Source organism: Lepisosteus platostomus, chromosome 2, assembly GCF_059453375.1.
Source record: "Lepisosteus platostomus isolate fLepPlt1 chromosome 2, fLepPlt1.hap1, whole genome shotgun sequence".
NCBI lineage: Eukaryota > Metazoa > Chordata > Actinopteri > Semionotiformes > Lepisosteidae > Lepisosteus > Lepisosteus platostomus.
Genome location: NC_142612.1, coordinates 1703570 through 1847748, shown reverse-complemented (window position 1 = coordinate 1847748; position 144179 = coordinate 1703570). Strand labels below are relative to the sequence as shown.

At 39.8% G+C, this 144179-nt stretch overlaps 3 protein-coding genes and 1 long non-coding RNA gene across 5 annotated transcripts; all 4 read right to left on the bottom strand.

The window, feature by feature from the left end:
- Nucleotides 1-36920: 36920 nt before the first annotated feature.
- On the bottom strand, nt 36921-54652 carry LOC148675660 (immunoglobulin superfamily member 3-like). 2 transcript variants are annotated; one of them, XM_088644613.1, is made up of 10 exons: nt 54280-54652; nt 53024-53401; nt 49951-50361; nt 49459-49857; nt 47046-47438; nt 44278-44652; nt 42443-42838; nt 41561-41953; nt 40586-40978; nt 36921-38429 (listed from the first exon to the last, which is right to left on the bottom strand). In XM_088644613.1, the coding sequence occupies exons 1-10, from the start codon at nt 54353-54355 to the stop codon at nt 38185-38187; spliced, it is 3459 nt and encodes a 1152-aa protein (XP_088500739.1). In that variant the 5' UTR covers nt 54356-54652; the 3' UTR covers nt 36921-38184. The 2 variants fall into 2 exon arrangements, with proteins under 2 accessions (XP_088500739.1, XP_088500746.1); XM_088644620.1 differs by lacking the exons at nt 53024-53401; nt 54280-54652 and adding an exon at nt 52480-52567.
- Nucleotides 54653-70169: 15517 nt separating this feature from the next.
- On the bottom strand, nt 70170-101365 carry LOC148675659 (prostaglandin F2 receptor negative regulator-like). The gene is made up of 9 exons (XM_088644634.1): nt 100946-101365; nt 96250-96615; nt 94300-94719; nt 93059-93445; nt 82526-82948; nt 80220-80615; nt 79062-79169; nt 73177-73485; nt 70170-72704 (listed from the first exon to the last, which is right to left on the bottom strand). Exons 1-9 carry the CDS (start codon nt 100986-100988, stop codon nt 72538-72540), a joined length of 2619 nt encoding a protein of 872 aa, XP_088500760.1. The 5' UTR covers nt 100989-101365; the 3' UTR covers nt 70170-72537.
- A 9679-nt stretch (nt 101366-111044) lies between these two features.
- LOC148675658 (immunoglobulin superfamily member 3-like) lies at nt 111045-119344 on the bottom strand. Its single transcript, XM_088644648.1, has 5 exons — nt 116329-119344; nt 115053-115430; nt 113853-114275; nt 112917-112982; nt 111045-111555 (listed from the first exon to the last, which is right to left on the bottom strand). Exons 1-5 carry the CDS (start codon nt 116396-116398, stop codon nt 111452-111454), a joined length of 1041 nt encoding a protein of 346 aa, XP_088500774.1. The 5' UTR covers nt 116399-119344; the 3' UTR covers nt 111045-111451.
- Nucleotides 119345-127512: 8168 nt separating this feature from the next.
- On the bottom strand, nt 127513-140797 carry LOC148675657 (uncharacterized). Its single transcript, XR_015941134.1, has 5 exons — nt 140639-140797; nt 136435-136710; nt 135646-135906; nt 133503-133646; nt 127513-129485 (listed from the first exon to the last, which is right to left on the bottom strand). It is a non-coding gene; the product is annotated as an uncharacterized LOC148675657 (long non-coding RNA).
- Nucleotides 140798-144179: the final 3382 nt, after the last annotated feature.

The following is a 144179-nucleotide window of genomic DNA, read 5'->3' as shown; positions in this document are numbered from 1 at the left end:
ACTTGTATCTGAGAATATAAATGTGATGTAATCACATGAGACTGATATAACCTATGAGGTTGACCATACCACATGCTATAGTCTATATATGTGAACTCTGAAGTTACTAACTCTTATCTTTGTAATTCCTGAGTGAAAGATCGCCCTTTCATATCACAGCAGATCGAATATATATATCACAAATATACCTTTTACTGCTGTTCTTACGCATCTTTTTGGTGTTATACCAATTAATTGTATACTGTATATTCAGAATCCATGTGTAAATTAATATGTTTGATTAATTCCTTGCAGTCGTCAAGAACTCTCGCAATTTACTGTTCCAATTACAAATTGTTACACTAAATTAAACCCTCATATCACTTCAAAACCATTCTAAAAATACCCAGAACATTTTAAAGCACACAGAGAAATATTCACTTTTTGTTTCCCACCTTCTTCCATGGTTTCCTGTGTGCTGAGAACAGCAGAACTGTTGTTTATCAGAGGCGCAGGCTCTTTCACGTGTTAAAACCATCCATCTGCTTATCATGGGCTGTGCGTCATAACCGCCTGTACCCACCAGCTAATGTGAGAAGGCCCATTGATGAATCAAAGCAAATATATGTCACTATGTGGTTGTAAAAATGGATAAGTGTAATTATCTAAAAGTTTTTAAAAATGTGTTTATATAGCAGCTTTCCAAACCCAAGGACACTATACAAATGAAAAAAAATACAATAAAAAGAAACATATAAGGCAAACTGTAAGACAATAAAGCATGGGCCTTAATAAATAGGTGAGTTTTGAGGTTAGATTTAAAAACCATCAAAGAATTTGACTCTTTAGGAGATGCAGGAAGGGAATTCCATAAAAAGGGGGCAGCAACACAGAAAGCAGAGTCACCAGTAGCTGGACACTCAGGTCCATATACAGCTTGCAATAGACCAGCCTCAGCTGAATGGAGCCTACTGGAAGGAGTGTAAACATCAAATATATGATGGAGCCAAATTATACACAGCCTTATAAGTCAATAGCAAGATTTTATATTGAATATGTGATTCTATAGGCAACAAATGGAGAGGTTTGAGAATAAGAGTAACGTGTTCTCAGACTCTAGAATGATTTAAAAGTCTAGCTGCCGAATTTTGGCTTTAGGGAGCCTATCAGGCAAAGAGTTACGGAAATCAAACCTGGATGTTATAAATGCAAGAATCATGCACTCAATATCAGACACTGACAGAAATTGCCCTAATATAAAAAAAGAGATCTTAATCAAATTTTTCACATGGGGCTTGGATGACAGGTTGCCATGTTAAACATTTTCACTTTAAATATTAAGACTCCCCCAAATCCCAAATTGTGGAGTGTAGGATGATATTAGAGCACACAGAGAGAGCCAACAGAAACAGAGGGAAGAAAATATAAATTCCACACATAAGATATCATGGTCTGGAATAAAACTTGGTCCTAGAGATATAAGGCAACAGTGTTAGACACCACAGCAGTGTAGCACCCAGTGCAATTTCCTTTAATGTTCACAGCTGTGTATGGCACAGAATACAAGAGGTTCACAACCCATTTAGCAGACCTATCCGTGGCTAGCATACATTCAAATGATGTGAACATAACCACACATCACAAATTTAACACAGATGACAAGTTGTATCAACTCTTTAGGTTTTAGGTATGGGTAGTTTTTCCTTTAAATATGGTGCTGGTTTGAACTTTTTCATGTTCAAGGAACATTTAAGTGAAATATTAAGGGGAACTTAACAATTAAGTATTAAGGTTATTAAATACAGATCCATTCTAATATTAACCAGGTACTGACTTCAAAATGTTGTGTAATTTTGTGCAGTGGTCTTAAAGAAAACGTACTTAAGTGTAAAAATAAGAATACATTTAGCTTTTAATATTTTATGTAACTAGCTCAACGCAATATAACAAAGGAATGCAAGAGCTTTTTATTTGTGTTTAAAAGGACAACTAAAGTCAAATCAAACTGCATGTAACTTTTGCATTGAAAATAACCAGTTATGATAGATCACCTGGTCATGTAGAACAGACACATTCGGTGTTCCTACAACAGTTTCTAATACCACATTTTCTAGTATCTGGGTTGTGGGGAAGAATTTAATTTTTCCTAATGGTAAATATACTGTTTAAGTTTTATTTATGCCCAACCTCTCTCTTCACTAATACTCCATACTAAACCAAAAGATAAGAACTGGAAGGCCTGAAGCACCACTATAAAAACAAAGAGTGAAGCACAGTTTGTGTTTTGGCTTATTTGAAAGTGAGAAGGAAAAGAATTTCCTTTTTTATATATATATATGACAAATTAATTAACACCAATGGAACTGGAATCATGTGCTTTTACGTTGAGTTACAATGTGATTCTGGTGGTGTACCATCAGTCCAGACAATTTATGTGTCCTTAGTTTCCAGATATAATCATATTTAAAGGCATCACCTATTATTGAAATACTACACTTTGTCATGAAGAAGATTGAATCTCTTTGTTGTGTTTTTTTTTTCTTTTTTTCTTATTCTGGTTAAGTGCATACTAACATGCATAATCCAAAACAATACAAAAAGAAATATCACATTGCGACACATCACAGTACTTGAATCACCCAAAAATACATTCCTGTATTACCCACAGCAGCAGCAGTAACACCACCAGCATGATTCCAGAACAGAATGTCACAGCCCACTCACTAATAACACATGGCAAAAACTGGTGGGAAATGTCTTATGTTCTGTGACGTTTTGTTTCCTTGATTTTTTAATCTTTATTTAAAAACTGACATTTCCTGGTACACCGAAAAACTCTGGAATCTGTAGTTTTGCACATAAAGGCTTTAAACAATGCAAATTTTGCCCCTTGAAGAGAAAGGGCTGATTCTTGTAAGCGTCTGTATCTCACTGTCACTTACTCTTTTTTGTATAAATCTCCAGTTACCTAGAGAACAGAAAAAAGTTACTTTGGATTGAGCCATGGGGAATACTACTGACCGAAGTATTGTGAAAGTTTCTATTCTGTATTTTTTTTTACTACGTCTCATTGCATAGATCAAACCATACAATATATCTAGATTGCAAACATTTAAATACTGCATATGAGAAGATGACTTACTATTGAGACATGTTAACCTTCTTATATTCATAGGCTTCTAAAAATATTTCACCTGTTGTTCACCTGCACCTCTGGGACACCGAGAGGATAGGGCTCGGAGGGCTCGGAGAGCTACATGGGTTCTAATGTGTATGGGAGGTTGTGGCTTTTGTGGAAATGTCTCAGATGGCAGCAGTTTTGGCAGTAAGCTCCTTCCGTAAACATCAGGGGGGCAGGTCCTGACTCCCGTGAAGTGTGTTGTTAAAGACCCTATGCATGACGGTATCATCCGGGAGAGCCTGGAGAGGGACATCAGAGTATTAGGGTGGTGGCGGTGACTGCGGTTATCCGGTGTCCGGGGGGAAAAGTAGAAGCAACCAAGTTCGGGGAGGTCCAAAAGGGCTGTCAGGGTACAGTCCATATTCCATAAACGAAGACAGTTAAAATTTCCCGGGAAGGGGAACCAAGCCCAGGAACAAAGAAAACTAAAACCGTAGCGGGACCAGGCGCTCCGAGCCCTGGACTCAGTAGGTCAGGACGCCAGGGTGAAGGCCTGTGCCCTCAGGCTGCTCCAGGCCTGGGGATAGGCGGGCCTTCGGACGTCCATCTTCCAACGCTGAGCATGGATCAGCAGAGACATTAGTCCTATAAAGCCAAAACACTAACAAGACTCACCGGGACATAATGGAACCGAATCAATAACAGAAACGGGTAGGAGCGCCCTCTAGAGGAGGAATGTGGAACGTAACAGTGAAGTCCCCATCGTATCATTGTCTACTCCCAACAGTGGGGCAAGGAGTATTGCCAGAGTATCTTCTTTACTGGTCACCTCTGTCCGAGCACCTGTTGTTTTATTTTCTCTCTGATCTACAAGCTGAGTCTAAATCTATGAATAGGTGAAAACAGGAAATGACAACAATATAGGACTGAATATAAATACTTCTAAATGAAGTTTTTGATTAGCCTACGCAAAATGTACATAACTTGTTTGACTGCATTAGTATTCATATGATTGTATTTCATAAACACATATGGTGTTATGGAACAACACAAATGTTAAATAAAATAAGATTGTTAACTAGAATTGAAAGAGCAACAAAAAGATAAACTCCCCACATTTAAACAGCTTTATCAAACATATGTCTGAATTGCATTACTATTCCACGCAAGCATATTCTCAGGTTCACCTGTTTTAAACATCATACAGTTCTGTGACTCTAACACAGCTCTCTACATGAAGCTTCAGAAAAATCAAAGTTAATTACATTCCCAGAAATGCATCAATATTTTTTATGAAGTTGTCAAAGAGATCATTGCTGATTTTGAATTTTTCATCTAAATCCATATTTATTCTCCCTCATAAGAGACAGATTGCATTTTTCAAAAATGTGTAAACAACATTTACTGTCAAAATGAAAAATAAATGACATTAAATGTGCTGGGCACAAAAATTGGCAAGCGTATTCTATTAAGTCTGAAAGTGAAATATTGGTTTACACATCGAGACTTTTTATACCCCTGCATTTTTTCTTTAAATGCTGTTCAAAGAAAGCTAAAGGATTTGTTTAACAAATACACAAGAGAAGACATTTGCAGAAAGTAGCCAAATGGGATGCAGTAGTATGTTATGACGATTTTTCGATGACGATGTGATGGACGTTCACTGACACTTTCACTCTTATTTAATATAAATCAGGTCTGTAATACTCTGGATTTTACATCGTAGTTTTGGTAAACAAATTTTGCATAATACATAGAATAATCCAAAGCTATTCACTACGTTTTGTCTGTAGCATTTGATGGCAGAGGGTGCAACAGTGAAGGCAGTGTTGATGACATCTCTGCTCCTTCAAGAAGTGCCACATTCTCAGTCCCTAGCCTAGGGCCTTGGAAATTCTGGCTGAGTGAGAAATGTGACACCTACTGACCCACCAACACCTCTAGCAGCAGCAAAATGTTTTCTTTAAAGGTCTCCCACCCTGGCAGAGGCAGCGCATGAGATCTGATGTACAGTAGCAGGGCTGTAGACTTAAGCTGCTTCAGTGTTTGATCACTGATGCTGACGTCACGGCTCTAATGGTCAGTTCAATTGCGTGCGTTTTTTTATAACCAGCTAAATTAGCTTTATTTTAAATAAATTAGCTTTAACACGATGATTGAAGTATCTCAAATTATATTTTCCTACCGGACCCATATGTTGCTTCCTAAATATTTGCACTATGGTAAACTCCATTGTTCCAAATATTTTCACATACAAAACATGAGTTTACAGTAAATGAACATGCTGTAAAAGGCAACAGATGATGAGTAATGTTTGTGTTTTTACTCCCTTCATATGTACAAATATATTGCTAAACATTATGCTTACTTTATATGGAAGCAAGTGAAGTTTACAGTTGGTTACATTGTAGTAAGGTGTACCTTTTCTTTCAATATAAAATTAAATCAATAGTGGCACGGGCCATAATACATACTGTATTAAATCAGTAGTATAAATATGTTGTTACTCTTTTGCCATTCTGGTTTTTAGTCTTTAAGATGTAAATATGATGCTGACAATACTGTAGCTAATGTATGCCATATTAATGAAACATTGCAGAGTGAAATAGATAAAAAAAATTAAGTGAAGGTGAAATAAATAATTGATCTAGAACACTTCAAAATACGAGAGGGGTTTCTTTGCCTGGAAAAAATACCATTTCAATTACATTTCTAAAGTAACTGAAGACAACACTTCATTTTTAATTTAATCACTTTCGCAGCGTGGCATAGCCGCTGACAGTTGAAAAAGATTGTATTTCAATTTCTGTAATCACTGAGGCTCTCGGGGGCTCAGCCGGTAAAAGTGCTCACGCAGATCGCAGTTTGAGCTTTAACAGTTCCAGCCCGGGCTGTGTAATTAGTGAGTATGACAGGATTTCCCCCAGCAGTGTTGAGCGGGCGTGAATTGTCCAGGGTACCCTTGAAAATCCCTTTTTATCTTATACTCAGAAAAATGCAGCTCTGTTACTCTATTTAAATCTCTAGAAATAATGTTTTCAAATGTGGACATCAGGCTGGTGTCTGACACCTTGCTGCAAAACCACACATTTGCTATTTGAAACTTGTAAATAAAGGTTTTTCTTACAGTATATACTCTTTTAGCGTGTTGACATTGAAACTGCAGCATGGAAACTCTTACCGGTGGTTTTGGTTTTACCGGTAGCTCACATAATTGTGTGACACATCAGTCACGAAAAAGGGAAGAGATCCATCGTTGTCGAATTTAGGAGCTGTTGAACATTTGGTGAGAAAACATTGAGAAGGGTTTCTGTTCTGTGATGAGAGGTGGAGCCATCCATTATTCTTTTTTATTTTTAGGATTCACTCCTCATAGTCTGTAAACCAAAGACCTTGAAAAGCTGTGCGCCCACGCTTTAAATAATCTTATTGTGAAGCAGGGAACCCCAGATCTATGGAGCTCAGATCCAGATGTTGACAGATGAGCAACACCTGAACTTTGATATCGATCTTCTTCAGTTTTGTCACCCAGACAAAGACTGTTATTACTGGAGACATATGGTTTCAACTTTTCAGTCTTGGGAGTTCCTAAAGCAAAAAAGACTCTACAGAATGCTCATGGGAGATGAGAGCTACTAAATATCATTGGAAGCCAGTAAATCTTTTTAGTTCTGAAAGATAAAAAATGTTCAATTTTTGTTTCTTCAAAAAAATTGATTAAAAACAACTGTTTTCCGCGTAGAACTTTTCATAAGAGATGTGTTTATTTGCTGTGTGTTGGATATCTCACACATGCTTTGCAGATTTGTTATTTTTATTGCACCTCTTGTCTTAAAACAGGGTGGGTCAAGTGTCAGGTGAATAGGTTACACATCAGGGAATGTTATCTTTGGATTTACATTAACAACTCTGTTTTACCTGATGAAATAAGAAGGGCCACCCTTAGACACTTTCACCAGATAGTCGGGAACTGGTGCTGAAGTAAGTGGTTATTTAGATTTATTTCTTCACATTATGCTGAAATGCATCCTGTTCTTATATTGCCAGGATGGGCGGCACTCAAGCGACCCATGATCCTAATTTTTGTTCATTTAAATTTGATAGGAAAGACAAGAGGAGCACAGAGCTGCTTGCGATACATAAGAAAAGCAAATGATTCTGCAGGAATGACTTCATATTTCCTCTAAGTAGATTAAGTCAACTAAGAACAGTTTCTCATGGTCAGTGATGACCTGGAGTCCCATGAATACAGCTGGCCCTTTACTGCAGTGTGACCACAGTGCCCCACCAGGCATCTGAACCCCTGACCTCCGCCCCTCCAGTGGAGCATCCTGAGCTCCAGAACTCTCCTCCTTCTTCCAGTTTATTACTGGAGTGACTTGATCTGAACTTAACAAAGAGCATGGATGTATTCTGCTTATGTAATGGAAACCCCTTTTTAATCCACCAGGTAAAGTTTACCAGTCTTGTGTAAATTTGGATGTGTTATTGCAGGGTCTGATGGTTACCATTTTATCATCATCTTTGAATGTGCCTGTGGAGGATTTGTTTTATTAACCTTGTCTGACCCGTTTTACTTTGTTCATTTGATCGTACATTAGGACAGTATTACACCCCCAGCACACATTATGGTTCTTATTATTGGAAGATTTCCTTAAAGTATCATACTCTTTATGAAATTTAATACAAGTAATGAAACATTCTGCTCTTCCAAAGTTACTTTTGACGAGCCAAAAGTCTTATTCACACTACCCAGTTGGAGTCTGCAAAAACCCAGTGTGAGGATGAGACTCCAATCTGTCATTATGCTATTGATAAATTTATTTTACTGAGAGCAGGGAAGAATTTCAACACTTTCAACGCTCCTATTATGATATCTTAAACAACAAAAATGATATATTAGCAGTATTTTTAGTTTGGTTTGAAATACTTATCTCCATATCCCATATATCACGGAGGAGCCCATTGATAAGCCGTATGTTCAGTTCTGGACCAGGAGTGCTCTCTATGCGGAGCTTGTATATTCTCCCCGTGTTTGCGTGGGTTTCCTCCGGGTTAACGTAGAATAACTGGCTTCCAGGAAAGCTAGTCCTGGTGTGAGTGTGAGTCTGTGTGTGCGTGTGTATGTCTGCGTGTGCCCTGTGAGGGACAGGCGTGCCAGTGTGACCGCCGTGGTTCCGCGCGGGCTCGTGCCCTCTGCCGCCCGTTACATCCCGTGACACCTGGGGCGCGAACCCGGGTCTCCGGCGTAACGCAACAGGGAACCAGCTGCATGAGTTGACCTCCCCCAGCCCAGGAGGCTGAGGTCCCTGCTGCGCGCAGGGCGGGCGATTATGTCACCGTGTCCAAACTAGCTCCGCTACACCGTGGATGTGTCCTGTCTGGTGCCTGTTGCTTACTGGGATAGGCTCTGGCCCCACCACAACCCTGAATTGGAAGAAGCAGCTAGAAAACATGAGAAACATTCCTGCAGTAACATTCCTGCTCTTGTGCTTTTTAAAACTAGTGGTCAAATCTCACTTGCCTTGCAGTGCAAAACTGTTTCTTCTTCTGTGTAAAAAGTAAAAGAGTGAAAGACAGAGGGTGCAGGATATTGAATAGTGTTAGCTCCTCTGGAATGCTTTGACTTATCAGACAACAAGTTTTTTTTAAGTATTATGCCAGAATTTCCCCCCAGTGATTCCTGGGAGCCGCCTCTGTTTGTTCACTCGATTCTGACATCTAGACTGTAAATGCCAGCTCACAGATTAGGGCACTCTTTGTTTTTGCATTGCAGGTATGCTTGTTTATGGTAATAGTTCCCAAAATCTTACAGAGGTATCAAAGATGTGAGCAATTCCACATATACAGGGTGCAACATGACAGCTGTAGACATAAATTGAGAGTAGAGGGTGGACTGTTTTGACAAGAGTGGTCTAACACAACTGGTGACATTTAGAGAATTAGACTTTGATTATAAACCACTAAAATGTCATAACTCTTTCCTCCCTTCTCTTCGTGATCTCCTGGTGTGGAATGGCAATCATGTGTCTCTCAGGTGGGGCTGCATAGCGCTGTGGAAATGCAAGGATTTTTTATGATCATTACAGCTACAGAAATATCAATAGTACCTGTCACGATCGTCATCCCTCCTCTTAAGGGCGCTCCAACCCTTTTGTATTTTAGTTTATTGCAGTCACCTGCCCCCTGTTTTGCCTGTTATTATTAAAGCCGGGCACTCCCTCTATTCCTGGCTCAGTATTGGGAGATGGACGCCCAGGAAGCCCGCCTACCAGCGGGTCCAGGAGAGACCCGACGGCATCGGCTTCCTCACATCGTCCTGACCGTCTGAGTCTGGGGCCCAGAGCTCATGGCCTCGTTACCCTGTTTTTATCTTCCTGGTTCCCTGTTCCTATTCCAGATCCCGTTCCGGATTTTAACTTTGTGTATGTTGGATGGTTCCCCCGGAACGTGGACCATGGATTGCACCCTGGATTTCCCCCTGTCTGTCTGATCCTCGTCTGCTCCTCCCCGTTGTCCTACTCCACTCACTCCCAGATTATACCGTCTGCATAGGGTCCAGAACTGCGCTTCACGGGAGCCTGGACCAGCCCCCGTTACAGTACCAATATTCCAGTGAAAGTTTTATATTATTAATATTCAAGTGTTGAATTCACCCTCCCCCCTTTCAATTTTTAAAAGACAGAAGTATTATGGAAAATATTCTTGCTTAGCAATGTTGCCTGAGTATTCTTACATAGACATGTTGCTTTTTACAATTTCTGCTAGAAGGAAGGAGAGGAAAGTGGTGTACAAACATAAATGAGACTGGGTAAACAAAACCAGTAGGTCTCACAATGGTGGAGCTGGAAAATGGCTTTTTCACAGAAAAGAACTGCTGTTTTAGGACTCTCCAGAAGCTCCTTGCCTTTGACAAAATAACAGTTGCTCATATTAAGAAACACCCTTTTAATCCGAGTCAGGTGGTATTCTAATTAACTCATTTACACTTCAAGCCTTCTGCTCTTGGAAGAGAACAGGTGGCGAGACTCACGTAAAATCCCTGTGGTTTCTTTTCCTTGCAGTTGGATGTTGTCTGGCCATTTGACATACCAAGATTTTCTCACGCAGAGCCCTACAGAGGTTCCTTTGTTCTTTGGGAAATCCATTTTGTTCTCACATAAAAGTACAGACAGCCAGGACAGGATATCAATATTAATACAATCTGTGTGATAAAGCAGTAGTCCTTTATTATAACTTTAGGGAATTCTCGAGTAATTGAAAGAGAAAAAAGCCTTTAGCCACACAAGTTGGTGTGATCCCGTGTTGCATTAACAGCCTTCTCCCAAATCACAGTCACTGAAATTTCAGAAAGCATAGTGTTTCACAAAGTCAGTGCCTATGGCTCAATTGTATTTTTTTAAATGCAAACCCTTTTCATTATTTTGTATAGTATCTCCATTGCAAAGCACACCAGTAACATAAAACCAAAGTAATCTTCAGAAAATTTTTGGCAGTTTAATTTATTTGCTCTTTCTCCTGTTGTAGATACTGTTTAGCGATCGAGGGCTATATTAACAAAACGTCTAGGATCTTGACCTCTTGGGAGGTCAAAGTCAGCAACAATTACACAAAGTATTGTGCTAAATTTTGTTGTCTTTTTTTCAACGACAGGTATTACAACCATGATTTGCATCTCTTCTGGTCAACAGTCGGGGTGATGCCTGAGCCTTTCACTTGTGAGGCTTAATTCTTCTCTGGCTTTCCTTCATGAGCTGTAGATTGTACAGCTGCTGCTTCTACCAATAAAAGCACAGCCATGCCTTTATATCTGTAGAAGCTGGAGGTGAATTTTTGCATATTATCTGATGAGATTTGGTTTTATCTACTGAGATACAACCAGTGTGACCCACCTTTGCTCGGAGTCTAGTCTTAAAATAGAAGCAAGATGATATCTAAGTAAATAACGTAGAAATATTTTTCTTTGAAAATTGATCTAAATAGGCAAAGAACACCGTTAGACTGAAATAGAACCTTGCAAATGGGAAAATAGCTGAAGTATCCACTTTGGTTGAAATGTTTTATGGTATCTTGCAGTGAAATTTGCATGGCCATCATCTCCATTGGACTGTATCCGAATTGTGCTCTGGGCTCGATGGCCAAAATGAACGTTTTATAGTTTTTCTCCAATGTACCCAGCACTGTTGATGACTTCTCCCTTAGGATATCAGAAGTCTTTTGTATAAATAAAAATCTCAGACTCTTTTCAGAGGCAAGTGCCATGCTTTTGATGCTCTAAGCAGTGATTATTCTCAAGGTTTAATTTCATGCTATGGAACACAGCTGCCTGTTCTGATATACAGAACTTGGGATTGATTGACAAGGGCATTGAGGTTTAGAGTATTCAGCAATACGTTTGTCAAATGTCATTGTGCTCAATTTTCTTCATGAAATTACCTTCTTAGCGTAGATTATTATAAAGTTCTCCACAGAGCCACTAGATACTAGTACTGTATCTGTTTTCAAATGTCACCTTCTTGAGTTAACTGCTGTCAGTATCTGCAGCAATTGATTTAATGAATTAGCATATCCTGCAATATGTAATAATATTATGTCATTGGACTCCTGGATTGTACTTCTTTTTGTAGAAATTGTTAAGATAAAAGTCCATATGTTCAACTTAAAGATTAGATAAATGATTAAAGCATTATTCCAAAACTTTAAACATGTACCAGTGAAGAATATAACAATATTTTCTTTTATTTTATTCAGACAAACTCTGCTGAAAATATATGGAATCCAGCTCCACATTAACACTGAAATTAAGAGTACTTTTCTGAAAATCAGTTAATGATAATGTTCCTCTACTGTTTGGGTCCTCACTTGATCCTGGAAAGGCACAGTCTTTTGTCTTTCATTTACTGTAGGTGTTTGAATTTCCTATAAAACTTGCAGAACTGGGATCTTTAGGACTTGAAATATGCACTGCTAGTCTTCCTTGATCTTTAATGATCCCAACACAGGCTAGTAGAGAGAAAAAAAAGAATTAAGAAGCAGATTTTAGACAAGAAAATCAGATTACAAAATAATTTTTCCAATTGTAATTGTTGAACCGATATTGCTAAAAATAGAAGATCTATAAAGGTTATTGGGTTTATTTTAGATGCAAAAAATTAAAACTAAAGCTATACAAACAGAACCAGTAATTAGGGTTCATTTGACAGTTAACTGTTAAACAAAGATAGTGAAGAATGATAGCAGAGGACAAGAACCGTAATATAATTTATATCTACTAGGTGCACATTTACTGGTTATATGATATTGAAAAATATTGATATGCTAATCTATATGTAAAATGGTTTCCATTTTCATAAATGTCTGTAATGAATGTCACTGTCTTTTAAATTACATTTAAAGAAATACATTATTCTATAATCTGAATCTACTTTAACTGGCTCTCAAAATTAAGTCATAAATCAAACCTAAAAGTTGTCAAAGCTCTGGAACAAACCAGGTCATTTCTGAAAAAAAGACACTTTTGTTATGTTTTGTATTATGGTTTCTGCTATTATGAAGAGGAGAGAGTTTTAAGACAGATAATGGGATAGCAAATGCAAAGGAGTCATGAAAACTTTGATTCACAAATTTAACAATTTTATTATACAATTTAAAAAAAACCAAGTCAAATTACAGTCCTATAAAAATTAAAAGTTTGGGGTGTGTATTGCTTTTGGAAGGATAGATGGATGAAAGAAAGCACTGTTTAAGAACCTTCTAAGTAAAATCATAAATGCTTTCTTGATTGCATTGTTTAACCTTAACCTTTTTAACCCATAATGCCAACATAAAGCATGATAATAAAGCACTGCTAATTGATATTTATTACCTAATTCTCTACAGCAACATCTGTCAATGTCTAAGACGTCTGTGCCATCTTTTAGAAGAGACACAATCAGACCTCTTGCCCTTCTCATGTGACTGTCAAGGGAAAACATGTTATGTCTCCATGTGCAGTTTACAGGATTATAATCCTGCACTCTCATGCTTCACAATCAAGTATCAGATTCTCATATGATGATGGAAGAAGAGCGAGATAAATTCCAAATACAGTGAAAATGTTACAGTAAAGACATGTTACTGTATAAAATACAGTTAATTGCAGTTGTTCTTGTGTCTGAATACATGATGGATGAAAAAATAACTTTTCTTTTTGATTAAAGAAAAATAGCATGGCTTCATGACAGGACACAACATTTTCCTATCGAGTCAAACGCAAGCGAAAAATCTGTTCTACTCTCCCTGCTTCTCTGCTCTTTCCCCGTATATCACAGAATGTCATACTTCTGAGGTCGAAGGCTATCTTTAGGGTTACCCTCCCACAGCTCTGCAATATTAAGATTTGTACAGTTGCCAGGAATTTAGAAAAATGATCACTGTGAATTTTAAAAAGCTTTCAAATTAAACTCTTTCCTGTTGATGTTAGACAGTTTTATTCAGGGGTACTTGGCCAACAGAAACCTTCAGCTTTATTTATACATACAGAATAACTGTAGTTTAGCAGCCAAAATCATCTGCGGTGTATTCGTTCAGTTCATAATATTTTAAATTAATTTGCTGATGATTGCATGTCAAATACCATTAATTAATCAACTCCTGTCCGGAGAAATGTTCTCCTGCTGCCCCCTCTCACACTAACACTGCTCCTAGTAGGTATTGTATTGTATTTTATCTGAAGAAATATTTTACAAATAATTGCATTGACAAGGTGAAAGTAAGCCAGAATCAATTTTCACTTTGAATTGCTTCCATAAAATATAAATCAAGCTGAAATGTCATTTTTTAATTTCTTTCAGGCAGGTGGCTTATAGCTGTAAATGCATTGTATTTAACAAAGAAATTAAAATACATCAAAGTAGCGGTTTTGGAGAAGGAAAATGAAATAACTTGATTAGTGTAGCACCACATGGATCTGTATTAGGACAAAGGCTCTTCCTTATTTTTAAGGATCTTATTTCTGGCATAGTTAGTAAAATAGTGATATATGCAGACAGCAAAGTAGGAGAATTAACAAGATTTGGAGACGCTGCTATTGGGAAAAAAAGATTTTAAATTTTATGACTGGTCAACCACCTGGCAGATGACATTGATTGTAGACCAGGGCAGAGTGTTACACGCAGGTCACACAAACATACACAATTTTGAAAGATGCTGTATTAGACAAGAAACACTGAGCTTCAAGGAGCTGTCTATGATAAAGATTTAAGGTGCAACAGGAAACAAACAGAATTTAGGGTCAACAATGAAAAGTGCTGAAATCGAAGGATCAGTCAATTCAACTATCAAGCCATGAACACAGGTCCCAGTACCGGATCAGACCCCAGTCCGGTCCATCACATGCAAGCAGACAAACAGTCCGCCTTGTTCTGAAATAGTACAAGGAAGACATAGGAAGTAGTGAGGAAATGCAAACCAGAAGCCACAAGAGGAAACTATGGGTAAGTGCTTTAAAAGTGGTAGCTATCCAATCTTATTGAGCTCTTCCAGGTAGCTGCTGTATATTGGTGATCCATAGATGCACTCAGCTACTACCATCAACAGTGAAACACAAAGCAAGAGGACACAAGTGGAAACAATGCAGAAGTACAGTAGGAGGCAGTTTTTTACCCAAAGGGCAGCGCTAGTATGGAACAAGCTGATACCCTGGCTTTTTTCAAGAAACAGTTAGATGTTGGATCAATTAACTGCTAACTTGCTAGAGGAGCTCAATGGCCTTATATGGGCAACGCTTCTTAAAGGACTTTTCCTTTTTTAATTGAAGGTCTTTTCTGCTAAATAATTCATCATCGAAAACACTTTAAATCTATTTTCTTTATTCTCTAGCCTCTCTGATGTCCCCTGCAGGGTATATGGATTGATACGTCGGATATAATAAAAGTGTTTTATAATGTCCAAAAGCCACTGAAATCTCTTTGATTTTACCCTGAGAAAATAATCTACTAGTTCAGTACTGACACTGAAGAAAATTCTTTGATTCCCCCCTCTGCTTGCCCAGGTGCATAACAAAACATATCCTGGGTCAGAGCTCCCTGGATTCAGTCAGTTTGGTATGAAAAAAGATAGGTTTCAATAAACTATTATCTATACTGCCCTGTCAAATCATTAGACAATGATCATTTCCAGGGCAACGATCCATGCTGTCCCAGCCAGTGGGAAGTCCCCGGCATGTTTTATGTCTTTTGATTCCTGAGTACTATGCTGGAGTCACACACCTGATCTTCTTACCTTTCTTTTTTCACACGAAAGCCATGGCTTGAAAATGAACTTTGTCACAAAACGATATTGGCTGATTTGTGGTTTGTGTGCAGCACAGACACAACAAGGCTTACAGAGCGAAAACACTTCCCTGGTGTGAGTATTGTCCATGGATGATATTAGTTCTCACCTTTGTTTTACCTGAGATGGCACTCTGGTGTTGTATGTATGCTATTGTCTTTTTCTTTTGAAGCTTTTTTAATGTAACCTGAGAAACATAAGTTTTACTACAGTACATTGCACATTCCTTCTTATGCAGGACAGCACATACTTTAGACACTGACAGTACATTACTGTTGACCCGTACGGTAGTTTTACCTTGGGGGTTCTCTCACTGCTGAACACAAAATACCTTTTCCAGATTTCATTTACATCAGACCTGAAGGGCATTGTTCTACAGTGTGTAATGTATTCTGCACTAGAAGTTACAGTACCAAGGTCATTACATCAGTCATTTTAATCAGTACAGCAGACAACTAAAGTCACAATGAACTAATGTCAAAATGTTTCCTATACAGTGGTTTATTTAATGAATAAAACATCTCAATACATACTTGAGAAACTTCAGTATTTTATTGTTTCCCTGTTTTACATACTGTTTTAAACTTTGGAAGCTGGTGTCTGGGCACAGTGGTTAGCAGGGCTGACTTGCAGTGCTGGGGTCCTGGGTTCAATTACAGGCCTGGGGTGCTGTCAGCTCCCTGTTTTCATCTGTGTTTCCTCCAGATGCTCTGGTTCCTTCACACAGTCTAAAGCGCTGCTATCAGGTTAATAGGCTTGTGATAGAACTTGCCCTGGTGTGAATGTACGTGTTTGTGTCTGTCTGCCTTGTGATGGGCTGGTTTCCTGTGCAGGGTGTATCCTGTCTTGCTCCTGTTGCTTGCTGGGATAGGCTCTGGCTCCCTTGTCAGCCTGTATTGGATAAAATGGTTAGAAAACACGTGGATGGAACTCAGTGATTCTCAGAACTCAGAAAATAAGTTGTCAGTGTTATTTTGTATTCCCTGTCTATCTTTTTGGGATCTTAGTGACTTTTTTGTTTGTGAAGAAAAGGCAGAAATATCCATTGGAGACTTCAGTTACCAACCCCCATCACCTCTAGCACTGAGTTCCTGCTTTGATGATGGCACAGTGAAAGAGATTGCAAATGTGTTTGGTGTCTTTCCTTCAGAGATACTTTTCACATCTGGTCTGAGTCATGTGTGTGATGATAGTCTCTGGGATATTCTGTTGTATGCACTTGTTTCTAATTCTTCAGAAAAGTAGGAGACAGGGTTTTATTGTTCAGCTAAGTTGAAGGCATCATAGCCCTCCTATGCAACAGATCAAGTAGAGAAGAGATTAATCAATTTAATTTAAGAAGGAAATTTAGACCAGATTGTGAAACCCCAAAGACGAATTTAGCCTGGACACTGGGGATAAAAGCCCCACTCTTATAAACAGCTTTAACGATGACGTGGCCAGATGATGTAATATCTCATCTGAAGAATAATATCTCCTACAGCATAGTGTCACATATTACCGGACTGGGGCACTGGACTTTGGAAACAATTCTACTGACTGGTTCGCACCTGTGCTGCAAACTGGGTAACATTAGAAGTCTCTTATCCAAGTACTAACCAGGCAGGGCTCGCTTGAGTTCAGGCTAAAATGTAGTAACACTGCTGTCCACCAGAAAGCCACATACACAGATCCTTTCCCATAATGTCTTACATGCAAGTAAGGCCAAGCATTTAAACTCCACACGAAGTATGAAAAAATAACTCAAACATGGAACAATGTGTTCCAAATTTCACCATAATGAATAAAATATAGATTTTACAAGTAAAGAGCTTCAAAGAAATATATTCACTTCCTGTTCCCTTTTTTCATAAAAGGGACACCTGGCAGTATGTATCAGATTTTCAGATAAAATGGGGGCGAATTACATGCTCTTTTACTTCAGTAAAATTGAGTCACCTAAAAAACATCTAGCTACTCCGCCAGTGCATGCAATTAATGAGATAGTTTCCATGAGGTACATTTTTTGATTGGTTTGGTTTTAATTTGCTCTAACCAACAGTATATTAACCCAGGAATGTGTACCTTTCAATTGAGTTTGTTTCAGCCAGCACCACTATTTTATTTACTGGTTGTACACCAGGAACTGGAAACATTTCTACAACTTATTTTTTACATTTGATATAAAGTATTAGCAGTAAGAACAGATATCAAAGTAAATATATTCATATACCCAGCAATTATTAAAAATGAGGGACAATGTTCCATAACAATATTCACATAGCTTGTGAATTGATCAAATTTAAATTGTAATATTTATTTAAAAGAAATATATTACGGAATGTTAAATTGTATGAATATGACCAGAATAATGAGAAAAATTATCAGACACTTCTTTTTGAGAGTGATGTTGAATCCAAACAAATCTGTCAAGATAAAGTCTGTGCGCTGGAAATTGCATGTAGGATAGACAAGACAACTAAATCACACAGATTTCAAATTGCAGGCTGTGCTCTTGAAGTAATGCCCTGGCTTCAGTTCCAATTCATATGGAACCTTATCAAGACGTTTTTCATCTTAAAGGAACCCAGTCTTGTAAATTTTTAATCCAAACATCCCATTATCATCAGAAGCAACTGATCAGTGCCTCACACTTCAATAATGGATTCATTTTTAAGTTCTCAGTTTTTGGCTTGCATGCAATTTATTTAACTTTGCTTATAATAGGTTGTGTATAAATAGAATGAGAATTTATATCTGTTTTCCTTATGGGCAGAAAGGTAAAGTATAGGTAAATTTAGTTTTGATTACTCAAATCTTGAAGCAGAACACCTATTTTAATGATTGTTTGTCTCGGATTTGCCTTCAGAAGTGTGATGTTCAGACTGAGTTCTAGGTGCAGCACTCCTGTCAGATCTTGGAACTTTTTGACAATTCTGAGTACTATGACAATTCACATTGTAGTAAGTCACTACAATTAAGTAACTTAAGGATATCCAATACGCAAGGTATAGAAAATGCAGTGCTTGTTGTGTGAAACTCTGAAGATATATTCTGATATCTATAGAGTCCTCAAGGGACTGTCTGTGTTGTTATATATTCTGAAATCAGGCAACATACAGGACATTACTTACAATTTAAAACAATATGTAAAAATGAACATAAATACTTTGCATACCAAAAGATAGGAAGCAACGTTATAGAGCGATACATATAAATACCTACTTTTTGTTATATTGCTTCATAATACATTTAAACAAAACGGCTTGCAAAAAAAGGATGTTGGTAAATTCTACTTGTTTAACGTACTGTATACTTATGGTGTCCAACTATTCAGATACATCAGAAAAGTGGTTAAACTTAACTGATTTATGTCAGGTTCCGAGACATTTTGGCACCGACCGTGTTTGTATAAGAGGGTACTTTGATAACTGTTGTTGGTATTTTAGTAAACATACTCAAATGTCTATGTAATGTGCATATATGAATAAAGCAGATTAAATTAACACAGTTATTCACAGTCCTGTACAAAACAGCTAACAGAACTACATTTACTGGATTATTTGGATGCACTGATTATACTGAATATTTCGCTGGCGGACATATATGACCACTGAGGCAAAAGGGACATTTTTTACAAGGTTGATGGTTTTTCAAAGCTGGGCATTTCTCAGCTCGTGAAATACCTCGAATCAGAACGTTGTTACTATGATTAAGCGGTCTTTTCCACGGTAGCGGCGCTTGCCAGTGGGAGTCTAAAATGTCATTAGAGCTCTGTTCTTTATGAACCACGGGAATCACCAAGTGAGTGCTTTTCTGTAATATGTGGGTAATATGTCTGCTCTTGCACGGTCCTGACATACACTTTCCCTGGGAGCAAAAGCTCAAAAGCCAGGTAAATCACCTTCTCTGTGGCTCTGACTCCGATGAATATTATAGACCTTCCTGGAACCACTGCAGCCTTAGACATACAGTAGATAAAAGACACCTAATTAAAATTATCCATCTTTGTTGCACTTGGCTTGTAAAGATTAAAAACAACATTTTTTTCCCCCCAAGTCCAGATAGATTTTTTTTCTCTTTTGAAAGAAATAGAATGCAATTCAGTTTTCAAGGGCTTGCTCCCCCCCACTGCACTTTAATTATTCCCCAGCAATAACAACAATGGCTGGCTGGCTGTATCTGTTTCCATTAAGTCTTTAAGGACTGAGATGGAATGAGAACCGGCACCTCGGAGCCAGTTCTGTGGGGTTCTAACGATGGAGAGACGAGCCGAGGAATTTAGAGGGTGTTTCATACTGTGGCTCTAACTGGTCTGGCTGAAGAAATGACATCCTCATTTAGGAGTTTGAAACAGGGGGAGGAACAGTGAAGGTGGGGTGAGACTAGAATCTGACCTCCTCCTCTCCTCCTGAACCTCTGCTCAGTAACACCCTTTGAGCGTTGCCACTTACCTGCTCTGCTCCCGCCACCATCACTTGACTCCAGCAGAGTAACCTCCTGACAGGAAGCACCTGTGATCAGTCCAGTCAGGTCTGGTGCACAGGAGCCCCTCGAGACCCCCCCTGCACAGACGCAGCGGAGGGAGCAGACACCATCGTGCCTGGTTATCATGGAAGACCCCTGAACACAATCACAGTCATCAGATGGCTCTACAGCTGACACCTTAATTACCAGGCAGCCCAGTTGTGTTTTATACACCAGCGTTACAGCTGCTCCTTGGACATTAGTATAGGATGGTGCTTCGAGTTTCGAGAACTTCAAAAGTGTGTTAAGCACTGTTCACAGAACAGAACAGTATTTTTGTGGTGAGGGGGTAGTTTTACTAGAGATGTAAGTAGATGGCTTGTTTTTTTGGACTATTCTGTCCGTGTCACTGAATTTTTCCCTTCGGAAACCCCAAAAATCAGGGGTTGAGTTTCACTGAGTTGTAGGCAGTATTATCCAGGTGGATGCTGCACATTGGTGCTGGTGGAGGGGAGTTCCCATTACCTGTAAAGCGCTTTGAGTGGAGTGTCCAGAAAAAGTGATCTATAAGTGTAAGCAATTATTATTATTATTATTATTATTGTTATTATTATTATTATTGTTTGTTATTGTTGTATGAGATAGCTTAGATATTTACAAAATACATTTTATGACCATAATAAATGCAACCAAAATGTCAAACCATTAATTCACAGCTTTCATTCTTACAGATTTTTATTTCTGCTAACCTTAAAATCTTATCTCACTTTTTGGGGGAATTAGAAAAAAAGAACAGAACTGTGCAATGTTCTGGGTAAATCATCACACTTCTCTCTGTACTTCTTGTCAAACCCTGGAATATCTCAAGGTTTTCCTTTTAATGTAAAGCCTGTTATAAAAAAAAGAATAGAGTGACAGTTCAGATGTACACGTGACAAATGTATTTGCAAACCCTATTAAAATGCCTGTACAGGAAAGCAATATTGTTGCTGATGCCTAAGAGACAGGATAAGGCTGTGAATTAGTGTAGCTCTCAATCTACTCTGCACTCCTTGTCCAAGGGAATTCTGCTGGGACCAGCAAGGCTGCCAGACACGGAGATTGCTGGAGGAGAAATGTAACTGCCTGAAGCATCTCTTCTGTCTTTCACTGATGATGAGGGAGGGATGAGTTTTATTTTCAGCTCCCTTTCCATTTCTCCAACATCTAATATGCATCTCTCTCCTCGTAACGGACCAAAGGCCTCAGAATCAGAGGCAATTTCACATCTGAGCAGTGTAGTAGATACAGTAGATAAAGAATGTAATAATACAGATTTAAGCTGAGTCTCTTTTTATTCAAGCATATAAATATAAAAAATCCAGATGAGTGTCTTTAACTTTTAAAATGCAATCCATGTGTTGCTTCAAACCCCACACAGACTTGCCACGTACTGCTTGCTATACATACAGTGTAAAAAAGTTTGTCAAATTGTTAGAGAAATAAACATGCTGTTATGTCAGTATTGTAAGTTTTTACGTCAAAAATATGTCTTGAAGTTGGCCAAGAAAATAACTGCCTCTTCTTAAAAGTGGATGAAGGCATATTTCAACAGTAAACACTTTACCAAAGTGGTAAATAAAGCTCGATACCCCACAGCAGTATTGTAACAGTACGAAACAAGGTGAAGAGCAACTCACATCAGCGTTACATAACAATGATACCTAAGAGCAAATGAAGGAAGACATAGCTGACAACTCTACCGTGGGTTTTCAAAGTAAGCGATGTTTGCGAAGAGGCATTAAACTGACACTACAAGAAAGAAAAAGGTGATTCTGACTATCTTCCTTTTGGCTATTTTCATCAGCATCCTGGTTTTGCTAATAAATCAGTAACTACAAAAGGAAATTTCTAAACATATGTTTTATATCCTGTATCCCTGAATTTTAAAGCAAGGATTAAACAAGAAAGAGTGGCCAGCAACAATGTACTCAAGCATGGCTTGGTTAAGGATTCATGGTAATTCATAAAGAAATCATCCACCCAATATCTGTAGCATTATTGCTACACTATTATTATAAACATGATTATGTTATCCTGCTGGTGGGATGTGGCAGGGGTGATTGATGAACACTTCGTTTTATCCTCAAGGGTTTTCTCCAGGTGCTCTAGTTTCCTTCTGCCTCCCAAAAACACACTTAGGTTAATTTGTGTCTCTAATGTGTCCCTCCGTAGGTGTATGTGTGTTATGAACAGCTGACAGGAAAAGAAAAACTGGCATAGTAGTGAATTTCATAGTAGTAAAAATGCAAGTGTGCATTTTTAAAATATTAAAGGACATGGGTCTGTTTAGAGTAATATGCAGGAGTTGGCTGGATTAATTCCCTCAGAACATTTTCATCACATAATTCACAGGACCACTGATGAGGCAGGGAAGCTGGTTACAGGCGTATTTTCAGCAAACTGGGGTCCACTAACCAATCTCTCAGAAGAGAGAGAGGAGGGAGTGTAAGAAAATCCATCACCAATAGCAGCTGGTCTGAAAGGAAGTATCATCATTTATCAACATTAACACAGAGGCAGTGTCTTTGGGAAACATGGTCCAGCTTAGAATTCTGTCCATAGGAAAAGATGATATGCAAATAGATATAATTACATGTATCATGGAGATGCTAAATCCTATACAACCTGGAAGATTGAATGGTTTGATGTATGATTTTATTTTTATTATTCCGATTTAGTTTCTTCGTTATTGTCTTGTGGGGATTCACTGGTCACATCGACTGTGTTTCACAAACGTCTGTCACCGGTGTTGCTTTAAAATGGTTTCAAGCCCCAAAGCAGCAAAGCTTCTTAGAAATGAGAACAGTTTGAATGCTAACTGTTATCTGGAAAAGATACAACTTTAAAAGACACGCTAGTGTTACGAAAGAGACTTCTGTCAGTGTTTTCAAACGGGCAGTTAGCTGCTTCCCTACTCTCCTCGTGGATCATGAAGCTCCCACGCACAACAGTTGTTTCGATACCAGCTCAAGCAGGCTTCCTTTGGGACAGAAAGGAAACTATTCGAATGTGAGGCCATTACAAATTTATGTCTGCAGAATGAATATGAAAGTCAGAAAGTGATCTCCACTGTCCTATTGCAAACAGATGAATGAAAAGAGATGCATGTAGGTGCACAAACACCTCACACGACCTCTACTGACTTGTACTAATTCTTATGCACTTGCTCACATACTGTCTTCGTCCATCGTAGTTGTTGGTTTTATGACTTCTGTGACCACGCCTGGATTTTATTTCAGGCAGTAGCATCACACTTGTACTTCCAACTGAATTTACTACTACTAACTACAGCATCATGCCTAAAACTGTACTGCACTCCAGCAAGCTCAATTTCCAGCAAATTGCAAGCACAAGAGTAAAAGTTGGAAGTGCAAAAAACCTCAGATTAATGCAATTTTATATGAAGACATATAGTTCTTCCCCTAGGATACCGATTAAAAGTGTATGAATTCTAATGTGAAATTTGTAGACTTTTCAAAAAAAGGTTTCATTACAGAGAAATAATTTTTACAATGAATATCAATAAGGCATCCTCATTATGAAGTGCTTTGAGGATGAAACACTGGAAGTCCTTTTATACAGTTCATTTTACTGTGTTTAACATCACCTCTTTTTTTAATTCATTCCTTTTATGTGTCAGTCATTAAAAAGAAATGGGGTTACACTGTTCTATGACATTCTGTTTAAACACAGTCTATAAAACTTGCACCTACAGTACTTATGAACACATGAGTAGCACTGTATACTGCTTGTTTAATTACAGTACATCTGACTGTCACATATCATTGGCAGATTTAACTTTCAGGTGCCATTTCTTATTTTGGTTTGCACTTAATACATGCAAAGGGCCAGTATATTTACTGTATAAGACTATTCAAGAATGCTGCCCTCAAAAAAAAGATTCAGTTAAGGTAAGAAAATATTTGGATACAATATTAAAACAGTTCACTCCTTTAAAATAAAAACCTCAATAAAATTAAATACTGAAACGATTTCTGTTCTTTTACATGATGTTAAGAAATGAGGATAGTTTAACCGACTAACACTCAGGTACTAGCAAATTGTGCCCAACATAAAAAATGCTTAGTGTTTTGATCCTTTTATTTAAAAAATAACATTTATAGAATATTTAAAATAAATCACATGACTCTTAAACCTTACTGAAGTCTTGGCACAAATGTTGGAATGGAAAAGCACTTTCCTAGGCTCTGAGCTGAAGCAAAACCTCAACACATGTACAGTATGTCACAAGGAAAGCCAACAAAGCAATTTAAAGACTTGTTTTATCTAACTGTCATCATAAACTGCAGATGAATCCCACATGGTATTTTTTCTTGTGTGTTCTTAGTTCTGGTAAAGTAGTGTGCTTCCACTCCCTTCACTTATGCGAGTGAATACATTCTATGAATGAAAATGCAGACTTTACCATGACAATTAAAAGGCTTGCAGATGGTGTTTGTAGAAACAGAATTAGCTGTCAGTGCATTCTACAGCACAGTGTAAACACAGAGAACAAAACCGGCAATAGAATCTCATTGTCAACCTCAAGTTCTGAGACACAGTTAAAAATAGAATCGACCTGCAAAACCTTGTGTTTTGATTAGTGGGTGTTCGTTTTACCTTAAATAACTCATGCTGCATTTTTTTTTGCTTCCCGGTTTTATAAATAAATCTGAGTTTTTTGGTTCTTTAGCTAGTCTCAGAAAGCAGTAGACACATACTGTATATATACATACTGATATATACATACTGTATATATCTATTATCTATTATACAGCTACAGTAGTTTTTTACTCAGTTTAGTTTGCTCATTAACAGAATTTAATGTTTCATATTATTGCTGACATACAGGAAAGGGTTGCACTTACCTCTCCTTGTACATTCTTTCATAAGGTCATAAAAGTGAGTCATTTTTGAAAGATACTAGCATTGAGAACTTCATGTAGTCTGGAAAACTCCGCCACTAGAGCAACTGACTTTGGTACTAAGGAGGATCAGGATTCATCCATCAATGCATTTTTTAACATCTTTTTCCAATGCAGGGTCACAGGGGAGCTGGAGCCTATCCCAGCAAGTAGTGGGTACAAGGCAGTCTTTGGACTGCGAGGCAGCAAATTCTAGACACTGTGTCACCATACCACCAGGATTTAGTTTCATTTTTAAAAAAAGAGGAAAACTAGCAATTGTGCAGCCAATGAGGGTTAATGCTGTTGTTTTCACTGCTCACAAGTCAGTTAAATTCTTAGAAGATGAATTATGAACAGTAATCCAGAAATTGACGACTGAAAGATGAGTGTCAACACCCTGCAAGAATAATTATTTTAAAACACCATTTAAAAGAGAGAAAATTGAAAAAGTCATCACATCTTCTATCACACCTGTTCTTGAACAAAAATGGAAGGAACTAAAAAATCTACATTTTTTCCCCAAAAATACTTCGTCTGAAAAAAGAGGAAGAGGCCAGTAATGAAAATCTTACTCTGATTTCCAAGTCATTAATATCTATTCAATTAACAGTGAAAAAATAGAACTTCTATTTTCACATTTGCTATTTTTAAATCACTTTGAAAGCAGTTTAGTGTCCTGCAATGCACAATAAAATCAAACACAATTGTTTCTAGCATAGTTAAGGATTGAACATCTATAAAACTGCAATACAGCAATAATGCTGTTTTTCTTGTGCCATAGCTGTTGATGATAGCATATCAAGACAAAGATGTACCGAGGGCTTATTCTTTAAAGGGTGATAGACTATAAATACACGAGTACATTGTTTCTTTATATACTGTATATGCAGATAAGAGAACTGCAACATACTGTATATAGAACAGCATCTGGGTCCATTGGAAGGAAGAATGATGTTGGGCCAATTAAGAAAAAATACTCTATATCAAACTGGTTTTAATAATAACATCACTTTATTAATCCTTTACAATTTCTTGCATTAGGAATTGTCTTTTCACATACCCCAGCTTGCTCTCCATGAGAGGCACAGACAGGGAGAGAGCCTGGGGTCAGAGCACAGGGTCTGCCATTGTACGGCACCCCTGGAGCAGTTGGGGTTAAGGGCCTTGCTCAGGGGCCCAACAGAGTAGGATTCCTCTGCTAGCTGTTGGATTTGAACCAGCAACCTTCCAACCACAGGCAGGCACATATCTTTAGACACAGAGCCACCGCTCCACTCCAGTTTTGCCACAAGCTGCCGAAATTCCCCTACCCTACTGTTCAGGCAAATTGAAGTAGAGTTCTACTGTAACAAAAAGGAGCACTTCCACTATCATACCCACTCTTCTGAGCAACAGATAAAAACCAAAATGTTAAAGAATAGGTAAAGGTTTATTCCATGCTGAAAAGAAAACAGACAACGTTTTCGGCTGTGGAGCCTTCTTCAGGTGTTGACACCTGACACAGCCTGTGCGTACTTACGCAGCTACCTACTCAAACTTCTTCAAAAAGTGTTAGTTGTGTAACAATTCACATCGATTTTGACGTCGCGTATTACTTTATCCCCCTTATCATCTGCAGGGAAGACGGGGGATTTGGCTCACTGGTCTGTATCTGAAGCCAAAGCTCCTCTTGACAAAGCTGGACATCTGCTGTCACTGGTCCTGCTGCCACCCCAGATCATTCAGTTAACGTGCAGTAATATGGAAAAACGGGACCATTATTACTCTTAATTTCCCTCCATTTCCTTTGACCTTACAGCGAGGGATTGCCGTGATCAGTATTCAATGTAATCACTGGTATCGATCCATTCATTTTCCCCAGCCCATCAGGGGGCACACACTATAGACCGACAGGGGATGTCTTTGAACTGTGGAGAACATACAAACTCCACACAGACAGAAGCCTGGGAACTGAACCCAGGGCGCCAGCAATGCTAACGACTGTGATACATTGTCAACATAGACATGTAATAAAATGATAATATGATACATAAAGATTTTTTTTTAGAATACTTTGTAAATGGAATTACAAAACAAGTAAGCTAAGGTTGTATTCTCGGTGTTACTTCCAGATGATCTATTTTACTCTTATTGTGCATTTATGTGTTGTGTACAGCTTTTGTAAGCTGATACAGAGTACAGTGTTAACGCAGTTGAAAAGGCAAAATGTCATCAGTAATTGTAGGATTTTTTAGTTACTGTACACGTTCATTATTGGTGCTTCCTCATGTTACCATGGTAATGCATACAGGCCACAATCTCTGCTTCACATCAATTACTTTAAAGTTAATTCTGTGTCTGTTCTCAAAAGGAGCCACATTCAACTCCACTCATTCCTGGGAGCAGCTGAAACTACAATCCAAATACCAAGTACCCAGAGCTAAGCTGAGGTATTTTAATATCGCATGGCCTTAGTCATTCTTTCCATTTGTCTTTTATTTTCTCATGGGATTGTGAAGTTTTGTGAGATCCATAAATTTAACTTAATCGAGCCCTTTATCAAAGATCCTGTTACAAACATGACATCAGACAGGTTTCAGAGGAGGGGAGGCTGATCAAGCCATCTAACTCATTTGGCTGCTAGTACAGTACAGTAGGTACAGTAATTGAGCCAACAATCACTTACAATATATATTTGTTTTCCACTGTTTAATCTGAAGAAGCCAATTAGGTTGACTTTGTCAATTCATTTGACAGTTTTGTATCAGGTCTCCTCATAATCCTCTTTTCCTCCAGTTTTCATTTGAGACATAAAAAAGTCAGTTTCTTCTCAATTCAGTTGTCTCTGAATGACAGTTTCCCATTTAGTATTTATCCATTGCTTTTCCTACCTGCTTGGTACACTGTGCACTTGTCTACATTACACAATCTGGCAGTTATTGGCACTGTCTTGAATTTTACTAGATTTTACCTTTTACCTTTTACCTTCATTAGCTGCTGGACTGATTTTGGTAGATTTGCTGCCAAACTGTTCAGTTTACTAACTAAACTACAATCTAGATCATCGATATAAACCAGGAAATGGAATGTTCCTCATGCTGGAGTGGTACATTACCCTAGTTTGAGTATTCACCCATGACAGTTTGGGCTGCCACATTAACACTGCCCACAGTCAAGACCATCTATAACAGTTCTTATATTTATAGTTGTGTCTTCTAGTGTAACGGAAAAATTTGCCTCACAAGCTTTCTTCCTATTAAGTTACTGTTTACACTTCCAGCAAAGGATAAACGTCTAGCTTCTGCTAAGGGAAGAAAATATGGCCCCACCTTTGGAGACCTTTAGCTTGCTTTCACCTCTCAAACCTTTCTTTGTTCTCTAATCTTCCTTCAGCAACAACAAGAAGCCTGAAGCTTCAGTAATTCAAACCTTCCTAACAAAAGGCAAAAAGGCTGTATCTACCACACCTTATTTATACCTCCAGAGGCTACCTACTCACCCCAGCTGAGTCAAGCCTCACACAGCAAAAAAACATGCATTTGTGAATAATACAGTATACTTGATACGAACTGAAAATAATGTGCTCATTAATGATGGATAGTTTAAGAATATAAATAAATGAATGTTTGAAACAAGCAGTTCCACACAGAACAATTCATGTGAGGGATAACTTCTCTGGCAGAAATACAGTCTCTTCTGCTTCTAGCTTCTTCTTTTCTCTGACCATGCTTGCTAGCACTTGTAACTGCTGTTTCATGACACTTGTCATGCTCTCCAGCAGACATTTGCATTGCCTTCACACAGTGTGCACAAAATCCCCACTTCATCAGATCTGGATTCTACATTTGGAACAATTACACTGAATTATGTTAGTGCCATTGCTGCATATATGAGGTGAGACAAACACAATCAGCCAGTGTTTTTACAGGCAATGTATTTCAGTGGTCTACTGGGAATAATAGGTAAGTGTAGGAAAGCTTAAATACTTTTCCAAATATATACCATGCCCTTTATACAATTCCATTGTTAAATGTAGAGAATACCTTTTACCTTATGCATTCTATGCTGCTCAATTCCCAAGACTAAATATTTGACAGGTAATAGCAAATTAGCTATGCCTTAGCCAGCAAATAGTAAACCAGTGCTATTGTAGAGTCTGTGAGTTTTTGAGAGTAGATGCACTTTCTGAAAGCTATGGTTTCAGAGGGCAATCCTATTACAAGAACACACGTTTATGAGGTAGCAAGAACTGCACAGTTTTGGTTGCATTAGAAACAATGCTTTTTAAAGCTTCAAGGGACAGAATGCAAAATAGTTTATTTACATGTATAAAACCAAATGTACCTATAAGTGAATTGGTTAAAGAATGCAGTTCTAGGTATAAAATTGCCACCTGCAAAGTTTTATTCTTGCTCAGTTCAAGACATGTCTAAATTGCTCTGATATCAGATTTTTACATTTTATTCTCTGCTCATTTGCACATATTGCCACCAATATGAAAGAGTGTCAGTACCCTCTGGTCAACTTTCCTAACCAGATAAAGCACTTTTGTGATAACCTATGCCTCTCTGTAGAACTATACAGTATACTGTACATACATATACTCCACTTCAAATAATATTGATTTGCTCCTACATGTAATTAGTTCTTTGTAACATTTTAAAGCCTGATTTACAAGACATTGTAAGAAAAACAGTCAAGTACTTAGTATTTTGTTCTTTGTCACATTTCAGGCACTATGCTTAGCTTGTAACGCAAAAAAACATACTGTTCACGCTATAGTTTTAAAGCTAGTTTTTAGGTAATTTCAACATCTTATAGGCACGGTAAATAACAGAAACATGTCCAAATGGCACAACAGGTCACTTAAATTTCCTTTCATGTGCAAAGCCGTAATCTGCACTTGTTAGAGTAAGTGAGAAGGAGCTCTGAGATCTTGTGATAATAATGGAAGGAGTGAAGTAAGAACACTGTACACCCGTTAGAGCCCAAAAGGCAGAGCTGTTCTGCTTCTTGTCCATTTTTATAATGCAGTTATGGAATCGATCAATCCATAATATTATTTTAACAATTATTTTGACCTTTTTTAACACATGCAGGTTATATACGAGATAAAAATGATCTACCCCCTGAGGAAGTCTCCAAAAGACCATAAAAATCAAAAGGTTAGAACTCTTAATCTGCCAGGCGGTTTTCTTTAAAATGCCAGCCAATCTTTAGAGTTTCTTAAAATCTGCAGACAATACAGTTGTGTGGCTATTTCACAAATGTCACACGTCTCAGAAAAGTGATTTCTCTCTGCGTGTACATTAAGTTCTAGGAACTGATGTGGCTAATTTCAGTGCCATGGTGCTCATTTTTCCTGCACCACTGCTGTGAAAACTTCACTTTGCAGCTGTTTTGATTTTGTTGTGGTGCAATTTGTAATTTGGCGCAAATGTGAATGCTTCAGAAGAACCCAGTCTTTTTGTCGGTTTGATTTCATCCATTTTATTCTGTCTTGGCAGATAGGACAGAGGGGCTCATGGATGTGGATTGCTGTGCTCTTGTACATCTTGTCAGCTCACTTAAACAAAAAGCACTCTTTTAGCAGCGCCATTGCACACAACAACTAAATGATAAAAATAACAGGATCCTTTTCATTGTTGATTTTAAAGAATGTAGATACACATTTCTTTAATTCTGTCAGTAATTTGCAGAGTTCTGGAAGTATGTGACCAAAAAGCATTATGAGCTCTCGTAAAGATGTCCAAATATTTGTGCCTAGAGAGATGCTAAAACTGGATAATGGCAGACAATAAGGTAGCGTGTTTTCATTGAAGGAAATTGATTGCCATTGTGTTCTTCAAGGTTTTTCAGGGTGTAGACATAAGGCAGCAAGAGCAGAAAACCAAACGCGTTTGTCACCGTCGCCCACCGCACCAGGAGCTTGTGCAAGGTTATTTGCGTGATTGTATGCGAGACCGACCACCAGAGGGCGCTATTTGATCAAACCAGATGCTGACAGCACCTTACAGAATGACCTTTTGCAAACTTCAGTCCCTCATCATTATTATTGTAAATAGAGTCTTAGTCTTAAATTCGACACATCGCTGTGTTCTTTTAGAATACCATTGTTAAATCAAGCTGAACCAATCCTTCATTGCTAATTCAATCCTGGCAATGGCAACAAGAATCATCTGCCATTTTACATTTAAACATTCACTGATGGACATATTTGCGAAAAGTAAAATTAATTCAGAAACTGCTGGTGTTCTGAATTACTATTACTAAAAAAAAAAATCACATTCTTACTTAATCTATGCCCCTTAGAAACTTAAAGGCTGAAAGCTTTGTTATAATTAATTTTTGGCTCGTACAATTTTAAAACTGCCATCTATTAGCATTTGTTTGCCTTCATTAAACTGATGCTTTGACTCTCAGTCGGTTATCCATACAAACCCAATACTTGACAGTGCCCTCTGGTTTCTGTCAGATGACAATGTTCTTATTAATGCAACTTGCTCTGCCAAGATTAGGCCTAATTCTTCATTCTTTCTTTTCCCCAGTTTAATTATTCGGTACCAAACACACACACTCATTTGTTTGTATTCCTATTTTTGACGGGACTTGGAACAGATTCTCTTACTTTTTCTATTTATTATCTTATACCCCACTGAAATAAAACGCATGGGGTGAGAGCAGACCTGTAACGTGTAGCTTAGACATATTTAGGGTTTTATTTAAAAAAAGAACTTGACACCACAGTGATGCCCTTATACTGTATGACACATTGGTTGGGATGTTTTCTCAGGTTGTGATCCATATTGATAGAAATACAGGCCCATGCACACCGATATTTTTCTCTCTGGCTAGAATTTAAGCACGGATTCACGGATATATAAATCTTTACTGACTGATGTGTGCATGATAATGTGATTAGTTCTTGACTGTAACTTTTTGGAAAAAGGGATCGATGTGAATAGAATTCTTCTCGTCACAAGATAAAAAAAACATCCTTGTATTCTGGTTCCATGTAGTAATTACGTGTGTTTTCACTAATCTCTGTAGTTCACACTGATCTCAAAGCAGAGCTGTCTGCCATAAATTACAATATTGTAATATAGAGAAATAATGACTTTTGTTTCTATAAAAAAGATTTGTACAAATATAAAAGTTAGAGATGTCAACATAAAAGATTTATGAGGTAGTATCGTGTCATGAGCAAAACAACATAGGTCTCACAGCTAGAAACGGTTTTGTCTTTATAAGGCTAACAATTGCAATTTTCTTTAGTCATGGGTACTATATTAAACACTTCTGTATTGATTTTGGGGTGAAAGATGTCATTATAATAGTGCAAATGATTGATATTTTTTGTAGCACATAACTGACCATGAATCTGCTTGCATTTACTGTACAACACTGAATATAATTCAAGTGAAACCTGAAGACAGTAGTATATTACTATGGGACTTTAATATATTAAACACTTAAACAATGGCCAACATTCACAGTTGGAAAGCTACTGTCACATGACTTAGATACAGCCACCAGACTCCACTCCAAATGTAATCACTTGGACAAGCATTCAATTAATATTTTCTCAGTTTCTAGTGTTTGATCATTAACGTCCTTGATCCCCTTTTTACAGTATATACACCTTTAATACCTGAACATCCTGGTAATCAAATGTCATCGTTCAACATAGTTCAAGTCTAAGTAGCTACAGATCTACAGATCATAGAAAAGCCAGAAGTGTGACCTATGAAAATCTCTGTTGTCTTGACATGTTTGTGGATTTCTAGGAAATATCTATTACCTATTATTCAGTTAACCACTGGAAATATAAATTAATCTGGAGATAATATTATTCTGGGCAGAGGATGCGTGCTGTACTTTTAACATGCTACAGACCTTCTCCCACATGATGCTCTGCTATAGTCAATGTACTGTCAAAATTTCTCATAACTCATGAAATGTGGGTGTTGTTATAGGTATAGCTGCTGCCTCACAGTCCCAGAACACTGTCTTTATGTTCGTGTGATGTGCTTCCTCTCCCCATTTGTGCTGGGTGCTACAATTTCCTGCTTCCCCTCAGAGACAGACAGGCTATATTTTACTCTGTGATCCCCACTGGTGAAAACAGACAGCATGATACAACCTACCCCAACAGCTTTATAAGAGGAAAAAAACAAAAGTTGGAAACATTTTCTCACTTGCATTCATGATCTGACCAAGTGACTTGCAACATTGTTGCACAGATAACAAGCAGTGAAAGCAAAAAAAAATCGATAAAATGTAACAAGACAAAATGGATGGATGAATTTAAACCAGTGAGCATTCATCTAGGTATACAGAGCGCCAATCAATCATAACATAAAGATCACAATGATGAGTGCGAAGGGTACACAAGTGATAAATCCTATAGCAGAATGATACCAGACATCAATTTTCACAAGAACAGTTTCAGAAGGCATTCTGTAAACACCCTCACCTTATTCCCAGATGGAGAGTATCTTTGATGCTAGAGGATACGTACTGTGGAGGTGAAACAAGACTCGATAAGCTGACAGCTGTTACAGAGCAGAAGACGTTCAGGACTGGCTCCTGAGGATTCAGCCCAGTGGTAACCATCTGGGTCTCATGAGTGGCACAGACCTCTGCGTTTCCTCCACCTGTGACAGTTTATACAGCACCACTACAATCATGCACCATTCTCACTTGATCCACCTACACCTCTACGTCTCACCAAGCACTGTAAACTCTGTTTGCTTGATATCCCTGTGCTCAGATTCACCTTGTCCTGACCTCAAGACCGACTCAAGTCCAGTGATGATTACCAATGTGAAGTTGATTACTCACTCAGAAAGAAAAAGTTACTATGAAATCAAATCCTTTAGCATTATAAAAAATTATCACCTTGTTACATTATCAGTAATATTTGATAAAATATGCCTCAGCCAGCATATCTGTGTACTATAAATCCATGTGCAATGTGTTCACTAAACATTTAACATCTTTGCGTAGGAGGCAGTGCTACAAGCATTACAGAGTTGTCAGCATTGACCTAAAATACCATCTTTTCATTTCTCAGAACCTGCAAGCGGTATGGCTAATTACTGTCAGAGTAATTCTTAGAAATCCCTGGTGACAGAAGTGGGACCCCTATTAAGAAATACCTTGATTGAAATGTGTCAGTAACATTTGACAATTTTTGCATGAGCTTAAATGATAAAATGATGTGTGATCTCAATATTTGTCGATGTTATGTAATACTCGATATGTAATGTAACAGATAAGCAAGTCAGTTTTTTCAACAGCTCAACTGAAACTAAAACAAGAAAGGAAGAATTTCACATGGCAGGGTTGTGGGTTTTCAGATCTTGCTACCACAGTTCCCACTGAAGACAAAAGGAACAGCAGAAGGTTTCAATACCTCCTCATGACTCATGCTCAGTAGCAATAAACTGAGTGAGTTTTCTGGAGGTGGAACATGGCTATGGGCAGACATACCAGAGAGCGAGAAAAAACAATCAATAAAATATTCTAGGGCCATTGAATTAACATTTTACTGTACATTTTACATTTATTTAAAGTACCTTATTTTGAGTTGGGCCAGTGTCTTGATATGAATTGGCTCCTCGCCAGGCTGCAGAGAAGAAAAAAAGTCCATAGCCTGTCAGCATGCTCCCCTTTTTCTGTGAGGCATGAGCCACGGAGCTGCTGCAAGAGTGAAGACAGGGTGAAGAGAGGGGTGCAAAATGCACAAGCAAGCCAGAAAGGTGATATTTAAATGTACTGTAGGCAAAAGCAAGCAAGATTAGGGTTTGACCTCCAAAAAGTTGATTTTAAAACTCTTACCTTAAAAATGTCCGTGGTGACTGTATTTGTATGCTCCCAAGTCATTCTCTACAAACTCTTGATTTTAATTGCATTCTCTGGGTATATTTAAAGAAGGCAACCACATATTCGACTGCTAGAACTGAATTCAAATTTAGGAATAGGATTTTATTTTTCCTTCTAATAATGCGCGTGATCTTGGAATGATAAGTTGCGGTTTTAAGCTATGCCCTTTCAGTCTTGCACCCACTTTGGTATCTCTTAGGCACTGTGGCACTCCCCAACCTGTGGGGTTGGGGTGCTGTAACAGGATCTTTGAAACAAATGCAGCCATGAAGTACAAACCAGTGTTTCTTTTAAAGTGTAGAGGAAAAAAATACCTACCCCAACAACAAAGACATTGCTTCTCCACGAGTTTCTGTCTAGACTTATTCCACACGTCTCAGTTCACATATGCTTTCTGGCCTCTCAAAAAACTCTCCAGTACAAGTTTGTCTCTGAGGCGTTCTCTCTTCTCAAACCTTAGACTAATCTTTGTGGGTATGCAGGTGAGTGGGTACCTGTGTTGATTGGTAGGTTGGTCACAAGCGCTGAAATGTCTTGTGAGGTTTGTGATCCTGCATAGGATCTACTGCATGTCCTCAAACAGCAGGCAGACCAACGGCTGCCAGGCTCCTCTTCCCGGTTTTTAAAATGTCACCCCACCATTCGTCTCCTCAGAACTGGTCAGGTGACTGAGAGCAGCAGTTCATTCTCCACAGCATTATGCTCTTCTTTTCCTATTTCATCTTCTTTTCAAATCACTACATAAAAGAAAATGCATCAGCATCACATGCTCACAGATGCAGATACGTTCAGGGAGCGCCCTGTGATGGACTGGCATTCTGTCCAGGGTGTGCCCTGCCATGAACCCAATGCTTGCTGGGATAGGCTCTGGCTCCACTGCAACAAGTAATTAAATGAAGGAGTTAGAAAATGGATGGATGTTAACAAAGTATATTTTTATTGTCAATTTTTTTTTATTGTAGGTACCCATATGATAAAGTGTCTTCTCAGTTTTTTGTTAATAAAGCATAGTCTACATGTTACAGTGAAAAGATCATGAACTGCTTTTCCATCTTTATACAGAAAATTCTATTTAGTTTTCTATCGGATTTTTAGCCAGTTTGATTACTCACAGCAGTAAATGCTGGTAGATCTATATTTTGCATTAGAAAATGTAACCTTAGCTTTATGGATTTAAAGAGAGGAACGAATAAATATCATGATGTGGGACACCTAACAGTGACTCAATTAGATTTGATTGCTGAAAGTGAAGGAATAGCGACAAAATCGTATTGACTCTTCATGTATTGTTTACCTTGAGCAGCTGAGGTTATAATTTTGAAGGCTCTGATCAATATGAATTAAGATTCCTAAATGACGAAGTTGGTTTTTCTCTGACCCAGGCTTAGCTGTATTATTAACAGTCGGCACAGTTATAACAGCAGCAGAGGCAACTGCCAGTTGTGTCTGAGATGTTGATGTAATTTGCAGAACAATACTGTATATGAAACCTAATTCTTAATGACTGGTCTGAACAAATCAGAGACATTGATAATCTGTTCACTCTGTGTACTCAACATTGCATGTACACGTGCAGTAATCATCAATATTCATCCCAGCAAATCTGTGTGCTTCAGTAAAAAGTGAAGGCCATTTCACACCCCGAACATGGAGTCATAATGGTATCCGACCCAACCCCCATGTAACTCCTTTTCTTTCCAGATGGTTATTTCTGTGAGCAGTGGGAGGGAGTGATGTACAGTACTGTAGGGTGATTGGTATAATTGTAAAACAGAGGGATAGGCTGGTCATGTGTTTTATGTATTGTGTCTCTTCCAATTATTGAACAGCATCTCAGCCCAATTTAAATCGGTCTCGCAGTTTTGTTTGGGAGCATTTTGTCAGTGGCACAGTCTGGGATGCTGTCATTTTGTTTGTAATTGCTTCATGTGTATAAATACATTTTCCCATATATTTTTTTGTTTGACTTTTTTATTTTTGTTACGATTTGCTAGGTCAGGTTTTCTTATGAAACATGACACTCTAAGATTTATTTGTCTTGCAGGATAAACCGTTTAGATCAGGAGTTCCCTTGTCATTATGGATAATGTAGATCGATAACTGATAAGCATGACACAATATTATAATCTTGACTTTCCAAAATTGTGTGAGAACAGTGTGCTTAAGAGTAAAGACAAGTAATATATTTCTTACAGGTATGCCAATACATTGGTTGTAATACTAATACTGTATGTGTATTACAGCCATTATTACCACACAAATATAGTTTATTGAGGTAGGGATAGAAGGTACAATATATTTAACTCAAATGTTCAACATTTGCTCGGATAAGCATATCCAGAATATTGAATGTGATTAAAAATACAGTGCTATTGTGCTTCTAGAAATTTCAGAAAATGGTTTGTTTCTAAACTTTGAAAAGGGATAATAAAATTGTCTATCTTAATATACAACAAACAAAAAATAGAAACTGTATGAATTATATATCATCTATTAATTTACAACTGGGACATTTTGATTTTAAACAGTGAAATCACAATACAGGTGATGGAAACTTTCATGTTTACACAACCCATATAGCATGAATTTATTATCCATAAAATCCCTGAGTATCACAAATGTAAACATGCACACAGATAATTACAAAATATTGATAAAATCTAAAATATTAAATATTGTGCAAGAAAAATATACCATTATTCTTTCCATTAAAGGATGTCACAATCTGCTCTCAAATACAAATTCTTAAATCATACTTATACTTTAAATATACAAAAAATTCCTCAAAAGGAAAATCATCATTTTAGAAAAAAAATCAAGTATAAATAAAACAGCAAAAGTACTTTAAGAAGCAAAAGTACAAACTTTTCATATTTGCTTTGGTAATTAATCTCTTTTTTCACTCACCAAAATACAAAAGCAAATATAATGCAAATGGATTGATAACTCTGTGAAATAACAGAAATGCTAACTAAGATGCATATACCGTATACAGTATACAGTATAATACCTTATATTGAAATACATGTGTAGTTCTGGTTAATTTCTGTTGATTACTACCTGTCCAAGTGTGTTTATAGCTGTCTAAAGGCCACATGGTGTAGAACTGTATTATTGAGACATTCGTTCTTTCTTGGTATTCACAGAGATGACACAAGTTCATAATTATATTTAAGCACTGTGTACTGCAAATTTTCATTGCTGATTATGTAAAATCAAAACAAAAGAAAGGTGATTTTCTAATCCAATCCCACCATGTTTTCAAAACATTATACACAAATGTGCAAATCCTCACAGTCTGTTACATATCAAGCATGCATATGAATTCTTCAATGGCAATAAATGTTTGCTGAAAACACATAGCCAATTGTGAATAAAAAGGCTGTGAACAGTTTAAATTTTCTTGAAAGGTCATATTTTGTTTTAAATAAAGCAACATTTGTGTTTTTTATATAAAGATGCTTTGTCCATATTTTACTCCTATGTGAAAAGCAGAGGATAGCTTTGCATTTATGCGTCACTGTTTTTGATTGCAGCATCAGTAGAAACTGGGTTGAGTTTCAGGGGGCAATCATCTGACCAGAGGGACTTTTCCTCTTTTTTCTTACTTGACAAGCAGCTTCCACCAGCTTTCCTCAATTTATAATGCAGATACAGTATCGCAGTGATCAGCAGCATGATGATTATGAACGGATAGACGAAGACAAAATCAAAAAGAGTCTGAGACTCACAAACAGTGGAGAATACGGTTGATTCTGAAAAAAAAGGAAAGAGAATTAGTGAACAAACTGCTTATGCTGTTGCAGAGGCAACATTAATCCAATTCAAAAACTATATTCTCATATTTATTTGTCTCTTTCAAAGGAGTTTAACGAAATAAAACTGTTTTTTATAACAAGTGGGACCCTCTCTTCACACAAAGTATTTACTGTATGTTACAAAATTTACTTCTGCGTTGACTGCCTCCATCTTCACTGCCACCATTGATATGGATAATGTAGATAACTGATGACTGATAAGCATGACACAATATTATAAATAATACAGGGTTAGTTTTTTTTTAAATTTCATGCTGAATAATATTTCTGCTATGGGCACACACATACAGTATATTCCTTTAGATTCCACTGCGTTATTGGTGTTTCAGCTTCTGAGCTGCAGTACTGAGCCTCTGCTGCTAAGCTGCCTGGCTGGTGCCAAGCTCATTGTGCTTCAATACTACCTTGCGTGACAGAGAAACACTACAAATGGCTGTGGCATTGGCACCGAGGATCACAGGATGTGATTGACCATCAATCGGTGAGCTCAATCTATCACACAGGATCCCAACCATCCCGGCCGCAAACTGTTCTCCCCCCGCCCTCTGGCCAGCAGTACCCCACTATTACCACTAGACTCAAGAACAGCTTCTATCCCACTGCGGGACACATCCTCAACAGCTAACCGCAGGGCCTCAGACTCAATGCATGTCTGCATTCTGCACTTTTTGTATGGTCTACCATGTTTTGTTTCTCACTACTACCTATTTATTAATCCTGTTGTTCCTATTTATTATGTTGTAATGCACTGTCTGCTGTACTGTGTGTGTCCCGAGAGATCAGCGTGAATAAGAGTTCCAAAGTACATGTACATGTGCCAATAACTCCTCTACTACTCTGCTCAGCAGCTGAAGACAGGAGATGAGGCAAATTCAAATATCCAACAAGGGTGATCGCTTAATTAATTCTATTTTAAAACTCTTTTCCTTTCCACAGACAAGCACCCTGCTGAAGTGAGGATGGTACTTGCTGAGGGCAGAAACCATGTGATGAATACGTCTGATTACTCTTTTGTTCTGTGACTCAGGCATTGCTTTGCCTGATAACTGCTAATATTCTCTTGTCACAAACTTTCAAAATTCTTAAGTACACACTTGTCAAGTGCATGCCATGCAATGAATATGTTCTGTAAGTAATTTCACCATATTTAATCCATGGTTACTGTGTCAGCTCTTTCCATTGCAAGGCAAGTGCAATTTATTTACCATTTCAGGTAAAATATTTTACTGTTTTAATGGTGGAAACACAGTACAATTGAATGTGACATGTTATAATTACACTCTCTATTGCAAACAAATTTTGATTATGCTAAACAGTACTGGATATATAGTATGTATAAGTATTTTCTGTGTATTCAAATCTTCACTGTTGGACCTGTTCAATGGATATGACATCTTGTACTATAATCTAATTACTAAGTGGTTAGAAAAACAACTATTAATAGGTTAGAGCTCTTTGGCGTATGCTATCTGTAAAATAAAACTCAGTGTTCTTCAGTAATCACTTTAAGATAAATTTTAAATTATATTCTAATAAACAGTTAGTAATGAGAATTCAAATTTGTTATGCTTAAGGCATTCAAGGCCTGTATCAAGTCAAGCTTTTTAAGGGCAGACCACAACTTGAAGGTCTTTTACAATGAAAGAAGGAAACCTAGTCCATTTCCTGTCAGACTATGGGTTTAACCTATTTCTTGTCATTGAAGTCACTGTTATCACCATGGCGACTGTCTAGCTATGCTGCATGCAAATTTTATCAAGAATCTGAAAGCTCCACGAGAGAAACCAGAGCTGCTACAAGAAGCTCCTTAAATATAAGAAGAAGGAAGTCATGATTACCAAGAAAATATTTTTTAAATAAAAAATATGTACTAAGGTAAACACGTAATAAAGTAATAATTGTACAAACTGCATGCTTTAAATGAGTCATTTAAAATAAGACAGGCAAATTCTAAGCAGCTTAACACATGAATTCAGACCACCAATGAGAAAGCTTTAGCTGCACTTTAGTTTGGTGTTCTGTATGCTAAAGTACATACTATATGAGTATGTCCTGTGTGTGTCAAAGTCAGAAGAACAAGGAAATGTATTTACCTTTTGCTGTAATAGTAACGCTTACATTTCCAGATGTATCATTTGCAATTTTATACCACTTATTGCCTGGACTTAACAACCACTCCTCCACCTGACAGGAATAGGTGCCCTGATCAGTCACTTCGGCCACGGGAATGGTCAGGCTGTAATTCCAGGGAGAAAGCCTGTTGAACACCAGGCTCTGTCTGGCTGTGGGGAGCAGCTGAAGGGTGGAACTTCGCAAGGCCCTGAAGATGGGCTGAGCATCCTCTTCTCCATACCTCTTCAGCCACGTCACCTCAAAAAAGGACCTCTTGTCCGAATATGAGATAATGTCACAGTTTACTGTAAACCCACTCTGCTTTTCTTTAATGCTGACCTTCTCATTCCTTTTAAAGACTTGAAGATTGCTCTCTGTGTATGAAATTGAACGCAGATCATGAGGTTAATCTTTTACCACTGGAGGAATCAGTCATGCCACAATGACGGTTTCATTATCAGTGCCAAATGTCTGAACACTCTTTGTCAACCCAATATTTCTTGTACACCACCTCTGAGTAGATAGTAGAGCTAATTTTTATAATAAAACTTCAAATGAAGTCAACAAAAACATCTTGGACACTAACATCACACCCCACTCAATAAACAATATATATTTTAACACATCATCACAGACTGCAAACTGCCTGATAGTTACTGTTCATCCCTTTTGTGTACAGTTAGCATTACAATAAGCGAGCATGTGAAGAGCACTGTCCATTAATCTGTTGTCTTTAGTGAGAATTTGTCTTTCGGGAAAAATATCAGACTCACAAATCCAGGCTGTGCACTTTCATGTCTACAGGTATATACAGAACTGTTAAATAAAGTGCTGCGAACTATTAGTCATATTTCATGCTGAAAGAATGAGAACATCCCACACTTTTAAGACCTGCTAGCTAAGATGCTAGCAATGCGGTTAAACAGTAATGAATAATTAGGTAGATAGTGTCGTACCTGGATGATGTACAACAATGCTAGTAAACCCTGATTCATCATTGGAGAGTAACTGCCAGCGACGTTCACCGTCAAGCTCATACTCCTCCACCGTACAAGAATAATTTCCGCTGTCGGCCACATCGGCGTTCCGGATTACTAGGTGGTGCGTATTGCGAGCAGAGCTGTAAAATTGAGCTCTCTTCCAAAGCTCTTTATTTCCACCCTGAAGCACAAAATCTTTACCCCACTTCAGTAGGAGTGTCTTCTCAGAAGCTGCTGACACACGATACCAGGAGACAGAGAACTGGGACGTTTCTTGGACATCACTGTTGATGGTGCAGTTGACGATGAAGTCCTCGCTATCTCGTACCGTGATTTCTGCCCTTTCCTTCATGACTTTCAACTTATTTTCTGCGGGAGGAGAGACATGTTCCCCAAACAGTTAGTGTTGGCAGGGGATTCAAGAATACCATGAAATCTGGGCGGCTGTGAAATGAGTCCGGGGGCCTGCTTCAGTTTGCTCTTTGTTAGCTTCATGTAATGGATCCTTCATGGTTCAATGAGATGCTTAATGAATATCAAATTGAAGCCAAACACCAAACCTCATCCACATATAATTCATTTAATTATCTAGAATAATTGAAATTGTGACTTTAGAAACTAATACTTTTTCAATTGTAATAACACAGACCATAATACCAATTGACTAGCCTCTCACTGTTCTCATCAAAGCAGCAAATGCTTTGTCTGAAATTCATCAGTGCTTGATCCTCTTGTGTGTGTAAAACCCCTGACCTGCAGAAGTGTTGAAGAATTTTGAGTTTATTCTTTTGTTAAAAATAATTGCTTTAGAAGACCAAGGCTTAGTGAAAACTTATGGCACACAACAGTGTGACGTACCTGTTGATTTAATGGTGAGCTTTGTTGTAGAGGACCTCCGTGACAGTGAGTACCAGTTCATGCTGGGGTCTTGTAACCACTCCTCAACCTCACAGATGTATTTTCCACTGTCACTGAACTCTGTCTGCAGAATGAGCAGTTTGAAGGAATCTGGAGATTCCCTTTGGAGATGGTATTTATTTTCCCTAGTTTTCATAATCTCTCCTGGCTCCAGGATGAGGTTGCGGTCAGTTTTCAGAACACTTCGTTTTCCTGTCTCGGAGTTGTTGAAATACCAGGATATGGCAAACTGAGAATATGTAGAAGTAAGACCTAATATTTTACATACTATTCCCACATTGGCATTTACAGTACTTTCTATTTCCTTGGGCTCACTGCTTATGGATAGCTTGCTGTCTGGAATAATAAGAAAGGTCAGAGTATCAAGAGATTAACAAGTAGTAGGACACAGTTGTTTACTATGAAAATTGCAAATGTTTTAAAGGAGCAACAGTGGTGGTATTTTACAATGACATGAGACAACACTGTTCTTTGATTGGTCATTCTGAAATTAGACGTATGTTTCATACATCATTTCATAAGACACACTTCAACAGTGTGACAGGAACAATTTATGTGTCAAAACTTACTTTCCAATTGGATTCAGTAAAACACAATGAAACCACAGAAATGTAAGTATAACATACACACATGTGAATTTATACAGTATTGCTTAAAGAAGTAATGTGCAATAGGAATAATGTGCCCCAGCAGAATTGTATTGTGCCGAGATGGAGCCACTGCTGTGCTGTGATATTATCCCGGCTAAAGAAACATGCACACGTGTAATTGCACAAATGCATGTGTTTATACCTGATTTTATATCACAACTGTAACGAAAACAGTCATTCAACGCAAACCAAAACTGTCACATTAGTTTTGTGTTACAACGAGACTCTGTACTATTACAACAAGAGCTTAAATTGTGTTTCAGATTAGGATTTTTTTTACCAAGAGAACACATATCACTGTACAGACACACAAGGAATATGAGGAAAAATGCCACAACAGCATGTTTTCACTAAAAAAAAACAGCAGGGGTGTGAAACACGCTACTGAGTCACAAGTTCTCACGACACCTTGACGTGTTTTAAAAATGGTTGGACAAGACCCTCGAGTCAATTAGCTGCTAAAAAAGCAAACAAGCTAGACAGACCTAATGGCTTCCTCTCACTTGTCTCCTCGCTTGTAATAGGGCAGAAGGTCATTGGTGCTGATCTTCCAGCCCTCTCCTCCATCTATCATTCACGTGTTTTGCCTAAAGCTAAATTCATCTGTGACGATCCTTCACACCCCTTTTTTAATAATAACGCAGACACCGATTCCCCAACTCCAAAACCAACAGACTGAAGTTCTCATTCATACAGTAGCCATATCGTTTCTTAACACTTGTTAACACCAGTGTAAACCAAAACTTTTTTCTCTTTAACCTCTCTCTCATACAAATAGAAGAAAACACACAAACTTCCACAACATGACAATTTTCTCTTTTTTTTTTTTGCGAACTAAACAGTTCTATACGCATATAATACCGGTGTGGCTCTGTTACTGATTTTTTTTTATTTTCATTTTTTTAAGTTAAAAAGGATACAAAGGCAGGCTCAAGTAAAAAGAAAGAGACAGAATTCCGTCAACCGAATTCTATGCAAATATGTATATTGTTGTTCCTGTCGTTTTTTTTCTTCTGTTTCTCTGTACACCAACACTGCTGCTGTAAAACAACTTGCCCCTCCAGGGGAAATAAAGACACTCTCTCTCTCCTTTCTTCTTGTTGTTTGTTGTATGTTTTCACTTACCTGGCTTTTTAACTTGCACTGCCAGTTCGTTGGACAGTTTCGTTGCTCTGAGGGAGTCCCTGAACCACGCTTCTACAACACACCGGTATTTTCCTGCTTCCACGGTGCGGCTTTTGGACACTTTTAAAATGGAGGTTATTGCATTCTGTTGCACCGAAGTCTTAATCTGAAAATTACTGAGTTCTTTATGCCACAAAATACTGCCATTGTAGAGGAGGGACACAATGTTCTCCAGTAACGATGAGCCGCTCTGTGCGAATGTCCAGGTAATGGACAACGGGACCTGGGGCCCCTTGACTGTGCAGTGCAATTCTAAGTTTTCACCCTCCTTAATATGCATTGTGCGACTTCTTAGAATTGCTTCTATAAGCGAATCTGAAAACAAAAAAGAAAAATGAAAATTAATATCAACATTACAATCATTGTGTGAGCTTGAAGGCATCTACAGTAAATAGCTAACAGAAAGAAATATGGTTGGTTTAAAAGAAATAATAGTTTTATATTAAATCCTCAATGACAAAGAATGAATTAAATAGAAACTTAATAAGATTTGTAATGTCCCACCTATGATGTATTTGTAGCCATTGCAGAAAGATTTTAAGTGCTGTTTTAAAACTGATTACATTTGGTTCAAAAATGATCAAAATGTAGTCCTTCTGCAAAGAAAATAATCTTGCAAATGTCAAAAAAACTCTTTACTGTATATTACATTTTAATCATTTAAATAATAAAGATGTATGAATTGTACAGAAAATATCTTGCCCTTAAGGATTTATTAACAGCAAGAATTACACCCCAGAGCAGTTAGTTATGAAACAAAACAGATAAAAATAAATCTGTTTACTTGTGCTCATTATTTCTGCCATTCACATGCATTAGACATCTTCTCAAAATGATGTTAATGATCTAATCTTAAATAAACACATAGCCATAGCCATATTTGTTAATTATACATCATATGTGAATAATGAAACAAAGTTAAACATCCAGCAATATGTCTTTGTTAAAGGTGATGTTAACTGGAAGTGCTAAATTGAAAGATGAGTTGGCAATACCATTGACTCATTTACTGTGAATGAGTTTACTGTGCTCTGGGGTGGCACAGTGGTAACCATTGCTGCCTTGCAGTACTGGGACCCTGGGTTTAATTCTGGACCTGGGCTGCTATCTGTGTGGAGTGTGTGTGGGTTTCCTCTGGGTGCTCTGGTTTCCTCCCACAGTCTAAATACATGCTGGTGGGTTAATTGGCTTTTGGGCCGTGGTGTGAGTGTGTGCGTGTCTGTGTCTGCCCTGTGAGGGACTGGAGTCCTGTGCAGGGTGTATCCAGCTGTTAGAGGATGAACGGATGATTGGAGTTTGCTTCTGCCAACGGTTTCACATTGAAATCGTCTTCAACATTTCTTGAATCTTTAAGCAAATGCTTATATGGTCATTTGGAGTTATCAGTTGTTTTCACATGCCTCGGCACACACCAAGGAGAGAATGAGGATAGTCAGATGCTCCTGTGACCCACCCACTCAGTGCAGTCACCCAGCTGTGGACATATTGCAAGCTCCTACAGAAGAGACAGCTCTGACTGGAGGGGCTGCACATCTCTCACTGATCTCAGTGCAATGCACCAGGCTACCTGGACTGTCGCCGCGGCTGTTATTTTGTTTTGTTGAGAGCCCCGACTGACCACTGTATCTCCTGCTCTGCTCCCACTGGCTCTCCACTAACTGTGCATTGCTGCTTCGGGAATCCTGGACAGCCAGCCAGTTACAGTATATTACCCAGGCTCAGACTCGCAACATCTGGGCTGCAGAGCTCAGCCTGAGCTTTGAGGAAGACTTATTCAAGTGAGCGGAATGTCAAAAACTCCAGGAATAATAATTCAAGTTTTTTCAGAAACCTCTCACCGCGGGCAGCCCACTGAAGCTCAGCAGGTCTGAGCCTGGTCAGTACCTGGATGGGAGACCTCCTGGGAAGAGGTGTAAGTGGGGCCAGCAGGGGGTGCTCATGTGGTCCATATGGGTCCTAATGCCCCAGTATAGTGACAGGGACACTATACTGTAAAAAGGTGCCGTCCTCCAGATGAGACATAAACCGGAGTCCTGACTCCCTGTGATCATTAAAAATTCAAGGGCGTTTCTCGAAAAGAGTACTGGTGTTACCCCGACGTCCTGGTCAAATTTCCCATTGGCCTTTACCAATCATGGCCTTCATCACTCTGTTCTCCTCCCCACTGAGAGCTGATGTGTGGGGAGCGTACTGGCACACTATGGCTGCCATTGCATCATCCAGGTGGGACTGCACATTGGTGGCAGCAGTGGGATTTCCAATTACCTATAAAGCTTTTTGAGTGGAATGTCCAAAAAAACGCTTTATAAGTGTAAGGAATTATTATTATACTTAAATTATTTGAATTTTGTAATTGTATTTACTGTATAAGAACATATTAGATTAGTATTGTCTTTTAAAGTCATTAAAGTCATTTCCAGCTAATTAGTCATAATGGAATATTATAGTAATATAGTAGTTTCTTTCAAATGTGAAATAATTAATTTCACACTGCCCCAAAATTCGGACAAGTTTGGGTTATGATACGGTATTTCATCCAACAAGAGATGAAAAGTCACAAGAAAAGTTAAAGAATACCTACATGCGTTATGTCATGTATATAAATGTTGTAAAAGACTATAAATGTTTTTGTTTTTGCTGCCTTTATTACATTGCTCTGTAAAAGACATGGTGTTATTTTCCCGGAAAGCGTAATAATACTTTCTTACCTAGAGAACTAATAACCACGGAAGCCTCCTGGGACGTGCTCTGTATTTTCTGGAGGTCGCCACTGGGCCCTGCAGCCCACTCTGAAATGATGCACTTGTAGGAGCCCGCATCGGCCGGCAGGGGGTTGGGAATCTCCAGCAGGAAGGACCCCTGGTCGATCCGGACTGCGCGAACGTCTCCGCGCTGGCCGCGCTGGCGGTAATGAGCGCCCTCTTCCAGCCGCCCGTCCCAGCGCAGGCTGATGACGTCCCTGACGGTGTTCTCGCTGGTTTTGTGCTGCCAAGCGATGGATAACGGCCCTGTGGCTCCAGCAGCTTTGCAGGTGAGCTGAAGAGGCTCTCCCTCGTTGATCTGGATCGTGTGATTCGAAATGCTGACTCTGAGGGTGCTCTCTGGGTCAGCAGAATATTGTTAGTTGGTGAGAAAGGTGACACAAAAGTGTATGCATACAACTGGATGTTTAAGATGGAGTTTAAACTGCTTTAAGGGTCATGATGAGAAAATAGTAGTAATCTAAGTGGTTCATTTAAATCAATAATTGGCATAATTACATCAAATAGAGACAATACAAAAAAGTTAGAACAAAAACACATCGTTTCAGCTGTGGAGCCTTCTTCAGATACGGTAAATGGAAAATTATCTGTTTTTTTCTTTTTATTATTCAGCATGGAAATTACTTGTTCCATTGTTTCACACACTGAGGCACTGTAGTTCTAAAAGTAAAGATATCCATTTCATGTAATACGATGTACAGTATTTTTTACTGGTAAAAAGAAAAAGTAAAAATAATACAGCTGGTGGAAAAACTAAAATAGTGTTTGCAACAGCAAGTCATTTTCTATTAATTAATGAATTAATTAATTACATTTAATAAATTAATTAATTTTGTATCATTTGAAATTATCTGATAGCAATGATGAGGTTATGGGTTATTGTATAAACTTTGTATTTTAAGTTGTTAGAAAATCTATTATCTACATCTGAGCCCCAACAGAGAATCCTATTTTGTCTGAGACTTTAACATATAAAATCAAGTTGTTGAAGCTTTAAATCTGGTTTATACCCTATTGTTTGAGGAGAGCAACAGCCATGGGAATTTTATATAAGTGAAGTTTATATAAGTTAAGTTAAACTCCTCAATGGTTAAGGATTGAAAATGGATAATTAAGGTTAAATAACTATGACTGAATAAAGTCATTAAAAGAACGAGCTCAGATGGAGCAAAGCCAGAAACAAGATCTTTCTAGCTTTCTTTCAGTGACTCACAGCTGTAACAGTTATACTGTAGCTAGACAATTAGCCAGAACATACTTTTCAGAATGCCAATGCATGTTTTGGTTTTCATTTCACCTTACTACTGTAACTTCCTAATTGAAACATCTACTATGTGCACTGAATAAAGGTTCTTTCATTATGGTTTATTTAAAGCAAGATTATAAACCCTGCAGGACTGTGGCTCTCCAGGAAATGGGTGCGCACTGTATAAACATATTGTATATTTTTGTTTTACCTTCCTGTGGTAAACAGAACTGATTGGAAAACCCACAGACAGTATTAATGAAAACTGGTGCAAAACAAAAGATATTTCTGCTTTCTGAGGAGTTCTCTTTCAGCAGGTAGGCATTTGTGGGAATCAAGTATTGTGCATAAATATATAAATATATATTATAAATAAGATTGTGATCAAAAGAAGGTTGGTATATCCATGATCAACATCTTCTTAACAACAGTACCCTAAATGTCTTGTGAAGCTAGTGGTTCTGCATCATTAAGAGAACAAATACAGTACAAAAGCTTATTTCCCCTGATTCAAGATCATACTGTAGATCAGTATTTTCCAACACATCACCGTGGGACAACTAACTACAAATCACAGACACCAAATATGGCTTAAGAATGTCACAAACCTCATATGAGGCATATTTTACTATGTGGCTGACGCTTTTATCCAAAATGAGTTACAGTACATTTGCACCCACTTATAGAGCTGGGCATTGTTCCTTGCTCAGTGGTACAACAGCAATATCACACTTCACATTTCCACAGTTCTCACAAAGGACCTAACCGAGGATAAAATCCGTAAATTGTATAGGGTGTATTCCAAATAATAACCGGTTGGAAACTAGCTAATCTCTGTTTCTGAGATCCCTGGTGCGGGGTGAGAGAGGGCAGTCTGGGCTTTAGATGGGCCAGAGTGCTGTTGACTGGCTCGGATTTGACATCTCCAGTCTAACTGTGTGGTTTTTCCGTTCAGTAAGAAACTTGGAGGGATGTAGCACTGAGGGAGGTTGTAGTAATTTGGGAGAAGTGTTTTTGTCTTATTTTTCATTGGTTCTGTTGCAGATAATTTAAAAGAAACTTTTGTTCACAAAAATGCTTGATGCTATTTTAAAAGACAGCAGGAAAACATACCTCTGGCAGTAACCCCCACTCTGATTTCACTGGATGTTTTGCTTTGCTTTACTGATAAACGTCCATCAGCGCCTTTTTCCTCTTCAGAAACTCTGCAGGTGAACACTCCCTGGTCCTCTGTTCTGATGTGTTTGATTGTAAAGATGTAATCTCTGTCACTTTGCTTGATGGCTTGCACTTCTCCATTTTTGTGTCTCTCTGCATAAGTATTTCCCACGGTCACGACACCTGTGGGTCCGACTGCAGCCAGTTCCTGGCCCTCTTTCATCCAAGCCACCGAGAAGTAATGGTCTAGAACTCTTGGGACTCCCACACTGCACTTTATCTCTAAAGTTTCTCCCTCTTTAAATTCTGGTCCTGAGCTTTCGATATGTGCAGTAAAAGTATCGGTGACAGATCCTACAAACGTAATAAAAAGATTTGTTACATTTCTATTAAAAGACATAGGGAGTGGAGCGAGAATAATAGTGCTTCAAGGTGAAATCAGCTCACCCAGGCTCTGGACATCAAGAGCAGTTGCCTCTGTCCTTTTGGAAGCGATTTTTATCCAGGAACGGTCTGGGTCTTGAATCCATTCCCCAGCTTCACAGTAAATATCCCCCTTATCGGACGCCAGGAGCTTAGCGACTGTGAGTCTGTACAGAGTGCTGCCGATTTTATCGAGCCCGATGTGGCCTGACCTGTATCTGTGCTCAAACTCTGCTCCCGGCCTGAGGGTGAAGTCGCTCATCAGAGAGAGGATCTCGAGCGGCTGCAGCCCCGTCTTGTTGAGGTACCAGGTGACAGATGTGTGTGTGTGCTGTAAGGTCTGACTCGACACCTCGCACTCCAGCTGCAGGGTCTCTCCTTCCTCCATATGAAGAGCCTTAGCGGTCATGGATGCCGTCAGCGTGTCTTGAATCACTGTAAAGGACATCCAGATCATTTACAATGACCTCTTCTATTCCAGCTTCAAAGCAGTAAACTAGCTGTATATTGTGTTATAAAAACAGCATTACGTTTTAGTGTGTACTCTTCCTCACACAATGCAGGATTGAAAATTTTAAATGTTTCAAAGTGATTTTTGGACTGTTATTTAAAAGACAGCAAATTTGTTTTCTTTCATAATTTTTGTTTTTTATTTAGTTTTATCTCTTCTGTTCTAACATTTTTCAGGAACAAATAATAAGCTTACAAGGTGTCATACATTTTTACATTCAAAAACATCCCCTTTGTGGTTCTTTACGATTAAATTAAAAAATAAGGTAAAATATGAACTTCAGTTTACAGAAAACGTAAATTTCTTCAGTTAAATCTGATGTCTTTCCCAGCCAGTTGTCGCCAGGAAGTTATTATTCGAGGAGCAGGGAAGCAATAGGGAGCTCTGGTGAAAGAGGAGGGAAAGAATGAACGATCAGGCAAACGTAAAGTCTTAGGATCTAGCACATAAAAGAGGTGAATGGAAAAAGAGTGTGTCTGGAAGAAAGATAAAGCTGATAGAAAACTTGAATGAAAAAGAAATAAAAGCATGGCCTGGGAATCTTCCTGAGAGGAACCTAGCCAACACAGGGGTGCAGGACGGAATCCTGACACACCTCCTCCTGGCTCGTCCAGCAGGGAAGACTGACGCGGAAAGGAAGCAAGAATCACAGAGGAGAATGGCTGTGAAAAAAAATGTAGTTTTAGGTTTTAATTAGAGAGTGTGTGTGTTTTTATATCCTTCTGTTATATCCAGTCTGTCAACTCCATGACATGTCTACACTGGTGATATTAAGCTAATTGTTGCGTAAAATAGTTTATTGCTTCACTTAGAGGACTGGCCAATCTTTGAAAGCTGCAGCGCAATAATTATTTTAAATCATAATTTTTATATAATAATAATAATAATAATAATAATAATAATAATAATCATAATAATAATAATTGCTTACACTTATATAACGCTTTTCTGGACACTCCCCTCAAAGCACTAACAGGTAATGGGGATCCCCTCCACCACCACCAGTGTGCAGCCCCACCTGGATGATGCGACGGCAGCCATAGTGCGCCAGAACACTCACCACACACCAGCTATCAGTCGGGAGGAGAGCAGAGTGAGGAAGCCAGTTCAGAGATAGGGGATTATTAGGGGGCAATAATTGGTAAAGGCCAGGGGCAAATTTTGCCAGGACGCCGGGGTTACACCGGGGTTACCCCCTTATATGTAGTTAGAGTTTTTCATCTTGTAAATTCCAACTCCCCCAAAATCAGTGCTTTTACTGTATTTGTAATACGTTTTGTAATACCAAAGCCATGGTACAGTATATCAAATGTGAATGAGTTACAAAACACAGAAATCATTATATGTTTTTGGCACCAAAGGTGACGGTGCTAAGATGCAACCACTATGAAACAACTTCTCGGGTACAGCTGCCCATATCGGTAACTTGTGGCAACACTGTTGCAATGACTCGATCGCAATGACAAGCTTAAGGCCCAGTGTGAGTGCACATGTCGTCTGAGGTCAGATCTGTCAAGGGCATCCATCAGTACATAAAACAATTCACATCTTTCTCTAGCCCATGGAATACACAGAGTCAACTTCACAGCTCTTATCATTTTCCCCGAATGGCCTCAGAGCGCTCAGGCTGCTCTGTTTAATGTTTAATGTTTCTTTATTAGCCCTATACAATTTCTTGCATTAGGAATGCGTCTTTTCGCATACCCCAGCTTTTCTCCATGGAGACACAGACACAGAGACAGGGAGAGAAGCTTGGGGTCAGAGCGCAGGGTCAGCCATTGTACAGCACCCCTGGAGCAGTTGGGGTTAAGGGCCTTGCTCAGGGGCCCAACGGAGTAGGATTCCTCTGCCGGCCACGGGATTTGAACCGGCAACCTTCCAGTCACAGGCGCAGATCCTTAGCCACAGAGCCACCGCTCCCCCCTGCAATCATGCAAGCACGATTTCTAACTGGAAGTGCGTGCTGTAGCCACTGCAGAACATTCTCATGCAGATCTGTCAGGTAGATGTGATGGCTCTGGACCACTGCAGTGACCCTCTACCTTCCAAGATGTGGCCTATCCCTCTCAGACCCAGTTTCTCTGTTTCTCTGTACTAATCCGCTGACTGATGATGTGGAACATTGTGTTCTCTGGGTCTCTTCTCTCACAAACAGGCTGTCGTCAATCAAGCTGATCACTGCCAGGCAATCTTCAGGAAAGCAAATGAGGCATGGTGGGACCTTTTGCCATTCATACATTAATTAAAATCATGTTTTCTGAAGGGCTCTTGGGGCAGATTCTTAATCAACTAATAGTAAGAATTATATCTCACCTCAAATATTGACTACTGAGTACCTGGTATCTTAATGAAATCACATGACATGAGATCACTGTTGTGTTATCCCAAGAAACAATACTACCTCAAGAGTCAGCAAATCTGTCAGGCTACAATTTAAAAGGTAAATCGAATGAAGGTGCCTTATCAGCTATTGGTGTCAATCGCACACTGTTGTGTTTTTACTGTGCACCAGTTTGCTTATAAATATATGTATATAAAGTAATAGCACCCACAGCAGCCATTGGCAATAGAACTGAAAAAACTTACCTGTGAGGTTCATTTTGGCACTGTAGACCCCATGAAACTCTCCATCAGTATTTGGAGTAAAACACTCGTACTCTCCTTCATCACTTTCATGCAGATCTTTGATGTGCAGCAGTACCGAGGAACCCGTTTTTCTCTCAATTTCAATTTCTTTATCCTTTACTCTCTGAAAATAGTTAGCATATGCGATTCCAGGATTTTGTGTGCTGATTATTTTTATTTCTTGCTCCGGTCTTTCCTGAAGGTAGATGGAGAACTCAAAATCTTGTTCGGTGCTTCCTTTAAACCCGCTGACATTGCAAGCGATAGTAATTGGATAACCTCTGGCTCTGTATAATGGACCCTCTTGCATCTGGACCAGTCTCTGGCCTGCACAGCAATCTAGTGAGACAGAAATGCAAAAATAACAGTTGAAAGTTTTTATACATGATATTGGTTTATGTATAATTTCAATTATATATTCAACCATAAACTGAGGGATTGTGATCTACTTCTAGTTTCTACTTTTGAGTTACAGTGTTAAACATTTCAATCGCAGTCATTTTTCAATGGAGTATGTACAGTATGTGTTATTTCTCAAGGGGTTCATAAAGGGAGCTCGTCAGCACACAGGTTACAAAGGAACAAGCTGAGGTTCATTCCGTAATGAAAAGTAGAAGGAAAAAGCACAATATTACAGCTCTTAGGCCTTGTTCAGATATAATATTCAACAGGCATAACATTGTGTTTTCTTGCTTTCAACTTTTCAGTATGAATTTAACCTCTACTTGATCTTTTACAAATGTTGATGTTTTGCATTAGACATCTTCTGTTCTGACGTGGTATACCAACACATAACACGTAGTAATATACTGTATGATGTTCACTACATTTCCAATAATTCCACAATATCAAAACAAAATGAATAAAAAAAGATCACTAAAATTCTAAAATCTGTTGTTAACAATACAATTATTTCATAGAGAGACCACTAAGACAGAGGAGCTCGTAGTGGGTTTTTCTCTATATTGAACTACAGAATAAAATATTTCATTTTCAAAGGCTGAAGTAAAGAACCCCAACAGTTAATTATGTATTAAAACCTTCAGAGACTAAGAAGGATTTGCGAAAACTCCTATTCCCATGGGGATGATGAGGTGGGTCACGCTCCAAATACAACAAGTACTTCACCTGATAAGGTTTAAATGGATCAAGCTGAACCCCACGAATTATTACATGTACTGTGCGACGGTGCAGGCGAGCAGGTGAGCAGGACTTACCCCATTGCAGAAGCTCAGCAAGGGACCACAGAACAAATATGCTACAGTGATTCATAATAAGAGCTGAGCTCTCCATCCTGCCTCGGGTTTGAAAAAAGCCAAGTATTCGTGACAGTTCAGGCGACAAGACCTCTTTCAGAGGCGGGAGGAAATGATTAGATGCGGTTAGTTTCGTCTAGCGCTCAGAAAGGGGAAAAAATTTAGCAACCAGCCCAGACGAGTATCAAGTCTCAAAGACTATTGTGTTCATATTGTTGCTTTTGCTCTTGTGCCGTGCATGTACCCTCAGACCCTATCCGGCATGTCGACACTTTCGCTAAACTGCTGGTTTAGTCGCACTTTATTTTGTCATCACCCAGTAGGCAGTAGAAGGACGGGGGAGTGCGGGGGGTAATTAAGAGGGGGGGCGGTGTGTATTGGCCTTCTTTGCTTATTTTATTTTTCATGAATTAAACAAATGTTACATTCTAAGATCACCGAGCTAAATATATTTACAATTAAACTAATCGCGTTTAAATAACCTTCCACATTACAGTTTCAAGACGTCCTGAAAGTATATATTGTTTACATTATTTTTAATCTCATTTTGCGAATTCGTTTTTTTCATACTGGATATGAATCCAGTAGCTCAGGCAATAATTAATTATATTTGTCGTGGGTTTTTTTTTTTTGTGTGTGTCTTTAAGTCTAGACCAGATGGAGACAGTAGTCTTGAAATCAGCATCTCCTTGTTGCTGTGATGCTGTTTGAAGTTGCTCAAAACGGGAAGCAGAAGTAGGGTAACGAAACATCACCGCAGCGCTGATACCAGGCGCCGGGTCTCAAGGCCAGCCGATGGATTTTACTGATGTGTCACTTCTCCAAAATTATTTATTTTCCGGTTTTTATAACGCAATGCCTTTAAGATCCTGGCCGTTGCCTTAACTTTCCTTGCATTTGATGTCTGAAGAACTAGTAAAAGCCCTAGGAGGCTAAAACGGGCAGCAGACCGTGGACTGCCTGACAAAACTGTTAGTTTCATTTTCAGAAATGAACTCTCTGTCTCTTTGTGAATGTCTGTTGTCTTAATTTATTTCCAAATTATTATTTTAGCTTGGTTTTTTTTATATTGTTTAGCGTCAGGAGCAGAGCAATAGGTTTGAGACACTGAACATGATCCCTTATATTTTATATATATTTTTAGCCCTACTTTTGGATTTCTTACTGACGCATGTCACAGAAGACTCTCATGCGAGCACTATGACACTGCTGCTGTAGAACACCACCACTTCCGTTGGATGTTTAATTTCACGTCTCATGACCGCTTTCGACGGCCACAGCGGGTGCTGCACAAGTTTCATAGCGCACGGCTCACTTTTTCTTAGGCTTTCTACCCTCTCTCCTCTCCCTTCACGCAGAACGGTCGAGGCATTTGTCAGGTGTTGGAGATGGAAAGGTCATCGCCTCTCTGACAGGGCTGTCCTGCTCCTGGCTGTGGAGAGCGCCAGTGACGACGACACTGGGGCTGAAGCCTGTCACGTCTGCATACAGAACAGCTGGTGGCTTTTCCATACGTGTGTTCACAGGGAGATCATCCCTAGTGGATCAAAGAATATGGCCAGACTGAGGTGGTACACTTAGCGTTAGGATTTTGTTTTGAAATGTGTAGTTAATTTTTTTTACTATATTTGTGTTAACGGTTTTGAAGATTGTTTTCGGCGTGTTCAAAACTGGGCTTCAGCAACTGAATAGTATGGCGGGCTTTTGTAGAATAGAGCTGTGAACAGCGGTGTTAAATTGCTTTCTTGCTTTGTGGTATAAGGCTGTCTAACCCTTTTCCTCAAAAGCACACACTCCTCTATTTGCAGCTGCACATCAGAAGGTGCTAAAAACTAAAAGGCTTCCATTTCTCTTCAGTGGCCTCAATGGCATGAGAACTGCTAGGCAGCCAAAACTCAGTTATTATGCAGACATCCTAATTATAAATGACCATTATTGATTACAGGGAGTTATAGATCAATTTCTTGTAGTAGGAATTTGTCTTTTACACATACCCCAACTTGCTCTCCATGAGACACACAGACACAGAGAGAAGCTTCAGGTCATGGTGCAAGGTCAGCCATTTATACAGCGCCCCTGGAGCAGTTGGGGTGAAGGGCCTTGCTCAGGGGCCCAACGGAGTAGGTGTATAAGTGTAAGGAATTATTATTATTAAAAATGTATTGGTATTACAGTTTTACTTCACAATTGGCTGAATGTCTTTTACATAGCGTGTTTTTACACAAACATATATATATATTGGGTAAGACCCTGCATTCTGACCCCAAGCTTCTCTCGCTGAAAAGACAAATTCCTAAGACAAGAAATTGGATATGACCAATAAAGTGTTCTTATCTTATATATCACCAGATTTCATTTGCTGTGAAAAGAGCAGAAGTGGAAAAACTACACAAACAACAATAGATTCTGTAAACTATTTCTCATACTAAAATGAGGTAGTTGATCTGAAAAGCCTATATATGAACTTGTGTTCTGGTGCCCTTATCAGCTCAGTCTAGATAGCATTAGCCACAAGTGAGCTGTCTTTGCAATGCCTCCTGCACAGTCTTGGCTCAGAGACGTTAAATACTTAATGTGCATACTGCAAATGCATTTAAACTATACCAGTAGCTGCAGTAAAGAATGCATATGTTGTATTTTTTGTTCTAATCTGATTTCACCGTGCCAACTGAGATTTGCGTGTTGTGGCCCTTAGTGCTTGTATAGGCTAACACCTTTTCTTACCACTGTGTTTAAATTCACACAGACACTGAAGGAAAGCTCAAACAGGAACGTGGCGAAATTAAACTCTTGAAGGACATAGTCTACATTCTGTCAGAAACATAGACTGCTGCTTAAGAAAGACTAAGACAATCTGTAACTCTTTTTTTTTGCTTTACATATGTCCAAGACGTTTTACTTGGTTGTCATTTTTTAGTGTGATTTCACGGGTGCATTAGTGTACAGCTGCTGCTTATACAGTACTTTTATTTCTATAGATTTTTTTTTCTTCGCACACATTAAGTGCTGTATAACTAGTTATTTCTCCTTTTGTTTATTTATACCTACTGAAATAACAGGGTTCTGGTTGTTACTGTATGTGCCACTGCTGTGTTCGACTTGCGCTTGGAAGGATACATAAGAATTAGCATGTTTAGATTACTTTACACTCTACGCTTATTCATCATAATCAAAATATACATGAGACAGAGAATATGTTCATTTTTAAAGTCAGCAGATTCATAGGGTGTTTAATTAAATTAATATATATTTCCAACTGTGAGGGAGATGCTTATTTAAAAACTGACAACAGGAAAAGGTTTAATACTCTTCAAAATAAGAAAAAAACACTCCAACCAGTACAAAATCCCCAGCAGCCATATATGACATGGATGTAAACTAAAACAGTCAAGGTATCTTACTTGGAACTTAAAGTAATTTGATTTCAATTATTTTTATTATATCAGAAACAAGATAATATTTTTCAGTCTTTCATTGACAAATAACTGTAATAGTAGTTCAGGTGGGGAGCTGCGTCAGCATGCATAGTCTGCAGAGGAACAAGTAAAGGTTTATTCCATGTTGGAAAGAGAAGAGAGAAAATGCAACGTTTCACACCTGAAGAAGGCTTCACAGCCGAAACGTGTTTTCTCTCCTCTCTCTTCAGCAGGGAATAAACCTATTGACTGTAATAGTTATAGCTTGACTGGTGATAAAATAGTTCTTTCTGCATGCTGCAACATGCGAAATATTTCATTTCACCTTATTTACTAACTTCCTAATTGAAACATCTATTGTCTGTACTGAATAAAGGTTGTTTCATTGTGGTTTATTTGAAGCAAATTTACAAAAACCCACTAGGCTGTGGCCCTCCATGACTTCAGTGTGAATATATCCTTCAGTTAACCTTTCATTGGCAAGGTGAAATAAGGACTGAATTGTTATGGAATTGATTGGAACACCCACGCGTACTGTGCATGAAAACAGGTAGAAAAAGAGAAGATATATTTCTTTTTTCTTAAAAATTGTGGGTTGGGAAAAATGTTCTTTTGTTTTTTTTTTGTTCTCTTTTGGAAAATTTGTCACAAAATTTTTCACACAAATGCTGGACCAGAAAAACTCACCTTTGGCAGTAACTCCCACTCTGATTTCACTGGAGGTTTTGGAATGCTTCCATCTGTACCTTTTCCCTTTTAAAAACTCTGCAGGTCCTCTGTTCTGATGTATTTAAAAGAAGACGTAAAGACATAATCTCTCCTTTTCTGTCTCTCCCTGCTTAAGTATTTCCAACGAACGCTACACCTGTGGGTCCAAGTCGACCCAATTAACAGCCACAAGCACATTAGAATTCCACAGCCACACTGCAAGCCAGCAATGCTAACTACTGTGCTGCCAGGCCATCTCCTTTCCACCTCTTCATATCTTTTTTAAAAACAGGCAGATGTGGCAAAAGAGAAGTGACATACAGTACACTGTAGTAATAAAGAAACACATCTATTTTACCATTAAATAGCTTTCACTGCATGCATTTGTGAATGATAATATTCTGTGCATTTTGATGATTAGGGACTGAAAGCACTAACATGATTGTAGGAAGGAAAATATATTGTATTTCTGTGGTTTATCAACCATTCTTGCACATTACACATTGGTGAAAAAAATATTTGAACTATGCTTTTGATTTTTCTCAATAATGTACCTCCTGAATTACAAAAATGTGTAATTACTACTAGAAAGGAGTTTCAATAACTAAGGTAACAGCAGCTCTCGTGGAAAACATTATTCATAAACACGTACAGTAATAGAGCCTTTCAAAAATATTTAGACTCTTGCTCAGTTTTCACCTTTTGCTGCTTTAAAGCTTGCAGCTGAGACTCTCTGAAGTAGTGATCAATATTTGTTGCATACACAATGTTCTTGACACTCTCAAAGCAATCTTTGTATGCTTGAAGCAAAAATGGAAATGTCATAACTGCATAATTATTTAAAACCATTTGCCATGGCAAACCTAAATTAATGTATAAGAACAAAATGAACCTTAACCCTTCACGATGATCTTAATGAGCCACACAATTAGTTGATTGTCCCCTGTCTACAGTATGTGTAGTAATAATGTTTCACATTAGAAACACCCGTCTCTGTAAGGTCCCCTAGATAGGTAGTGAATTTCAAGCAGTGATTCAACCATGAAGACCAAAGAACATTCAAAACAAATCTGGGATAAAGTTGTATAAAGGTACAGGTCAAGAGCAGGGTTTAGAAAACATTGCAAATACCCTTAACATCTCTTTGAGCATGGTGAAGTTAATCAGTCAGACTTCTCAAGACTTAACTGCCCTCTGAACTTCCCCATTAGTTGCAAATTGTCTTGTAAAAATGTGCTTCTTCAAGACAAAAAGAAATTAACCACTGTGTGACTTAGTGATTGTCTACATACTCAAACTGTCTGTTTTTTGACCAACTTATTAGAAATATGTCACCCAATTTAAAAAAACCACACATTTGGGAATCTTTGTGGAGGAGAAAGACGGTGGACTCTTTGACTTAACCTGCTTGGCTGCCTTGTCTGTAGAGCCTTCCCATATGGAGAGAGAGAAGTTATCAAAAGGGCAGCTGCAAAGGTGGAGAGGTTGTGGAGGAAGGATGCAGAAGCATAAATGTGTACAAGAGATAAAGAGGCCCTCTGTGGTATTTATAGTTTTTTGACAAGTGATGTCATGGAGAACTATGGGTTAGAGGAGCAGAAAGAAAGGATAATTTGGTTGCCGCCCCCTCTAGAGCTGTATTTATAAACTCAATTTACTGAACTGTCCTTTTACGAATGTGTTTTTGTTACCCTGGTGTCCTGGTCAAAGTTCCCCCTGGCCTTTACCACTCGTGGCCTCCTAATAACCCCCCTCTCTGAACTGGCTTCATCCCTCTGCTCTCCTCCCCACTGAGAGCTGGTGTGTGGGGAGCAGACTGGAGCATCATCCAGGTGGGGCTGCACACTGGTGGTGGTGGTGGAGGGGATCTCCATTACCTGTAAAGTGCCTCGAGTGAACCAGTTTCAGCTTTGAATGTTATTACTGTTTCCCATTTTTTATTTGTGGTTTTTGTTTGTACTATCTGCATGCAAAACCCTTAAACATCATCTTCCAGGTGTCTTGAGTTTTATCTAAATCTTTTTGCGTTTCATCTTCTGCTTCTACAGTGTCTGCTAATCATCTGGACAATTGACGACTTTATTAAACAACCCAGAATCTACAGTAGATAATCAATAGAAGTAAAGAAGGGCAGTACTCAAAACTTCCTTCATCTTAACTGTGACAAAGACTGAAGTCATGCTTATTGGAACCCCCCATCAACTTCGTAAAGCCAGTCCTGTAACCCTGTCTGTAGATGGCTCTGTACTTGAGCTCCAATCAAAATTGAAAAACCTTGGGGTTATATTCGATTCTGGCTTAACATTCGACCCACATGTACAGCATACTGTCAAAACATCTTTTTTTCACCTTAGAAATATCGCAAGACTACGCCCTATGCTATCATTAACTGTGGCTGAAAAGCTGATCAACATATTTGTATTCTCTCGAATTGACTACTGCAATGCTCTCCTCCCTGGGGTATCTAAATCTACTCTGAACAAGCTGCAGTATGTCCAAAATTCAGCAGCCAGAATCCTGACCAGATCTAGTGCAAGTGTTCACATTACTCCTATCCTGGAGTCCTTGCACTGGCTTCCGGTCAAATTCCGCGTAGACTTTAAAATCCTCATGCTCACCTACAAGGCTTTACATGGCTTGGCACCTCAATACCTGTCTGAACTTTTATCGCCCTACTCCCCACCTCGCAACCTCCGCTCTTCAAATTCTGCCCTCCTTACTGTCCCCCAAGCCCATCTACATCGTATGGGCGACAGGGCCTTCTCCTGCTATGCCCCCAAGCTCTGGAACTCCTTGACCAAGGATATTAGAGAGTCACCTTCTCTAAACTCCTTCAAATCCTTTTCAGAAAAGCCTTTACTTAACTGGTTCCATTCTTCACCCCTCTGCTCTTCTTAATACCATCTTTCACGGTCTCCTCTATTGTTATTGTTGTATTGTTGTAATTATAATTGTGTCCTGTCTTGTGAAATTTTCTTATTTATTGTTGTAGTCTTCTTATTTATTGTTATTGTCATCCTGTAAAGCGCTTTGAGAAGCCACCTTTAAAGGCGCTATATAAAATAAAGTTTATTATTATTATTATTATAGTAGTCCTGGTGCAGATCCCTGGGATACTCTAATATTTACATCACCCCAGTTTGAGTATTCACCTCTGTGCCCTCTGTTTTCTATTTCTCACTGCAGATATTCACATTTCCTTGAATGCCTACTGCCCACAATTTGAGTGTTAATCACTCATGACGAACTTTATCAGAAGCCTTTCAGAAATCCAAACACTCCATATCACACATTCTCTGTGTATTACTCCTTGTTCTAAGAACTAAACTGGTTGATTAGGCAAGACTATGTTGACTGTTCCCTAGGATATTATTTCCATATAGATAATCCTCTAGTTTAGTTCTAGTAACTGTTTCCATAACATTCCATGTAATACAGGCCAGACGTATTGGTCTATAATAACTTGATTCAGTTATCTCACTTTTTTGTCGGTGGGTATACCTATCTCACCATTTTGTTTGATAGGTCTACTCAGTAGTGTGATGGCGAAGTGCCCTAACTTTAATTGGACCCTTCTGCGGAATCGGGGCTGGTCTGAGGGCTGGAGGTTACAGGAAGAAATAGCAGTGCTAATCCAAATCACAGATCCAGTCTTGACAGGCGCGGGTTGGTAAACCGGAACGTCTGACAACAGGTAGCACAGTACTAGAGGTTAACAGGGAGGTAGAGCTCCTCTGGTGAACAGGGGAGTGAGTCCTTATATAGTTTGATGGTGACATGACTGACTGGTTAATTGAATAATGCGTCTGGTTGAGTGGGAATTGGCAAGGGTTTGTGATGATTATGCGTAACCGTGACAAATAGTTGGATACGTTAAAACACAACCCTTATTTAATGTGTATCCTAATGGATCTCAAGCTGTGGAGAATCCAAAAAACTGTTTCCACCTATTACTATGGCAACTTAATACTTGGTGGTGGCTTATAATAACGAGTCTATTGTTCACCGAATTTGAAAACCGTGAAAACAATCTGTATGCTTGCTGAAGTTGAGCGGACATGTTGTTCTATTCTTAAAGTTAAACTCGATAGTGATGATTTGTCTGTTTCAAGAGAGTGATGCCATCTGGCATTTTCATTTGCAAATCTGAAAGCCTATTGTATATTGTGCCAACTGTTGCATAATTGTTTGGCAGATATCAAACAATTTCCATACTGTACGTCTATTTTGGATTCTGCATCAATCTTATTAGTAAAGAGTTGTTACTGCCTGGTTTGGTGTAGTTTATTTGTAATGAGATCACAAAGGAAGAGCTGGGGGAAGTGTCTTCACAGTTACATCTCACCGAGGTTGTGATGATACTTGTGTTGTGACGACAGATTAACACTATCAAAAATATTCTTCATAACTATGCTAATAATGTCCAGGAGTTTATTCTATGTTGGATGGTGGAGTGAGGGTATGTTATCTGCATGTGCAGGAGGTCTCAATCAATTTGGTTTAAATGGATGAAAGTCAATTTGTGGAGAATTTGTGTATCTGTTTCTCTCCTCTGGACTGATTCCAGAGCAGCAGCTTCTCTTCTATAACATGGTGACCAAAGTTCACAGTATTCTAATAGAGACACAGCTAGTGCATTGTACAATTTTAACACAACATTAAGTCCCAATCGCTTTGGTTTAAATGGATGAAACTCAATTTGTGGAGAACTCTTAAATGTACTTCATGCCAGTGTTACGCTGTTGATCAGCTGTCGGCAGGGGATGGACTCTATGCGGCTAACAGGATCTCAGGAAAGCAGTAATTACCGTGAACAAGGTCAGAAGACTAGCAAAAGGTCAAAAGCCAAAAAGGGAAACTAGGCAAAAGATATCCAAGACACAATCCAGAAATCGTGGTTGAAAAGGCAAGCCAAAAATCCAAAAACCTAGAATAAGTCCCAGGAAGATATTGCAAAGGAGGACATGTGTAGCTCTCAAAGTCTGACCCAATACTGAGCGAACCTGGAGCAGGGTTTAAGTAGGGTGGGGGGAGGTGTGGTGATGAAAGAGGATTAGTTAACGAGGTCTGATTAACCTACCCCTCCCCTGAATAGATGAGGGACACACTGTCGGTTTGGGTGCCCTCTGGTGGCGGGGTGCTGGAACTGTAACAGACAGTGAGTTAGTTTCTTTTTTCCATTGAGAACGACAATGGGTGAAATGAATAATTGTATGTTTGCATCAAACCAACAGCAGGTAGAATGACTGTACCTCGATGCAGGAGCTCAGCAAGGTCTCACAGAAAGAAGATCCTGCAGAGATCTGTGCTGAGAGGAGAGTGTTCTATCTTGCCTGCTGTTTGGAACAGCTAAACTTCATGCCAGCATATGTGACAACCGCCTTAGGTCTCTTAGCAATAAATAAAAAAAAAAAGTTATAATCAAAGACTGTGGAGACAGATCGCAATTGAACTCTGTTTTCGTTTAGAATCTTATGTTCTCTGAATGCAATGAATTCAATTTAAAAACAACCTCTAAGCCGTGATACTGACATTCTGTATCACTAGAAACGTCCAAGTTTCCGGTTATTCTTTTGCTGTGGATTTTGTTCCTCCCAGGTAACTGAAGCTCCCTACCGTTATCAGCTGAGAAAGACGAGAAGCAAAATGACTGAATGGCCCAGAAACACCATATCACTCATTATACAATATACTTAACCATTTAAATTAATATTCTTAAACAGTTTACAATCACAGAAATGTTCCATCTTGCTTTACAAATGTTTCTGTTTTTAACAAAAGTCTTAGATGAACAAATGCTATACTTAATTTCTCCCTTTTCAGTTATGAAAAAAATAAAAATGTTAGGTTACTTGTAAATGACCACAACGGAACTGATATCTAAAACATTTTATAAATAAATGGAAGGAACAGTCGACAAGAACCTCTGAACATACAAGAGCTTTTCAATGGACTAATTCAGATTAAGATGTTTTTTGTTAACAGTTTAAAGTCAGACTGCTGTCTACATCTATGTAGTCATTCTACTGTGCTTTTGAAGGGTCTGATAAACTTCAGGAAACATTCACAACTTACTGCTATTATCAAGTACTAATGGTCTTGCTGTGTGATATGGTTATAAAATCCATGAAAGCTTCTCACTGTTTAACTTCCCAAAGACTAAGAGACGTTTTGTTTTGAAACTGAGCAGCATGACTGTGCTGCTAACTGTATTAATTGTATCTGAAGACGAGTTGTTCCACGATCTTCTCTGTGCATAGCAGGTACTAAACAAAACTGAACATACTATAGAAGCATAGCTGAAGGTTTCCGGCAGAAATGAAGGTCATCCTTATGTCAGGACACCTTTAGCACCATCTGGTGATGAAAACAGAATCAAACAGTTGCATCACAACACAACCTTCTATCTATATATTTATTTTATATATCTTGATTTAGTTTTTGCCACTATCACATCAGCTTGGTACTACATCTATGTAATTTAGTTTTCCCCACAATTTTAGTAAGATCTTCTTTTCCCATTGATCTTTTCACTGTTGAAAAGAGATAATCAATCCTGCACAGTCATGTGCTTTTAGTGGCAGTTAAATTCGATTTGTTTCTAACTGAGCAGACAAGCAGTGGAAAAGACTTTTGTTTTCATGATTAAACCCTTATTTTAAATTAAGAAGAGCAGAATCTTTCAATTTAAATCAGCTAAGTATATTTGAAATTGAAGAATGTGATGTCATTTACATTGGAGCTACCAAAGCTGTTGTTCATGGGCCTAGATTCTCTGATAGCCTCCTTTACTTACCTTATAATATAATACTATGTTTGAAAGCAGTTCCTATTCCCTGAAAACTCATACTGGGCTTGCCTTTGTAGTCTTTATTATTATTTTTGTGTCTCTGCCTGGCAGTAAGGGATAAATGATAAACAGTGTAAGATAGTTTACAGAAATCAATAGATATGACCTCAGGCTGCAGCCTGGGCCTCACTCGTCCACATATTCCTGCTGCTGAACCTCTGTGAAGAAGGGGAGCGCACAGATGATCTTCTACAAGCATGACGTTCCAGTGAACAGCAGGGCCAGCGGAAAGGGCAGAGTGCCTGGCATCTCTTGCTTTACCATGGCAACAGGGTGCTTATGTAATCTCTTGACCAACATCCTCCAGTATTAACAGTTGATTATTCAAGGTGCCATACTGGTTAATGTGCAGCTGATACTTTTTTTCAATTACAGCCAACTGAAATATCTTCAGACTAATTACTGTTCATTATGTATTTAAAGACTATATCTACTCCATGCCAAAAAATATTCTCTCAGAAGATGCAGGATAGCTAGTTCACATGTCTACGACAATGTAGTCATTTCTCAGATAAAGATGATTTGCAGACCTTTTGTAAAACCTACGAATACCAATTCAATTGATCCTCAGTAATCATCGGTGATGGAAAATGAGTACAATTCTTCTTGTTTTGCAACATTTAACATATTTTCAATTAGAAGTGACTCAGGGAACTTTAACGAATGGCTCTCCTCTGAAGCTACAGATGTACTGCAGCCAATGTGAGGTGTCGGTCAGTATTCTGCTCTGCCACATGGTGCAGTGAATCCTTAATGTACTACAGCTGTGTGTGGTTGTCAGAACAATCGTTACAGTATTAAATGTTTATTTACACATTAGTGTTTCCCTTTCAAAGACAAAGTGTAGCCCATATCCCAAGACACAATAAGACAAAAATACTGTGAATTGTAGAGATATTACAGCGAAAAACAATTTCATTTAATGCAAAGATTTCTTTGTTGATACAGGATGTTGTTTCCACATTGCTAGCACAACTCCAAATGAGATGTATCAAAATAGTTTATGACACTAATAGTGTGGTGTCATTTTGTAATAGGTATGCATACTGTACAGAAACTACAGTATTACCTCCATTATTGTACCACTGTTTTTCAAGTAATAATTGAAATGAAATAAGAATGTTTCACCGGAGCATACATCAACAGTGTAATGGCAAATTGCAATTTCAGTTAACAATTGAAAATTAATTTCCGTTTTTGTCCATTTAATTAGTTTATTAATTAATAAGATGTAATTAGACTCTCCGTGAAATTAATTGTTTTCTGTGAATTTCCATGAAACCAGAGACCTTAAGAAATAGAGGTGCACTCCAGGATCCATTCATGGCATTTAATTCTCTTTTCACAAAAACGTTACAACTACATTTCATTTTAAGAAGATAGCTAGGTTATTTTATGTCTATATAACATATAAAATGAGTGAGCCACTTATTTTTTAGATATCCTTAAGTGGGAGCTCTCTGCCAACTTTATCCCATCAGTATCATCAGGATAATTTTGCTTATAGATAAAGTATTATTCACAGGGTCAAAATGGCAACTCTTTAGAAACAATAAGGGAAACCACACCAGTTCTTAAATACATTTCTTTAAAGTAAAAAAAAATGCAATAAAACTTATTGTACCAAGCCTCAGACACGTATAATCAAACCTTGCCTAGAATTTAAACATGTTGTCTAAAACATCATAATTAGATTTTCTGCAAATAGTTCCATAAGAAGCAGAACAACTTAGCCTGTAAAGATCTACAGATACCACAGAGGAGATTATTATTACAGCGTTATTCTATAAGGCTTCCGGCTCCAAAGTGGCTCATTTAAAGAGAATCTCTGCTAAAGATGCAGGAAGAAGCCTGCGGCAGTCAGATTACTGACCGAAACCTCACCTGGCTGCTGTGATCTGATGCGGAACGTGCTCTGGTCACTGTCCTGTGGTCGGCTGGACACGCGCTGGACCAGGTGCTGCTGCAGTGGCCTCTGCCTCGGCTGCATGTGGCGTCTGGCACTGAAGCTTTTTTGTCCGTTTGCATTTATATGAGGAAGCTTGTAAAAAATATAGCACAAGCAGCGTTTTGTTTTAAATCCTAAATCTGAATTTTGAAGAAGAATAATTGATATGGAATTCAGGAAGAGGGGGAGGAAGGGAGAGCTGTCGTGCAGGGCTCTCACTCTCAGACGCTTCAGGTTAGGATAATCTGCTCCAGACCGAAAACTCAACAACAACAAAATCGCCTTCCTGCAGGATAACGACCCAGAGCACAAGGCCAAAGCTAGAATGGACTGGCTTGACACTAGGAAAGTGAATGTTGTTGAGCGACACAGTCAAAGTCCTGACCTGAATCTTATTGGTAATCTGATGAAAGACTTGAAAACTGATGTCCATACTGTAAGTGATCCCCAAACAAACTGAGAGCTCAAGCACATCTGCCGGGAGGAATGGGCACAAAAATGCATCAATTTTCTGAGCGACTTTTACATTCCTTGAATTCTCTCTTAGCATTTTCTTGATGTGATGCACATTGAGATTCACTGCAATGAACTGTGGATATAAATTGATCGTTACCATCACCACAGGAATATTTAAAAGGGGAATGTCTATTTTCTAGACTGCAACAAAATAAAAAAAAATGTAAGCTAGTGCTCTGAGGGGTTAACCTTTGACAGGTCTCACATGATCGGTCTGCCTGCAGACTAACGACCCCCTCCTTAGTAAATTAGGTTGGAAATTTGTAGGCATTCCACCCTGTCTTCATACCTGTTACGCCTAATCTGACCAGTAGAGGTCATCCATTGTAGCATTTACAGAGTAAGATCAGAAATACGTTCTAGCCTTCTAAGTGCTAAATATGTTTCAGTGATAGCAGCATTCTTTGATTTGCCAAGGAAACTTTAATGTAAAAGTATAAATTAATGTTAAAATTAGAACTTTTGGGCTAGAAAAAGGACATCATCTGAAATTCAGGAACACGAAGGTCACTGAAATTACTGTATGTGACTCTCTTGGTATGCCTACTGCATAATTAACCATTTCCCACAAGACCTGCACCCTACTAGCTCACTTTCTCACAATATTGCTGCGTTTCTGTTAAAATATTTGCTCAGGCAGTGTTGACTTTGTCTAGACATTCTGCAGCCAACTTTATTGAAAATGCCTGACTCCACAGCTGAGCATTACCGCATGTCCAGGAATAATGTTTCTGGGAATCGTTTGATATGCCAGGACTGCGCTTGCATCTTTACCGCTGTAGTGTTGCGTTCTTAACTAGGATATTTGTAAGCAATCTGAATCTGTGATTAATGTTCCTTGCAGATTATTTGACCTCATCTAAGCCATTCTGAGCTCACTGAAAACATTATACAGTGATGAATAAACCCAAATCTGAATGCTTTTCCCATTTCATAATTCAACAGTTCTTGGCTAATTAAGATCATATGGATGATATAATCGGATGTAATGCAAGAGGTTCGGGGAACATTACAGTTTTCCGTCAGGATTTCCCAAACTGTGTTGTGAAGGGCTGCTGCTGTACAAATTACTCCTGACTGTTAACTGAACCAGTTAGTTTTTGTTCGCCAGGTGCTGCCGATTTAAAAGAGAGAAAACATTCAGGAATGTTTCCCTACAAGATTGAAGCTGGGACCTTTTGTTTAGTGTTAATCTAAATTATTAAACAATATCTATCATATTCAGTATATATATAAAAAAAGAAAAAACAAATAGAAAAATTAAGACACATTTCCTTTGAGAACAGCAGATGTCTGAACTTAATTTATTTTTTAGAATTTGTCAAAAAATAAACACCTGTAGGAGTACCGCTTGTGAGCAGTCAAAAGTGGTTTCAAATACAAGTAGAACAGCAAGAAGAATGTCTCCAGCTCTGGCTAGCCAGCTGACCCGAGGGGCAGGGGGATTAAGAGTGGCACTATTCCAAGAAGATGGGCTCAAACGCACAAGGGAACCAGTGGAGCTAAGGAGAGTACATGAGTGTTTCCCTCCAAAGAAAGTAAAGAGCACACCCAAGGACTCAATAAGAAAAATACCGTGAACTGTAGAGATATCGTCCAGTGATAATACAGATTATTGCCTTTTAATACAAACAGCATTTATAAGATAAGATCACTTTATTGGCCATCTACATTTTCTTGCATTAGGAATCAGGAATATCTTTTCACATACCTCAACTTGCTCTCCATGAGACACACAGACAGGGAGAGAAGCTGGGGGGTCAGAGTGCAGGTTCAGCCAGTTATACGGCGCCCCTGGAGCAGCTGGGGTTAAGGGCCTTGCTCAGGGGCCCAGGGGAGTAGGATGCTTCTGCCAGCCGTGGGATACGAACCGGCAACCTTCCAGCCACAGAGCCACTGCAACCCGTCATGAAAATGAGGTATTGCCTCCTTTGAGATGATGGACTTCTCACGGTGCCGCACGCAAGTAGGAAATCTGAGTGGTTCAGAGGGCAGCTCTGCCCTGCGATATGCTTACAGCCCCCTCCAGACTGGAGACCTCCATCCAGACAGGCAGAGTTTCTCTCTTACCGAAACAACCAGAAAGAACGCATGAAGAAGACACAAGCTTAGAAGTCTTTTTTTCCTAGTAGCAGTGTGATTTGGGATTGGTAAGGTGACATGAACATGCTTCCATGTTTTTCATAGCTTTAGTATCTCAGCAGGCAAGAAAGCAAGTAAAAGACAGTGTTCATAATTGTATATTAATAAGGAACTAAGTGGCTGATCTTGGAATTGTTATAACACAAACCTAATTTTTAGAAGGTCAAAATTATCAACAAGTGCCTTAAACTTGAACCTCACAAACCAAAAGTTGGTTGTTGGAAAAAATACTCAGTATCTTTGTATGAATGAAATAAAAATAAGGCAGTAGTTTAATGTAGCAGAAGTTTTTACTTTTTCAGTTGGACATTTTACTGCAGATAAAGACAATACTTCTTGCGTTTGGCATAATTTAGGATGACAAAGTAAATGTCAAATACACATTTGAAACTGGGATTTTCCTAATGATCACCAACAGTATTAAAGGAGCTTTAGCACTGAGCAAATAAAAAATACTGACTGAAAAAAGAAAAAATGCAGTCCAACTTCCATTGCATCACTCATTAAAGAAGTGTTCGAACACCCCAAACTGATTGGGTTAATGGATGACAGTCTAGCTGGTGCAACTGTAAGGATCAATGCTAACAGCTGTGTAGTTATGTGAAAGGCAACAGTTCCCCATGAAAGATGGATTACAGCACAACAGGCAGGACACACAGCAAAAAAGCTTGATAAGCTACAAGTTTTAATGGCAGCTGAATGCCAGTGTACAATACTATAATCTCCATTGAACAGCACAGATCCCATGACAAAGAAAAAAGCAGGGAGTGCATTTTTGGTGGGAAAACAATCGACAACCACTATAAGGAACTGAAGAAATAATAAAAAACCTGTCTTTTGTACAGTGAAGAGGTGCAGTTCATCTACCTTCAAATAAAACTGCTTCCTTAGGAGCCACTGAAGAAGGCAGCTCAAGTGTCTTCAATGTAACATTGATACATTAAAAAAGGACCCAAATGAATATTTAAGTGTAAGAAAAATATATTTCAGGCTTTGTGCCTACAAAAGCATCATGATAAAAAGGCCTCATAAATATAACTTAGTATTCAGAATCCTATCCGGCTTATAAAAAAAATATTATGGCATCAATGTTTCAATTTTTTGAGTGTTTAGAAACAGGGTATGAAAGTTTAAAAAGTGACAATGTATAAATCAGACCATTCCCTGAAAACTATAATATACTAGCTAAACTGTTGCAGAATTTATAAAAACATTTTCATCTATAAAACCTTTAACTATATTTCGCTCTCATCCTTAAACAATTCTAAGAAACACCTTTGGCCTTTTCTATTATAATTGAGTCAGCGGTCATATATCTGCAAATCCAAAATACAAATGACCAAAGTCTTACTACTGCCTTCATTGGAATGTCTTTCCTCAACTTCCTGTACTGTACATTTTCAGTTCTTCAGTCACAAGATGTGTAATCTGCACTTAAAAATTCTGTTTACAAAGTCCAGATGGATCATCTCCCTCAGCTAATACACAATTGCAACAGCTGTTCACTTAACCAGAAAATCTTTGTTCTGCACTGTTGGTAAAAGGGAACGTTTATGATATCTGTTAATGCAATTTTGGAACCCATGCAGAATTCACACACACAACATGTGCACCTTTTAGTAAGTTGTACATTTTGTTAAAAAATGAGTAGCTTACACATAACCATTAAAAAATAAACCTGAACAAAGTTTTACCGTATTGTCTCAACAGTGAAATCCTTAAATTAACTCCCGTGTCTTACAGTACATACAGTATCCGTTCCCTTATTATATGCAGCAATTATAAAAAACCTCTCAAAACACATCAAAGCCTTACTCATCTTATAAGTCATTCTTAAGGCACAGAGATGACTACTAGTCAAGACACTGATTAGCTCTACAAGTATTTCCTAGAGACCTGAAGAAGAAGTTTACAGAAACAGAAAACAAATCAAAGAAGAAGGTAAGAGTTAGGATACTAAACATTTTAAAATACTTAAAATGGTTTTGTCCCTTCACCGAGTAAGTCTATGTAAGTGAAGTGAAGCCCAAGTGTTATGACATTTTCCCCCTAGGTCATAATGTTCATACACCTGCAGTAACAAGCCTGCAGCACAGCTCGCATTCACAGGCCAGTTCATGCACTTGTATCCCAGATACGGGTCTGGTCTACTGCATCATTTTTAATAACAGTGCAGGATAGAAATACTGCCACAAAATGCTTCTCTTTTCAGACACTGAAAGGCTGAAGCAGTCTTTTGACCACAGACCATTTGGACCTGAATTGTTTAACATGTATTCTGTTCATTTGGTGACGTCTTTCCTGAGTATAGTGCAATTATCAATGGTGGAAACAAAAGCCCTTACTGAGACTTTCAAAAAGTGGTATTGCGTTTCATATATTATTGTTAATCTGTTTTATAATTCTTATCTACTTTAATGCAGTCACAAGGCAATAGTCAAAACTGGACCTGAGGTTTTTTTATTTTTGTTTTAAAAATCAATCCCTAAGGACTGATAAAATTTATTTTCTTGGCTTCTGTTCCTCTGTATTAAAAAAGGCCCTTGTCTCTTGCCACAGTGACCGAGTAGGAAGAAATGAGACCGTGCTAGGCTCGTCAGAAGGTAGCCACAAGCGGGTGGTCTTGCGAGGTCCTCGTCTCAGTCCATTTCCATGGCCATCAGCCGCCGTGTCGCCCGCGAGTCCTTGTCGCTGGCTTCCTTGAAGCAGCAGCGCGCGCTGACAAAGCCAATCAGCATGGACAGCAGGCCGACAGCAAGTGCAGCGCCAACTCCGTACAGCAGCGGCAGCTTCATCGAATCCCAGACTAGAACAAGAAACACACAGGGTCCGTTAGTACAGATTCTACCTCGGTATCAAAGCATAAAAGAAACTCTTGGAGATTTTCTCTGCTAAAACAACCTTCTTTCTTCCAGCCACTCAAAAGGTAATTCGGCTAGGCAGTTTCCCTTGACATTGACCACAAAACCTAAAGACGACACAAACCAGCGGCACAGAAGGGCCACGCAATGAAGGAATGACCCACAATTCTGTGACCAAATCCAGACCAGGTCACAGCTTTGAAAAGTCACTCTATGCTAATTTAGTTCAAGGCACTATATGTTACATGAAATAACATTTTTCTTCTAAACCAATAAATGACAATTCTACTTATTCTACTCCCATGTGCCTTTTTGCGTCAAGAAGTAAGAAATACTTTGGGAGATTCCAAATACAGCACGTTACTATCTACTGTACTAGCTGATAAAAACAACCAAGTCCATGGAGTGACAACTGACTTGCGAACTTCACCACCAGCAGGACCGGCAAGGAGCTGATGTCCTTCGACTTCTGCCAGGATCCGTCTGCGGTTCTGACCCAAGGCGTGACAGTGCAGTGATAGTTTCCCGCGTCGCTGTCCTGCGCGTTGTGGACGCTGAGGCGATAAGTCTTTGCGTCCGTCCTCTCCAGGCTGCAGTCACTGCTGCTGTTCCTCTGGGCCTGCCTCAGCACCCCCCAGCGGTCCACAGAGGCCAGGAAGTGGACGTCCTCGGTGTCTGTGGTGCGAGATCGCTCGAGGAACCACCTCACCTCAAAGGAAACGTCACCTGAGGAGCAACACACGCGCTCGTCAGGCAGGCGGGAATCTGCAGCAGCGAGTGAGAATGAAGACACACAGCCTGAAAAGTACTGCCTTGTGTCCAGGTTTCCTAGAGTAAGTTTCCTTTATGGGTATTACAGTCTTTGACTTGAAATAAATCCTTTCCTTTGTGGTTTGTCTAGATGCTCATGCCTCACGAAACACCCAAGAGAGGCTGGTATAGCACAGTCCTTCCAGACACTGCTCAATCACCTAAAACAAACATGGAAGACCCTACCTTTGGGTTTGCATGTATGGAAAAAAACAAACTGGAAAATTAAACCAGCCAGATGAGGAAAAACAAGTAACAGAGCTGTAAAAAGAAACCGAAGAAAAGATCAATATCAGTCATCTCCAAGTTTCACTGAAATAAACTACAAATTAGATCACCTCAGCTCTCGTTACTGCACCTATGTCGTGTTTGTGTTCGTCGGCTCTCCTAACACTGAAACTGCTCCCATAAGCACCAATTAGGTCAATCAGATGAAGAAACAGCCGATATGCACTGCAGCATATTAATAACACACACAACATCATATCACACCTGAATGCCAGCTGCAGTTTGCACAAAAGATACATAGCTTCGACCATAATCACACCTGCTGTCCAAAAAATAATACTGAGAAACTCCAATTCTCACATGCATGGAAATATCCATTAGCAGTACAGCATTATCTATGATCTTTCCTAAAATGTGTTATAGAGAGCCAGGGAAATAAAATCAGAACATTGTGCAATCAAATGTATGTCCTTACCAGCATAATGGCAGATCAGTGAAAGTAGGCACACATTGTTCAGTTTTTTTCAATTTCAATTTTATGCATTAACCATCTGAGAATCAATTTGGCTATGAAGAGAATGTAAAAAGAATGTTCTGCACCCTAGGGATTTAAAGCACAGGGCTTGAAAAATGAAAAACAGCATCAGCTGTTACTAGTCAGGGAGAAAACCGCCACAGGAGCAGTACTGAATATTCTGTATAGAGATCATAATAAGAGGAGGTGCACATTCACCACATTTTGCAATCAGGCCAAGTTTTGGACTGGGGGAATGAGGACTGGAGGAAATGTTTAAGGCTGATGACAAAATACAGTACCTGTATAAGGACAACAGTACAGACTCCTTTCCAAATTATAATATAAGTCAACTTAGAACAACAACTAAAATGCATCCATGAAGCTGGTGTAAAAGTTATTTTTGTACTGCACACACATTGCAGTCATAGCACAAGTAACCTTATTTCATGCAAAATATAAAAAAAAGGTTTCTTCAGTAGCTAAGACAAGATTATACTAAACTACATTCATAAAACGGTTCACCCTCCTGTGTTTCACAGGGGAGGAAACCAGGGGCAAGATCGTGGTCCTGCACTTTTGACTTTGTATAGTGGGCAGTATATCTAAACCACTTTCTGAACCTTGGTGTCAGCAGTTCTTCTGACTGCTCACACCTCCACGTACACTATGAGTTAATGAGCAATACAAGCCATTCGTTAAGGAAGCCGAACATCCTGCCACTTACTTTGCTCACGCTGTCAGGAAAGTACCTGTATTTGTCACACCCTCATACTCTGATCACTGTTAATTCTTATCTGTAACTGTAATAAAGTAAAAACATTTCACAGGTTGCACTGTGTGTACAAATACTTACAATCACACACAAACATTTTGTGTGAATTAACTTATTTGTAAGCATGATAATTTAATCTAGCTTTCTATGGATTCATTCTCTATTAAGCATTCATAAAGAATCAATTAATGTATTTTATACTGTTACCAAAATTACATTACAGGACTAGAGGTCTGGTCTGGTCTGGGTTAGAGCTTTGTTACCCACATGAGATTAACCTATAGAAAAGTGTGGTTCATTTCAATTAGGCTTCTGCAATCATTTACCTAAATTATTATCATTACCCCTTTGTACTTTTAAAAGTGTCAATCAGTAGTGCCATGTGTTCCACAGTGAGCAAATATAGAAAGCATCCGGATCTATACTGTTCCATTGGCTGCAATGATCCTGGTGCCTGAGGTACCCTTGACCTGGTATCATCCTACTCTGTGTCCTCATTATATACACACACGTCTATACAGTATATCCTTACCTTGTCACACTGCATGCTTCTTATTTCTAAATACAATAACTGTAATAACAGGTGGATGAGTGTCACAGCATTATTCAAAGTACTAACTAGGAATTGTTAAAAACTATTCTATTGCAAATTATGTAATTCTACATATGCAGTCTCCATGTGGCTATACACTTTTTTACTTTGCTTCATCTTCTAAAACACATAGGAAACAGATTTTTTTATGAAGTCTTCTCCAAAGTGCTTCTCACTACTCATTTATCCTCTCATTCATTTGCTTTGCACTTTGAAGCTTGAACTCTTCACTCCAATGTATACATTTTTATGCACAAACAAATGGAAGGGACTTTTGGGAGAGCAAAAATAAATTACCCTCGTCATTATTGAAGGTATTTTATGATTTTGTCCGTTTTCAGGAAATTAGGCAAGAAATTCGGGAAGCACTGCACAAAACCAAATTAGCAACAACAAAAACAAAGCAGTGCATGAAGTAATTGTCTGAAGCAATCAATAGCAGCTCCTCTGGAAAAAACGCTGTGTCCTTGTCGATTCCTAAAAGAGTCTTATTCTACTGTGCAAGTAGAATTTCCAGAAATACTCAGCACATTTACGGTCTTCGAAGGAGATTCAACCGAAAAAGAAACTTTCAGATCCCTCCTACCGGTCTGACCGAAATCAATCATATCCCTCTCCCAGCGCCCAGCGCCCAGAAAGACTCCTGCGAGGACTCGCCTTTCCAAGAACGCCCGTTCCCCCAGGGCGGAAAAGCAAACGTCACTGGAAGCAAATCCCAGTGAGTCACAACAGATTCCACAATCTGTCAAACCCCTCCGATTCCTTTTATGTGCAGAGGATGCTCTGACTGGAGACCACAGCGATGATCGGGGGGGGGGGGTTATGGACAGGAGTAATTCCCGTGAGGCGTCGGGGGGGAATGCCGAGAGCTGTAACTGGCTGTGTTCAGAGCGTTAGCAGAGGTGCCAGGTATTGAATTGAGCGTCCTGGGACTCAAGGACACGCTGCGCACAGCAGTGACAGGGCAGACATCTGTGGCCAGAGGTCCACCCAGAGGACTCCTTCAGACTAAACAGGGGAAAACCAAGCGGAAGTGCATCTAAAAACAAGAACAGCAAGGACTGGCCCCCACACACTCCCCTGTACACACCACTGACAGCCGCCAACAGACCCCGCCACCCCTCCTCGTGGTTTGACGATGCACATATATCGTGTACCGGCAGGCCTTAATATGCAAACAAACATCACCATTTTTAAGGGTCTAATGCCTCTTGATATGCATCTGTATATTTGCGTGTGCCGCTGTCGCTTGCCTCGTCAGGAAAGGCAGGGCTTGCCACAGTCTGACAGTGCAGGGCCTCACAATACAGTTCTACCGGTTCACTGTAGCCTGAGGTCGTCTCTGGGATTGTGGGTGGATGAAACAAACTACCCAGCCTTGCAGCTGAAGCTCACACCCTGACTTCTTGTAAGACAGGGCAGGGTGAGATTAGGATCGATTAGCTACTAACAATGAAACAGGCCGGATGGGCCACATGGCCTCCTCTCGTTCAAAACCCTTCTTACGACCTCAAAGTTTAGTTAATGTGGACAGCGCTTCGCCAAATGTGGGAGTGCAGTAAGTGTGATTAATACCGCTGCCTGTTCTGCGATTCATACTGTACTGTAAACTATTCTTTACAGTAGGCTGAGGTACATCAAGCATACAAAAGCCTAATGTAAACTCTTAGCTGAGAATTGGCAGCACTCTCCTGAGTGGAGAGCACTCTCCTGATCCATTTGGATCAGAAATGTCAAGCCAGTTTGATGTCTGGTGAATGGCAGTTAACATCAGAAACAGAGCTCATATTCCTGATACTTCGATCTGCCTTATGCACTGCCAATCCCATCATTGCAAAAGCTAAAATAGAACAGAGCCTTCCATGTATCACCAGTTCTATGATCTCATCTCCAGCAGCTGCTTTTATCAATCACCCTCTTGTTTCTCTGAGACACAGCCTCTGGGCCCTGCTAAGCTCTTGCCTCTTCAGAGGCAACAGTACATTTCTGGACTAAGCTTCATTAAAAGGGGGGAAAAATGATCTAGAGGTAAAGAAACTGTTCAAATCTAAAAATTAAAAAAAAGATGAATTGGGGAAGCAAAAGGCTGGTGAGAGAAGATACCGGCAGTGATAATGCTCAGATATGCAACACTGCAGTCTGTCAAAAGCTTAATTTCATGTTATACCTTGTACAAGTACACAGCTCGCATGTTACCTTTAAGCCATTGCTCTGCATATTTGTAAATCAGTGATCTACTCTACAGCTTTAATGCTCCCAGCTTTGCAACATGTTGCAATCTCGGAGGATTCACTTTGTACCTGGTGCAGCTTTGTAGAAAAGCCATGTCGTCATTTTATAAATCTAGAGATGTGTACCAGGCTACCCAGAAATAACAACACTGGAAATGAACTTCTCTTTTCTCATAAGGCAGAAGCTCTTATCACTGATTTCAAATAACTACCCAGGAGACAGTGTCCACTCCTATAAATACCACTCTGTTAGGAAAACTCCTTAAGTGTTACAGGTTTATATTTAAGGTGAGGCAGTGGGCAAATTGCTTGTATATGCATGCCTCAAGATGTTCATAGTTTAAAGGTTGAAAATCAAATAATTTCCAAATACAAACACTATCCAGCAACTCGTGTTTCATATTCTGATTATGCATTATGTTGAAAAGCAACTGTACTGACCTCGTTAAAAGAATTTTGTAGCAAAGCACTGACACACATCACAGAAAATTGAAAGGAATTAAGGAAGTGTACAGTTCTCAAGTTTAATGGTGATTCTTAGTTGTGAATGGACATGTCTGGATACCTCTTTCCATCTCAATGATGAATCCATATATTAAGCTTGCTACTGACGGTAATTTTAAAATACATATTTATAAAAGCTGGTACACATGGGTACAAAGCTTCATCTGCTTTGATAACCAGAAAACTCATCAGCAAATCATGCAGAAAACAGAAGCTTACAGGAAAGAATTGTCATTAAGCATTCGATTAATTATGACTCTGCTTTCAAAAGCTCTTTTAGAGTTATAGAAAATATGCATAGTATTTTATAGTACATGTGCAGTAAGAAATCAGATACGAAAATAACTCCTGTTATGAGCTTGGTAAATAAAACACATTTCTTCTCTGCCACAAGTGTAGACACTTTACAAGTGAAAGAGATTTAGATGTCATAACTGTGTAACTAAAAAATTGTGCCACTAGAGCACCACTGCCCTGCCAACTACCAATAAATAAATCAATTAAACTAGAACAGGCTAATGATTCAATCCAATGAGCGTCGGGATGTTCAGCCTAATGACTTTGACAAGTCCCACAAACACTGCGCTCTGGCAGAGCGTTCGATCTTCCAAACGGCCAGGACCCTGTGGAGTTCTTGGGCAAACTTGCCTGCTTTAGCAACCATCCCCAGGACAGTCACAGCACACTGGATTTTGGCGGTCTCTCCGGGGAACACGGACGAGGTGTCTGTGTGAATCGACACGTTGAAGGCTGGACCTGCAGAGACACAAAGCCAGGGGCCCAGAGTCAGGGTTCCCGCAGCGCGCCAGTGACTCGGAGAGGTGGGTTCCCCCCTGAGGGGATATGACGTATTCTTAAGGCTTCTGCATTAATAAGAGGATAGGTGCTTTATTAATTTCTTCATTTCACCAGGCTTCCCTTTTGATTTGTCAAGTCAGGACAGCCGATTGCTCCGCCTCCTCGTCTCCCAGCAATCCCTGCTGCTCTTTACAAGGGGAGCGAGGAGGGACACTCGTGGGGGCGATGTCATCCGCCACCCTGCAAGCCCCACAGCGACTGACACGGGAGTGCCTGTAGGCCCTAGCAGCCGCGGGGAGTCACGAGACAGGCACGGCTGTCTAACCCCGACCCCGCCCATGGTGGCGCTCGGCCAGCTGGCTGGGAGTCCCCAGGCATTGCTGCACACTGCTGGCTGGTAACATCATCCAGGGCCAAGCTGGAGACACCTGGGCCACAAAGCTCAATCTATAACCAGCACCAAGCCCAGTGCTTCTCAGAAGGCCCCCCCCCCAAACATTTTTAAACCCTCAGGGAACAAGCTGCAGGAGGGTCAGTCTAGAGAGGCACTAAAGGAACAAGCAGAGTGTAATTCCACACTGAGAAACAGAAAGACCAAGCACAGCGCTGAGCCTCCTTTAGGGGAGGTGGAGAAGCTGTAGCCTCTTCAGTGTCTCCTTCCGTAAAAGGGCCTGAGTTCACCTAAAGCACATTGGCTGTATCTGGAAATGTCAGACACGATGTGTGACCCAAGCAGCCAGCTTTAGCTTCCCTGGGGGGTCCCCAGAGTCTACCCACCACTGAGGCCCAGGCATGAAGTTGCCAGGGTAAACCTGCACTTAACGTATGAAAGCCCTGGGACTTACCGTGCTAGGGAGAGACACATTGGCCCAATCAGTGCTTTATCTTTACTTTTCCCGACCCTTTTAACACGGACAACTGCGGCCTCGGATGCTCGGATTCGCCGAGACCGTGAGTGCGGACAGGAAGACGAACGTCCCTTTCCAGAAGAGAGATAAAGATGCTTACCCGTGTCCTCAAAAGAAACTTGGACTTTGTTGGAAACGGCTGTGACCGCCTCTCTCCACGTGCTCCCAGCGTCGGGCGTCCAGGCAGTGGCCTCGCAGAAGTAGAATCCCGCGTCCGACAGCTGGGTGCCGTACATCCGGAAGCGGAAGTCCTGCTGGCTGGTTTTGAGCAGCACCACGCTGTCCAGGCGCTCCTTGTCGGTCCCGTCCTCCAGTTGCATCACCGAATCCCGACTCAGAGAGACGACCTTCCGGACCTTGCCCCCCAGGGACTCCTCCACCTTTATGAGCGCAGAGTAGCTGGGGGTCTGCAGGTTCTTGCCCGTCACTCGGCAGCCCATCTCGAAGGTGTCTCTGGAAGCCTTCGGGGTGGTGGCGACCACCACCAGCACTGGGTCTGAAGCGCAAGACACAGACAGGCCTGAGCTCACCTGTTCAGGAAGATTTACTCAGAACAGATCCCGGCACACGAACAAGGCATGGAACTTTGGATGAAGCATAAATGGAGAACAGACAAATTCTACAGTAGGGGGTCGTAAAATAAAACCCCCTTCTAAGACCCTGGAAGCTGAAAGAGCAACACTACATCAAGTGAGCGGGATTATAATAAACTGCTGCCCTGCGAATCGGTCAGCGTTTCATTGCTGATACAGCTGCCCTTGAGTCCAGCAGGAGTGCGGTGGCTTCACGCAGCTGGGACATGATAAAAAATGAAGGGCTCCGAGATCTATAAAGTGAATTAATCTGTCATTTATAAAACGTGATATGTTTGAACAAAATGTAAAGGTATGTAATAAGTATTTGCTAAAGGTAGTGGAACTGTCTTTAAAAAATGACATTTAAAAAAAAAACAAATCCACTTCATCTTACAAACACAAAGATCAGAGAAAGTTTTTTGAAGAACCAGTTATACACTAACGTAGTCTATGAAAGAATTTCATTAACTTCCTCAAAAACAAAATGCTGGCAGCCACCAAGTGGATGAGAGAACTAAAAAGGTTTTTCTGGCAGAAAAATACGAGCCGACAGCAGAAACTGTCTGACCCGCGGCCTGCTGTCCTGACACCATGGCCAGAGCAGTCCAGGACTCTGACTGCCTCTCTTTCACCCGCGCCATGCGTGTCCACTCGCCGACAAAGGGATATTATGAGCTACATTCAACCGAGGAGTCGACAACGATGGGAATAAATGTTCACAACGATAAAATGCACTTGATCTGCTCCCAAAAGTCATAAAATATCTTAGTTTTGGATATCATTCCTCAATATCTCATTTCTACTATGTTCACTTTCAGGAGCTCCACAGGTAAGGGGAATAATATTGTAATAATTAACATAATGTATGCAAGAAACTAAGAACTAATTTGTTAAAGCAAACTCAGACATTGTACATCGTATGTTTTTCACCATACTGTTGTGACACCTATTACATCAGGGGAAAACAAACAAGGATAACAAAATAAAACTAGTTTCAGATATTAATGACAAAAACATGACCAGCCCAGGCTAGGTGTGCTGCAGCACTAGGACCTGAGCATATTTTCTCAATTTCCTGGTTGCTTCACTTTGCTTGTAAGCAATAATGGGGTTAGACAAGCCTCGCCAGTCCATACACCAGCTTTGGAGATGTCTGCTGCAAACTGAATTACCTGCCATTTCTTATAACCTGAGCGAATATAAATATCAATACACATTTGTTCCTTATATATTAAACCAGCAGTGCTTGTTCTACTTTGACAATTATCCTTCTATAAATCCTAATAACTCTCAATTTAATATATAAGTATTGAAAAAATATTTCTTTTTAATGGGTTTATATTAAAGGAAACATTAGTAGACAGCATGAGAAGTGAAGGCTGAGGTTCTCTGATTACAGTTTTAAGTAATTATGTAGGTTTTAATATGATAGTGGGTTGCACACCTACTCATTCTGGGATTAGTTTATCACTGTCTAAATAATACATTACTGAAGACTGAAGCTATGATCTGCTCTGTTAGGAGTTAATCACCTCTAGAACAGGCATGCATAAGTGGAGTTGCTCACAAGGAGATTCCCAGTATAATACCTTTTATTTATAAAGCCGCACAGGCACAGTGGAAAGGTCTCAAATGAAGCAAAGCTTTTTCCTTAGAAATACCAGCTGAGCAACTCTCCTGCACTCCAAAATGTTCTTCTAATCTTTAGCTTTTATAAACTGGTCATTCTATTATAGCAAGTACTTGAAAAACAAGACCCATTAAAGCTGAGCTGTCTCTCGGGAAGCTCCGATTTCTTCAGCCGCCCTTCAGAAACCCCCAGAGCACTTACTTTCCTGTGTCCAGGTCACTCGGACTCGACCGGACTCCACGGCCTTGCGCTTCGTCCAGCCGCCCTGTCCCGTCTGCGACCATGCCGTTACTGTGCAGAAATACCTCCCCCTGTCCGTGTCCCGTGTGGAGAGGATCTGCAGTTTGAACGTGTCCGGCTTCACCTTGCTGAGAACTATGAGACCTGCCTTCACGCGGTCTTCGTATTTGTCCCCAGCCTGGAGGTCCCAGTTTTCGTCCACCAAGGCGATCATGCTGGTGTCAGATGGCGCGTCCGAAGGCAGCACTTGCTCGAAATACCAGGCGACGGTCATGTGGACTCCGCTGGCTCTCTCGACGTCTGTAACTGTGCACTCCAGCTCTGTGGGCTCATCCGAGAACGCAGCGCTGAGGACAGGCTTAAGGATCACACTGTATGAGGGTTCTGTGGGTGAGAAACCAACAAAAACAAGGTTCGATATTGTCCTTAACATACGACTCATGAAGAATAATGCACAAGTACACGAAGTACAAGTCCACGTTTACAAAACAAAAATACACACTGCAGACACGGTAACCTGGCACATTCTGCTCCACTTCCAAAGGCATTTTCCATTCGGATGAGTCCAGACCAGTAGAGCACCCAGCGTTTCCAAGAGGCACTGAAGATCACGATTCATTTCCACGGCTGACACTTGCTTACGCTGCACCCGTTCACAACACAGGGCATTTTGCTGGAGCAACCCGAGCGAACACTGCCCTCGCGGGCCGAGGAGCAGGACAAGCTCCCAGCTCCGAGCCCGGGGCCTTGACCACACCGCCTGCTCTCAGTCTCTCTTTCACCGTTGCCTGGGCTGTTTATTTTTCAGAGATAATTTTTGGAGTTTTAGGTACTGTTTCATGCTGTCGGGGGCTTTGTTTTTTTTTTCTCCAAGGGTTCCAAAAACGGCAGTATTGTTGTTGCCTTTTTCAAGACTGCCATGCTGTGGGTGAAAAGCAGCCCGAAGCGCCCGGGGTTACCGCATGGCTTTAAATGAGCATTCACCCCTCCGCTCGCCGCCCCCTCCTCCTGCTGCTGCGCTGGCACGACTGCTGCCAAGCCGCCCCCCAGCCGCCCACGGAGCCGCGGCTCAACAGCAGGCAGCAGGCGGCACACCCACTCGCCTCCCGCCGGCGCGGACCGCTGCAGAGCCCCTTGTTCAGGACACACCCGCCAGACCAGCGTGAGCACCAGGCCCCCGGTCCGCCTGATCGCTGCGGTATTAAATCTACACCTCCCTCCTACACTGGTAAACAAAAATAAATCACCAGTGCTGGCAAAAGGGAAATGCAGAAACAAGCTCAGTATGAAATCCGCCCACCCGTTTCTGAACCGCTTTAACCAATGCGGTGCAATGCTGTGTTAATGCAATGCAATGCTGTGTTACAGGGGAAGGAACGGGCGCAAGGCGGCCTCACCCTGGACAGGACGCCAGATCAGCCTGCAAGCATGTCTTTGGACTGTGGGAGGAAACCCGTGCGAATTCGGGGCCCCAAGTCCAAACCTGATCTCAGGGCCCCAGCGTTGCACCACCCTTGAACTGCTTTCTGTACGGACGGCCCTTGCCTCTACAGGAAGGAGAGAGCGCTCTATCCTATTTGTTAGTCATTGTACCTGGCTGCAACAAAACCACAGAACAACTTTTTTTTTTTTTAATTTTCATGGCTCATGTCACCTTTTTCCTGAATATGTGGCTATGCATTGTAATGTGAAGAAAAGTTTAGGAACTATAAACTTAAATTTACAGAAACTCAAGCAAAGTAACCATTAAATGCATCATAACAGGAAGCAATATTCAAATATTTAATGCTGGAAAGCAAAATGTATATTTAAGGACAGTCTAAAATACAAACAAATGGAAAGATAAACAATTTTCTAATGCCAAAACACAAGATGTAGGAGTCTCTTTAGGACGTCCTGTGTTGTTGCTGCAGGACTGTGCAGTTCTCTGGTAATCTTGAGTTTCTTCCTCTCTGTAATTCCACAGGGTTAGGGAAGCACATCTAACTCCTGTCTGCCCAAAAACCTGAGAGCCCCCCCAAGACAAAAGGTTTCATTACAGTACTAAAACAATCTGGTTTTATGTGAATTCCTGAATGTACTTTACCCAGCATTAGCTGAAGCTAAAGCATTTAAAGTTTAGCTTATTCCTCAGATAACCCTCTGTGGATAAGTGGCACCATCTTACTATCTATATGGAAACAGGCTAGTATGACAAAAATAAGAAAGGTGTGATTACCCTCACATAGTCTTAACCTGAATACATGTGCATGATGGGAGGGAGTCCATGAAGGGATCAGTGGTTCCAAATATCTTCATAACAGCCCTGTAGCACAAGCAACATATCTTTGTCTCTTGAAGCTGATTTGAGGAAAAGTTATCCGCACATTAAGATATTCTCTATGAAAATTACTGTAGAATATTAAAGAATCAGATTTAACTGCTGTTTTTAATATTTATTTTCACATATTCATATATTTTCATTTCTAGGACAATTTGCAAGGGTTACATTAAGCATATAGTCTTATCTCAATTTAGGAATAACATTGCAATTTTAAGAAATACTTTCCCCAGTGCAATGTTAGTATAACTTGTAAATGTTGGTTCAGCTGAGGCATATCTATCTTCATTCTACACAATGCTCTGTCTCTGCTGAGAATACGTTAATCCACATGGTAACTATTGCAGCCATCTCCCTGGGATGAGATCCTAAAGCCAATGATAAAGAAGAGATGAGAAAACCGATAATCTCAGAACACCCTTAAGCCTACAGGCCATGCACTGGCTGCAGAAAGCAGAGTTTCCTCTCCTCTTTCCTACTGCATTGAGGAACCCATCCAAGAAAACACGCCCTGCCGGAATACTGTTTCTTAAAAACTGTACACACATACTGGGACACTGCACACCATGTAATGGTGAAAATGATGTTCTTGGGTTTCCAAAGGCACTATCATTATTAAACAGTGGAAAAAAAGTAGAAAATTAAAATTTGTTTAATTAGAAAAAAAAGGACAAAGCACGCATTAATATGTCCAGTCTGTGTTCACATTATAGAATCACAGAACAGAGTGTGTTCAGCTGGAGCTCCAGAGCCCAGAACACTTCATCCAGTCCTACCCTTTCAGTTACTCTGAACAACAAACCTAACACACTCAGAGGTTGACGCATACTGTGTATTTATACTGAAAAATAACACTGTCATTTATTAAATAAATAAGGATTAGTAAAAGTCCACAATCTAAACTATGCTAAAAAGTAGACAACCTTAGGTTCCTATAAAAGAATATATAAGTACATACGTAATGACAACTGTTGCCTAGCAGATTTAAAAAGGGAAATCATGTATTTCTCCTCTCCCTAGATTAAACGGAGTCCCGTCAGGTCCCCTCAGCGGACGGGCTTTGCCAATGAAGAATCCATGTGGTGGAGATCATGCGCAGTGCCAAAGCTCACTCTCTCTTATCTTCTTTGCTTCTCTCCTGCTACACTATCCCTGTTTTGTGCTACAAAAGCCTCTTTAAATACAGGGCTGGTCAATTGAGCTGGGCTGATCAGATCTGGGAGCATTCCAGCCTCAGATTTCCCGATACCTTGTCAAAGGCAATATCTCTAGTCAGATGGGGGCTACTTATCTGATCAGATTACCCCCGAGACATCCAGAGATCTTATCTCCCCCCCAGCTAGCACTTCAGATAACACCCACAGTCATTTTGTTCTGGAAATACCAGCTACTGCAGTCTCAGAAACCCGAGACTGTTTGAACTGAAACTCGGTAGGTAGGCGTCGCCACACCCAGATGTACACTAATCTGTCAATTCTGCTCTTTGCTTTGTTTTTGGAATAACTTTCCCTTCGAGAGATAAGGGGAAGTGTAAAATCCAGCGTGCACATCACTACGTCGAACACATAACAACACATCATTTTAGGTACTAAAGCTCAGTGTTCTCAGTATGGATACGGCTATAAAGAGTCTGAAGGCATAATTATTTGCCAGCATGAAAACAAGAAAGAGTTAGGGAAAAAAAAGCTTTGAGATCTTACCAGAGATTTAAAAACCCCAGATGCTAACTGCCAGAAAAAAACCCCACTAAACAGCAGAAAAGGTCACTCTCTATGGATCAATCCCTATTTGAGTTGGCAAAAACAAACTCCTCAAAGTTATTGACAGTGATTTTATTTTTTACTTGGTTGTATCAGTTAGGTGTAGTACACAAGTTGACTTCTTGGGAAAGAGATGAGAGATTAATAGACATCCAAATTATAAACAGCACTGTATTATATTAAAAGATACTTGATTAACATCTTTCATGTTGATCATTTTAGAATACCTGTTCATCTCAGGTGAATGTACATTGCTTTCTTAAATCTACAACCCTTGAAGAGCACCTATAAACAAAATGTATTATGTGCCATGATCAATCTTGAAATGAAAGTGTTCATCAAACAATTTCTCTCATACTTCAACTACAAACTAACTAAAATAAAAAAAGAGCTATACACCATTATATATTTCTACCAGGAACACCTTTATGTTTTAGGATTTATGGTGGATCTCACTGAAAACTCTGTTCTAATAAGATCGTTTTGTAAATAAACATTATCAAATATGAGTAAAGGCTTTTGCTAACCTTCATGAATCCAAACAATGTCACAAAAGCATATCTGATTACACACACAATGGCAACACAAGCCACCTCAAAAACATTTCTTAGGAAAAGATTTAATCTGAACTAGTATTTCAGCATCTAAAGGACACTTTAGGAACTCAAGTCCCAGCCAGACTCCTTCTTTTCTGCGGGAGTCCATGCTCATTAGGTTACTCAAAAAGATTCAATGATAAACTATTTACTAATACAACTGAATTATATGTTTACATACTGGATATCCATCAAACCTTCAACCCCAGTCACTTCAATGAGAAGTGAAACAGCATTCAGAAGGTATAAGAGCTAGCTAGGTACTTGTATCAGGACCTCTCTGCTCACGTCTCATGTTCCTGCACTGCAGAACTACAGAACTAGAAACATGGATCAAATGTACAGTATTTGCTAGACAAGAGTCTCTGGGCACTACATAAAAGTTCATTTCCCTAGATAAAAAGTTGTGAGTTGGGGGCTATTCTAGTATACAAAAGTGGATTGTGACGTAGCAATTCTACATTTACTGCAGCAGAATTTAGCCAGAGCAGACAAGAAACAATGGGAGAACAGATTCCTTAAAGCCATCTGGTTAGTGATTCCTCAATGGGCAGAGAGTTTTGCAGGGGCAAAGTCACAAGTCGGTTGGGAAGTGGCTTAGAGTGTCTTCTCGACTGTCCGCCAACAGGAGGCCTGTCACTATGACAACCCCAGGCGGGGGGGACTGCCTCACAAGTGATTGGCTGTAAAACCATCTTAGTACACAAGAAGCAGACTTTGGTCAGTTAGCTCTCTTACTCTCTGGTGAGACACCTGACTTCCTTCTCTAAACTGAAAGCAGTGGAAGCTGAACCTGGGCCTATGCATAAAATTCAGGATCAAGCAAAAAGCTTTGACAGTAATGAATAAGCTTTCTTATTCTGAAAGGAACCCAGGTAACTCTATCATTATAGTTTTTATTAACAATGAGATCACATTGTAATCACAACTGTTAATAATTGTCTGAATGCCGGTTTCCAGTTTCTCCTTTTAAAACACTTCCGTGTGTAAAACAATAAGGATCCATATGGTTAAGATTCTGCCAGCCCCTTAAAACACATATAAGAAAGTTAAGATCACGTGACTGACACGCCTCCTCAGAGGCAAGGCGATGAATGAGAAAACGCCATTAAAGCAGGAACGGCCATTTCTAAGCTTTAGAGAAGAACACAGGTTTTACCAAGTAATTACTGTCACTCACTTGTACCTTTTAAAACTTCACCAAGACAAACCCTAATATTGGTCTGAGTTATTCTGCACCAGTTATTCTGCACAGTGCTCTAAAGGCCTTTTAGAGATCTGCCTTTCTGAGCCCTCTGCAGAGAACGCGCGCCTCCTTTCAATGCCATGCGTTAGCGTGTACAACCGCAAGAGATAAAAGTGAAGGCCACCACTCCCTCTGGGCTAGAAGTTATTGTCTGTACTCTGTACTCTCCCTTTCATTCCTAAAGACGAGGCGAAGAAAGACGAGAGCTGAGGGCAGTGGAGAAATCACGAAGATGAGAGGCAGGGCCTTGAAAGAAAAAAACAACTTATTAGGATTTAATTTCTATGTGATATACACATACTTAAAAAGACCATTGAAAACTCTAGTACTAAAAGATCACATTATTAATGAAGTATTCATCAAGATAGGATTCAAAGATGACAACGCATTAGCCATCCTGAGCTGTACAACTGTGTAATAGTTATTCATTTTTAAACAGAACAGAGATCTGCCTATTTGATGAGTTTAAAATACACAATGCAAAATTATCACTAATTTAAAAAAAACTGAATGAGGAATTCAACAGTTCCTCTTATAACCTAAACGTTACTCAAACCTCCTGCTTTGATTCACTTGAAAGAAAAGTCATTTTGTTTTTGTTTCATCGTACTGGCACAAATCAAACCTTACAAATCTTTTTTTTCCCCTCAGAAATGATGTTTCAAATGTGGCAACAAAAAGAATAAATGAGTATGTGTCAAACATCTTTGCAGATGCAAGTTGCAGGAATATACAGAAAGTTTCTTTTTGTTGTGAACTAACACTTTCTCTTAGCGCACATTTCAACTGATCAGAGCACACATAATTGAGCTGCACAACTGAAGGTCTGGACTTGTTCTGGTTTTGACTGACTTTGTCAAATGAGGTTCTGAAGTTAATGCTCCCAGCAGCTTTCTTTTGTATTTGTTCAGAAACCGACTATTGTGTAAATGTATAAAATCTAATAACTTTCCACGAGACCAAAAAACCGTGGCTGCCCTAGTCGGCGCCATCCTAAAACGACCGTTTCCTTTTATAACTTCCCATTAACTTTGCAGCCATGAAACATCTGAAACATATTAAGACTGTATGGACTTCTCATTGGTTATCTGTCCTGCAGCAGTTTTCTCCACAGATCCTCCGACATCAGTTAATAACCAATATTTGTATCTTTACAAGGGGTCGTGTTTTCTCTCTATACAAGCCATTCGAATAGTAATCGTACAGAATCATCCCTTTTAGTTGAAATGGTGTAAAGTACTCATGACACAAAGCCAAACTGCTGTCTCAGTCGTCTGTTGTATATATACACACAGTATATTCGTGTCTCCATGCTCTGCAAGTCAAAATTGCTAATTTTAACAAGGTCTAGTTGTGCACAAGGAACACATTTTATTTTAGCAAAGGCAAACTCCCTAATAAAACTGAGCCATTCACAATGCTGCTAATTTAGGCTTATAACCAGACACTGGCTATACATATAGAAAAAAATCTGTTTGAACTACATATAAACCATTTCTATAAAATAGATTAAAAATGCATAAATGACAGAAAAAATGAATGCAAGTAAAGTGCAAGACATCTGGTAAGGGTTAAAGCAGGATTAAGAAGCTCTTCTATTACATTAGAACCCCACACGCAGAGTCCTAAACTGCTTCCCAAGATACAGAAAGGAAACTGGAACAAATTCCGTCCTCACAATCAATCAGAGAGGTAAGATCTGTCCTTCTACAGAAGAAAGGACAGCAACTGGCAAGGAGAACTTTGATCCGAGGAAACTTTTTTTAAACCGACCATTTAAAATCCTTTTACGAGGGATGCCACACTTGTTTAGCACTATATAAATTGAATAATATGAATTTTGTCATTATTTAAACTACAGCACACAGAATACCTGACAACCCCCCAGGTCCCACAGAACCAAAAGCAGTTCATTAGAGATGGAAAAGCTGTCTGAGGGGGGTCTTTGATGAAATACTACTCACTCGAAAAAGGATGCGTGACAGGTTGGGTGAGCCCGTCTCGGGGAAGCTGGGCATAATATCAATAATTGATCACTACACTCACAGTGTGTTTGACTTTCAAACTGTATAACATGCACAGTACTGTTGCCTTAAAGTCCTGGGATCCTGGGTTTGGCACATTCTACCGGTGTGTATGCAAGTTACTCTTAAATCCTGCATTCCTATTGAGCTTACTTCAAACTTGGGGAATTTAGTCTTGTATCTAGCATGTGGGACAGAGACCCAAAAGAGTAAAATGGGCTGAAGGGATGAAATCCCTCACATTTGTCACATGGCTAGAAGTACTTTTCACAACTCTGCCTGAACCATACGTCTGGACCTTCACAGTGGAGATTCTCTTCCAACAGCACAGCAGACAGAAGAGGTGTCCTCCACAAAATCTACACAGGCTGTGAAATGCAAAGAAAAAGAAACTCCCTGGGGATACTTTCTCACAAACTTGCCTTGAGGTTTTCAGGAGTGTTACTATTAGGCCTTCTGTAATTGCTTAAAATAAAAGAGAAACAACACTTATGTTTCCACGACTTGACTGTCCATTTGTTTTTTTGACACTCCTTGGTAACTCACATTTTTTACATTCGGGATGTCTCCATGAGAGACAGGATGTGAACAGAAATCTGCATGTTTCTTCTCATGCGCCACGTCCCGGTGTTGCTTCAAGCTTGCAAAAGGCAACATCAAGCAGGACAGCCTGTCGCATTATCTCCCACACATTCATAATCTGGTCTCCTTCCCTTCTGATTAAAATGAAACCTTGCACTATTCCTCCCATGCTCTTGTTTGTTTAGCAAACAAAATTTCACCCGAACACACAATATCCTGTCCCTCAAACTGAAACCACAAACCGAAAACCAAATATGTGCCCTTTACTCTTAAATAAACTCCATTCTTCGATCTTTGTGGAAGAAAAGGCTTTTCATAGAACTCATTTGTACTTTTCATAGTACACTGCTACTCTGTGGGAATTATGGGTGGATGTTTGAATTTATGCGCTGTGGTCAGGAAGGACTGTATGTAGGTGGATTATTCCTCAATCACAGTATTAATCAAGCAAAAAGACAAAGTAATTAATACAGAGCAATCTGAATTAGATCAGAGAGATATGTCGTTACAAGCTAAGACTGAAAAACCTTTGACCCAAGCTCCCTCTAGGATAATTTTGTATCTTAGGAAAGATTTAAAATGAAGCTTCTTGTTTATGTTTACCCCACATTAGATTTGAAATTAATATTTAACCTAGTTAATGATTTAGGACAGTGAGAGAATCAGGCATTGACAACTGCGATTTCAACTGGCACACGGCAAAACACTGATGTCGCACGATGCTGCTGTCTGCTCACTCCTGGAGGTCAGCTCCACTTAAATTCTGTAGTTTCCCTTCTTCAATGTGACAATGCTGTAGTGCTGCCAACTTATTTGGAAAGGAAAGGCAGGATTTTATTTTTCTTCTTGATATTGCTGATGGTAGACATGATTAAATATAAGTAGTTCAAGTGGGGAGCTGCGTCAGCATGCGTAGGCTGCAAAGGAACAAGTAAAATTTTATTCCTTCCTGAAAAGAGAAGAAAAGGAACAAAATGTTTCGGCCGTGGGGCCGTACAGCTCCTTGTGTTGCTTTTCTTCTCTTTTCAGCATGGAATAAACCTTTACTTGTCCCTTTGCATGATGAAATATAATGTGTAACTTTTTAAACATGTCATGGACTATTTTATATTGCATTGAATTCAAACTTGATCAAAAATAAAAAATCTGGGTTCCCATATCCTGGATGGCAATAATTCTGTGCCTATTACTGTGCAGGAGAAGCGGAGAGCAACGAGACAGATAAAAGCAAACTAATCTTCCAGTTCCACATAACTCGTGTCCTGTCAGTACCCTGTGCAGCACTCTAGTGAGATAAAATGGCTGAACTGCAACTACAGTAAGAAGAGGATCATAACTTAATCACTACACAGAAACATGGGGAACAAGTTCTACAATGCCTTAGTTACAGCAATTGTTACAATTGTTTTCAAATAATAATGTGTTTCTAGAGAGTAAACCACCATAAACTAATAAAAGAAAACTGAAAACTTAGGAGGATAATGGACAGGTTTCGGGATAGTTCCCGCCTGGTTTCCTAACACAATGTTTTTAAGCAATGTACGTTAAAATAGAGAGATAGGAGATACACGCAAAATGAAAGCGCTATTCGACTTTAGATAATTGTTTGTACAAAGATCCGATTTCATGTGCCGGCCTTAAAAACAAAGAAAACCAGCAGGCTTCAGAAAGCAAACGCCAGGCCTATATCCCGGTCCGCAAGGAAATACAGCCATCCATCACTGGAAAGCCTTATTCCTTCAGTGCTTATTCCCAGGGAGCTGAGGGAAGCAGGAGGCGTGACTGCACCCTGGGCATGATGCCCACACTCACAGGGACCTTTAATCCAGACCAGCCTCGTGCTTGGAAGACGGGAAGTTACAGAAGAAGCCAGTGAAAAGCATTCCGATTCCACTGGGGAATCGAACCCCAGGCCAAGGAGCTGTGGGGCGGGAGCGCAGACTCGCGCACGAGTGACATCACTCACCCTCCGGCGCCACCGCCACCTGCACCGCGCTGGAGCTGCTCTCGGCCGCTCTGTACCACTGCCCGCCGGCGTGCTGCACCCAGGCGGCCGCCACGCAGAAGTAGTGCCCCGAGTCCGCGCGGCCCACGTCGCGGATGACCAGCCGGAACGTGTCCCAGCTGACGCGGCTGAGGCTGGCGGCGGCGGTCCCGTTCGTGACCGAGTCGCGGCTCATGTGGGCCAGCAGCTGGGCGCCGTCCAGCCCGGCGCCAGGAGCAGAGCCCACGTACCACGCGACCTCCAGCCCGAGCAGGTCGTAGCTGTCGGCTGCCACCCTGCAGGCCAGGCTGAGGGCCTCGCCCACGCTGAGGCTGGCATTGTGCTCGGCCGAAACCCGGAAAGACTGCGCTGAGAAAAACAGAAGGCAGAAAGGGGCACAGTGAACGAACTTAAACAGCAAAAGAGCCCAACAACATCAACACACAAGATACAGGTCAAAACTGATTCACCCATAATGCCCACAACACTGGCTACATGAACACATCCAGTTGTAAAACAGAACATCCTTTAAGGCTTTATTTCACAAATGTTTTGAAACATTTCAGTATGCAATTCTTTGTTCCTGAGAGGGGCTGATTTTTTCGGCAGCAGAGGTAATTCTACCAGCAGCTATATCTTGCATTTATGTACTCTGGGGTCATATTCCAGAATTTTAATTAACAAACCTGCAGCAGGGAGGACATGACCTGGCAGGAAAATCCTAGGCAACTACTGCTCAAACACAGGCAGTTGTTTCGGAGGAGGCTTGCAGCTGAGCACAGCACAAGAACAAGTCAAATATTCAGATGACCTGTCTTACAAAAAGCATCTACTGGTAGATTAACTGTTGCAGACTGAACCTGAAATATGGGTTTATTTCATGGCTTTTCCAGAATGACTCAATCAATGCTTATTGTGTATCCTAGAAGGCTTATTTTGTTTGACTTGTTGCCGACTGCAATCCGATTCATGCTTAACTCTGCGCTCAACGGTTGCAGAAAACATTGTCTGCAAAGACTTCTGAACAAACGAACACAGCATTGTCCTCCGTAGCTGTGGGAGGAAAGAGGCGCACTGATTGTTAATGACACCCAGCTCAGGCCCTCATACACGTTGGTAGAGAACGTCTCAGGAGTCATTCTGACCTTTATTTAAATACCCACCAAACACATACATAAAATCGGACACTGTAAGTGTTAAAAGAAATAGGGAGTGTAACTCACCTATTGGAGCCACCTTCACGTCCTTCAGCTCAGTCTGCTTCTCCTGAATGCTCGTCCAGGTATCCCCATCATCTCTTGCCCACTCAGCAGCAGAGCACACGTACAGGCCTTCATCAGAGGGCACCGCGTGGGAGACTATCAGGCTATACACTCCATCTCCGGGCAGGTCTAGACGCAAACCTCCATCCGCGTAGCGCTGGCGATAACTGCTTTCGGCTCTCACGACTCCGCCCGGACCGTAAGTGAGGATCTTCTCTGTAGAGGGGCCTCTCTTGACCGCCCAGCTGACGGAGAGGAAGGTGTGCTCCACAAAGTCCACCGAGGCTCTGCAGTGCAGTTCGAAGGACCTGCCTTCTGATACTCTCTCTGAAACCTGGCTTGAGTTGTTAAGAGGGGTTACCACAAGGCTGTCTGGAATTACTGCAAAAAAAAAAGCAGAAAAATGGGTTTGTGCTCTGAGTTAGCCAATCGCTGACAGCCCATTTGTTTCTGTCAACAGTGCCCGTTTTCCTGGCAACTCACATTTTTTGACATTAGTAATGACCCTGTGAAATACAGCATGCGATAAGAAATCATGTTTCTGCCCCCAAGTTCCCTGATCACGTCTTTGATGGGCTCTCCATCTCCCCTGCCTCCAGCCTGCCACAGAGCACATCAAGAGGAGAGCAGGCCAAAGTGCCTGCCTCATTATCTCCCACACATTAATTACGGCATCTGCTGTTCCATCTGAAGGGGATCCGTGCTGTGTGCCAGGAAGCGCACGCATTCTTCCATGCCCTTCAAAAACAAACTTTCCAAATATGGGAAAGCTTGTCATTTACAGCTCCTAGTGCTGCAGCTGACCTTCTCCGGAGATCTTGTAAACTTAAAAGAAATTCTTTCTTAGTAGGATCACACCTGTCAGCAAGCGACTTTGTGAGAACATAATACTTTAGCTGAATTGAGACTAACTCAATTAAGCTGGATTTCCGCCTTATTTTGGATGAAGGAGTTCTCCCTAAGTAATGGAACAATGATTGTGGACTTCTAAAAGGAGGTCATTAGTTCCAGTCCTTTAACTTGACTTCACTGTCATTTTAAGTTCATTTCCCAATGCTGGGCGTTTTGGAGGTATTTTCTACTAGATTTGTCAACTTAAAATATCCTCGACAGAAAAGTCCCTCAACGGAAATCCCAAGGTTTACAGGCTTTTTTTGCCTCCCATCAGAGATCTACCTAGAAATCACACACAATCTGCCCCGACTCTGAGCAGAATAAACGCTTTCGAAACACTACTGAGGCTGGACTCGCGCAGCATGCCAAGTGAAAGAACTAAACGATGACGGCCATAAGACGTCTGCTTGCAATGATTTGACCATATTTTATTTAGAAAATTTAGAACGATACGGTTTCAGAATTCAATCTAATCTGAGAACTGTAACTTTCTTTACATACAAATTTCTGTGCACGTACCACATTTCTACTCTCTGACTGCTCGCTTAGTAAGGGGTGATGGGCCCCCTTTCATTGCAAGGTCAGGATTCACAGGCTTTGAGCTCTGATCACCACTACAGACGCTGATGACAGACATGCTAAAGCATCCAGTGTATGAAGACAAGGCTGAAGGAGCCCCGGTTGCAATCATGTTCTTTCAAACATCAGCTACGTCCGCACAGTCACGCACACTCTCTCTCTGTACATGCAACATAAGCCTTTTTAAACTGGAGCGGCTTGTATATCTATGGCGGTTTAGCCTACATCCGAGACGAAACACAACCAGCTGCTATTGCAACAACTGCTTGCAAAAGGCGACGTTCGTGAAATAAACATGAATCATAAGAATAGCACAAACCTTTTATCCACACATTTTCTATATACGCAACTACAAGACTATTTCGGAATGTGTTCTCAGAAAACGAGACTGAAGGGCATCTCGATGACACCCAACAGCGACCGTACAGCCGAACCTACCTATTAGTCGCACAGTCGCATTGTAGTTTCCGCTCAGCTGGGAATCAGTGCTGGGTGTTAAGCAGTCATACGCTGCGCTGTCGCTTGGCTTGACGTTTCTAATCCTGAGACTGACCGAGTTTTCACTGGTCCGGTCTATGGTGACCTCTCTGCTACTGACTCGGCTCCTGAAGGAGCTGTCCGTGAAGGATGAGTCCAACGTGGAGATGAGCTGAACAGACCTGTCCCCCCGGATCACTCGCCAGTCGAAGTCCTGCTCTCTAGGGCCTTCGTAGTCCTGCACCTCACAGGGGATGGAGACCTCTGTCCCTTCCACTCTGACCAGGGGGCCTGCAGGCACCTTCACCGTTCGCCCCAAGCAGAGCGCTGCACAGAAACACGGGAACAAGAGTTGCATTAATCAAGTCACGCTCTCACAGAGCAAGACACCTTCACCTCAGACTTGTACATTTATCTTAAATCAGGGTCCCCAACGCCAGGGGCTCAAATCCATTTCAAAATCCATGTCGCCACACACACTGCTGTTTCTCAAGACTGGTATGACGTCCAAGTCGGTGACTGAGCAGGTAATTTGTTAAATCAATGAAACTCTAGTCTTTGAGGACCGGAGGGTATTCCACTTTTTTCCCAGATGTTCTCTACATTACTCACCTGAACAAATCACCTGGATCAGTTTAACCCCATTCGATGTCTTCAGAAACCATAACATATATAGAAAAGTCTTTAGAAAATTAAATGACTGGCATTATGAAATTAATGGGCTGTCATTTAAGGATTCAGCAATTATCTCTAAAACCTGCTGGCTTGTGGCTCTTCAGGGTCGGGGTTGGGAGTGCTTGTCTTGAATAATTTTAAGTTTCTCGGTTTTCTTTGAAATGCCCATCATGTAGTGTGAAGGATGTTGCATAACCAAAGATACATTATTTTGCACATATTAAATATTGCTCTGAATCATTCAAATCCGAACTGAACAGGTTCCTGCAGGCAATCCTACAGTGAAACACGCTGAGACACTACTCTTTTTAGAGCAGTGCGGTTTCAGCCTCACAGTTCACTGTGAAAACCAGAGAAGGAGTCCAGAACTCCTTCAGGTCACCTTACAAAGATTGTGTAAGAATCCAGACCAATATCTCTCTTCCGTTCACAGCTGGAGCTTTTGTCTCTAGTGTCAAGTTTGCGGTCTGATATACAATGTTTGAACTATGTTGTGAAGTGGGGAGGGGGGTGAGGGTTTATGCAGGAGTCTGGCAGGGAAGCAAATCTCTTTAACCCCCAAGGCAGAGGGTGGCCACAAAGTGTGTCAGTAAAAAAAAAATACCCAAAGCTGAGCTGGATAGTGGATATAAATATATAAAAATACAATTTCCAAGAATTTAATAATAAAATGGTAGAAAAAAAGTTGCTAATGTCTGCACAGTGTGTTGCAATCTTCATCAGACACGGATTTAAAATAAAAAGATGGCTGGACTGGAGAATTAGTTATTTAGAATGGGCTCCACTCTTGCATACAGCACATAAATACCCCTTTTTAATGGAACCTCATTTTGCTTGACAATAGTAAGATGAGTTTCTTTTTTATAAAAAGGCACCACAGGGTTATCCCATAATCCATTTGGTGCAGCATGAGAACTTCCTGCTTGGGCCACACTGAGAAAAAAAAACAACTCAGAAATGCGTTTTATTGATCCGGGCTGACTGGGACCAAAAATGTTAAGAGACATTAGTAACTGAACTCGGAGAAGAAACACAACTACTCTCCAGAGGTCTTCTGGTGAGACGACAAATGACGGTTCTGAAAAAGGGGGTTTCTGCGTCGTTAAGTTAAAACTATTAGCTTGACGCATGGGAAGGACAAGTGAAGAAACAGACTGAACTGGTTGAAACACATCTTGAGCGAGACGTGGGAAGAAAAAGAAAAAGGGCTTGTCTGAACAGATAAAAGCAAACAACAAAAAAGAAGGCGCAGAACTGGAACTTGAGACTCGCTGGATTCAGGAACAATCTCTGCCATTATATATTTTTAAACAGCCGCAGCCTACAACCTCAAACAAAACAATCATCTGAATTTAGATTTATGTTTTTGTATGTCCTATAAATAATCAATATAAAATCAACGAGCCTATATTACATAAAATTCATCATGTATGCCTGTTAGAAAGTATTGTTTTAGGGCTTTTAAAAAGTTTGGAAACAGAAGCTGATTTCACATAGAGTTTAAACTGTTTTTTTATCATTAACAAAAAGACCTGACTTGAAACATGCATAACTGATTTACCAAATTTAAAGCATTAGTACTGAACGTAATCCTCGTACATCTGCATGTGCCTAAAGTGCTATAAATAGGTGGGTCACACTTTTACAAACATACTATGGATTTTAACTGGTTTTCAAATGAATTAATCTAAAAAACTATTGAACAACAATCACACGTGGTGAATAACGCAGCAAACTTTGTTAAAAATAATAACACTCAGAGTACTTGTTCTTTCTGAGTGCCCTCGGATCTCTCAAAATCCCAAGATATGAGAATAAACGCGACTGCGTAACAGAACACAGTCTACTATACAGTGAAAGCAAACATTTTTACCAAGGTGTGTAGGGAATGAATGCTACAATACTGTAAAGAGTCTGAAGAAGCATTTTAAAATAGCACAAAAGCTTTTAAACCAAAAGATTTGAAGCTTTTTTTTAAACCAAGCAGCATGAAAGGGACAATAAGTGACTTGAGGCTTGCAGTCTATTAAAACACATCATTTTAAAAGCTGTCCAAACTGATCAGTAAAAATAAGATTTTCACTTGTTCACAACGTATTTGTGAACAAAGGCTTCGAGTTTTATACATTTTTGAGTTCCGGTATAAATAAGACATTGGTTGAAATATTTTGAAAGGTGTGTCCAATTTACACAAAAAGCACTTAGTCCATCTCAGCCATCTTGCTAAGGAGCTGTCAGGCAGAAAACGTAGCAGCTGCATACAAATTGCATTCTGGTATGTTCCTATTTTCTGCAGAGAAAGCTTTGCAGATTTTCAGAGATTTCAGGGGAGAGGATGCACAGTAAAAGCGCATACAAATTGTTTATTGCTAACCAAAACTTCCTTTAATGTGGTTCTCTTAAATATGCTTTTAGCCTCATCTGAATGAAACATGGACACAAGTATCAGACAGCTCACGTTACACTTCCCTATTTTAAGCTCTGGCACGGACGGAAGGTACCTAAACCCCCAGAGAAGTCACCGCGACTTGCAGGGTCGCCTCGGCCAGCAGCAGCAGGGAAATGAGGCTTGTACAGTACTTCACCAAAGTGCGAAGCACCGGCGTGCAAAAAAGGGCGCCAAGCTTTAAAAAGCCGAAAAACCCATAAACGGGTAAATTAAGTATGAATATGGAGAACATAAAAATGCAAAATAAACTAAAGAATTATGCAGAATGGGCAGACATATGCGAAGACACAATCACATATGGTTAGCAAACGTATTTAGGTCCAGATCTCTAGAAAAAATATAAGAATAAACCCTTTATCCGCATGCACTACCACTAATATGTAAATCATACAAAGATGTAAAATATAAGTATATAATTGCCAACTGAGTTTTGTTTTAATTCTGCAGACTAGCTGAAATTAAGTTTAAATTCCCAGGGAAAAGCGCCAGTGAGATCGTTTGTCAATTTCCCAACGTCTTTTCCCCATGAAATGACGTTACAGGGAGGAGCGGATCTCTACAGCTCCATAATGAATCACTAGCTGTGACACTAATAACGGGATGTGACAAGACGAAGATTAGGTCGTTAGGAATCTCCTACAAATGATGTCAAACATGATACAATTCTGCAAACAAATGTAATAATGACTCAAAACGACAATACAGATGTACTGACGAATTGCAATGAGAACGCACAGCAACGGAGAAAAAAAGCCCTTCTGATGCACAAATTTTAGTTTTCACCAGACTTCTCCATCGGTATGCCAACACCTGATTCTGATTCTCAGGCTCCCCAAGAGCAGGACATGACTCAGTCAATTTGTCGCTTTACGTAACTCCTGGGTGTAAGTAACTAAGCCTATCACCCAGCCTAAGTCCGATTCAATACTCGACCACAAACGATAAAAAAAACTATATTATTACATATTACTTTCAGCTCATTGCCTTTTAATGTGTCTAGAAAACGTGTATAACAATGGATTGTATTGTTTCTCAGATATAGTATTTTATCTCTGCGGGTATGAAAGAAACAGTGTAATCTAAACAAAGTAATCAGTGTAAAAAAAGGAAACACCGTTTTAAACCAACCTTACACGCAAAACAATGCAAAAATAGCAAAGGTGACCCCATATAATGAAATAAAACATTCTCGGTTAAAACTCGCTTTCCGCCGGTTTGAAAACAGGTGAAAAACTAAATTTTTTCCCTCTGGAGTTAGAATTCAGATACAGAGAAATCACTTTTACGGGCTACAAATCCAATCAAAGGCACACAATTCAAAGCCGTGCCGCCAAGAACGAGGCGGCGTATCTTAATGCAAAGATTTCACGCTGAAATCAAACTCAAGGCACTTGGCTCAAGCCCGACCTCAATCGTTCAATAAGATCGCTGGCAAAAAGGGAAACAAATCATATCACTGAGCACATAACTTTTCCCGCAGATTGCAACCTTCCCAGGAGTGGGAACTGGAAACGCCGGGATCAGAAATCCTACCGCAAGTCAAGCAGAAGGCGAGCAGCCGGCAGAGCAGCTCCATCCCTGCAGAGGCGCGTCCCCGGCTTCTGCTCCCTTTGTCACCTCAGCAGCCCGCAGGAATCCCCGGGGTCTTCCCGAAAACCTGCCGGTAACTCCGCAAAAGCCCCCCAACTTTCTGCCAGCAGAAGTCCAGTCCTTAAACGAAATCAGTTCTCGTTTTCGCTCAAACCAACACGTGGAATAAGTCCGTTCGGCCGCGAACAGTTTCAGTTCTGGGATTCATTTTCAATCCGTCTCTCGCCAGTTTGGTGCCGGGAGGGACTGAAGTGGATCCGGAAGTTGATCTCTCCCCCCCCCCCCCTCCCGCGACTTGGGAAAGAAACTTTGCAACTTGATCTTTTAACCGCTACAGGTAGCTGCTGTTGCTCAATCCGGGATATGTGGAAGTGGAGCTCAGGTCTGTAACCAAGGCGGAACAGCAGTCCCTGAATGGCAGTCTCGCCCATGTATTTAACTCGCCTCTGAACATTTCAGAGCATATCTACAGTATCATGACATTAGAAATGTCAGACCGATGTCAGACATAGGGATTTTTAAAAGTTTCTGATGGCTTGAGGTTCAATTATAGGAAATATATTCATGGAGCCCAAAATTATCTGAGCACAATAGACTTGTTTATCATTAATCATGTACAAAGCCCAGATTCCGGCTCATAAAAGGGCCTGACTTTTTCTGTTTTTCACTGGGAATGGAGTAGTGTTTTGAAATAACCCCCTGCAGATATAGTGATATCAAAGAAAATGACTAGTAGGACTTCAAACGCAACCTCATAACAACAGCCTAGCGCTATAAATTAACTTGAAAGTAGCTTTTCCGTGAAAAGGTTAGAGGTGTCCCGAGATACGGCTGTATTGAATAATGATGTTACGCTGTGTGGAGTTAACAACACTGAGCTTAAAGGCGCTGCATTTTCCTCTTGTGTTTGTGGGAAACGACAAATGCAATAATTATCCTTACAGGAAACCTCTGAAAACAAAGCATTTACGTACTGGGGTTAAAATACATTCGAAAACTAAATGAGATTCATTCATCCATTTTCAGAAAATTACATGTTCCTGGTGAGGGAGGTGTCGTACTGTGTTCTAATGAAACTGCTTCCGTTGTTTTTTCTTATAAGAAAATCTACGTGCATCTTATTTAAAAATCTCGACGAGGTGTTTGTCCCCAGCTCAGGAAGTGTTTTGGATGGGTCGCTGTTGATTTTTCTTTCCTCGCTGTATGAAACATTATATTAAAACCGAATGCAATTTCGGATTAAAATCATGGACGAGTCACTAGACCACCCATGCATAGAGCAGCACCAAAGTGGATTAAATCTAATAATATCAGGCGTTGTTCGGCTGAAGAAACGTCTAATTCTGATTTAAGCATAACAGACTCGTAGCATATCAAATAAAAGCACAAGGGCTTTAAAACGGTTTTTAGAGAGCATTACATTTTATCCCTGAGATTGTAAGTCTGGTTTTATTTCTGAAGCCCAACATGGCTCCATTATCTTTAGTAATACTGTGAGACACAAATACATGCACTGTTGAATACATATACACTGAAAACTATATACTTTTTCATTTTAACTTTTTCAAACCTTTCATCCTAATCTGGGTTTTTGAAATATATATCCTGTTCGTGTGGGTCATGTGAAAGTGAACATGGCAATATTTCATTTTGAGCCGGGACATCTGTGTTTGGTGAGGACCCAGTAGTCACTGCAGATAGTAAATGTAAACTACATCTATAGTTGCAAAGGAACAAGTAAATAGGTTCAATCCGTGCTGAAAAGAGAAGAAAGGAAACACAACGTTTCTGGTGTGGGTTCTTCTTTTGGTTGTGTTTCCTTTCTTCTCTTTTCAGCATGGAATAAACCTTTACTTGTTCCATTGCAACTATAGATGTAGTTTACGTTTACTATCTGCAGTGACTACTGGGTCTTACACATGCTGATGCAGCTACCCACCTGAACTACATCTATACTTTATTATTCTGAAAATCTTAAATGTGAAGCATAACTGCACAGATAATTATGCTACCATTTAGTTGGATCTTGAGATTTTATAAAGATTTATAAACAATAGGGATGTTTGAAATATTAAATAAGTATACACATATCAGAACGTCATGTATAAGTGTTTAACCTTTAATTCTTAATGCTCCTTTTGATTAACTTCAACTTTTCCATGTGTGTATAAAACCCAAAATGTCTGCAGAATTTCTAAGATGTTTTTTATTGCGTGCTTGCCAGTAATTTGAATTACTGTAAATGCTCAAATGTGTAACATAGCTGTACTGCATGTTAACGAACTCCTTGAAAATATTAATCAGCTCTTTCTATTATTTGGGCAAAAGTTAAATGCCATATGTTCTTTGGGAGCCTAGAGTTTTGATTGTATTTTGACGTATCAAAAACTTTGTAGTATGTTTATGTGTAGAAGCATCTGAATTTGATTCAGGGCAGTTTTCAATACAATCTTACAGTAGATCCACCCATCATATAAATGCTTAAAATAAAAACCACAACAATATCAGGTTGGAATTATGTAAAACACATATTAAGAAAAGTATTAATTTCCAAAATCTGCCATATATACATATATAAAACCCATATTTCCAGTTTGGCTATTGGATTTAATCTCAGCATTATGAAGCAGTTGTGAATTGAAATCTTTCAATTTACCTACCAAATGCCAAATGCCTTCCAAGAAATCTGTATACTTCTTCAAATTTGATTGTAGGAAGTTATAATGTGTCCAAAACTTAATGTTATAAGAATAATTTTAAAGGCTTCTAAGTCCATGTCCCCATCAATGCCAAGGTAATATTTTTGTCCTCAACATAAAAGTGAAATCGTCGTGTCCCAAGAGCACTGTGTAGATAGTGAAAAGTAAAAGAACTTAGTACGACTTTCTAAGAGAGGAGGATATCATGGAGAGCAGTAGTAAAAACAGCGCTTTTAATTAAAACAGCCATTTTATTTAAGCAAGGATGGGTCAGGAAGGGAGACCTATTGTACAGGGAAATCTTGGTTGGTGCTCTTGAATCTGGACCTGAGTTTTTAAACTTGTGCCCCACGGAGGGGCTGTCTGTTGGGTGAGATGTTAAATCGAGGTCCTGACATGTTCATTAAATGTCACTTTCCAAGAGTTGGGGTGTTAATTTTGGTGCTCTGATCTGAGGCTTGAGTGAGGTTTCCCTACAGCTCTCCCATAATTCAACCGGGAGGCATTTTCTCACTCCTCCACCTCATCTGGTGTGTGGGATGATTGCCTTCACATGTGAAATGATGGAGTATTCTTTCTTGTTTACAGGCTCAGAAAAAAATATACTGCTATTAATTATGAATCAGTTCAAAAAGGCTCAAGATAATACGTCTTGCTACTACAGTAATGGGAAGAAAGCCAGAGCAACTTCAAACACAGCTCTGCTTTGAGATATGACAGCTGAGCATCGCATTGTGCCGAAAGATACTCAGCAAACTGTATTGCACTTAGGATGTCCCTGTTGTATCTCTTTGTATTGTGTAGCAAAACTAATATTTTGTTTGTGAAGGGATAGTGTTTCTTTCTAGGATACATGATAACTACAAGAACAAGGTCTAAGTGAAACAAGCCCATGGTTTGTTGGGCAGCTAATAATGAAGCAAAATTTAACTTGGGAAAAGCAGAAATCGAGAACGTCCATGCACATTCAGCAGCAAACATCTCGCCATGTTCCCCCAGACCAGCTGGGGGCGATGTTAGCTGAGAGACCCCAGTTTACCAAAGCTCAACAGCCCCTCAGGGGTCTTTACTGCTGCACAAGCTGCCCCGCAGTGGCTCCCCACCCAGGCACCCACACCAAGCAGGAAAACAGGGAACCATTAGAAAGCAAATCCCTTTTTACAAGTCTCCAGGTCCCCCAGAAGTGCATCTGTGGAGCGACACCTTAGGTGTTAGATTATTCATTAATTTACTGAAGTGCTAGTGGTGGGGCAGTCGAGCTTGGATTGGAAAAGAATGTTTCTTTTTTCTGATTATAAGCACCATAACCCTCATGAAGCCTTTGCTAAGGAAGTCTATTCTAGTCCCAGGTTTGGTGCGTTCAGCTGTGGTTTGCATTATTCTAGTGGGAAAGTACCGCTTAATGATAACTTATCAGATGTCTCAGGGTGAGGAGTAATACCTCAAGTGGAAGGCAAGCTATAATGTGAACTGGTACTGTAAATAGCAGGATGTATATTAAAGAGTTGTTGCCCTGGTTCTCCAGTAGTACTCTAGAATCTCATCATTTACCACGTGATACCTGTACCTGTACAATATTTGACGTATAAGCAGTAAAAGCATGTCAATTTGAGAATACAGTGTGTCTTTAATGAGGAATGCTGTCTAAAGCATGCTAAAAAGCTAAATATCTCATGCTGTGAGTATGTTCATAATTTTTTGCTTGTTTTAACAAGTTACTGAAGCAAGACTTACCATTTCTAAATCCTAACTGTCCTCTATTACCTTGTTTCCATATCGTTGGTCTTCGCGTTTAGTTGTAATTATTATTTTCTTTGACCTTATATTTAACAGAATCAGACCTCTTGTTCTTTTAGTCTAGGTTACAAGGCATTTTTCTGTTATCCCCTAATTTTTTTAAACATTCCTTTGTGGTACATTAAAAACAATATCAAAATGACAAACAAAGAATTATTGTGGAATCCCTGCACAGTTTCTTTTTTGCTCAAGGAAGAATGTTTTGACAGGCACGGTGACATCTGAAGTCAAATCATTGAGGAGCAAGTCATGGTCCTAACCTTTATGAGCCTTGGAAAATTGCTTGATGAATTATTTTTACTCAAGATTGTGGAAGCGGTGGTGAAAGGTTAAACGTGTTCTTAATGCAGTGCCTGGCACTGTTTCTATTTTTATCTGACGTGACGCCAGTCCCGATAAGCTCCCAGCCAGTGAGCTTTCCAGTCTGAGTCTGCGGCATTGACCTTCCTTCTGATTCTTCCCTTGTGGCACTAAAAAAAATATACCTGTGAGCTTTAAGGGATTGTTAATTAGGAGACCTGTTTTCTTTTGTCACATGTTGGTTTTAGATGCTTTATTGCTTATGGGAGCTATTGCTACTAATAATGAGTTTTTGGAGAAGCAAACTGTGCTGTTACATGGAATAAAAGCATTGCTAAAATGTTCACAGCTTACTTTATTTGATAGTTGAGAAACTTAATGAATGTAGAAAAAAATCACCTAACCACTTAACCTCCATTTCCTGGCATGAATGCTTGTGATAAAGCACTTAAGCCTACGTTTCCTGTCTTTCAGGTTTTGTGTCTCTTAATGGAAGTTTGACTTGTTTATTGAGGCAGGATGAAGTGGCACTGTAGTGGAGGTGCGTAACAGTCTGTCTGTGTGGAGTTTGCATGGTCTCCCTGTCTTTATATGTGTTTTTTCCTCAAGCCTGGCCTGTAACAACCCTTCAGTGGACCAGCAGCCTGCTAGGAGAAGACTGCAGTCTGCTCCCAGTCCTCCCATCAGGACAGGCCTCAGCTCGCCTCAGCCCCCAGAGAGCGGCTTTCTCATAACAGAGGGATAGAAGCTAAGAAGGGGGAAGGCAGGATAAACAGGTTTAAATATATTTCACATTAACCTCGGTGGAATGAAGCCCTTCAAGGGCAGATTTCATCAAACGTTGCTATCTCCCTGTCCTCTCTTTCAGTAACCCACATTCACTTGAAGTAAATTTCAGAGTGTGCGTTTTTAATTGCAGATCCCTTTGAGACAATAACTGCATGAAGTCTGTAGCCCTTTGAACTCAGCAAGACCATTTGAAATCTGTTGCCAAGCCTGTGCTGCTGCTACTTTGTGCTCTTGCCTGTTCTCGGGGCGTTCTGATTCGAATTGATTTCTTCAGGCTTGCAGAGAGATGGACTTGGCCAGTGTAAGATTTCCCACCTTGTTCTCATGATGAGCTCTTTGATTGCCTTCCTTGTTTGCTTCGGGTCATTGCCGTGGCATATGGGGAAGCACCACCCAATACATACGGCAGCATTTGCTTCTACATAATCTCCATGTTTGTCGGGGATGTCTGAATCCTTCCTGCTGCGGCCACCGTTAGTTACATCATTGTAAAAGAGGTGCCAGGTCCAGATGCAGCCATGCGTGTTCAGGCATGAAATTGCCCACACTTCACAGCCAGGGTGCATCAGCTTCTCCTTTTGTCTCACTCACCTTCCCACCACTGTGGTAAAAGAGTTATCTGCATCTCTTCTGTCCAGGAAACTCTGTGGCTCGTCCCTTTGCTTCCAAGCAAATTCAGATCTGGCGTTTCTGTGGTTGGTGCTGATGAGAGGTTTGCATCCTGCAGTGCAGCCTCTGTAAGTCTGCTGTCTCGGTCCTCAGCAGGTGGTGGAGTTTGGGACCTCCTGCACTCTGGAGGCTGCTGTTGGTGTCACTGTTTCACTGTTTCAGGGTTTTCCTGAACAGCTTTGCTACATTTTCTATAATCAGCTGCAAATGTTTTTGGCCATCTTCATTTTGGCTGATAGGTAATCATACCTGTGTATTCTTTCTTCAGTATTCCAAACATATAGGATGTTTTGAGTTCTTTTATGAATGTTTAATTATCAGAGAGATAAATACCTGACCAATAAGAGGAACCTGTCAGCCAAATGTCCTGATACATACAGTATGCTCTTTCAAAATAAAGAGGTTCAACACTATCATTTCTTTAATTGATCCAATCGGGTAAACCTGCTCAGACTTTATTAAAAAATGAAAAACTTAGGGGATGTAACTATCGGTCAGGACTTTTCACGAGAAATGATTATTATTGGAGTTCATAACTCAAATTGCTTCACTCTTCCAATGTTTTTGCAGGGCATGGTAGCTATTAGAGTATGAATCAAGTCAGATGGGCTGAATGGCCTCTTTTCATTTCTATCTCTTATGTTTGAGTGCTGAAACTGCACACAATATACTGTATATGCCAGACTTGTAAGCAAGAATCATTTCAGGGAGTAATATATAATTATACAGTATAATTCTACAGTTTTTTTTTTGCTGCTCTCAGGAATATGCTAGCTGACAGCAAAGGTTAAGGTCACAAACTGGACTGACAATCAGACTGATGTATCAAAAACCATGTTGTAGTATCCGAGTGCACATTTTGCATTAATCATGTTGGCCTCAGCACTGAGAATTTCAAATTATGTTTATGCTGGGATGTCATCATGACATCAATCAATAAAACATGCTCACAGTAATTCAGTAACACTACAGTATATTTATATAGATTGTACATAGTTGAAGGTTGTCTGACTTGTTAAGGGCTTCCTTTGCTTGTCTGGACTATTACAAACAATAGATTTATGATCATATTGTTCATGTAGACCAAAAATGGACAAAGCAATATTGTACATCAAAACACTAGTACTGTATATCTATTATCTATATCTTCTCCCAGTTGCAGAAAGATTCCCTCAGCATCCTGGAAGGTTTCCAGATTTCACCTACGTGTTTAGGGTACCATGGTAATGTGACCAAAACAATACAATACAATAAATATAATATAATATAATATAATATAATATAATATAATATAATATAATACAGAACAGGAAAAACAGCCTTGACAGTCCTCTGTCTTCCAAGCAAACCACACCCTGGGATGCCAGTGTATATTATCAATGTATAATCCCCCTCCATCCATCCATTCTCTCTAGCTGCCTCTTCCGATTTGGGGTTGCAGGGGGCCACAGCCACAAGGCAGGGAACAGCCTAAAAACAAAGCTACAAGAATCCAATCTTTAGGTGCGGCAATTCTTTCACTCATGTTTTAATCTGGCACATGGCACCAAATTAATTGGTTCATTAAATACATATGCTAGTAAATCCAATGAATGAAAAGAGATGCTACACCTTAAAGCATACTAGTTGTGTATTCTTCATTAGATTTGTTTTTATTTTAAAAAATTGAAGGATTGCACTCTGTTATACAGAGTTAGCCCACATTAAAACCAGACATACAGTGTTTCCTTTCCTTTCTTTTCCACCTTTTCATCTGAAGACAAATCATGAGCAAATGACAAGGTAGTTCTGTTTTTCAAATTTATTTAAAAAAAACAAGCATTATTGTCGAATATAAGAACAAATGAACTTTGAGAATCAAATGAAAAAAAATAACTTTTTGTTGGCCGCTGGGAGGCTTTTGCATAGAGCAATATCGCCATCTACTGAAAATGCACAAGGTAATCTGCATGTCAGTAACGGAAACAAGAGAGTACTGTAGGCGGACTGGTGCATTTCTGAACATTTAATGACCAAGGGTTTTTCTTTTATCCTTAAATATTAAATAAAAAAGTAGTGTTGTGACAGAAAAAGGACATAAATCTAAGCATTGATGAATTAGGGTGGTGATTTTGAAAATTCATTAGAATTTACAGCAACATGTTGTATAATACAGTATATACATATTTTCTTTTAAAAATTTCAAGAGTATGTTGGGAATTCAGAATTAAGCAGCATCCAAAATGTACAAATTATTTTGATTAGTTAAAGAATGTTAAGCCCAGTATTTAATGAATTGGGTTTATTTTCTAAATTAAAACTCTTTATCTGAGCATAATTATTTAATAAATTCCTTCTCAACATGTTAATATTCGTTTCACAAAATACAGTTTTCCACCAGACAGAAAACAAAGTGAACATGCAGTATGAAGAGGAGGAAATATGTTATTTGACTTGCTGTAGTCCAGAGACTAAAATTAAGTGTAAAATAAATATTAAGCATATTTGTTCTCATTCACACAGAAAATAGGTTACAATGTGACAGGCTGCACTTGTGCAAATGACAGATGTGAGATATATTTTTGTCATTTGCAATGATCTCTTTAAACATACTGTATTTATTATATGTAGAATAAGACTGATGTACCCATATACTCTGTATTATGAGCATTATTTTATGAAGATCAGTTTTAAATTCAAAATAGAAAACAAGCAAATACTTTCAAATACTGTAACTCTCCATTGCTGTTCTTTTGTTAAGACATTCAAGGTCTGGCCAATGTGTAAGCACTTCAGAGGTTTAAGAGTAAGCTGTCACATTTTGCTCAAGTCATCACTGTCGTTGTTAATACAATCAATCAGCACAGGAAAAGAAACTGAAGCTAAAATGTTTCCTGTTAAGAAACAGTTTCTGCAGAGTCCGTGCATCAACTGGATCAGATATTGAGATACTGGGTATTTCAAGCAGGAGCAGGTGGAGGTAGTGGACAACTCTAAGAGTGCTGGTTGTGAAGGAAAATCCATTACAGGAACAGGAATCTATTAATTATGTAAGCTGGACCTCTGGACTGAAGCAGGGGAAGAATCTAAAAAGGTTTTCGCTACTAATTCCCAAGAGGTCTTCTGCTAGGCAATAGGCTTGTCCATGTTGTGGCCTGAGCTCCAGCTCTGTGGCAGTGTGCACAGGATCCAGCTCCGAAGGCAAGCCTTCTTGAAAATGTGACCTGGATGACATCATCATTACTGAGGAACAGCTCAGCAACACCATAAGCTCCTGACTGATTACAAACTCATTCCAGCAGTATTCAGCCACGGAAGGGGATTTCTAAATTTGAAATATGAAATAATATGAAAAACCACATTTTAAGTTTAAGAAAGTTGTGGATAAAGTTCATAACAAATATTTAGTTTTCCTGTTGCAGGCAGTTGGCATTCAAGGCAATGCATGCACAGTAGTTGGACTGGTCAACAGATTCATAATAATACCAATAAGGGCTGGATGCTCACTTTGGGGTGGTGTAATTAAGTACCGTGAGGAGCTAATTAAAAATGAGGCAATTTAATTTCACAACCAAAAAATAGGACACGCTTCTTCAGACAAAGGATTGTGAGAATGTGTAAACCACATGCAGAGCGAACGCTCAGACTCAGAAAGGGACAGAGAGTTCAACACATCGAGCCCTGCGTTTCTCAGGTGTCGGTAAACACCCGAGCAATGGCCACCTCACATTTGCAGTCTTCTCAGACCTAAGAAGGTATAGATAGAGTACGTTCAGAAGGTGTGTTCAGAGATAACACAAAGAGACAAGTATTTCTATGTCATTTTACTGTAATTGCTGATTTAGCAATACAATGATCAAATGATAAAAATCTACAGGAATGCACATATTATCCACAATTTGTACAAAAAATGAGTGTACAATTCTACAAGTGTTAATGACATTATTACATCAATGGTAAAAAATAGCAAGGCAAAAAAAAAGAATAACAAAATGACAAAGCTGGGAATTATGAACTGCATTCATAAAACACATTTTCATGAACTAATGTGATCATTATCAATGTTACTTCAGTAACCACTTCAGTGCTTCAGTAACCTTGTCACATGCAGGTGTCCTAACACCGTTCTCCGTGGTAAAAAATATATATTTCTTCTTATTAACAAAGACACTGTTGAAGTTGGGAGCACATTCTGCTCCCCAAGCCTCCTTCTGCTTCACATCAGAAAGGACAAGACGATTAGAGAGGACAGAAACCAGCTTGATAAGCTCGATAACGACGCTCCGCGGGAGCACACTCTACTAGCCTGAAGAACGACACCTGAGAAAGAGACGAAACAAAAAAATTGGCAAAATGTAAAATGAAAACACAGCCATGACAGTTTACATTTGCACATTGTCTGGTGTCTCCAGAGTGTCTGACTACAAAGAATGTGTTATGCACAGTCATGGACCCGAGAATTAAAACCCTGGAATGCATAGACTAGAAATGTTCACTACAGCTGGTGAGGATTAAAGGATTTTTGATCAACCTGGGAGCAATATCATTGTTAAAATATTTTAGAAATAAAATGCTTCATAGATTGTAGTTGAATGTAATTGGAGACGGAAAGTGTGTCTGCGGACATCAGGGACCCTTTGACTATATATCTGAAAATAACTCCTAGTGTACAGCATAAGCTCACAACAGAGCATAAGAAAGGAGGCCCATTCAGTTAATTTGTTTTCTAATTCATAGTTTTTTTAAAATGTAGCAGTAAATTGTAGGTGGAGTTCTCAAAACAAAACATAGAGAAAAGGGACTAAATGCACTAAAATTGATGTTGCAATACAATACTAAGTCTCAGGCTGGTAACAGTGAATATATTGTATGATGTCTGATAAAGGTGTGGTCCTCAATTTTAATGTAGCACCCCCTTCAAAAGTCAGGGCTGTTACATCAATGGTATGTTATCTTTGTTTTTTTAACCGCAGTGTGAACCTGATACACACAAACCTTTTCTGTAGATTTTTGTTCTTACATTAAGAAGTTCTTAAAACTTCTGGACCAGTATTCTGTCAAAGTTATGATGATCAGAACTGAATTATTTGCAAATAGGGTGCCGCATTACTGTACATTCACATATTCCCAGATATGTGTTTTGACGGTTTCAGGCAAACCCCACGGCACTGTGGAATCTGAAGGGTCAGCAGTCTGCAGCAGACTGGCTTGCCAGCTTTAAGAGGCCTGTGGATGAACTACAGTGAGGAGGAGGAGGATAGATCTGAAGAGAATAATGCAGGAATGGGGAATGAGAGGTGCGTCCCATTCTCAGATGTTTGCTTTGGGAACTATAATTAACTCTTCCTGTAATTTACTGCTACTCTTTAAAAAAAAATTGAAGTGACTGTGACTTTGACTGTTACAGTACATAGTGCTGCTTTCCAGGCCTGGCCTGAGCCTGGATGAAGACGAACATTAACATCCACTGATCTTGATTTATAAGTTAGCATGAGTCATGAGTAAATATGCATTGTTTCTCATTTAGTCTTCTATCAAAAAGTTAAAACTACTGATAATGCTAGTGTTAAACTGTAGACAAGGTCTTTGTGAAAGAAAATGTGCTTATCTGGTGTATTTCTGCATTTTGGTCGATGTGAAATTTAGACACTGAAGAGTAATGCTGTTATCATGTGACTTACTGTGTGCTGACTGCAGCTCGTTTGCTTCGCTGTTTTCCCATGATCTGTTGGTGCTCTCTAGAGGAACTGAAATTAGGGGGAAAAGATGCCTCAGCTTAACACACTCTGTGTAAAGCTGAATTAAAAATCCTTTTAGATGGTCCTGTTTGTAACGTTGGATTTCTAAATGTTCTAATGGTCATAGAAATATAATTTGCACATTCCCCACAATTCATGTATAGGTTTTGACTAAGCCTATGAGAAGATGGTGTTCTCTAATGTCATGTTTCTATCCATTATCTAGTTATTTTTAGAACATACAAAACTACTTCTGCACAGTTCCAGAGAAAAACCTTTTCTTATACACTAAGAAAAGTCGGTATAAAAGTCAGTATCTTCGGTCACACAGTCTGGTTTCTGTGGAAGTCACATATCACACCCCTGTCAAGTCTAGACAACAGAGGTCAGAGCAGGAGGCTGCATCAGTGTGCATGGTGCAAAGCAACAAGCAGGAGTCAATTCCACATTGCCGAGTCAAAATAAGAGAAATAAAATCACGTTGCAGCTATGGAACTTTCTTTTGGTGCGTGAAGAAAGCCCCAGAGCTCAAAACGCTGCTCATTGTAATTTGGTCAGAGCAGTTTGTTTGTTTGCATTCTGTTTAAATGTACAGGAGTGCTGGGTGTCCATAAAAAATGTCACTCAGGGGACAATAAAATCTTATCTGATCTTATCATTTGTCTTTTTACTTTTCGTTATGGCATTACTCTCTCCTGGTTCCATTAACGAATGCTTGGGTGCTTATATTCGGTTCTGTTAAAAAAAAAGATGACCCATTTTTATGTGAACTTACTGTATGTATTAAAATTAATGAAGCAAGTGATGGTTTGGCAGAAGATTAGGGGAGAATAGGAAAACATTTTGTTTTTTTGTAGAATGGCGACAGCTCAAGTTCACCTGGTATAGCCGGAAATGTGTTTTCCACGTAGAGCTTCGTTCCTCCTGTCCTCCTAGTGGTCAGGGGGTACCAGGACTTGTCTGGGTCCTGGATCCAGTCCGTGGCCTGGCAGTAAACCTGCCCCTGATCCGAGTGGTGAAGAGGAGACAGTGTCAGCTGATACGTGGTGGGGCTGCTTTTGTCCACACGCAGGTGCCCCTGGTGCAGCCTGTGGAGGAAGGGCTGCCTGGCCTGCAGGACGAAGTCCCTGGAGAGCGTCGCTATCTCGAGAGCCTGCCCTCCCCTCTCCAGGAACCAGCTGACGGACAGGTGGGTGTGGTGAAGGGCCTGCTGGGACACCTCGCAGGACAGCCTCCCAGAGTCCCCCGGGGCCCTGCGTACGGGCCCGGCTCGCATTCCCACCTGCAGAGTGTTTGGAATCACTGCATGGAAAGAGAAGGGTATCAATATGCACGCATCCTCAACCTTTACATGGGTGGCATGTCGGCACAGTGCTTAGCATTGTTGCCTCGTAGAACTTGGGCCCTGGCTTCAAATCTTGGGATGCTACCCATGTGGGGTTTTGTGTGTTCTCCCCGTGTTTCCTACCACAGCCCAAGACACACCGGTAGGTGAATTGGCTTCTGGGGAAACTGGGGAAACTGGCCCTGGTGTGAGTGTGGGCATGTCGGTTTGTGCACTGTTATGCACTGGTCTCCTGCCCAATGTGTTTCCAGTCTTGTGCCTGTTGACAGTGGGGACAGGCTTCGGCGCGGATCGTTACACATACTGTACACAGAAAAGCATGTTGTAATGTTTCTACAGGTGTTTTGATTATCATGTTATTTTAGAAGGCTTCACTACAGTGTGTTGCTTAGGAAAAACATTTCTTTCATGTGGTATTGAAATGCTGTAAGCCAGAGAGGACTTGGCCCGAGTATTGTTACATTTGAAATTCAGTACAGATCAGTTACATTTATTTCCACATCAGAACCATCTTCAATTTGACCATGAAGAAATCCCTGCTTCCTCTTCCCACTTCTGCAAATATTGTGAAAAAGTGCTATTTCATACAGTTAGACATCAGAAGTGATTGTTTTGGGTTTTAACATAACCTGACTTGACTTAAAAAACTGAAAAGATGATGCCTTGACACAGTCGATTAAATTAAACATGAGGGGACGGGATTCGTGTTCTTGTGGGGTGTGTGTGATGGGCACCTGTGAGATTGATCTTGTCGCTGTATGTGCCGTGGTACTCCGGGTCGGTGCTGGGAGTGAAGCACTCGTACACCCCCTGGTCCTGGAGCTGCAGGGAGCCGATGTGCAGGAGCACAGAGTCCGGGCCGGTCCTCTCGATGTAAACGTCCCCGTTTTTCACACGGCTGCGGTAGAGCGCGTAGGTGCTGTGCGGGTCGGCCGTGCTGACGATGTGGATCTCCACAGCCGGGAGGGCCAGGGGGTAAATGGACCACTGGAAGTCTTGCCTGGGGCGGCCTTTGTATCCGCTGACGTTGCAGGCCAGGGTGATGTGGGAGCCCTGTGTCCGGACCAAGGGGCCCTGCTGCGTTTTCACCACTCTCTGCCCAGGGTGCAAGGCTGCAACATGAACAGTTTGCACATTGCACATTCCTGTCTTCACCTCTTGCAATAATGAGCAATTGGAAACTGTAAACCTGCTGCTGTCCGTGTGGCCACAGGGTCAGACACAGTGAAACACTTCAACTCAGGCTGAATTAGCGTCGCCAAGGCTGCATATTAATATGTGCACACTGCATAGTAATAAGCTGAGGCTCTCAATGTACACTCAAGGGCATAAGAGCTTATTTTTTAAGAATCTGAAAGGAGCCTTTTTCCAAAATGTAGATTCCAAAGTGAATTAAGAACTATGGATATGTATAGCAGAATTCACCAGCCACATACTGATTCATTTTCTGCATTTTCTTCATTTATTTTATTTTTTTAAGAGCTCTTGTTAGTATATATACTTATAATTTTATTTATTTCTATATTACAACTGAAGAAGGCTCCACAGCCGAAATGTTGTTTTCTTTCTTCTCTTTTCAGCATGGAACAAACCTATTACTTGTTCCTTTGCAGCTTACGCATGCTGATGCAGCTCCCCACCTGAACTATATATATATTTGTATGTCATACTAGGAAAACCATTAGGGATTATGGTGTTTATGAATAAGCTTTCATTATAATTGATGGGAATGTGAATATTAACTATCTCTGGCGATTTCAGTTAGCTAGCAGAAACATAAAGAGAAATGACCAGACACCATCCTGATACATACAGTACATACACAGTATATAATGAAATAAAGGGTTTCTTCACACCAGGGAAAATAAGTCATCAAAGAATTATTTCCCTGAAAAACAATATGTACAAGTAGACATTGAAAAATGTTGTATGTTTTTACATAATTTGTTTCCTGCTCATTCACAAAAAAGACAACCATTTCTATCATCTCAATCTTTTTCCACTACTTACCACAAAACGACAGGAAGACTATAACTGCTAGTGCCCTCCTTCTCTTCACACTGTTTTCTGATGCAGCCATCTGTGACCCTGTTCCTCAATGAAACCCAAGAAATTCACCTGAGTTGCAGCTTTTCTGAAAGCACAAAGAAAATGAAGCCTTTATAAGGACAACTGCAAGTCAGCTACAGTATGAATAGTGTTATCTCCTGTGATGATTGAAACAATCACAGGTTAATTATTTGGGAAATGACACACACATGATAAGACACAAACAAGGAATGTGCAAGATCTCAATCATTAATATAATAATAAGCTTTATTTTATGTAGTGTCTTTAAAAACAATCTTCTCAAAGCTTTTCATCTGAGTGTTTGACAGATCCACTGCCAAAACAATTAGTTTGAGGTTGTTTTCCCATTTAAGATTATATGTGGTATGTGCAGGGAAATTGTCTTTCCTTGAGAAATAATCAATGCTGCAATCAAGTCCATGTGAAGGAATTGCAGTCTGGGTGAGCTTTTGTTTGTTTGTCCATCATTGGAATTAAAATGATCTGGTCTTTAGGTACAAAAGAAAAATGAGTCTGAGAGATTAAATCAATTATTCTAATTTGATGAGAACTTAACTTGCATCCTGATTCTGACTAGTTCATTAATACAACTCTCAGGTCTGGTGTGTTCACACCACGTACACATTTTAAACTTAGACAGGAAACTCATGTGCAATCAGAAAAGAATACAGATCAAAGAATGTTAATCTTTGCATGAAGCACAACAATCTGTATTTAAAACTTTGAATGTAGTCACTGCATATGACATCCTTGAGTATTACTGCAGTGAAGTGATTAACCTCTGGACCGACTGCAACCAGCTGGTCAAAGGTCACTTGAACAACATGATCAGCAAAACATACTGTATCATAATATCACATACTGTAGCAGGGCAACATCCCACTGACAGGAAAATATGTTCCACCGATCCTTAAAAATACATAAAAGTGATCATAGACCAATAATGCTCAGTTCATTTAAATATAAGCATACATAAACAATAATAACAACGATAATAGAATAATAATAAGTTAGCCAGAAGATCTTATATGTGAAAATAGGATTCCAGAAGACACTCAACAGTGTTCTCTGAGCAAAAACAACACAATGGACAAACATGGAGCTGAAGCAATGTACTGAGATTCTCAGAAAGCTTTGAATAAAGTTCCTCATAAAATATTAATTCTCAGATTGCAGGCACAATGCATTCAAGGTAATGTGTGTGTTTGAATTGAGATCTGGTTAATGGATAGGATAATGGATACTGGGAGTGCAGATAAGGGATAAGGGGTAAATGCTCGAATTGGGCTGATGTAATTAAACTGTCACAAGAATCTTTATAAAGATGGCTGCTCTTACCACATAAAGGACTTAGATTCTGTTATACTTAGTAAACTAGGCACGTTTGGAGATGATGGCAAAATAGTATTGGCAAAAACTATAGAAGCTGCTAGGAAAATTCAAAAAGTTTTTGCAAAGTTCAGGAGTGAGCAAACACTTGGACAAGTAGAGAGTGCTTGACAGACAGCAAAAGCATAAAATATGATTTAGAATGTGAATCATCCTTTTGTCTTGTATGGTTTTGGGTAGTCAGTGAAGGTTAGCCAGGGCGTTAGAAGACACTGAAGACCGAGTGTTTTGTGCTTTGTTTTGGTAGATAGGTCAGCTTTCCCTCACTTTCTTAGCCAGCTCCATTTTGTGTGTTATTTTCTTTTCTTTGGCACAGCTCTATTTCCTTTCCCTGTGTGTTATTGTGTCCTATTATGTACCAGTAACTTATTTATTTTAGAATAAATCCCTTTTGCACCAAACTTCCTTAGTCCCTCACCAGAAACCCACCTGCATCCAAAACCATGCTAAATGTTACACCCCTTTACCCCTAGACACTTGGGGCCGTAACAGTCGTTGATTTTCAAAGTCCGCTTCGCTCAAACAACCAGTCATACTGAAAGTCAGCTTTTAATTTGATATGAACTTGACCTCAGAAACAAAGGGGAAATGAAAGCTGACATGTGGATTAATTTAAATGATTATGCAAAGATTGGCCTGTTTATTACTTGAAGCTATAGCATTATAGTTCACATACTATAAATATGAGTGCGCCATTTGTAATTTTAGAGGATTTTTAATTATACAGAGTAAAGCATTATTTCAGTTTTCCCTAACTTAGAGGTCAAGAGCTATGAGATACAGCAATGTGAAATTTGAATTATAGGAAACATTTGCTGACAGATTCTCTATACATATCTCTGATACAGAAACAGGGTTAACCACAAACCCACAGTACATGTACAACATTAATTGGCAATCTATAGCAGTTCAGGAAATATAATGCATGTTTTCTCTCAGTATGCTGTGTTTCTGGTGATATTTTCTCCTTAAAGAGGTATATACTAATATGCTTACAATTACTGACACCTTTATGTGTGTTTATTGACAACACAAAGTATACTGTATATGCATTCACTAATTTCCTAACCACTTTATCCAATACAGCACGGCAGGGGAGCAGGAGCCTGTCACGAATTCGTGGAGCATGTTGTTAAAGACCCTCTGCGGGTGTCTGGAGAAGCACGTCAGGGAAGACACAGTAAGGATAAGGATAGGTGGGGCGGACAGACGGGGGGCGGCGACGGTGCTGATCCGGTGCAGGGGGAAAAGCCGAGGCGGCAAATCCAATACAGTCCAAAGGGGTAGCTAGAGCGCAGTCCGGTGTCCAATGCTGGGAGGTGCATCAGAGACGAAAACAGTTAGAAACAGGAAACAGGGAAGTAGGAACATGGAAGGTTAAAACTATGACGGGACAAGGTGCTCTGAGCTCCGGACTCAGAGGTCAGGACGCCGTGATGAAGGCCGTGCCCTCACGCTACTCCTGAGCCCGGTGACAGGCGTGCTTTCGGGCATCAGTCTTCCAAAGCTGAGCCCGGAACTGCAGAGACGCCGGGCTTAAATAAGACAAAGGGGAGGAGACACAGAGGAAACTACTAAACAAAAAACAATACAGAAAAAGGTAGGAGCGCCCTCTAGAGGAGGGATGATGACTGTGACAGATGGCCATCAGGATACACCCTGATAATAATGTTTCTTTATTAGCCCTATACAATTTCTTGCATTAGGAATTTGTCTTTTTGCATACCCCAGCTTTTCTCCATGGAGACACAGACGCACAGACAGGGAGAGAAGCTTGGGGTCAGAGTGCAGGGTCTGCCATTGTACGGCACCCCTGGAGCAGTTGGGGTGAAGGGCCTTGCTCAGGGGCCCAACGGAGTAGGATTCCTCTGCTGGCTGTGGGATTTGAACCGGCAACCTTCCAGTCACAGGTGCAGATCCTTAACCACAGTGCCACCACTCCGCCCGCTCCATCCCTGGACAGCATGCCAGTCCATTGCAGGCCACACATACTTGTAGAGACAAAATTCGGCCATTCGGCCATGCACACACACCAGCGTCACTCGTTCCACACGCTGTCACAAACACCGTCACATTCCCACGCGCACCATCTTCAACAGCCGCTCGTGCCGCAACTAATCTTCCTGGCGCCTTTCACTCCCGCTAATTGCTAATTGCTAATAACCAGGACCAGTTTTCCCAGAAGACAATGAATCTACTAGTATGTCTTTGGACTGTGGGAGGAAACCGGAGCACCTGGGGGAAACCACATGAACACAGGGAGAACCTGTAAGCTCCATGCAGAGAGAAGCCCAGAAATCATCCCAGGGCCCCAGAACTCCAAGGAAGCAGTGCTAATCACTGCGGTACTGTACCGCCCCCTCCTGAAATACTGACAGGCCCATTACAATATACCTTTAACAGCTCTTTAGGGACACTTGATTATCACTATGATTATCTCTGATGTCATGGATCCAGTTCCAGACTCGAAGCCCGTTTATGTGGAGCTTGTAGCATTTTCTCTCTGTGTTTGCGTGGGCTTTCCCAGTTTCACCTGCTTCTGGTGCTCTCCTGGCTCAGGGGTTTTTAGTGGGAGTTAGTATTTCATGGCGGGGGGTTTCCCAGTGAGTAGTGGTTATTTTAGGATAGTCAAACACACCCCTTTAATGCTGCATTCCTGCAGATTTTTATAGGCATCTTCCTAACAGTTTTGATTTGGTTAAAACCTGGAAAACACAGCAGAAAGGACCACAGAGGGCTATGCCTGGGCTATAGAGCTTTACAGAAATAGGATCTTTTCATTTGTGACCTTCCATGCTGAGAGAATGTATGTTAGTTGGCAGTACTACATGATGAGGAAAACCCTTCTGTTGGCATTCTGCTCTCTCTGCCAATTAAAGCAAGTCATCTCCATATTAGCTTGCTGCTTTTGTAAGAGATCAGATAGTATTCTAAGACAGTGCTTGAACTCTCCCTAATCCATCGAGAACTGATACTAATCTCCCTTTCAAGATATAATGGTACAGAAGGGTTTGTTACAAATTGTACTTCCTGCAGGAATCATAAAAAAACTAAATGAAACATGAAATATTTTTTCAGATGTCCTGAGGAAAATAGGTGCTAATTATTAATTAGTGCTCAATCAATAGCTAAACAGATTGAATGGTTTTACCTTACCTTCTCTTTTTCGTTCAGGCCTTCTTTTTAATGTTTAATGTTTACAGTTCACATGCACCTATTCTGCTGTCACCTTGCCCAAATATTCACATGGACATTATACCATGTACATTTATTTGGTTTAGTCTTCTCCAGTGTCAGTTATCCTTTGCAGGCTCAAACTAACACCCTTGTTCCCAATATTTAGTTAGTTGTACACTTTAAGCTAATACACACACAATATATGAAAACCTCTTAACTTGACATGACTTTAATGAAGATAATTGTCACACCTAGAGGGTGCTGCTCTTCTGTCCTGTCCTAGATCCCTGTGATTATTCATGTCTTTCCGGTGTGTCTTGTTTTGTATTTACTTCCTGTGTCTGCTCTGCTCCTCGCTCAGCATTGAGGGTGGACGCCCCACGTTATCCCACGTCCATGGCCAGAGGGCACAGGTTTCTATACCGACATCTTCTGACCCCCCGAGCCTGGGCTAACCCCCGTGTTGCCCCTGTTACTGCTACGCATAGGTCTCTACTGCTCTCCTTGTCCTTCCGACATCCGTGACAATAATGAAGATAAAGTGGAATCAAATGTATTTCTTAAGTAGCATATCCTACAACGAGTGAATATGTTGTTAATAAACAGCGGAAATAATGTCAAAAGACATTATTGTGAGGTGAGTCAATGTGTTGGAGGCTTGGATTTGAACGTCTGCTCTACCCAGCTCAACATCTGGTTCTTGCTCTTTCTGATTGTCATCTCTGTGGCCTGATGGGAGCTCTCCCAGGTGACAACAGGCTCCAAGCAGCAGCAGAGAACTGGCTTTGTGTGTGGCATTGACAGGCATACCGTATGTGGATGTGCCAGGAGAGTAGGACAAATCAGGACTTCCACACCTGTGAAGTATATATAGGCAGTAACTGGTAGCAAAATTTGCAAAGTAGACTGATTGAAACGTGCACCAGCATCAGGAGGTAATATATCCAAAAAGCTGTGATCAGCTGCAGAAGGTGCTTCCACTGCTTCTTGTCATGGGGTCAGTTCTCCTGCAATCAACATTTTTAGTTTTTTTTATTCTGCTTTGTTGTTTTTGACATATAACTTCATTCACCCATAAAAGTGTGCAGTTTGAGCATTTGGGTTTTGATTAAACTATCCACTTTCACAAAATGTTATTGTGGAAATATATTTATATAAAATATATTGTACTTCTTTTGTAAAGGAACAAGTAAAGGTTTATTCCATGCTGAAAAGAAAAAGAGAAGAAAAGAAACCCAACGTTTCATCGCACACCCAAAGAAGGCTCCACAGATGAAACGTTGTGTTTCTTTTCTTATCTTTTCAGGATGGAATAAACCTTTACTTGTTCCTCTGCAGCCTACGCGTGCTGACACAGCTCCCCGCCTGAACTAGTTCTTCTGTAGTTCAACAAAATGGGACATGGGAGGGGGTGAATACTTTTCCAAAGCACTACATACTGTGAGTTTAACACTGTGGATGTGGATGCATGAGCAATTCTTTATTCCAACAGCAGGAAACGATGCAACATTCCAAAGTCAGCATTTAGAGGTATTAACTAAACACAAATGATAAAGTTAAATATACACTTACAAGTACATTTCAATCCCCAGGGAGATAGCATATAGCACTGTTGAAACATTTCTCTCTTTCTATTTCAGATATTATTAATAAACTTTATTTATATGGGCTAATATGTAAAATGCACATGCTTTGAACATCATTTTGCTCACACTAGTACATTTTGCTGAAGTCTGGGTTGTACAGTAGATGACGCTGGCCAGAGAAGTGATGCTATAAGATTTATTTTACTCACACTTGGGCTCAGATTCCACTTGCAACACCCACACATACTGTATATCATTTGCTTTCAAGTGCACAAACAATGCATGTGTTTCGGAAGTGTGTGTGGGGTATTTCCTGGAATCAGGAAAAATGTGGCGGTTCTGTGAAATTACACCTCATGTGTACACTTAACAAATTAAGAGAAAGAAAAAAAACAAAATTGTATTTTAATTGTAGCCAATGACAGAAAAAAAAGCATTCAACATACATAGCTGCATAAAGTAGTGGTATATGTAAAGTCTGCAATTCTGCTAGAAAGAGCTTCCTGTTATAACACAGATGGATCTGCAGGAACAAAAACAAGCATTCAGATTATTTTTTCTGGGTTAGTGAAAACCTTTTCTCATCTACAGAACAAGTGGTTGCTGGGGTTGACACCTCTTGCTTAAACTGCAATGTAAAGAAATTGAGTTCAGAATTCAGTTGTTTATTTGTCATATGCACAAGTGCAATGAAATGCTTATTTGCATGTACAGTATGCGCCGATACAAAGACACTAAGAAAACACCAAGCTTAAACACAGATCAGCAGCATCAACAACTAAGTTAAACAACACACAACTTAAATAAAGGCAGCACAAAAAGAAAAAAAAACATCAGTGTGCATAAGGGGCTGAGGCAGGATTAAATAATCAGACAGCTTGCAGGAAGAAGCTGTCCCTCAATCTGGTGGTCCCCACCTTTATGGTCCTATAAGACCTACCAGAGGGAAGGGGAGAGAAAAGTGGAAAACGAGGGTGATTGTCATCCTTTGCAATATTCTCAGCCTTCCTCAGACTGTGGGTTGTAAAAATGTCCACAATACGGGGGATCTGTACTCCACTAAGGGACTGGGCTCACCTGGTCACCCCCTGTAACGCCTTTCAGTTAGACATTGAGCTGCTGCCAAACCACACTGTAATAACACGTGAGCACACTCTCAATAGCGCACATGTAGTATGTAGTATGTAGTATGTAGTATGTAGTATGTAGTAAGAATATCTGAAAATAGACCAAATCTTTCAACCGTCTGAGGAAGTAAGGTGCTGTTGTGTCTTCGTTGTAGCTCCGCATTACATGCTGGGACCACATCAAATCGTTAGTAATGAAGGTACCCAGGAAGTTGAAGCTGTTAACCATTTCTACAGCCTCCCCACTGATGTGAATAGTCAGCCTGCCTGGGAAGTGTCAGTGTAATAAAACAACTCTGAAAACTGGGAAAACAGCCAGCATCTCCACCCCCAAAAACCTCTGCACTACAACTTCATCTGGCAAGATTGTGGCCGGTATTTCTTCATGACTGACCATGTCTTCAAGAGGCCAATCGAAAGGGTCCGCATGTTCAAAATACATGATGGCCACAAGAAGTGAAGTCCAGGAGGCTTTATTGTAGTTCTTTCCAGGACAGAAGCAAACCAGCCACCACTATCACCATTCCTGCCCTTTAAATCTTAATTAATCTTAACTTATTATCCCCCATTATGAGACTATTTATCAATGTTGGAGGCCATGTTGAGACATCTCGTGTAATTAAAGTCCTTTCCTGGGCGCTTTCCACACCCTGCAATTCAAAAGGAGTTCCGTCACTCAGCTGTGTGCCACAGAAAACTACAAACACTGGTCATTGTTGTGTTAACCATTGATGTCAGAGCTGCATCAAGTCTGTTCAAAACAGTTTGGGACATTGACAACAGTGTCCTGATAAACAATGTTTAACAATGTGAGATTTTGGACAGAGTTCATGTTGGACAGAATGCCATGTGCCAGTATAGTCTTAAACAGTTAAATAAAACTTCCTAGAGCCCCAACCGCTATTTGTTCTGACAGTTCGATTCTGCAGTGGTTTTTAAGACTATGTGGTTAAAGAAGAGTTAAGTTCTATAATTATGGTATTGCTAGTTTAATGGGCCATCAGAGTGTGTTGAGGTGATGTTTGATCACATTAAGGAATGATATTGGGGAATTACAGTATCTTATATTCATATTTCTCAAATAAAGAACTCCTTTAACCCCTCTGAATATCATTGTGGAGTTTCAGCTCAGCATTTATACATTCATGTGATTACTTGTTTGGTGACATTTTTGTCTCTTATAGGAAGACGATTATCACACAGTGTGTTTAAGCTTGTCTGAATCACCTGGCATCGTTGGGAAGCACCACATCTTCACATGTGGTTTGCATCGTCTCACCACATAACAGGTGACATGAGCAGGCAGCCATTGGAGCAAGGTTCAATAGTTTGCAACATCTGCAGTTTTTAATTTCCGGTCTAGAAGACTGCTTAAGAATGGGAGAGGTCTGATACAAGGCATAACCAATCCAGAATACATTGATCTAAAATATTTTGTCTGGTTAAGACTCAGCAATTGTAACTTTCAGAACAGTAGGTCATTTCACTTTTACCACCAGTAAAGTTCATTAAGAAAAAAGTCACAGTATTGAAAATGAAGTGCATAGTTAATCCCCTAAGAAGTAGGTCAGGTATTCTGGCCTTGCAGTAGTAAGCATGTTTCTGTGTTCAAGTCCTGATGACCTGAGATGGGATTCCTGCCTCAAGATTAGGACAGCAGATTTATCGCAGTGTGAGGAGTCTGGGTGCGTTTTGCAAGTAGAACCATTCCCAGGAATTTCCAAGAAGACAAAGTTGTTACAGTGAGGACTAGAAAATATGGGGATTTTGGCTTTTCTTGTCATAGAGTCAGATTTCTCATAACTCGTTTTAAATTTGCATTGTTTTTTTAAAAAAAAACGTGAATGTATTTTTTCCATTTCACATTTTCATTGCCTCTTGTGATGTGTCTTCGTGAAAGACGTGCATTACAGAGTAAAAAGTTATGACACCAACAAAGGAACTTTCATTCTGATCTCCACGCCTTTGCACAGATGTTTTTGTCTTCTTTCCATTCTTGACTTGAAGATGTTTGCTTACTCTGACATAAGAGTGAAAAACGAACTTAAAACATTCAAGGAAAATAATAAAACAGCACAGTATCAGAGGAATATGACTGTTTTTCCTGCAAGAGTGGAAAATACAGGTCATTTGTAAAACAGAAGAAAGCTTGCTAAAAGGACATGGCACTTCTCAGTAAATGTGCTAGTAAACTACCATTGTCAGAGCTGAAGGCTTAACCACAGTGAGAGCGTCACAGGCACTATATGTGCAATGATATAAAAACAGGAAAGAGCAAAACCTCATCTGATAAATGCATGGCAGAACGTGTATGCACATTTACCGAACAGATAATATCTGTAAAATGAAAGGATCACAGAACACTTGTGAGAAGACAATGTGAAATATCACATATACCTTTTATGTGTTTCTTCTTAGGCGCAGTCATATTTGCAATGCAGACTACAGTATATACAGTATATAACATCTTGTGATAACCAAATACCTGTCTGAGGTATACATGTGTACAGTATATACTGTATATGGAACAAGTAATAGGCTTATTCCATGCTGAAATAAAGAAGAAAGAAAACACAACGTTTCGGCCGTGGAGCCTTCTTCAGGTGTGACCCGAAGAACCTGACCTCACACCTGAAGAAGGCTCCATGGCCGAAACATTGTGTTTTCTTTCTTCTTTTTTTCAGCATGGAATAAACCTATCACTTGTTCCTTTACAGCCTACGCATGCTGAAGCAGCTACTCACCTGATATACTGTATATGTATGTTTGCAAGCCTATAATGTGCATGTTTATATACAAAAATGTATGAATTTCTTTTACTGTGTAAATTGTAAAATGTAAAATTTTCATTATCCAAAATAAACATTTACTGCATTAGCCTGAAAAATGCCTTTAAGTGTTATTTTGGAAATTATTTTCATTTGTCCAAGTTTCCTTTGACAAGAGGGTATTATTGTGGTAAAACATAACTGAGGAGTTTAAGGGCATAATTAAACATAAAATGCTGATGATAAGCCTCGATAATTCTATATTTTATATTTCCTCCCTAACAAGACAAAATGCACATGATCAAATTTAAATAAATTACAATAATTGCCATTATGTTCCCTCATAAAATCCAATTCCTCCTCTAAAGTAAATATTCAGTGTGTAGACTCAAAAAAGTAACGTCTGTCTGTCTTTTCAAGACATAGTTTAATCAGCATATTGTCAAGTTTTAATCGACCTTTCTTTAACAGAAACTTGACAAGCTGCCAACTTGTCTTGTCCTTGCAAACTCCGCTCTCCTACGAGAAACTATCTCGCCTCACGAACTTCCCCTCGCAGGTAACTCTCTCACCTACTTCTACATCACTTTCATTCCCTGAGCTCGTTCATCATGAGGGTCCCTCCATCCTAATCTAATCATCGGTGTTGTTACTCAGGAACCGGCAGGTTAATTTCGTGCAGAGAAGTGAAAACAGGAAGACAATTTCGGGTGTGGTGCCCCTACAATGATGGTGATAATGGGAAAGGTCACGTATATCGGGAGAATGGCACCCTGCGACGCGGAAATCTGATTAACCAATTCCCGTGTCAGGGAGATGTCTTCCTTCTTCTCTTTCCCTTAATCCCCCCACACACGGGAAGAGGCTCCACAACTGAAACTATTTTGTTTCTTCATATCTCAATGCTCGACGCGCAGTTAAACCCTGCTTGGTCCCTGTCGCTCCCCCGCTGCCATAACTTCGCCACTGGAAGCCCCTCAGTTATCAGAATCCATCATTCAGATTAAAAATAATTTTAAAAAATCAATTCGAAAATTGAAATTTGAAAGGGAATAATACATGATTTCATACACGTAATGCAGACTCTGTGTTTTTATTTCCAGTTTGAAGTGTTACACCTTTAATTGTGTTTCATCTCAAACACAAGGTCAGTAAACTTTACGAATAAATTACACACGGCAACATAGTATTCACTCTGAACATCTGTATACAAGGGCAATTCCGGAATGGTGTGGATTCCAGCAAATTTTGAAAGGTGTATTTTAAGATGGGAATTTACAGTACATTGCCGTTAACTACTGCATGTCTGTAAAACACGTTTATATTAAAGTATTTTCAGTATCTCCACTGATAAATTAAAATAAACACCACAACGATAGACTGTCAATCGCTACTACCCAGACATTAACAGTATTTAAAAACTTTAAATTCCTAAATACAAGACTAATCCCATGCGGATATGTATGAATTTTAAATTTAAATCTGCTTTCCGATTGGTCACTAGAGAGAAAATATGCCAAGGACAGGAAAACAAACACCACAGCAGAGTTGGGCTACTGTAAAAATATTAAACATTATTTCTAAATTATGCTATTTACAGTTTGTACTATTTATAGTTAATTGTATTAATTATATTCATTACTACATAAGTATTCAGAATTATAATTAATTGACTCTGAATGCCCTTGTAGTTTAACATTTGCAAGTATTGTTAAAAATAAAAACTATGAACTAAGAAACAAGTCCATACAATAACTGTTTCATAAGCCATATTCTGATGTCAGGCCTGGGTAAATTCAAAATCTCAGCCCAGCAACCCCAAACTGTCCACACAGTGACTGGTTACCAGATTTTATGTGATATATATATGTTTATCCCATGCTGAAAAGAGAAGAAAGAAAACACAACGTTTTGGCAATGGAGCCTTCTTCAGGTGTGAGAAAGCTCCACGGCCGAAACGGTGTATTTTCTTTCTTCTCTTTTCAGCATGGGATAAACCTATTACTTGTTCCTTTGCAGCCTACGCATGGTGACGCTGCTACCCACCTGAACTATATATATATGTTACCAGCAGATATCATGTTTGCAATTAACTGGAATTAGTTTGCAATTAGGTGGTTTGAGGTTTTGATTTGGCCCAGGCCTAAGTCTGATGTGATTTTAGTGAAACTTGTGTTTTATTTTCAATACTGCAGTAAAGATAATGCCCAAAAAAGTATATAAATTAAAGAAAAATTAACAGAAGTAATGCAGTTGCCAACAAACTTAAAACAAATATATGACAAACAGTAATGTCCAGAAGGTGACACATCAGATAATTACATACTTCAGCAAATAATGAACAAGAATAGTTTAAATGCCTCTTTCATTAGCAAGCTAAATGATAGATATGAAAAAATGTAAATACTAATTTCAATACTTATAACTAATTTTAAATACTGAAAAAAACAAATTGTACCAGGTTAACTCTTTTATTTATTATGTATTACTTTAGTTACAGAATACATCATATTATGTCATGTATTAATTAGTCGAAAACATGTTTGGCTTGTGGAATAAGATCAGAATGGCACACCGGTTTCAGCTCACCATTGCAAACGCGGAGCGTAGTCGCCAAAGCAAGATACTATCGCAACCCGTGGGTCATGTTACCAGTTACCAACCGCATGGTTTCAGTGTCATGTCACGAACGGGTTATTAAAAACACTTACTGTAACTCGAGTTACCATGAAGGAGATTTCTAGAGCACACCTACACCTGCACAACCGTACCGCCGCGTGCGGCTCTTCGGACCGCGGGGAAGCCCGGCTGCGGACCCTAGCTCGGCGGCGGGGGCCTTTGCCTTGGTCTCGGCCTGGGTGGTGGTTGATCGTCCGGCGGGGGCCCAGCGGTGTGAGGGGGCCTGGACTTCCCTTTGGCCCTGGGCTGGGGCAGCTCGGGTCTGTGTGGGTGGACTGGCGGCCCGCGGGACTGGGATCGCGGAGGGGGCTGCAGCTTCTGCTGGCCTTGACTCGAAGGAGTGGACAAATTACGAAGGGACTGGTCTTCGTCTAATCGAAGGAAAGAAAAACAAAACCTGAAGCATCCTACAGTATACGTAACTGACAGCGTTCCTCATAAAATGTGAAATCATATAAATGAAACAAGTGCCAGTGGCCAACCCTTACTGACCACCGGTCAATTCTGCCATTTCTGTTATCTAGCTGTAGATTTGTTTACAAAAATGCAGCTTCATTCTCACCACTGTATGAAGTGCATTAGCCAGACATATTTTATAAATTTGCTCCTTACTTAATAGATATCTTTAAATTATGTGACACCAACATTTATTTGAGATAATTCTCCATAGTATGGTTGTTCAGCTCATGCCTCTTCAAATCCAGTTATTACTGTACAACATTGCTATAAGCAGATCTTATTTAAATTATTTTATTGATATTTAAAACGTTGCATATAATGTAGCAATTGAGGTACGAGTTCTGTCAAACATACTGCAAAGGTGTGAAGTACCGCAGGTTGAACAGCCCAACTCTGTGACTCCCTTTGTTGTGCAGTAAATTAGAAATTAGATTATAAATTGTAAATCCAGTGTTCAGACAGGTAGCCATACCATTTCAAACTGCTAATCATTGCAGCATAAGGGATGCCCACTGACGGGAGTCCTATATAATTAAATCATAAAATTCAAATCAAGTAACCTTATGCCAATGCTGTAAACGCATTCGTAAGATTTCACAAACAAGTTTTAGTTCCCACGTTCTGAAGGAGACATTGCTGTTTGCTCAGAGCAGAGTGACAGAGTACGTTTCCAGGCCAGAAGGGGTTTCCAGCACCAACAAGCTGAAAGATCCTCTCTCATCCTGAGCAGCTAAGACTCTGAGAGGACTTTGTGTCCTCTAGCACCGTGTTTGGAAACCCCAAGCTCAGCCTCACTGGACATCTTCAGCTGTGAAAGCTGGACGAGCCGGCACAGGTGAAATCAAGGGAGGGTGCATTTAAGACACTGAGGAAATGTATTAAGAAAAGGGGGCTTTACTTTCTTTATTAGCTAGGAGTCAATCAGCTTCTGGCCACCAACCAAGTTAAAATGGGCCTTAAACTCTCCTTTTATTTCTAACCTTCATAATGAACTTCTTTTCAATGTCAATTTGCATCCATGTGCTTATTTATGTTATTGCCTTGTGCTGTCAATTCATATACTGTATATATTTAAGTTACTTTTTGTTTTAATTAGTGTGTTACCCGACAGCACAGCAACAGCAGAGTTTCTGTGTCAGGGTGGAGCACACAGTGACGACACTAAAGAACAGCGAACAGCTATAACTTAGCAGTCACAGGGCAATCGCTCTGAAGACGTAATGTACGGTACCAGAACACTAGTTCAGAAAACAAAAATATTAAATCATATTTTAGTATCAGACTGAGACCGACCTTTGAGTAACTGAAGTATGTACAATATATATGTAAATTAAAACTAAATATAATCCCCTCCAAATACTGAACCTACTGACTTCAATTATAAGCCTTTCAGGGGCTGAACCCCACAAGAAAAGACAAATTTACATGTGGTTTATTACAGGAAAAATATCCTTCAGTCAGAAATGCAGCACAATGCATCTGCTGTATCTGTGTTTTGAACAGATTGAGCACATTGGATAAAACATTAAAAAATGTTTTCCATTTAGGGTGCTGAAGAGGTATTTATTCAGCAATTTAAAATATGAAATAATTTCCAAATACATATAGCCCTAAATTAAGAGAGCATATCCAATGTAAACTTTGTTTAAAATACAGTACGTGCTTATTCAAGTGACTGGTTTGATACTATATTTGTAAAAGCAGCGTTTTCTTTTTTTTTCAAGTGGGACTAATGTGCCCCCAGCGGTTTAACATGTTGATGTATGATACCTCTTCAAAGACATGAGGTTTGTCTGCTTGATTGTACGATTGTCAAAGTCATCACGGCTTCATCCGAAAAAATAATAACATAATAAACATGCAGGAAGAATCCAAGGGTGTAATTAAATCCTGGGCCCTACTTCTGTAAAGCACTACCTGCAACTGCCCTACAAAACTGACAATTTCATTTACAAACTAGGTTTCATACAGTAGGTTACCACATTCATGCTGTACATTCTACAACCAAAAAACATCAAATGCCAATCAACTTATACAATTTCTAGAGAAACCTCCTTACTAACTTTAGATGAAATATATGTCTTTCACACGGGTGACACAGTGTCACAGTGATCACCATTGCAAGGGTTTAACTCCCTGGGTTTTAATTCCTGGGCTGCTATCTGAATGGAGCTTGTATGTTCTCCCCATGATTGTGTGGGTTTACTCTGGGTGCTCCAGTTTCCTCCCACAGTTTCCTCCCACACCCTAAAGGCACACTGCTGTTTTCTGGGAAAATTGGCTCAGGGCTGTGTGTGTTTATGTGTCCATCTGTTCCCTGCATCCTATCCAGGGTGTTTCCTGCTGTGCGCCCGTTGATTGGCAGTTTAAGCTCTGACTCCCCTGCGACCCAGTGCTGGGGAAAGAGGTAAAGAGGTTAGAAAAAGGATGTCCGAAGTAGATTCTCCAGTGCACTACACACAGAGAGCGGTTGAATACAAGCCTGTTGTGGGTGTGGCAAGATGGTCGATAGTGAACGTCTGGTGAGTAACACAAGTGTACGACTATAATCAACACACGGTTTCTCTCTTTTGAAGGACCAACATTCTCTTCCTCCCCAGAACCAATTCAAATTGAAAACCTTTTGGGTGAAAGAATAAGGAAAAATCCCAGGTATTTCAGGATACCTGAAAATTCCCCCCAGTTCGACATTTAAGGACCAAAAAAGGAGGACATGTCTGGGAGAAATCGGATGTATGGTAACCCTATGTGAATGTAGAAATCAGACCCGAATCAGTCTGATGCCTCACTGGGAGCAGAGCACATGCTCGCAGCCAGGCAAAGAGAGAATGTGTGAGTACAGGAAGGGGCAGATGAAAACACAACATTGCTGGGTCCGAAGTTGAGATGAACAGGGAAAATCAGAGGGAAGAAAGTGTCACGGATGTCGGAAGGGACGAACCGTGGAATGGCAGGAGAGCGGAAAAAGAACCTAGTGGCGAGACGGGGGTTAGCCCGGGCTCAGCTGTTCAGGAAATGCCGTATAGAAACCTATGCCCTCAGGTAACGGACGTGGGGCGACCTGGTGCTAGGCGGGTCTCAGGACATCCGAACCTCAATGCAGAGAGTGGAGCAGAGCAGAAGCAGGAAGTTAAATAGGCTACACAACAGGACACACCAGAAAAACATTAATAATCACAGGGAACTAGGAACAGGACAGAAGTAGAGCGCCCTCTAGGTGTACTGGGCGTGACAGAAAGAGCAAAACAGGCAGACCACAGAAAGAGTTAGAGTGAAGGAGGGAGAGAAAAGATGGGCATAGAGGAAGGGGCAGACGATGGCCCCAGTTATGCAGCTATTCTGGAGCTCCCTGCAGGGGCGGCATGACCTATCATCTGAAGGAGAAGGGAAAATGGCCACTCTGGAGAGCATGTGGAAAGGGTGGGACGCCTTTGCCTAACTTATAGAAAAGTTGAGGCTGAACAAGAAGATGGATTTGGCTGCTGGAAGAGTGGAGTTGTGTGGCTGACATATGGAAAGATGGAGGTAGGAGGAAGCTGGTTGCAGTGAGTCTTGCCAGAAGGGAGACAGGGGGCAGGAAGGATTTGATGAAGGGTGCAAATGTTAGAGACTGGGGTTTGGAGTTCTGGGGAGTGTTGAGTTCAAGACGCATTTCTTGAGTTCAAGAACGCATTTGCCTTCCAGATCAGGTTGGAGTTCCATGGTTACTGACTTGTTGGAAAGAAGAAGAAGGTGAGGTCTTCTAACACCTGCAGGAAGCTCAAACATTACGTTTTCTTTCTTTCTATTTTTCCATGTGTAATTAACCTCTACTTTTTCCTTTGATTTTCCTGAAAATGATTATGCCTCAATGAATTTGTTCCACTGCACACACATTGTTTTGCACCATGTTTTCCAACATATTTGTAGATCTAGTTTCCCCTTCTTACCTTGACATTGCCGCTGTTTTCTCTTTTTCTGACATTGGTAGACAAGAAGAACGGAGACCAAGATGATCAGAAGAACTCCTCCACCCGCAATTGCAGCAACAAAGTACCAGAATTCAAGGCCCAGAATCTTGTTCCTCCTGTTTCCTGGACAAACACAGGTTAAATTAGATTATAATGGGACAGTTATCGTTCTGATGCACAACTATAATGTAAAATGGATAACAATTCTTAATATAGAGTAGACATTCTTTGTCTAACTAAAAAGCAATTAAAATAATAAACAAAAATAATTACTAGTTGAACATAAGCTTGTTAATTTTCAACAGACAAAATGTATTTGGAAAAACTTGCTTATCATAACTTTTTCTAATTTACTTTTCAATATCAATAACAACAACAAAAACAATTGAATGTCAATGATGGCTTAGAAATGGGCTCTGTAAAATAAACATATAAAGAAAATAAACTATGGATTTTGTTATAGTGCAGTTATAAAAGTACAGCTATTACTTATATTCTATTGAAATTAAAAAATAATATAAAACTTCCAAGTACAGGTAAGTGGTGGTTATTAATTGCTCTCTTAGAACCATATCATGAAAAGCTCAGTATTAACACCAAGGAGTATCAACTCCATTTCCTTAACGAAGTTTTAATCAAATGAATTGGGGAAGGTCAAACCGTGATCTCTTCCACTTCTGGATCACATTTCTATCTTACTAACTGTCACGTTCGTAGACTCTCCAGCCCTTCCTTGTTTTCCACTCATCGCCTGCACCTGCTCCCTGTTCTACCCCCTTTCAGTTCTCCTTAAAAGCCAGGCGCTCACTTTATTCGGGGCTCTGCATTTGATTCCCATATCGTGCGAGTTCGGGACCTGTATTCGCCTGGCTCCGTCATGTTTTTAAGTTCCTGTTCCTGTTCCCCCCGCCGGTTCCGACCCGGTTCCAGTTTTTATCTTGTTTTTCTTGGATGGACCGACCGGTTTTGGACTTTTGCCTCCTTTTGGATTCTCCCTTGGACTTCTTCCTGGATGGTTTGCCTCGGCCACACCTCCCCCGAACACCAGCGCACCAAGGACACACCCCCTGTTTTCATCCCCGATTCCTGCATGGCTTTTCCCCCCGTGTTTCTCACTCAACCCCCACCGCATAGGGTCTGGAAAGAACTGTTTCCTTACACTAACAAGTTTCCTTTTGCATGATAATATTCTTGCACTCACAAGAGACAGACCTCGCTGTACAGCTCTCCAAGACTCCTTCACCTTCAGCCTGTCCAAACCCCAGGGCTATGCCAAATTGGCAAGTAACGTAAGCCAGACTGATTACACACATTTCTACATGGCCAAAACCAGCAATCTTCCCTCCACCAGAGCAATTCACTCTCAGCTCTTCTAGCAGCCACACAAGTCTGTTGTTCCTGCTTGCGATGGACAGTAACCTACTTGCTGGAGTCCCCACGCCATCCTCCATTCTCCTGTCCTGATGAAGTTACCACTCCACAAAGCACACAGTGCCCCTGGGGGCACCTCCCATTTCTCTTCCTGTTTTCCTGGCGGTTGTCGGGTCTGCTCTTCCCCTGCTCCTGTCTTCTTATTTCTTCATTGTCCGCTTTCAGCCACAGCAATGTCTTCCACCTTCTGTCTCCTGCCCACCCCCCTCCTCCCCAGCCTGTGGGCCCACAGCTTCACACTGTACTGGCTCTGCACTCCAGGGGTCTGTCCTGCAGCCCCCACCCCAGAGCTGCCTGTCCCATTCGCAGCTGCTGACAGTCTGACCCTGCTGTCCCCTTCTTCCACTGTTTCCCATTGCCTTCACTTATCTACACCATGCTAGTTATTTCAATACTTTTATGCTGCATTTTAAATCTTCTACACAATGTTAAAGAAGCACAAAGCTAATTATTCAGAATTCACTTTTTTATTTTTAAGTGCCCCTGTTTGCACCTTCATAAAGGAATGATTAACTTAAACTCTCTGTGAAAATGTACGGTACCATGACATTTCAGACAAACTAAGAGAAAAACAAAATCTGTCACATGCTATAAACTTCTACTCATTTTATGACTGAGCCAGTAGAGCAATGAAGTGGCATCTCTGAGGACAACTGAAAGCTTCTGTTCTGAATTTGCAATACTTGCTTACCTTCAGCTGTACAAGGTACTGTACTTTCATTTTTCACTTTAGTTCCACAGTACTGTACTATGCATGCAAACCGATCAGTAGGTTCATACTGTGTATTTAAAACCATTGTTTTGTTATCATCTTTAAAGGTAGCTCTTGTGTCATCTATTCGTTTTCCATTCCTTTCCCAATAGATTGCAGATTCTGGAGCATGTGTGAAATTGCAATGAATCGTTAGTTTTGGTTTGCACATGAATGCCAATGATGGATTAGGAATGGGTTCTGTAAAAATAAACAAATAAATAAAGTTATGGATTTTAGGTATGGTGCCTTTATAAAAGTACAGCTGTTACTTATATTCTATTGAAATAAAAAAAAAACATGAAAAACACTTTCACAAGGCAAGTGAGCACTTTTAGTAACCTCAGTATTTTTAAAATAAAAATAAATACCCCTTTTAATACAGTAGATTAATAGACTAATAAAGTTTTTCAACAAAAAGTAGAGCATCAAAATATACCCTGAAGCATACCTAAAGATTAAAAATGAGGGAACTAATATGTCATAGACCTTTACACAAAACAATTCAAACTTCAGCTTTAGTAGTAAAATTCATAAAACATTCTTCATCAAAATCAAATGTTTTAACCACATCACACAGTGTTAGAGAACATCAGCTGAGAGGTTCTCATTTGCTCAGATCTGTATCAACTCTGACCTTTGAGCTAATACTTGGCTTATAAAGGGAATGCTTTTGGGAATGCATACAAGTGGCAATCATTGTATTAGCTCTCATGATACCTTACTTACCTATGACTTGTAGACTTATGACAGCTTCATGAATTAATTTCCCTTGTGTATTAAAGACTTTTGCAGAATAAGTATTTATGGCTATATTTTGTAAAATTCCCAGTTCGAGAGTCCCATCTTCAGAAATATTGAGGAGTCCAAATTGCACTCCATTTTTTATTCTTCCAAGAGTATGTGTGCTGTTTCTCCAGGCTATATCTTTTATATCCTTGAGCTTTTTCTCAGGTTTCCATAATTTCAATTCCTCACGGTTTCCCAAAACGGTGCAACGTTTTTCTTTTTTGGTAGTAACACAATATATGGAACAAGAAAAAAAAAGTAAATTAATACTGTTCAGCTTCACACATTCCAATAAATATTTATATTGCCTTTGTTTCTGCAGAAAATTCTGTGCATACCTTTTGTCATTCATTTCCCCTTGATTTATTTATAAAAAAGAAGAGGGAAGACCAGAAGGAATGATCATAGAAAAAAATCGGGCTCATCTAGCTGGATTGGATTCTGTTAGCTGCTGTAAATGACCTGAGGATCTCAGGGAGGTGTTTCTTTAAGGAAGCCATGGTACTAGCTTTGAAAACATGGGTGATGGCTTGTGCCAAACTTACACAACCTTTTGCGTAAAAAAGTACCACCTCTTCTCAGCTCAACTGAGCTTTCCCATAATTAATAATTTCCACATGTGTCCTCTGGTACAGGTTTCACTGTGGAGTTTGAAACAGTTCAATGGGTTGACTTTCCCAGTATCATAACAGATACATACTTCAAGATGGCATGCTTACAGTGTAGTCTTTCTTCTTTTAAACTAAAAGGAAGAACTAAAGTTCTTTTAGCTTGTTGGAATAGGTCATTTCTTAAAACCCTAGAATGTGCCTGGTTGCTCTCCTCCGAACTATATCTAAAAAAAAAGGATGTATTTTTTCAAAATTGTTTTGTTGTATTCTAAATGAGGTCTTACTATTGCATTATATAATTTTAACGAGCCGTGTCTTATTTTAGTTGTATATTCTATCATTTTGAATGAGCCACTCATACATAATAAAGGCGACTAAAATAAACCAAAAGATGTGCCTAATTTGCCTAAGACCAGCAGGTCCATACTCCAATAACTCCTATTACATCTAAGAGAATGGAAACAACATTCAAAAATGAGAATGTCTATAGTAAGATTCTAGGTGAGAGACCAAATGGTTTTAAAAAAGGAAGATCTTATTTAAATAATGTGTTACAGTTCTTTAAACAATCAAAAACATTGCAGGACACTCGATAAAGTTCTTTGTGAAAGATTAATTCTTGATTAGAAAATGGAAGGCATGCCAGGATATACATGTATTTGGTAGTTTTGTAAGAAAAGAAAATACTATAGGTAATGGATATAAAGGATAAAAGGATGTAATTAGTGAAGAGCCTCTGGAATCTGTATTAGGATCACTGCTCTTCCTAATGTATGGAAGTGAAAGTAATTTCTTATTGTCGTTAAACTAGTGCAGTCCATGATAATGCCAAAACAGGAGCATTATCAAATCTTAATGCAGAGGAGGAGATCCGGACAGGTTCAGACAGAATTCAAGATTAGGTAAACAGATGTCAAGTTGACAAGTAGGGAGTTACAAGCAGGTAGCAAAAAAATATACGACATGTTTAATATGGGAAATACTGAACTTGCAGGAACTACCCATGAGAAGTACTTTACAGATGTATGGATATATAATAAAAGTATAACATTTAAATCAAGCAATGTTTTGAGAAATTGTATAGTATCAGGAAGCCCTCATTTAAAATATTCTGTAGAATTTGTGTTGCCATCGTACAATACGGAAATGACTATTTTGGAACTAGTCCAAAGAACAGAGCCCTGGCCCTTTCCGGGTTTTAAAGGAATATCAATCGCGATATTGAAACAAGGACGCCCGAATCTAAACCTTTCTATCTTCTGGCAATAACAGCTGAAGGACCTCACTATAAAAAGACATTCTGAAGTCAGTGACATTGTGGTGAACCAACCTAGCTTGCTCGTGGTTTGCCACTATCTATTGCTATTTCTGTTACAATTTAGAAACAATTCAATTAAAGTACAGACATCACCAGATTTTCCACTGAAAATTAGAAGCAGAAAGGCAAGCAATTGGGTCTCTCATCACCATGAAGCTCCCACCCAGAATGAGTTGCGTCACAACAACAGGTCAAAGCTGTGAAGAAGTCCTGGGTTTGACATATAACAGCTGCCTGTGTCACTAATTAGCACCTGCTTGATTAGGCACCAGTGAGGGTGGCACCGAGCACTTGGCTTCAGATGTGCAGTGTGTCAGGAACACTCAGAAGATGTGACTGCTATCTGCATAGTGTGTTGCTGCAGTAAGGAACTCCTATTTTGGGAATGCAAAAATACTGAGTCTAAAAATAAACTCATGCAGCATATTCTATGGTTTTTACAGGCATTTCATATATGGAAGTGCACATTCTACGATACATATCCACGCAATTGAAGGGTTTGGTTTATTTCTGTGATAAAAAGGGTGTGCTTAAGAAATATGCAATGAGAAACCAACACACTAACATGGGGACCAAACAAACAGCCTACCTATCTATAACTATCCAGAGCAGAAGGAGAGAAGAGGGAAAATACAATATTAATCAAGATAAAAAGAATAACAAAGAACAATATTGTTTTAAACTAAGTGTCCTTTCTAGTGTTGAGCAGTGATGACCCAAATGTAAAGGCTAAAGCTAACTGATTCACTGATATACTGTAAAACTAATCTCATTGTATGAATATGAACTTCAATTTGAGGTTAATATAACCAACTCCCAACCACTTTTCCTGACATTTCCTATATTTTTTTATGATGAAAAGAAATGACCGTGCTCTCTTGAAGTTCAGAAGTGATTTTATTTTGCTTTTATAAACATCAATGATCTATATGCCTGGCTTCCACTCTCTGAAGAATGTGGTTAATATTCACATAATATATTGAACAATATGTTTTTTAGAACAACCATAGTTAATCCTGACTTTGTCCCATTTTAGACAGGTGAAAATAACATGGCTTTAGCCAAATTATTCATTTTGAAAATGTTCTTTTCTGTTAAAAACTTTATTTGATTTTATTTGTTTTTACTCTTCAAAGCTTGGTGGATCTTATGGAAGAAGATTACTATGTATTCTTTACAACTAATCACATTCTAAATGGATTTTCTAAATACAAACCTAAGGTGCAAAATTTGGACTTTGCCAATTTAAATCAGTTTACCTGTGATTAATTTACAGATTCCACTGTAAACAAATATGAAACACTCAGAAAACATTGGTTTCTGGAGTTTTCTTCAAATTATTTTATTTAACAAATTAAAGATATTTAAACAATTAAATTTATCTTTCAAATTATTTTTTCCCATTATTCCAAAGTATAGGTTAGTTCTTAATTATTGTGTAACAAATATAAATCAATATTGTTTTTTAAACGTTTACAGTAGGGATTTTAATACCAAATACAAATACAATAATTTTAAAAAACATTTTAACTAAGTGAAGCATTCATATTCACCATATTCATTCACAGATAAAACAAAGTAACAAGAAATCCAGTAGCTCAATTTAAGCCTTGCTCATAGATATATTAAATGCAAAGACTTGTATTTTTTAAAAAATCATAATTTATACTTAAGAGCTTGTATTTATTTAGATCTCTAAGTCCCTTACTGAATGATGAGTTCAGTTTATTCTGAATAAATGGAATTGAATTTCTTTTTGAAAGATGACATACAATTTAATCTTTTAAAGAAACTGTAAAATAGTTATAGAAAAATATTTGTCAATAACTGAATATTCAGTTGGACAAGGAGGTATGCAATTATTTTACCTACTGTTAGTTGTGAAAAAGTCCCTTTCACTTCTCAAGAATAATTAAAACGCAAATATCCAAATTATAAATAAAGTTATAAAGGAAAAAGAAACTTAAATCAGTAAAAATTTTATTAGCTTTACCAACCAAATTAATTGCTCTTTTTTGAACCTTTATACCAGTATTACAGATATAGAAAACAACGACAGGAAATACAAATTATGAATTACATATTTTTATCTAGAAAATATCAATTTTTCAGATACAAATATTTAAAGAAACCAAGGGGTTTCAATTTTAACACCCTGTCCCACCAAATGAAGTGCATTGTAAACTAATTAATATGATACATTTCTCTTACTTACCAGAGTAAGCCTGAGATGTGCCACACAATAGGCACCAAATTAATACGATTCTTTGACATCCCATTGCTGAGATCTTGTAAGCTCTTGTAAGCTCTTGTAAGTCAGTTTTACCAAGTTAAGACCTGCTATTTGAGATTTCCTGAGTTTAAGGCCGGGGGTGGTTTGATGTTAACAGGAAATGATCTAATCTATTCTACTAAAACACATTTAAACTTTTCCCTACAATTTAGTTTAATTCTTTGAGGTTGATAATACTAATTTATTGAATGATTAATGAAATAGTGAAGGCATAATGGCTCTAAATGTTCAAACAAAGGAAGATAATTGCAATAAGTAATTAAAAAATAGTTAAAAATATTTAATTTTAAAATGCTATCACATCATTAATATTTTATTGTATGGAGACTTCTAATGACAGTTCCAGGAAGCTTTAGGAAATGTTTAACTGTGGAGTGGAAAAAACATTTGGAATTATGATAGAGAAATGTTAAGTACTGTATTTACTGTACTGAATCCACGTTATTCATTGTAATGTAACTGTAGTAACTGTGCAGTATTCCAGTATCTGTATTAAGCTCAGATTTGTTTAATTAATGTTTATCAATATATGTAAAATCACAGTAATAGCTATATAACTGCCTCCTTAAATGAGCAAAACACATGTAAAATACATACTGTATGAATATTACTCATACTAGGCTAATAAACAGTTCAATTGACAATACTGTTTTTGTTTTCACTAAGCAGAATAAAAGTTGTAAATAATGAACAAATGAAAGAAAAGGCTGTTCTGAATCTGTCTTATAAACAGGCAATGTCTGAATAAAATAACAGGTAAAACTCAGAAACATGCCATTCTTCTCACAGGCGTGGTGTGGACAATACAGTAACATAGTTGTCATTCTTTGTGTTATAGTGACACCAGCTGGCGTGAAACATTTTTTTTCACTGATGAACAGTAGTTACTGTATGTTTAAAATAAAATGCATGTCACACATTTGAGTGCCAAACCACCTCCAAGGACCTGCAGACTAGCCTGGGGCCCTGCGGTACCCAGTTACCATCTGTCGCCACCAGGAGGCGCTGAACAGGGTTGTCTTCAAAAAAGACTTACGCACTCGGCTCTCTTTTCACGGTGCTGCGAGTAGCACTGCTAGCCAGCGGTGAGGCTGCAAGCGAGAGGCGGCAAGCAGCCAGCACACCCTTGACAGACATGGACCACCGGCCAGTGGTTAGGCCCTGGTGCCCACGAACCCAACCTCCAGTTATGGGTAAATCCACACTTACACACATGCCAGCAGCCACATCACTCTGTAACTCACATCTGGCAGCCCACTGAAGTCTCAGCAGGTGTGAGCCTGGTCAGTAACTGGATGGGAGACCTCCTGGGAAAGACTAAGATTGCTGCTGGAAGAGGTCCTGGCCAAATTTCCCATTGGCTCTTACCAAAAAGGCCTCCTTATAATCCCCATCTTGAACTGGCTTGATCACTCTGTTCTCCTCCCCGCTGAGAGCTGGTGTGTGGGGAGCGGACTGGCACATCATCCAGGTGGGGCTGCTCACTGGTGGGGGTGGAGGGGATCCCCATTACCAGCAAAGCGCTTTGAGTGAAGTGTCCAGAAAAGCGCTATGTAAGCGTAAGCAATTATTATTATAAATAGCCTCACTGCCTTGTGGGGGGGGGCTTGGGAAAGGTAAAGGCTAAGGGAGTGAACCCCGGATTGGAGCCCCAAAGGCGGTTGGTCCTACTGTTAGTCATCCTTCCAGCAGCTCCTGCAGCTGAGTTAATGCCAAAGGTCAAGCTTTGCACTCCTTCAGACCACACTGACGAGGCCGAGAGGGGGCCTCTGCCAACTGGGCAACCCAGGGTCTCCATACGCTTTGCCCAGGCTTACACCCTGGAGAGGAGCCTATAGCTACCTGAGCAGCCAAGGGTAAGCATTCTTTCCACAAATGAAGTATGTCCCATTAGGTGTGACATCTGAGGGTAAAGGAAGGCTCAAGTTGATCCCGCCTATATCCATAGAATAGGACAGCACAGTCTCGCTCACCTTAACAGCTGCTTATCAGCCTAATAGAAGGTGGCCTTGAACTGTGACTATAGCGGAGAGCATAATTGGCACTAAAGTCAGTGATATGGAAACCTTCAGCTGTCATAACCTCCCCAAGAGGGGCTGTACGGTTAGTTCCATTCTGATCCATTTGAGTTACACTCAGACTAAAAGTAGAACTCTTTACCCATTCCAATGGTAAATCCCTCCCATGCGCATATCTTGGTATAGCAATACAAACCCAACATGAGCTCTGATTATTGTTTGTGGCTGATAGATATGACAGCACCAAGAAGGTATGTATTCCATATTCCCCATTATTAGAGTAACACTCCTTATGCTTAACAGGCACACTGTCAGCCCCCCCTCAGGAAGCCCAACAGACAGAAATGGTAACAACATCATTATTTCTGTTCAACAGAAACACATTCAACACGTGGATCCAGCTATCTAATCCTGTCACTCGGATGGCAGAGCTGGTAGTCAGTAGCACTTGACATGGTCCCTCCCAGGGGTTGCAACATCTGGCAGGGTATCTTCTTCACTCACACCCACTTGCGGGTGGCAGGTATCAGGTCATGTTCCCCTTTTACTGGAGGTCCACAAGCGTCCAGCACCTCTTCACGACCCCTGTGCAATGCTTCAATTAACAATTTACAATACTGTAATAGAGAATCAGTTGGCAAACTCAATGATCCATTAGCCAAATTTGGCCCTCCGGGAAGTTTCATTGGTTGTCCCATGATGATCTCAAATGGGCTCAGTCCCACAGTTCTGTTTGATCCAGCCCACAAGCTACACAGGCTGCCTTCGCATCAGTACTCTTCGGACAGCAGTCCCAGACCTGCACGAGCGTTTTACAGACTCCATCGAGAAAGTGCTCCAGAATTGCCTATTAGGCAATGCCGAGAACAGATGGAACAACATCCATGATGCAATCTACATCAGAGCCATGGACACCTTTGCCAGGAAAAAGAGGAAAAGTCCAGAGTGGTACGAAGCTGGATTTGCTGAGAATTTTGGGGTGTGATTTTTACCCCCCCACCCGGTGAGCTCATAGAAAAGACATTTCATTGACAACAACTACTGCTGTATGCTGTATTGTTGTGCATTTGATAAATGCTTGATAGGCTGCTTGTTCCAGTCAGCCTTGACCTTAGGCATAAATATGTGCTAAATAAGCACAATCTCCCTGTTAATTTACACTTGTGTGACTGGATCATGCTGATTATAGAATCAGACATATACTTTCTTTTGAGACAAGGAATTATGTTTTACACTCCTTTGAAATTGAACATCAATACATTTTGTAAAGTGGTGATGAAAATTGCATACAACATTCCATTATAGTAATTGTGTACAGCATTGTACATGATACACTGAGAGACAGTAACAATATGACAGATGACCTCTGTACAAAATGATAAATGTTGCATCTTTAACGGCCTGCAGTACTGAAAGTCAAGTGAGCAGCTGCGTCCTGTGAAAAG

Excerpts from the sequence above, each read along its gene's own strand:
- LOC148675660 (XM_088644613.1), bottom strand. The coding sequence starts at position 54,355 with ATGGAGAGCTCAGCTCTTATTATGAATCACTGTAGCATATTTGTTCTG. Across the intron at positions 50,362-53,023 it reads TGCCAAAATGAACCTCACAG|TGATTCAAGACACGCTGACG; the intron begins GTAAGTTTTTTC and ends TGTCCTTTACAG. Across the intron at positions 40,979-41,560 it reads CATTGTTGTACATCATCCAG|AGAGCAATCTTCAAGTCTTT; the intron begins GTACGACACTAT and ends TTTCATACACAG.
- LOC148675659 (XM_088644634.1), bottom strand. The coding sequence starts at position 100,988 with ATGGAGCTGCTCTGCCGGCTGCTCGCCTTCTGCTTGACTTGCG. Across the intron at positions 82,949-93,058 it reads GGTGGCGGTGGCGCCGGAGG|AACCCTCATACAGTGTGATC; the intron begins GTGAGTGATGTC and ends TCTCACCCACAG. Across the intron at positions 72,705-73,176 it reads GCTGGTGGTGAAGTTCGCAA|TCTGGGATTCGATGAAGCTG; the intron begins GTCAGTTGTCAC and ends TTCTTGTTCTAG.
- LOC148675658 (XM_088644648.1), bottom strand. The coding sequence starts at position 116,398 with ATGGCTGCATCAGAAAACAGTGTGAAGAGAAGGAGGGCACTAGCAGTT. Across the intron at positions 112,983-113,852 it reads CACATTTCCGGCTATACCAG|TTCCTCTAGAGAGCACCAAC; the intron begins GTGAACTTGAGC and ends CCCTAATTTCAG. Across the intron at positions 111,556-112,916 it reads CGAGCTGCAGTCAGCACACA|GTGTCGTTCTTCAGGCTAGT; the intron begins GTAAGTCACATG and ends TCTCTTTCTCAG.